The sequence below is a fragment of the Rattus norvegicus genome, chromosome X, assembly GCF_036323735.1.
Source record: "Rattus norvegicus strain BN/NHsdMcwi chromosome X, GRCr8, whole genome shotgun sequence".
In the NCBI taxonomy this organism is placed as follows: Eukaryota; Metazoa; Chordata; class Mammalia; order Rodentia; family Muridae; genus Rattus; species Rattus norvegicus.
Genome location: NC_086039.1, coordinates 54,092,356 through 54,236,534, shown reverse-complemented (window position 1 = coordinate 54,236,534; position 144,179 = coordinate 54,092,356). Strand labels below are relative to the sequence as shown.

The 144,179-nt window shown below is 39.4% G+C and overlaps 1 protein-coding gene, 1 long non-coding RNA gene and 1 pseudogene across 11 annotated transcripts; 2 read left to right on the top strand and 1 right to left on the bottom strand.

Moving 5' to 3' along the window:
* The first annotated feature begins 8,326 nt into the window (after positions 1-8,326).
* On the top strand, positions 8,327-10,613 carry LOC134484150 (uncharacterized). The gene is made up of 2 exons (XR_010061554.1): positions 8,327-8,423; positions 10,470-10,613. It is a non-coding gene; the product is annotated as an uncharacterized LOC134484150 (long non-coding RNA).
* A 6,466-nt stretch (positions 10,614-17,079) lies between these two features.
* On the bottom strand, positions 17,080-18,231 carry LOC108349125 (replication protein A 14 kDa subunit pseudogene; annotated as a pseudogene).
* Positions 18,232-46,594: 28,363 nt separating this feature from the next.
* On the top strand, positions 46,595-129,827 carry Gk (glycerol kinase). 10 transcript variants are annotated; one of them, XM_008773274.4, is made up of 22 exons: positions 46,726-46,977; positions 66,744-66,817; positions 67,547-67,653; positions 74,832-74,909; positions 79,420-79,503; positions 82,721-82,797; positions 84,432-84,569; positions 87,197-87,306; positions 88,180-88,246; positions 89,303-89,320; positions 91,172-91,207; positions 91,608-91,675; positions 97,907-97,949; positions 98,524-98,604; positions 109,288-109,366; positions 110,567-110,663; positions 111,651-111,735; positions 112,317-112,437; positions 112,551-112,694; positions 114,992-115,072; positions 118,871-118,957; positions 120,778-123,231. In XM_008773274.4, exons 1-22 carry the CDS (start codon positions 46,900-46,902, stop codon positions 120,786-120,788), a joined length of 1,764 nt encoding a protein of 587 aa, XP_008771496.1. In that variant the 5' UTR covers positions 46,726-46,899; the 3' UTR covers positions 120,789-123,231. The 10 variants fall into 10 exon arrangements, with proteins under 10 accessions (XP_006257049.1, XP_008771496.1, XP_008771498.1 ...); XM_006256987.5 differs by lacking the exon at positions 79,420-79,503 and having other exon boundaries at positions 46,595-46,977; XM_008773276.4 differs by lacking the exons at positions 118,871-118,957; positions 120,778-123,231 and adding an exon at positions 123,292-129,827.
* The last annotated feature ends 14,352 nt before the right edge of the window (positions 129,828-144,179 follow it).

Sequence of the window (144,179 nt, the reverse complement as noted above, 5' to 3'; positions counted from 1 at the left end):
AAGGAAACAGACAGGATAAAGAGTTCTCTGCACCCAAATCCCGTGGGAGGGAGAGCTAAACCTTCAGAGAGGCAGACACGCCTAGGAAACCAGAAGAGACTGCACTCTGCACACACATCTCGGATGCCAGAGGAAAACACCAAACATCATCTGGAACCCTAGTGCATGGAGGCTCCAGGAAAGGGCAGCCCATATCTTCCTGGTTGCTGCCGCCGCAGAGAGCACATGGGCAGCACCCCGCGAGCAAACCTGAGCCTCGGGACCACAGGTTAGACCAACTTTTCTGCTGCAAGTGACCTGCCTGGTGAACTCAAGACACAGGCCCACAGGAACAGCTGAAGACCTGTAGAGAGGAAAAACTACACGCCCGAAAGCAGAACACTCTGTCCCCATAACTGGCTGAAAGAAAACAGGAAAACAGGTCTACAGCACTCCTGGCACACAGGCTTATAGGACAGTCTAGCCACTGTCAGAAATAGCAGAACAAAGTAACACTAGAGATAATCTGATGGCGAGAGGCAAGCGCAGGAACCCAAGCAACAGAAACCAAGACTACATGGCATCATCGGAGCCCAATTCTCCCACCAAAATAAACACGGAATATCCAAACACACCAGAAAAGCAAGATCTAGTTTCAAAATCATATTTGATCATGATGCTGGAGGACTTCAAGAAAGACGTGAAGAAATCCCTTAGAGAACAAGTAGAAGCCTACAGAGAGGAATCGCAAAAATGCCTGAAAGAATTCCAGGAAAACATAAATAAACAAGTAGAAACCCATAGAGAGGAGACACAAAAATCCCTGAAAGAATTCCAGGAAAACACAATCAAACAGTTGAAGGAATTAAAAATGGAAATAGAAGCAATCAAGAAAGAACACATGGAAACAACCCTGGATATAGAAAATCAAAAGAAGAGACAAGGAGCTGTAGATATGAGCTTCACCAACAGAATACAAGAGATGGAAGAGAGAATCTCGGGAGCAGAAGATTCCATAGAAATCATTGACTCAACTGTCAAAGATAATGTAAAGCAGAAAAAGCTACTGGTCCAAAACATACAGGAAATCCAGGACTCAATGATAAGATCAAACCTAAGGATAATAGGTATAGAAGAGAGTGAAGACTCCCAGCTCAAAGGACCAGTAAATATCTTCAACAAAATCATAGAAGAAAACTTCCCTAACCTAAAAAAAGAGATACCCATAGGCATACAAGAAGCCTACAGAACTCCAAATAGATTGGACCAGAAAAGAAACACCTCCCGTCACATAATAGTCAAAACACCAAACGCACAAAATAAAGAAAGAATATTAAAAGCAGTAAGGGAAAAAGGTCAAGTAACATATAAAGGCAGACCTGTCAGAATCACACCAGACTTTTCGCCAGAAACTATGAAGGCCAGAAGATCCTGGACAGATGTCATACAGACCCTAAGAGAACACAAATGCCAGCCCAGGTTACTGTATCCTGCAAAACTCTCAATTAACATAGACGGAGAAACCAAGATATTCCATGACAAAACCAAATTTACACAATATCTTTCTACAAATCCAGCACTACAAAGGATAATAAAGGGTAAAGCCCAACATAAGGAGGCAAGCTATACCCCAGAAGAAGCAAGAAACTAATCATCTTGGCAACAAAACAAAGAGAAGAAAAGCACACAAACATAACCTCACATCCAAATATGAATATAACAGGAAGCAATAATCACTATTCCTTAATATCTCTCAACATCAATGGCCTCAACTCCCCAATAAAAAGACATAGATTAACAAACTGCATACGCAACGAGGACCCTGCATTCTGCTGCTTACAGGAAACACACCTCAGAGACAAAGACAGACACTACCTCAGAGTGAAAGGCTGGAAAACAACTTTCCAAGCAAATGGTCAGAAGAAGCAAGCTGGAGTAGCCATTCTAATATCAAATAAAATCAATTTTCAATTAAAAGTCATCAAAAAAGATAAGGAAGGACACTTCATATTCATCAAAGGAAAAATCCACCAAGATGAACTCTCAATCCTAAATATCTATGCCCCAAATACAAGGGCACCTACATACGTAAAAGAAACCTTACTAAAGCTCAAAACACACATTGCACCTCACACAATAATAGTGGGAGATTTCAACACCCCACTCTCATCAATGGACAGATCATGGAAACAGAAATTAAACAGAGACGTAGACAGACTAAGAGAAGTCATGAGCCAAATGGACTGAACGGATATTTATAGAACATTCTATCCTAAAGCAAAAGGATATACCTTCTTCTCAGCTCCTCATGGTACTTTCTCCAAAATTGACCATATAGTTGGTCAAAAAACGGGCCTCAACAGGTACAGAAAGATAGAAATAATCCCATGCATGCTATCAGACCACCACGGCCTAAAACTGATCTTCAATAACAATAAGGGAAGAATGCCCAAATATACGTGGAAATTGAACAATGCTCTACTCAATGATAACCTAGTCAAGGAAGAAATAAAGAAAGAAATTAAAAAGTTTCTAGAATTTAATGAAAATGAAGGTACAACATACCCAAACTTATGGGACACAATGAAAGCTGTGCTAACAGGAAAACTCATAGCGCTGTGTGCCTGCAGAAAGAAACAGGAAAGAGCATATGTCAGCAGCTTGACAGCATACCTAAAAGCTCTAGAGCAAAAAGAAGCAAATACACCCAGGAGGAATAGAAGGCAGGAAATAATCAAACTCAGAGCTGAAATCAACCAAGTAGAAACAAAAAGGATGATAGAAAGAATCAACACAACCAAAAGTTGGTTCTTTGAGAAAATCAACAAGATAGATAAACCCTTAGCCAGACTAACGAGAGGACCCAGAGAGTGTGTCCAAATTAACAAAATCAGAAATGAAAAGGGAGACATAACTACAGATTCAGAGGAAATTCAAAAAATCATCAGATCTTACTATAAAAGCCTATATTCAACAAAACTTGAAAATCTACAGGAAATGGACAGTTTCCTAGACAAATACCAGGTACCGAAGTTAAATCAGGCACAGATAAACCAGGTAAACAACCCCATAACTCCTAAGGAAATAGAAGCAGTCATTAAAGGTCTCCCAACCAAAAAGAGCCCAGGTCCAGACGGGTTTAGTGCAGAATTCTATCAAACCTTCATAGAAGACCTCATACCAATATTATCCAAACTATTCCACAAAATTGAAACAGATGGATCACTCCCGAATTCCTTCTATGAAGCCACAATTACTCTTATACATAAACCACACAAAGACCCAACAAAGAAAGAGAACTTCAGACCAATTTCCCTTATGAATATCGACGCAAAAATACTCAATAAAATTCTGGCAAACCGAATCCAAGAGCACATCAAAACAATCATCCACCATGATCCAGGCATGCAGGGATGGTTTAATATACGGAAAACAATCAACATGATCCATTATATAAACAAACTGAAAGAACAAAACCACATGATCATTTCATTAGATGCTGAGAAAGCATTTGACAAAATTCAACACCCCTTCATGAAAAAAGTCCTGGAAAGAATAGGAATTCAAGGCCCATACCTAAACATAGTAAAAGCCATATACAGCAAACCAGTTGCTAACATTAAACTAAATGGAGAGAAACTTGAAGCAATCCCACTAAAATCAGGGACTAGACAAGGCTGCCCACTCTCTCCCTACTTATTCAATATAGTTCTTGAAGTTCTAGACAGAGCAATCAGACAAAAAAGGAGGTCAAGGGGATACAGATCGGAAAAGAAGAGGTCAAAATATCACTATTTGCAGATGATATGATAGTATATTTAAGTGATCCCAAAAGTTCCACCAGAGAACTACTAAGGCTGATAAACAACTTCAGCAAAGTGGCTGGGTATAAAATTAACTCAAATAAACCAGTAGCCTTCCTCTACACAAAAGAGAAACAAGCCGAGAAAGAAATTAGGGAAACGACACCCTTCATAATAGACCCAAATAATATAAAGTACCTCGGTGTGACTTTAACCAAGCAAGTAAAAGATCTGTACAATAAGAACTTCAAGACACTGAAGAAAGAAATTGAAGAAGACCTCAGAAGTTGGAAAGATCTCCCATGCTCATGGATTGGCAGGATTAATATAGTAAAAATGGCCATTTTACCAAAAGCGATCTACAGATTCAATGCAATCCCCATCAAAATACCAATCCAATTCTTCAAAGAGTTAGACAGAACAATTTGCAAATTCATCTGGAATAACAAAAAACCCAGGATAGCTAAAACTATCCTCAACAATAAAAGGACTTCAGCGGGTATCACTATCCCTGAACTCAGGCAGTATTACAGAGCAATAGTGAGAAAAACTGCATGGTATTGGTACAGAGACAGACAGATAGACCAATGGAATAGAATTGAAGACCCAGAAATGAACCCACACACCTATGGGCACCTGATTTTTGACAAAGGTGCCGAAACCATTCAATGGAAAAAAGATAGCATTTTCAGCAAATGGTGCTGGTTCAACTGGAGGTCAACATGTAGAAGAATGCAGATTGATCCATGCTTATCACCCTGTACAAAGCTTAAGTCCAAGTGGATCAAGGACCTCCACATTAAACCTGATACACTCAAACTAATAGAAGAAAAACTAGGGAAGCATCTGGAACACATGGGCACTGGAAAAAATTTCCTGAACAAAACACTAATGGCTTATGCTCTAAAATCAAGAATCGACAAATGGGATCTCATAAAACTGCAAACCTTCTGTAAGGCAAAGGACACTGTGGTTAGGACAAAACGGCAACCAACAGATTGGGAAAAGATCTTTACCAATCCTACAACAGATAGAGGCCTTATATCCAAAATATACAAAGAACTCAAGAAGTTAGACTGCAGGGAGACAAATAACCCTATTAAAAATGGGGTTCAGAGCTAAACAAAGAATTCACAGCTGAGGAATGCTGAATAGCTGAGAAACACCTAAAGAAATGTTCAACATCTTTAGTCATAAGGGAAATGCAAATCAAAACAACCCTGAGATTTCACCTCACACCAGTGAGAATGGCTAAGATCAAAAACTCAGGTGACAGCAGATGCTGGCAAGGATGTGGAGAAAGAGGAACACTCCTCCATTGTTGGTGGGGTTGCAGACTGGTACAACCATTCTGGAAATCAGTCTGGAGGTTCCTCAGAAAATTGGACATTGAACTGCCTGAGGATCCAGCTATACCACTCTTGGGCATATACCCAAAAGATGCCCCAACATATAAAAAAGACACGTGCTCCACTATGTTCATCGCAGCCTTATTTATAATAGACAGAAGCTGGAAAGAACCCAGATGCCCTTCAACAGAGGAATGGATACAGAAAATGTGGTACATCTACACAATGGAATATTACTCAGCTATCAAAAACAACGACTTTATGAAATTCGTAGGCAAATGGTTGGAACTGGAAAATATCATCCTGAGTGAGCTAACCCAATCACAGAAAGACATACATGGTATGCACTCACTGATAAGTGGCTATTAGCCCAAATGCTTGAATTACCCTAGATCCCTAGAACAAATGAAACTCAAGACGGATGATCAAAATGTGAATGCTTCACTCCTTCTTTAAATGAGGAAAAAGAATACCCTTGGCAGGGAAGGGAGAGGCAAAGATTAAAACAGAGACTGAAGGAACACCCATTCAGAGCCTGCCCCACATGTGGCCCATACATATACAGCCACCCAATTAGACAAGATGGATGAAGCAAAGAAGTGCAGACCGACAGGAGCCGGATGTAGATCGCTCCTGAGAGACACAGCCAGAATACAGCAAATACAGAGGCGAATGCCAGCAGCAAACCACTGAACTGAGAATAGGTCCCCCGTTGAAGGAATCAGAGAAAGAACTGGAAAAGCTTGAAGGGGCTCGAGACCCCATATGTACAGCAATGCCAAGCAACCAGAGCTTCCAGGGACTAAGCCACTACCTAAAGACTATACATGGACTGACCCTGGACTCTGACCCCATAGGTAGCAATGAATATCCTAGTAAGAGCACCAGTGGAAGGGGAAGCCCTGGGTCCTGCTAAGACTGAACCCCCAGTGAACTAGACTGTTGGGGGGAGGGCGGCAATGGGGGGAGGGTTGGGAGGGGAACACCCATAAGGAAGGGGAGGGGGGAGGGGGATGTTTGCCCGGAAACCAAAGAATTATTATTAAGTATTAAATAAATTTTAAAAAAGAAATAAAAAGAAAGAAAAAACAAGAAATACTGATAAAAGAACAAGGGCCTTTGAGCAAAGGCCAGAGACCAGTGGAACCAGGTGTATTTAAGAAACCACCAGTCTGTAGTAATTTTTTGTTTTGTTTGATGCTGGGGATTGAATTTGGGGGCTCACATATGCAAGGCAAGCACTCTATAGCCATAAGAGGCCTAAAACCTCAGTCTACAGTTCCCTGTCCCTCCATTTCCTCTTTCCCCATTCACTGCTTCTCTTCTTTACTTCTGGATTTATTTTTGCTTTTGTTTTTGTTTTATTAAGACAGGGTCTTATTGTAGCCTACACTGGCCTCAAATTTAATACATAGTTTAGGATCTCCTAGAAGTCCAAATACTCCTCTATCTGTCCTTCAAGTGTTGTGCTAATAGGAACACACTACCAAGCCCAATTTTTAATTTCCTTTTTGAGATCAGGTCCTTCTCCCTATGGACTCTGGGATGGCTTTGAACTCAACGTGATCCTTCTTGCTCAGCCTCCAAATTTCAGGGAGTACATGAGCTACTATACTTAGCTACCTTCAGCTTTCTATGATATTATATGATATATCCTTGGAGATATAATATCTAAGCTCATAGAATTGTGATTCCAAAGCCATGGAAACACTGGTTTAAGCAGTTAATCCAGAATCAGATGTGATTGGCTATAATCCCAGAACTCCTGGTACTGAGGGCAGGGGGATTTCTATGATTTTGAGGCCAGCCTGGAGTACAGAGGGAAATCCTATTTCAAAACATCAAAAATAAATATATAGTTATAAAATAACTGGGCTAAGGGTGTAGATTAAATGCTAAAATGCTTACTTAGTACACAAGAGGCTCTCACCTCCACTTCTTACATGCTGGGATTACAGTTTTATGCAATGCTGTTGAAAATACAGAGGGCATTGTAGGTAGAGAAAAATCACTCCACCAACTGAGCATATTTAGGCTTATTTTCTAAGGTTTTTATTTTTGGTTTCTTGTAGTTTTATGTAGTTCAGACTGGTCTCAATCTTGCTATGCACTCAAGGCCAACATTAAACTCCTAATTGTCCAGACTTTACCTCTCAAGTATGCTATTACAGGCATGCACCACCACATCAGGCTCTGTCTTCCTTTTTCTAAACATAATTATAACAGAAATAGCAAGAGAATATAAAAAATGAAAAAAATTCCTAAATATAATCCATATCATATATTTTCTTTATTAACGAAATTTTTATTTTTGGGTACATGTATGCACATATGCATATGTATGTGGATGGATGTGTAAGACGGTATCAGATCCCCTGGAGCTGGAATTCCAGGAAGTTGTGAGCCACACAATGTGAGTACTGGAAAACAAACTCCTCTCCTGTGAAAGAGCAGCCAGTGCTCTTGACATCTGAGCCATCTCTTCAGCCTAATAGATTTTATACTTTTGTTTTCTTGTGTTGTACATTGTAACCCTGGCTGGTCTGGAATTCATAATGTATAATGAACTAAGTTCAAACCCATTGCAATCTTCCTGCATCAGCATCCTACATGGTAGAATTACAGGTGGGAACCACCATGACTATCTTCCAAATTTTATTGTATTTGATAGAAGAAAAGACTCACACACAATAAGCATCACTACAGAAGGAAAAACTATTCTTCATAGAATGATTCAGCAAGGTATGAAACAAAAGGCACCAACACCTTTTTGAGATGGGCTTGTATATTTATTACCATACAGCTGGGAATCTCAAGTTCAGATATAGTAAGACATGTGGGTCTAAGTATCGATTTTTCAGTGTGAGATTGATAGAATGGAGACTTCCAGGGATTTCAGAAATATGTCCTCTGTACCCAACTGAATATGCAGACTGTAGTAAGATGGGAAGTGTCTACCCCATGGACACTATCAAAGCAAGTCTTCATGGGAAGTTGCCACATTACCCCTTCCAGAAGAAAAGGAGTCAGGAGATGAGACATAAACTTAAGACTTTCTCCATTGTACACATGCCTGTTTACAGATGGAAGTTATTTCCCCTTTAACCAGGTTCCTCTTAGGATGTTGCTTAACTTCAAACCAATGATTGTGACATCACCTTCATTTCCCAGCAGCCAGACACAAACGGAATATGACAAAAATTTCCATTCGTGGCTTGTAGTGTCATTAATCAGCAATTAGGGGAAAGGCCATGAAGGGCAGAGAAAAACTAAGTACATTTAAACTGAAAAGGTACTTGAATTTGTCCTGACTAGCATGGATTGGGGGGGGGGTTATGATAGTCATTTGTTATATATGTATGTGTATACATGTGAGGGAGTGATGTTGTATATGCTGTGGTGTGTCTGCAGAGGTCAGAGGGCAACCTTCAGCAGTTGGCTCTCTTTTAGCTTTGTGAATTCCAGGGACTAAACTCAAATCAACAGGCTTGGTGGTAAGCACCTTTATCAATTGAGCCATTTCTCTGGCCCTATTTCTTTAGAAATAGGTTCTTCTTTAACTCAGGGTAGTCTTGACCTCTCTATAGAGTGATAATCTAGAACTTTTGATCCTACTTCCTTAACCAACAAAGAGCTGATATAATACAGGTGCTGTACTATACTTGTTTGACATGGCTCTGGGCATACCAAGCAATCACTCTACCAACTGAACTAGATCCCCGACCCAGGGATTAATTCTGGAGTTTCTCTTTAAAAAGGGAAAAAATCTGTTCTGCATAAACTAGTAAGTTTGTTTTGTGCTTATAACTTATAAAATACTTGAAATTGCCTCAGCCTTTAAAATGTTAAATTAATAAGCATACTTAAAGACAATCTTAAAGACAACTTAAAGACAATGGAATAAATAACTTGTAAGGAGCAGTTAGATAAAGGAGAATCAGACATCTAATTCCATAAAAACCATACTGCAGTTTAAAAATATGCCTTATTATATGGACATTATATGGAGCCTTTTAGGGTTCACCATCAAATTGAAAAGCACTAGTAATACACACACACACACACACACACACACACACACACACACACTTTCCTCCAATGTTGTAATATACATGCTTTCTCCACTGCCAGCATTCCTACTTCACAGTAATGATTACAACTGGTAAACCTACACTGCTACATCATCATTCAAAGTCAATAGTTGCATTAGGGTCACTCTGTGTTTTAGTTAGGTTTCTTTATTTGAGACAGAGTTTCATGTAGCAAAATTATGTGATTATAGTTCAGGATGACCTTGAACTTATGACCTTTCTAACTTTACCTTTCAATTGGTAGGATTACAGGTATGTACCACTATGCCAGGTCCATTATGATCATTCTTGGTATTGTACATTCTATGGCTTTGGAGAAATAAACAGTGAACTGTAGTCACCATTAATTGTCCGTACTGAGTAGTTTCAACACCCTAAATATCTCATATGTTTCATACTCCTTTCCTTGAAACCCTGGCCACAACAAATACTTTAGAATTACAAAAAATTGGAAATTTCATACCTGATTTCTCGTTCTATTCCCTCCAGACATATATCCTTCTTTTCCTTCCCACATTCATATCTTTAAACACCGCTCACCCCACTCACCCCTCACACATACATACACTCCAATTAGAGCTGATTCCATGTACAGGGGTGTGAGGCTATTTAACATAGGTAACCTATGAGTATTCACACCTCTGACAGAAACAATGATTTCCTTTCCCACAGCAGCTATTAATTGCCAATAGATCCTGGGCTAAGAATAGAGTTTCTTGAGTCCCTGCCCAAGCCAGCTCAGTCAGCCAAACAGTGTCTCAATGGAGGGAGTGAGGACTGAAAAGAAAAAGACAATTAGACAACATTATAATGGGATTCCAGCCAGTGCTGAGGCTGAAGCAAGTTTATTTTTCTCCAACCTACATTTATACCATTCTAAGTATATGCAAAGAATAAGATCAGTTCTAGGTCAAGGAACAAACAAAGCAATAAACAAAAATAGTCAAGGAGCAAACAAGACAATAAACAAAGTCCTGTGTTATTCAAGGATTTATCAAGATAATCAAGATCTTGAGCGTACTTCCTTTTCCTAACCCAATGTCAAATTCCTGCCTGAGCCTACTTCCATGTCCTGGCCCAACGACAAATTCTTGCCAAATTACTAGAAGTGGCACCAAGAGTTCTCCACATCTTCCCCTTTTTATTTCATAAACAAGACTGTGTCTCTCTTAGGTGGTTCTGAAAAGAATGGCTTCCTTTCCTGTTGTGGAATATGCATTGTCAAAAGTAATGCATTTCTGTTTCAGGTTGGTAAGGCTCTGTGAAGAATCTTACCTGTCATTGACTGCCAGCCTGCTAAATTAATGACTCTGACTGGGGATCCGTTTTTAGTTTCAAGCCATGCATTTTGGATGCCACCATGTTCATGTCATTAAAGGCAAGTTTTATCACAATGAGAAGGAATAAAAGTATTCCCAGGACAAGAAAGGCTAACATGATCAAGCTATATAAGCCATTCTTGACCAGAATGAAAATACTGACCTTAAATTATGAATAATGTTATCAGCAGTATCTGCAGCATTAAAACTCAGTGGAATATATATATATATATATATATATATATATATATTCCACCTTTCCCTTCCACTGCCATAGGCTTTTTAAATTCATAATCTCATCATGCAAAGTTAAAACATCTAAAGAGGTGTTAGAATTATGCCAAATACCCTGCAAGTGTATTTGAATTTTCTCTCAATTATAGTGACTATCTGTAAATTTTAGAAGTGACACCAATCCATTAGTATTTAGCATGACACTCAAGATGGCTTCTTACTCTTAAACTCTGAACCTCCCTTCTGATAATTTGAATAGTATCATAAATTCGTTGTTCCAAACACTTATCTAAATCCTCTTGAATACTCAGAGCATTAGTAACATTATTTGCTAAATTAACAAAAGTAGCTGTCTTAACTTCTTGTGTCAAAGCAATTACAGAAGCATTGGTGCTAGCTATTAATATAATCAAAGCTGCTATACCAGCAATAATCAATCCCACTACCCTCTTGTTCTGCTTAAAGCCATACTCACTTCTTCCAGCATTTGCAAGCTTTTTTTCTGAATACCAAGGTCCTGTAATACTCATACGCAATAAAACAAAAGTTGATTGATAGACTACCATAACAGAAATACCAGATTTCAATACATTAACACAATTAGAAATTATACAATCAACACAACTTACATTAAATACTGTAGAATAAATAATTTTAGCATGACTAATTAATAAAAGATCAGGAACCTTAACACATGCAGTAACACTTGCTGAAATCCAGATCCTATCATTGTTCTAAGTCCGGATCCTATCCCAATTTTATCCACTGCAAATGTAACTTCATACAAGGCGGTTGTCTATTTATGTCTCTGAAAACGTCCAGAACCAGCCCTCCAACTGATGATTGTCATTTCTTTTTTCCCAAATATTTGAATGGTTTCCAGTACAGCCCATGATTGAGTCAGAATAACATCACAATAAACGAAAGAGAAGGGTCAGTAGAACTTCTCCATTTGATTAATTTTTCTAAGGCGGTTTCCACAGTCTCCAAGTTCTCTGTCCCATAAGGTCTAAAAGCTTGAGGCAAGGCAGCTTGTCCAATCTGGGATATAGATCAATACAGCTTCTCTGTCACCACCATCAGGACACTAAGCAAGCTCACAGTCAGCATCATTGCTTGTCCCAGCATCAGCATGTATCACCAATCACTCCGGAAGTCACCATGCTCCTTCAGCATCCTGTGGGAAAAAAAAACAAAAACATGCCTTCTTCCCCATACTAATATCCAATTAAATCCATGCCATATGCCAGTAAGTGGATTGGATCCTTCCATTTCACCTAGGCATAAGTATGCCTAATTGTAGGGTGCTACAGACACTCAGCAAAGAGTTCCTTGGCATCTAGATTTAAAATTTTTAAGATAAAAAGATAATGATTTAAATAATTTTGTGGTGTATGGGGGATATAATTTCCTGTTTTTTTATTTATAAAGATATATATTTTTTTAAAGTTCCATGTACTAATTCCACAATACTGTGTACTTGAGGATTATAATGAATCCTAGTAATCTGATTTGGAACACCCAACACAGAGAAACAATATAGGCAATGAGTAATTACATTTTTAGTTCCTTCTCCTGTTAAAGCAGTTGCAGCAAGAAAGCCTGAGAAGGTGTCAATAGTCACATGAACATATTTTAATTTTCCAAAATCAGAAATATGAGTAATATTCATCTGCCACAATTGATTAGGTAAAGGCCTCAAGAATTAACACCATTACGTGGTACAGGTAGAAACTGAAGACATTGAGGACAAGTCTTTAAAATTTGACATGCACATTCTCTAGAAGTACGAAATTGTTGTCTCAAGCAATTACTATTTTGATGATGTAACAAATGAGATTGTTTGGCTAATTGTTCCTATACAAGGCCTATAGTCTGCCTGGTATACAAATCCACTGTGGCACTGCCCTAACTAGGGGTCTAGGCAATCCAGTATGAGCTCTTAAATGTCCTATATGGAAAGGAACAGTGCAATCTCTTAAATTGAGCTGTATTTGCAATAAATAATTGCAAAATTTTAGAATTAGCAGTATCTAAAAAAAGAACAGTTTCAAGCAATTGTGAACCATGAGCTATATATTGGATACCAGTACACAAATTAAAAGTTGATTTTTCAACATTTCAAAAACAATGGCTATAGCATGTAATTCAATCATTTGTACTAAAGCAGGGTGGGGGAACTCAAGAGAATGAACATGTGATTCAATTATCTATGCTGCCTTCCCATTAGATAAGCCATCTGTAAATTCAGTAAGTGCATTTTCTATGGGCTGCATGCATAAATTTACAAGAAATACAAAAGCTATGCATAGAGGCAAATCATAACAACTTGTCTTTTGGAAAATGGTTATCAATTTTGCCTGAAAAGTTTGCACATGCAATAGGCCAAATATCAGTATTATGCAATAAACAATTTAATTGCTGTTTGGAATAAGGAATAAATATTTCATCAGGTTCTTTCCCAAAATACATTTGTGATTCTACCCTACAACTCTGTATTTACACAGAAAGAACTTCATAATAGGGTGTGAAGTCTTTACTTAGAGATGAAGAAAGATGAATCCACATTAATGGTTCCCTCTGCCAAAGAACTGATGTGGGTGCATAAGAAGTAGCAAGAACACAAACAGTCAACAATTGATCATAGTCTATGTAATGTATCTGTGGTTGGCTAATAGCTTCCTCTACTTTCTGCAAAGCTATTTATCCCTCATCTAATTGTTGAGGGGAATTAGGATTTGCAATCCCCTTGAGAATATCAAACAGAGGTTTAAGTTTTCCTGTGGTGAGCTTAAGGTGAGGTCTTAGTCAATTAACATCTCCTAGCTGCTTTTGAAAATCATTTAAAATAAGTAAATTATCTTTTCTTATTTGAATTTTCTGTGCTACAATTTAAGATATAATGGATGTTCCAAATATTAAAAAGATTATTGCCTTTGAAACTTTTCTGGAGCAACAAGTAATCCCCAAGATTTTAAAGTTGTTGTATAAGAGCAAAGGCTTATAATAAAACTCTTTTAGAGGGATCACCTAATAAAATATCACCAGTACAATGAGTAATATACACTGAAGGATTCAAAGTCCTAATTTCTTATATTGGAGCAGCAACAATTTTTGACATAATATTAGCCATTCTCTGTGGCAAAATTTTCCAATGATATCATTCATGGGTTCTTTAAATTTACAAGCAGGCACACTCAATGCAAACGTTTTATAAACATCAAGATGCAAAAGAATAGTACAAAAACAATCTTTTAAATCTATAATAATTTTAGATGTATTTTTTGGAATGGCAGCTTGAGTAGGTAAGCCAGGTTGTAATGCTCCCATAAGTTCCATAGTTTCATTAAACTTTTATAAATCTTGCAGTAATTTCCATGTGCCTGATTTTTCTTAATCACAAATATGGGTGAGTTCCAAGGGGAATTAAAATCTTGTTACTGAAACTGCCAATGTTACATTATGTATATATATATATATATATATATATATATATATATTTAACTATAATTTTTAAAAGTTTCTTTTGCAATATCAGAGCATAACTATAATTTTGAAAAGCAAAACCAAATTTTAACCATGTAAACAATCCATTTTCTCTAAAATCAATACCAAGTACATAATTTTCACGTTAAAGTTTGGCTTTTAGTTCTTATACATGAATGCATGATATGATGGTGCAGTTTTTAACATCTTATTAAAGAAAGATTGTTTTAAATCCTATCTCTTAAGTCTGGTTTCTAGGACAAGAATTACATAAAATATTATCCCAATTTAGAGGTATCTTTAGCGACCTGTTTCCCTGGGTTGGCTCATACCTTGTGTTGTTGACCTAGAATGACCCTAACCCTGAGTTGCCTATTTTAAGGCAACGTTTTGTTACCAATGTTACAAATTTTTAGCCATATCCATTAACTTATAAGCCAATAATCTATAACTAAGATATGAAGAACATATTTATATATTTACAATAAGTCAGAAACAAACATGAAGTAGCCACACACACCTTATATATTTAGAATAAGCAGACAAAATTATCTTACATTTTCTAGCTATAATATCAAGGGAGGAGCATTTTGTCACTTGCAGAACTCAATAATCACAGCCACAGAAATTTTTCTAGGAGAAACAATCATCAGATCCCTTACCATAGGAGCCAAGAAGCTGCTGGCCCCTTTAAGCGTGGCTTATACAGACAATCACATCGTGGTAGGTTTTCTCCAGCTATGCTAGACACCTAGCTACAGGTATAGATCTCCAAAGGCAGTTTATCAGCTTTTCTTTTGTCAATTCAGACTTTTTTGAAATTTTTTTACTAGATATATTTCTTTACTTACATTTCAAAGGTTATTCCTCCTTCCCGGTTTCCTGTCCATAAGCCCCCATTCCTTCCCCTCCCCCTCCCCTATACCGGTATTCTCCCTATACATCCCCATTATTGTCCCCCATATTCCCCTGCACTGGGGGAGTCCAACTTTGGCAGGACCAAGGGCTTCCCCTTCCCTTGGTGCCCCAACAAGGCTATCTCTGCTACATATGCAGTTGGAGCCCTGGGTCAGTCCATGTATAGTCTTTCAGTAGTGATTTAGGCCCTGAAGGCTCTGGTTGGTCAGCATTGTTGTTTTTATGGGGTTGCAAGCTTCTTTAACATTATCAATACTTCCTCTAATTCCCCCCCAAGGGAGTCCTATTCTCAGTTCGGTGGTTTGCTGTTAGCATTGACCTCTGTATTGGACATGCTCTGGATGTGTCTCTCAGGAGAGATCTATATCTGGTCCCTTTCAGCATGCATTTTCTAGCTTCATCAATCTTATCTAGTTTTGTGCCACGTATGGGTCAGGCTCTGAATGACCATTCCTTGAGTTGCTGCTCTAAACTTTGCTTCCATATCCCCTCCAATGGATATTTTCCCCCTTTTAAAAGGAGTGGGAGCATACACATTTTGGTCATCCTTCTTCTTGAGTTTCCTGTGGTCTATGGATTGCATCTTGGGTAATTCGAGGATTTTGGCTAATATCCACGTATCAATGAGTGCATACCAAGTGTGTTTTTCTGTGACTGAGTAACCTCACTCAGGATGATATTTTCTAGTTCATTCCATTTGCCTATGAATGTCATGAAGTCACTGTTTTTGATAGCTGAGTAGTATTCCATTGTGTAGATGTACCACATTTTTTTAATCCATTCCTCTGTTGAAGGGCATCTGGGTTCTTTCCACCTTCTGGATATTATAAATAAGGCTGCTATGAACATAGTGGAGCATGTGTCTTTGTTGCGTGTTAGAGGATCTTTTGGGTATATGCCCAAGAGAGGTATAGCTGGGTCCTCAGGCAGTTCAATGTCTAATTTTCTGAGGAACTTCCAGACTGATTTCCACAGTGGTAGTATCAGTTTGCAATCCCACCAACAATGGAGGAGTGTTCCTCTTTCTCCACATCCTCGCCAGCATCTGCTCTCACCTCAGTTTTTGATCTTAGCCATTCTGACTTGTGTGAGGTGATATCTCAGGGTTGTTTTGATTTGCATTTATTTCCCTGATGACTAAGGATGTTGACCATTTCTTTAGGTGCTTTTGGCCATTTGACAATCCTCAGTTGAGAATGTTTGTTTAGCTCTGTACCCCATTTTTAATAGGGTTATTTGGCTCTCTGGAGTCTAACTTCTTGAGTTCTTTGTATATTTTGGATATTAGCCCTCTATCAGATGTAGGATTGGTAAAAGTCAATCTGTTAGTTGCTGTTTTGCCCTAATGACAGTGTCTTTTGCTTTACAAAAGCTTTGCAGTTTTATGAGGTCCCATTTGTCAATTCTTGATCTTAGAGCATAAGCCATTGGTGTTTTTCTCAGGACATTTTCCTCAGTGTCCATGTCTTGAGACTCTTCCCCACATTTTCTTCTATTATTTTGAGTGTATCTGGTTTGGTGTGGAGGTCCTTGATCCACTTGGACTTAAGCTTTGTACACAGTGATGAAAATGGATCAATTTGCATTCTTCTACATGTTGACCTCCAGGTGAACCAGCATCATTTGCTGAAAATGCTGTCTTTCTTCCATTGGATGTTTTAGCTCCTTTGTCCAAGATCAAGTGACTATAGGTGTGTGGGTTAATTTCTGGGTCTTCAATTCTGTTCCACTGAACTATCTGCCTTTCTCTGTACCAATACCATACAGTTTTTATGACTATTGCTCTGTCAATTCAGACTTTTTTAAAAAATGATTTAAAACTAAATCAAGGAGTGAATGACTAGCAGATAAAGTTTTAACCATTTTTTTTTTCTTTTGAGTACAAAATACAGAGAAAGAAACAATTATACAATGAAACAAAAACACAGTCATAAATTGACAGACATGGACAGATTGGCACATCAAGGTAGACAATAAATTGACAGAGAGAGAGAAGAAAACTAGATTTCCCAAAGGAACCCAGATATTTTACCTAAGAAACCCAGAACCAGAACAAAACATTCCTCCAGTAGGACCCAGAGAGGAAGCACGACATCTCCTGACCTCTGCCTGTCCCTAGGAGAGCTCTACAATAGCTCATGTTCATTTTCCTTCGCTTTCACCAAAGCATCCCTGGCACAGAAGAGGACTGCTTCTCTGAAACCCATTCTCCCACTCATTTCTAGTGTTTAAATTATCTCTAATCAGAGTCTAAAGACTAAAAGTATCTATGAGAATTATCTTCACTCCTCTAGATTTTAACATAACTCTAAACACATATAAAAAACTTTCTACCATTACCTTGTTCCTTTTTTGATAGTCTGACTTTTATTATTCAGACCATATATAAATAGACAGAGAGGCAATCAATTTAAAAAATATGAGAAGACTATTTGTAAACTGTCATACCAGATATATAAGAAAATATATTTAAAAAGAGAAAATTAAATATTGGAAATTATAGGAGTCTCTTCCTTAAACTGAAGGTGTCTCCTTTAATAGTCATCAATGTAGCTCACTGGCAATCTTAGGAAATTCAAGAAGCTCATTCATGTTCTATAAGCCCTAAAGGAAAAAACTGAGGAAACTCATTGATAATTTACACAGCTTCATTTTAAAGTTCAAGATCAAAGTGATTACAATCTTCCTTAAACAGGATATAAGGTGCACATAGTGTGGTTGCCTTGGGTGTGGTTTTTCCCACTACTTCTATGATTCTAGAGATTTCTTGTCTAGTGGCTCTATCAATTGAATGGTTCCATGTTGTCCTTGTCCATTTGAAAGAATAAACATTTTTCTAGTGGGATGAATCTTTTACAACTTCCCCACAAAGTTCACAGTTCAGTCAATATACTGTGTTAACATGCTGGTGATGATACGCCTTTGGGGAATTCCATTATGTTCACCATGTTTCTGCCATCAACACTCACAATCCCAAAGAAAGCAGAATATTACCTTTTCCCTTTCTGCAGGGTTTATTCCTCACTGATCCATCCTTTCCTGTGTTGTCCATCACTGTACTGCTCGAACTTGAGCTCCAAAGGTAAACCAAGCCATCTCATTCACCCAAAGAGTGTCTAAGGGAGGGAACGAGGACTAAAAAGAAAAAGACAATTAGACATTATAATGTGACTCCAGCCAGTGCTGAGGCTGAAGCAAGTTTATTTTTCTCTAGTCTGATTTTTATAACATTCTAAGTACATGCAAATGATAAGGTCAGTTCTAGGTCAAGGAACAAACAAAGCAATAAACAAAACTAGTCAAGAAACAAACAAGGCAATAAACAAAGTACTGTATTATTCAGGGACTTATATCCCCCACTGCCCCCAGAAGCATGAATAGCACTTCAGACATAGAAAACCTGGTCGATGGGGAAGAACGTTCAATCATAATGTGTTGTGTCTTCAGCAATAAAGTTTGACTATGTAGCTATGGTAAAAAATTAAATTCTTCCTTAACTCATTTTTTTGGTATTTTTTATTTACATATGAAATGTTATTCCCTTTCCTTGTTTCCTGTTCATAAGCCCCCTATCCCATAAACTTCCCCTTCTTCTATAAGGGTGTTCCCCTCCCCATCCACCCCGTCCCCTCCCACCACCCCCTCCCGACATTCCCTTACACTGGGGGTCCAACCTTGGCAGGACCAAGGACTTCTCCTTCCTTGGTGCCCAACAAGGCCATCCTCTGCTACATGTGCAGCTTGAGCCATGGGTCTGTCCATGTATAGTCTCTGCTAGTGGTTTAGTCCCTGAGAGCTCTGGTTGGTTGGTATTGTTGTTCTTATGAAGGTGGCAAGCCCCTTCACCTCTTTCAATCCTTTCTCTAATTCCTACAACGGGGGTCCCCATTCTCAGTTCAATGGTTTGCTGCTAGCATTTGCCTCTGTATTTGACATGTCTGGCTGTGTCTCTCAGGAGACATCTATATCTGGTTCCTGTCAGCCTGCACTTCTTAGCTTCATCAATCTTATCTAGTTTAGGTGACTGTATATATATGGGCCACATATGGGGCAGACTCTGAATGGGCGTTCCTTCAGCTTCTGTTTTAAACTTTGCCTTTATATCCCCTCCTATGAATATTTTTGTTCCCCCTTTTAAGAAGGAGTGAAGCATCTGTACCGTGGTCATCCTTTTTCCTGAGTTCCATGTGCTCTGTGGATTGTATCTTGGGTAATTCGAGCTTTTGGGCTAATATCCACTTATCAGTGAGTGCATACCAAGTGTGTTTCTCTGTGATTGGGTTGCCTCACTCAGGATGATATTTTGAGTTCCATCCATTTGCCTATGAATTTTAGGAAGTCATTGTTTTTGATAGCTCAATAGTACTCCATTGTGTAGATGTACCACATTCTCTGTATCCATTCCTCTGTTGAAGGGCATCTGGGTTCTTTCTAGCTTCTGGATATTACAAATAAGGGTGCTATGAAGATAGTCGAGCATGTGTCCATGTTATATGTTGGAGCACCTTTTGGGTATATGCCCAGGAGTGGTATAGCTGTGTCCTCAGGTAGTGCAATATCTAATTTTCTGAGGCACCTGCAGACTGATTTCCAGAGTGGTTTTACCAGTTTGCAATTCCACCAACAGTGGAGGAGTGTTCCTCTTTCTCTATATCCCTGACAGCATCTGTTTTCACCCAAGTTTTTGATCTTAGTCATTCTGACTAGTATGAGGTAGAATCTCAGGGTTGTTTTGATTTGCATTTCCCTGATGACTAAGGATGTTGAGCATTTCTTTAGGTACTTCTCAGCCATTCATTTCTTTCTCAGCCTGTTTATCCTTTGAGTAGAGGAAGGATACTTTATTGATTTGTTTGAGTTAATTTTATACCCAGCCACTTTGCTGAAGTTGTTTATCAGGCTTAGTAGTTCTCTGATGAAACTTTTGGGGTCACTTAAGTATACTATCATATCATCTGCAAATAGTAATATTTTGACTTCTTCCTTTCCAATTTGTATCCCTTTGACCACCTATTGTTTTCTGATTGCTCTGGCTAGGATTTTGAGTACTATATTGAATAAGTAGGGAGAGAGTGGACAGCTTTGTCTAGTCCCTGATTTTAGTGGGATTGCTTCAAGTTTCTCTTCATTATTTTGAAGTTGGTTACTGGTTTGCTGCATATTGCTTTTACTATATTTAGGGATGGGGAATGAATTCCTGATCTTTCCAAGACTTTTAACATGAAGGGATGTTGAATTTTGCCAAATGCTTTCTCAGCATCTAATGAAATGATCATTTTTTCCTTTGAGTTTGTTTATATAGCGAATTAGGTTGATGGATTTCTGTATATTGAACTATTCCTGTATCCCTGGGATGAAGCCTACTTGATCGTTTGATGGATGATTGTTTTGATGTGTTCTTGGATTTGGTTTTCAAGTATTTTATTAACTCTTTTGTGAACACTGTTTTACATGACCCTTGAAGTGATTTGAATGAGACAACCCCATAGTCTTCATCATTTAAATACTTGGCCCTCAGTTTGTCGCAATATTTGTGGAAGCTTCAGGGGTTTGGCCTTGTTGGAGAAGATATATCACAGGTGGCAGGCTTTGAGAATTTAAAGATCTCACCTTTCTGGAGTAGCCTCTTTCTGTTTCATGCTTTCATTTCATCATGTAAGCTGTAGCATGAAATATAAAAAAGGCACCAGGCCATGCTACCATTGGCAGGGCACTGGCAGACAGAATGGCCTTTTCTCATCCCAATAGACTCTCTCACCAAGAGCACTGAAATCTCTCCACCTGGCTTGCTAAGTTCCCATGGCAGGTCACTGCCACAACAGCCCTAGGCTTCCAAATACCCATGGCTAGCTGGAGTGCACTTCTCAGACACACTTTGCAGCTGTACCTTTCTCTCTGGTACTCAGTTGAGTCACTGTGTGAAGGAAAATACCACACAAACTTAGTTTAGAGGAAACACAATTGCTGGGCGCATCAACTAGCATTCTAATTTGTAAGCTATTCTAAGATACAATTTATAAGCTATTCTCCAGGCTGGATAGATGGCTCTGTGGTTAAGAGCACTGACTACTCTTCCAGAGGCCTTGAGTTCAATTTCCAGCACCCACATGGTGGCTTGCAACCATCTGTAAAGTGATTTGAAGTCCTCTTCTGGAAAGTCTAAAGACAGTGATAGTGTACTCACATACATAAAATAAATAAATCTTTAAAAAACAACCAATATAGGGCACAGGTCTTCCTGGTTGCTGCCGCTGCAGAGAGCCCGTGGGCAGCACCCCACGAGCGAACTTGAGCCTCGGGACCACAGGTAAGACCAACTTTTCTGCTGCAAGAAAGCTGCCTGGTGAGCTTGGAACACACGGAAGCAGAATTCCTCTAGGACCGGGCACGTTCTGTGTTTACCGGAAGTCCCACACCCGCGGATCCCGGCCCTCAGCAGCTCTCTGCTCTCAGACCCCGTGAGAGAGAGACCCAACCGCCTGGTCAGGTGGGCACTCCTGAGGCTGCAGAGCGGAAGAGACCACCAACACTGCTCATCCCTGCCCACATCCCTGGCCCAAGAGGAAACTGTATAAGGCCTCTGGGCTCCCGTGGGGGAGGGCCCAGGAGCAGCAGGACCCCTGCCTGAGACACTGCAGGAACCTGAAGGAAACAGACCGGATAAACAGTTCTCTGCACCCAAATCCCGTGGGAGGGAGAGCTAAACCTTCAGAGAGGCAGACAAGCCTGGGAAACCAGAAGAGACTGCTCTCTGCACACACATCTCGGACGCCAGAGGAAAAAGCTAAAGACCATCTGGAACCCTGGTGCACTGAAGCTCCCGGAAGGGGCAGCACAGGTCTTCCTGGTTGCTGCCGCTGCAGAGAGCCCGTGGGCAGCACCCGACGAGCGAACTTGAGCCTCGGGACCACAGGTAAGACCAATTTTCTGCTGCAAGAAAGCTGCCTGGTGAACTCAAGACACAGGCCCACAGGAACAGCTGAAGACCTGTAGAGAGGAAAAACTACACGCCCGAAAGCAGAACACTCTGTCCCCATAACTGACTGAAAGAGAGGAAAACAGGTCTACAGCACTCCTGACACACAGGCTTATAGGACAGTCTAGCCACTGTCAGAAATAGCAGAACAAAGTAACACTAGAGATAATCTGATGGCGAGAGGCAAGCACAGGAACCCAAGCAACAGAAACCAAGACTACATGGCACCATCGGAGCCCAATTCTCCCATCAAAACAAACATGGAATATCCAAACACACCAGAAAAGCAAGATCTAGATTCAAAATCATTTTTGATCATGATGCTGGAGGACTTCAAGAAAGACGTGAAGAACTCCCTTAGAGAACAAGTAGAAGCCTACAGAGAGGAATCGCAAAAATGCCTGAAAGAATTCCAGGAAAACATAAATAAACAAGTAGAAGCCCATAGAGAGGAGACACAAAAATCCCTGAAAGAATTCCAGGAAAACATAAATAAACAAGTAGAAGCCCATAGAGAGGAGACACAAAAATCCCTGAAAGAATTCCAGGAAAACACAATCAAACAGTTGAAGGACTAAAAATGGAAATAGAAGCAATCAAGAAAGAACACATGGAAACAACCCTGGATATAGAAAACCAAAAGAAGAGACAAGGACCTGTAGATACAAGCTTCACCAACAGAATACAAGAGATGGAAGAGAGAATCTCAGGAGCAGAAGATTCCATAGAAATCATTGACTCAACTGTCAAAGATAATGTAAAGCAGAAAAAGCTACTCGTCCAAAACATACAGGAAATCCAGGACTCAATGAGAAGATCAAACCTAAGGATAATAGGTATAGAAGAGAGTGAAGACTCCCAGCTCAAAGGACCAGTAAATATCTTCAACAAAATCATAGAAGAAAACTTCCCTAACCTAAAAAAAGAGATACCCATAGGCATACAAGAAGCCTACAGAACTCCAAATAGATTGGACCAGAAAAGAAACACCTCCCGTCACATAATTGTCAAAACACCAAACGCACAAAATAAAGAAAGAATATTAAAAGCAGTAAGGGAAAAAGGTCAAGTAACATATAAAGGGAGACCTATCAGAATCACACCAGACTTCTCGCCAGAAACTATGAAGGCCAGAAGATCCTGGACTGATGTCATACAGACCCTAAGAGAACACAAATGCCAGCCCAGGTTACTGTATCCAGCAAAACTCTCAATTAACATTGACGGAGAAACCAAGATATTCCATGACAAAACCAAATTTACACAATATCTTTCTACAAATCCAGCACTACAAAGGATAATAAATGGTAAAGCCCAACATAAGGAGGCAAGCTATACCCTAGAAGAAGCAAGAAACTAATCGTCTTGGCAACAAAACAAAGAGAATGAAAGCACACAAACATAACCTCACATCCAAATATGAATATAACGGGAAGCAATAATCACTATTCCTTAATATCTCTCAATATCAATGGCCTCAACTCCCCAATAAAAAGACATAGATTAACAAACTGGATACACAACGAGGACCCTGCATTCTGCTGCCTACAGGAAACACACCTCAGAGACAAAGACAGACACTACCTCAGAGTGAAAGGCTGGAAAACAACTTTCCAAGCAAATGGTCAGAAGAAGCAAGCTGGAGTAGCCATTCTAATATCAAATAAGATCAATTTCCAACTAAAAGTCATCAAAAAAGATAAGGAAGGACACTTCATATTCATCAAAGGAAAAATCCACCAAGATGAACTCTCAATCCTAAATATCTACGCCCCAAATACAAGGGCACCTACATACTTAAAAGAAACCTTACTAAAGCTCAAAACACACATTGCACCTCACACAATAATAGTGGGAGATTTCAACACCCCACTCTCATCAATGGACAGATCATGGAAACAGAAATTAAACAGTGATGTAGACAGACTAAGAGAAGTCATGAGCCAAATGTACTTAACGGATATTTATAGAACATTCTATCCTAAAGCAAAAGGATATACCTTCTTCTCAGCTCCTCATGGTACTTTCTCCAAAATTGACCATATAATTGGTCAAAAAATGGGCCTCAACAGGTACAGAAAGATAGAAATAATCCCATGCGTGCTATCGGACCACCACGGCCTAAAACTGGTCTTCAATAACAATAAGGGAAGAATGCCCACATATACGTGGAAATTGAACAATGCTCTACTCAATGATAACCTGGTCAAGGAAGAAATAAAGAAAGAAATTAAAAACTTTTTAGAATTTAATGAAAATGAAGGTACAACATACCCAAACTTATGGGACACAATGAAAGCTGTGCTAAGAGGAAAACTCATAGCGCTGAGTGCCTGCAGAAAGAAACAGGAAAGAGCATATGTCAGCAGCTTGACAGCACACCTAAAAGCTCTAGAACAAAAAGAAGCAAATACACCCAGGAGGAGTAGAAGGCAGGAAATAATCAAACTCAGAGCTGAAATCAACCAAGTAGAAACAAAAAGGACCATAGAAAGAATCAACAGAACCAAAAGTTGGTTCTTTGAGAAAATCAACAAGATAGATAAACCCTTAGCCAGACTAACAAGAGGACACAGAGAGTGCATCCAATTTAACAAAATCAGAAATGAATAGGGAGACATAACTACAGATTCAGAGGAAATTCAAAAAATCATCAGATCTTACTATAAAAACCTATATTCAACTAAACTTGAAAATCTTCAGGAAATGGACAATTTCCTAGACAGATACTAGGTATCGAAGTTAAATCAGGAACAGATAAACCAGTTAATCAACCCCATAACTCCTAAGGAAATAGAAGCAGTCATTAAAGGTCTCCCAACCAAAAAGAGCCCAGGTCCAGACGGGTTTAGTGCAGAATTCTATCAAACCTTCAGAGAAGACCTCATACCAATATTATCCAAACTATTCCACAAAATTGAAACAGATGGAGCCCTACCGAATTCCTTCTTCGAAGCCACAATTACTCTTATACCTAAACCACACAAAGTCACAACAAAGAAAGAGAACTTCAGACCAATTTCCCTTATGAATATCGATGCAAAAATACTCAATAAAATTCTGGCAAACCGAATTCAAGAGCACATCAAAACAATCATCCACCAGGATCAAGTAGGCATCATCCCAGGCATGCAGGGATGGTTTAATATACGGAAAACCATCAACGTGATCCATTATATAAACAAACTGAAAGAACAGAACCACATGATCATTTCATTAGATGCTGAGAAAGCATTTGACAAAATTCAACACCCCTTCATGATAAAAGTCCTGGAAAGAATAGGAATTCAAGGCCCATACCTAAACATAGTAAAAGCCATATACAGCAAACCAGTTGCTAACATTAAACTAAATGGAGAGAAACTTGAAGCAATCCCACTAAAATCAGGGACTAGACAAGGCTGCCCACTCTCTCCCTACTTATTCAATATAGTTCTTGAAGTTCTAGCCAGAGCAATCAGACAACAAAAGGAGATCAAGGGGATACAGATCGGAAAAGAAGAGGTCAAAATATCACTATTTGCAGATGACGTGATAGTATATTTAAGTGATCCAAAATGTTCCACCAGAGAACTACTAAAGCTGATAAACAACTTCAGGAAAGTGGCTGGGTATAAAATTAACTCAAATAAATCAGTTGCATTCCTCTATACAAAAGAGAAACAAGCCGAGAAAGAAATTAGGGAAAGGACACCCTTCATAATAGACCCAAATAATATAAAGTACCTCGGTGTGACTTTAACCAAGCAAGTAAAAGATCTGTACAATAAGAACTTCAAGACACTGAGGAAAGAAATTGAAGAAGACCTCAGAAGATGGAAAGATATCCCATACTCATGGATTGGCAGGATTAATATAGTAAAAATGGCCATTTTACCAAAAGCAATCTACAGATTCAATGCAATCCCCATCAAAATACCAATCCAATTCTTCAAAGAGTTAGACAGAACAATTTGCAAATTCATCTGGAATAACAAAAAACCCAGGATAGCTAAAGCTATCCTCAACAATAAAAGGACTTCAGGAGGAATCACTATCCCTGAACTCAAGCAGTATTACAGAGCAATAGTGATAAAAACTGCATGGTATTGGTACAGAGACAGACAGATAGACCAATGGAATAGAATTGAAGACCCAGAAATGAACCCACACACCTATGGTCACTTGATTTTTGACAAAGGAGCCAAAACCATCCAATGGAAAAAAGATAGCATTTTCAGCAAATGGTGCTGGTTCAACTGGAGGGCAACATGTAGAAGAATGCAGATCGATCCATCCTTATCACCCTGTACATAGCTTAAGTCCAAGTGGATCAAAGACCTCCACATCAAACCAGACACACTCAAACTAATAGAAGAAAAACTAGGGAAGCATCTGGAACACATTGGCACTGGAAAATATTTCCTGAACAAAACACCAATGGCTTATGCTCTAAGATCAAGAATCGACAAATGGGATCTCATAAAACTGCAAAGCTTCTGTAAGGCAAAGGACACTGTGGTTAGGACAAAACGGCAACCAACAGACTGGGAAAAGATCTTTACCAATCCTACAACAGATAGAGGCCTTATATCCAAAATATACAAAGAACTCAAGAAGTTAGACCGCAGGGAAACAAATAACCCTATTAAAAAATGGGGTTCAGAGCTAAACAAAGAATTCACAGCTGAGGAATGCCGAATGGCTGAGAAACACCTAAAGAAATGTTCAACATCTTTAGTCATAAGGGAAATGCAAATCAAAACAACCCTGAGATTTCACCTCACACCAGTGAGAATGGCTAAGATCAAAAACTCAGGTGACAGCAGATGCTGGAGAGGATGTGGGAAAGAGGAACACTCCTCCATTGTTGGTGGGGTTGCAGACTGGTACAACCATTCTGGAAATCAGTCTGGAGGTTCCTCAGAAAATTGGACATTGAACTGCCTGAGGATCCAGCTATACCACTCTTGGGCATATACCCAAAAGATGCCCCAACATAGAAAAAAGACACGTGCTCCACTATGTTCATCGCAGCCTTATTTATAATAGCCAGAAACTGGAAAGAACCCAGATGCCCTTCAACAGAGGAATGGATACAGAAAATGTGGTACATCTACACAATGGAATATTACTCAGCTATCAAAAACAACGAGTTTATGAAATTCGTAGGCAAATGGTTGGAACTGGAAAATATCATCCTGAGTGAGCTAACCCAATCACAGAAAAACATACATGGTATGCACTCATTGATAAGTGGCTATTAGCCCAAATGCTTGAATTACCCTAGATGCCTAGAACAAACGAAACTCAAGACGGATGATCAAAATGTGAATGCTTCACTCCTTCTTTAAATGAGGAAAAAGAATACCATTGGCAGGGAAGGGAGAGGCAAAGATTAAAACAGAGACTGAAGGAACACCCATTCAGAGCCTGCCCCACATGTGGCCCATACATATACAGCCACCCAATTAGACAAGATGGATGAAGCAAAGAAGTGCAGACTGACAGGAGCCGGATGTAGATCGCTCCTGAGAGACACAGCCAGAATACAGCAAATACAGAGCCAAATGCCAGCAGCAAACCACTGAACTGAGAATAGGTCCCCCGTTGAAGGAATCAGAGAAAGAACTGGAAGAGCTTGAAGGGGCTCGAGACCCCAAAAGTACAACAATGTCAAGCAACCAGAGCTTCCAGGGACTAAGCCACTACCTAAAGACTATACATGGACTGACCCTGGACTCTGACCCCATAGGTAGCAATGAATATCCTAGTAAGAGCACCAGTGGAAGGGGAAGCCCTGGGTCCTGCTAAGAATGAACCCCCAGTGAACTAGAGTAGGGTTGGGAGGGGAACACCCATAAGGAAGTGGAGGGGGGAGGGGGATGTTTGCCCGGAAACCGGGAAAGGGAATAACACTTGAAATGTATATAAGAAATACTCAAGTTAATAAAAATAAAAAATAAAAAAAACCAATATAGTAATTTTTAAAAAAAGAAACAAATCCTTTGATTGTGGATCCTGTCAGATCCAATGCCTGAACCGGGGGTCTCCACTACCTATATTTTTCCTCCATCATCTTTCCCATCCAAACAACCTATCTTTTCTCCTGTTTCCCCTCTTCCCCTCTCTGGACCTGGAAATCATGACTACTCATCCAGTGACTGGATGCTTGAAATCTTTATTCATTAGGGGAAGGTTCTGCCACAATAAGCGGTCAGTATCTCTCAGGATCTGTAAGCCCAAAAAAAAACCTTGTCTTGCTGTAGGTATGGTGTTGTATCAAGCAATTGAAAAGCAACTGATAGAGCCTGTGAATTGGAAATCATATAGAATACATTGAATCCTCATCACCCATTCCTACAGTAGTGACCTGTCCATCCTCTTTTGTCTTTGAGTCTCTGATATCCATGGAGAGACTTCTACTATTGATGACCAAGTCCCCCTAATAGCTTGTTTAAGCTAGTCTATCAGGAACTGATTTTTATTTTATTGTCCCAGATTATGCCTTTGTTTCAAGGAAAGATGGGCAGTGCATGGTTTCTCTGTTTCTAAAGCACTCAATTTGAACTTATTGTTCCCATATCTCATAGTCTCACAAGCCAGGAAAAGAGAGGCTTCATCAATTGTTTAAAACTTTTCCTTAAATCCAGGAATGTCACTAATGAATAGTCTCTGAATCTCAAAGCCTCTCACACAGACCATTGTTAAATCATTATTGGTAAACCTTCTGGCCTCCACCTGCACTCCTGGGTTAAGCTTGTGGGACAGCTCTCTGGATCCAAATCCTGCTGGTAGAGAGCTTGTTTCCCAGGAGTACTGACACACCTAAGATCACAGGCTCACATGATCATAGAAGGGATAGTTTCCAGTCAGAGACAATAAAAGCAACTAACACCAGAGATAACCAAACGTCAAGAGACAAGCATAGTAATCTAAACAACAGAAACCAAGACTATTTGGCATCATCAGAACCCAGTTCTACCACCAAATCAAATACTGGATATCCAAACACACCGCAAAAGCAAGATTTGGATTTAAAATCACATTTTATGATGATCATGGAGGACTTTAAGAAAGACGTAAATAACTCCCTTAAAGAAATACAGGACAACACATGTAAACAAGTAGAAGCCCTTAAAGAGGAAACACAAAAGTCTCTTAAAGAATTACAGGAAAACACAACCAAACAGGTAACAGAATTGAAGGAAACCATCCAGGATCTAAAAATGGAAACAGAAACAATAAATAGCTCACATTATACTTGTATGTAAATATTATTTGGTGGTTATTATTGTGGTATATGATATCAACTTGTCCAGCCTCTACTTTAGAGATTGCTGATATTAATATTTACCACAAACAGGGGTGTTAACATTTATGTCTATTAAAGTTGATTTAATCCTTGAAAAAAAAAAAGAAATCACAAAGGGAGGCAACCCTGGAGATAGAAAGCCTAGGAAAGAGATCAGGAGTCATAGACAAAAACATCACCAACAGAATACAAGAGATAGAAGAGAGAATCTCAGTGGCAGAACATACCATAGAAAACATTGACACAACCATGAAAGATAATGGAAAATGGAAAAAGCTCTTAAGCCAAAACATCCAGAAAATTCACGCCACAATGAGAAGATCAAACCTAGGGATAATAAGTATAGAAGACAGTGAAGATTCCCAACTTAAAGGGCCAGAAAATATCTTCAGCAAAATTATAGAAGAAAACTTCCCTAACCTAAAGAAAGAGATGGTCATAAACATACAAGAACCCTACAGAATTGAAAATAGATTAGACCAGAAAAGAAATTCCTCCTGTCACACACATAACAGTCAATACACCAAATGTACAAAACAAAGAAAGAATATTAAAAGCAGTAAGGGAAAAAGGTCAAGTAACATATAAAGGTAGACCTATCAGAATTACACCAACTCGAAATGTATATAAGAAATACTCAAGTTAATAAAAAAAAAATAAAATGTAAAAAAAAAAAAAGAATTACACTAGACTTCTCACTAGAGACTATGAAAGCCAGAAGATCCTGGGCAAATGTCATATAGACTTGAGGAGAACACAAATGCTAGTCCAGGCTACTATATTCAACAAAACTCTCAATTCACAGAGATGAAACCAAGATAGTCCATGACAAAACCAAATTTATACAATACCTTTCCACAAATTCAGCCCTACAAAGGATAATGGATGGAAAACTCCAATACAAGGAAGGAAACTACACCCAAAAAAGCAAGAAAGTAATCTCCCTGCAACGAAACCAAACAGAGGCACAAACATAATTCCACCTCTAACAACAACAACAACAACAACAACAACAACAACAACAAAAGCAAAAACAAAAACAGGAAACAACAATCACTATTCCTTCATTTCTCTTAACATCAATGGACTCAATTCCCCAATAAAAAGATATAGACTAACAGACTGGATACATAAAGAGGACCCAGCACTTTGCTGCATACGGGAAACATACCTCAGTGACAAAGACAGATACTATGTTGGATACAATGTCAGAATAAAAGGCTGGAAAACAATTTTCCAAGCAAATGGTCCCAAGAAAGAAGCTGGAGTAGTCATTTTAGTATTGATAAAATCACTTTCAACCAAAAGTTATAAAAAAAAAAGACACTTCATATTCATCAAAGGACAATTCCACCAAGATGAACTCTCAATCTTGAATATGTATGCTACAAAATGCAAGGGTACCTACATACATAAAGGAAACCTTACTAAATCTCAAAGCATACATTGCACCTCACACAATAATCATGTGTCCACTCTCATCACTGGACAGATTGTGGAAACAGAAACAAAACAGAGACACAGTGAAGTTATGAACCAAATGGATTTAACAAATATTTATAAAACATTTCATCATAAAACAAAAGAATATACCTTCTTTTCAGCATACCATTGTACCTTCTCAAAAATTGACCATATACTCAGTCACAAGACAGGCCTGATATAATACAGTGCATCCTAAAAGACCACCATGGACTAAGGCTGGTCTTCAATAACAACAAGAATGACAGAAAGCCCACATATACATGGAAGTTGAACAAAACTCTACTCAATGATAGCTTGGTCAAGGAAGAAAGAAATTAAAGGTATTTTTTAGAATTTAATGAAAATGAAGGCACAAGATACCTTAACTTATGGGACACAATGAAAGCAGTTCTAAGAGGAAAACTCATAGTTCTGAGTGCCTCCAAAAAGAAACTGGAGAGAGCATACATTAGCCCCTTGACAGGACACCTAAAAGCTCTAGGGCAAAAAGAAGCAAATACACCCAAGAGGAGTAGAAGGCAGGAAATAATCAAACTCATGGCTGAAATCAACCAAGTAGAAATAAAATGAGGTATAGAAAGAATCAACAAAACCAGGAACATCAACAAGATAGATACACCCTTAGCCAAACTAACCAGAGGTCACAGAGAAAGTATCCAAATTAACAAATCAGAAAGGAAAAGGAAGACATAACAATGGAATCTGAGAAAATTCAAAAGAATCATCAGATCCTACCACAAAAGCCTATATCCAACAAAAGTCAAAAATCTGGAAGAAATGGACATTTTCTAGACAGGTACCAGGTACTAAAGTTAAATCAGGATCAGATAAACCATCTAAACAGTCTCATAACTTCTAAAGAAATAGAAGCAGATTTAAAAGTCTCCCAACCACAAAAAGCCCAGGACCAGATTGCTTTAGTGCTGAATTCTATCAGACCTTCATAGAAGACCTCATACCAATACTGTTCAAACTATTCCACAAAATAGAAACTGAAGAAGCACGACCCAATTGCTTCTATGAAGCTACAATCACACTTATACCTAAACCACACAAATACCCAACAAAGAAAGACAACTTCTGACCAATTTCCCTTATGAATATCAACCCCAAAATACTCAATAAAATTCTCACAAACCAAATCCAAGAACACATCAAAACAATCATCCATCATGATCAAGTAGGCTTCATCCCAGGGATACAGGAAGGTTTCAATATACTGAAATCCAACAATGTAATCTATTATGTAAACAAACTCAAAGAAAAAAACACATGATCATCTCATTAGACGCTGAGAAAGCATTTGGCAAAATTCAACATTCCTTCTTGTTAAAAGTCTTGGAAAGATCAGGAATTCATGCCCATCCCTAAATATAGTAAAAGCAATATACAGCAAACTAGTAACCAACTTCAAAATAATGAAGAGAAACCTGAAGCAATCCCACTAAAATCAGGGACTAGACAAAGCTGTCCACTCTCTCCCTACTTATTCAATATAGTACTCGAAATCCTAGCCCGAGCAATCAGAAAACAATAGGAGGTCAAAGGGATACAAATTGGAAAGGAAGAAGTCAAAATATTACTATTTGCAGATGATATGATAGTATACTTAAGTGACCCCAAAAGTTTCACCAGAGAACTACTAAGCCTGATAAACAACTCCGGCAAAGTGGCTGGGTATAAAATTAACTCAAACAAATCAGTAGCCTTCCTCTACACAAAGAGAAACAAGCTGAGAAAGAAATTAGGGAAATGACACCCTTCACAATTGTCACAAATAACAGAAAATACCTTGGTGTGACTCTATCCAAGCAAGTGAAAGTTCTATATGACAAGAACTTCAAGTCTCTAAAGAAAGAAATTGAAGAAGTTCTGAGAAGATGCAAAGATCTCCCATGTTCATGAATGGGCAGGATTAATAGAGTAAAAATGAACTTCTTGCTGAAAGCAATCTACAGATTCAATGAAATCCGCATCAAAATTCCAACTCAATTCTTCCTAGAATTACAAAGAGCAATTTGCAAACAAACAGCAATTTGCAAATACATTTGGAACAACAAAAAACTCCAAAATAGCAAAAACTATATATATATATATATATCAAAAACTATATATATATATCAAAAACTATATATATATATATATATATATATTCTCAACAATAAAAGAACTTCTTGGGGAATCAATATCCCTGACTTTAAGGTGCACTACAGAGCAATCATGATAAAAAAAAAAAACCTGCATGGTATTGGTACAGAGACAGGCAGGAACATCAATTGAATAGAATTGAAGACCCAGAAATGAACCCACACACATTTGGTCACTTGATCTTTGACAAAGGAGCTAAATGGAAAAAAAGAAAGCCTTTTCAACAAATGGCGCTGGTTCAACTGGAGGTCAGCCTGTAGAATAATGCAAATTGACCCATTCTTATTACTCTGTACTAAGCTTAAGTTCAAGTGGATCAAGGACCTCCACAAAAAAACAGATACACTTGAACTAATAGAAGAAAAAGTGGGGAAGAGCCTCAAACAAATGGGCACTTGGAAAATTTTCCTAACCAGAACAACAATGGCTTATGCTCTAAGATCAAGAATAGAAAAATGGTACATCATAAAATTGCAGCTTCTGTAAGACAAAATACAATATCAATAGGACAAAATGGCAACCAACAGATTGGGAAAAGATCTTTACCAACTTTTCATCACACAGAGGGCTAGTATCCAATATATACAAAGAACTCAAGAAGGTACCCTCCAGAGAACCAAATACCCCTATTAAAAAATGGAGTCCAGAGCTAAACAAAGAATTCTCAACTGAGGAATACCAAATGGCCAAGAAGCACCTAAAGAAATGTTCACCATCATTAGTCATCTGGGAACTGTAAGTCAAAACCACCCTGAGATTTCACCTCATACCAGTCAGAATGGCTAAGATCAAAAACTCAGACGATAGTAGATGCTGGTGAGGATGTGGAAAAAGAGGAACACTCCTCCATTGTTGGTGGGATTGCAAGCTGGTACCACCACTCTGGAAAGCAGTATGGCGGTTCCTCAGAAAATTGGATGTAGTACTACGGGAGGACCCAGCTCTCTCTCCTTGGTATACACCCAAATGATGCTCCAACATGTAATATGTAAGAACACATGTTCCACTATGTTCACAGAAGCCTTATTTATATATTAGTTATATATAATAGCCAGAAGCTGGAATGAACCCAGATGTCCTTCAACAGAGGAATGAATACAGAAAATATGGTACATCTACACAATGGAGTACTACTCAGCTATCAAAAACATTGACCTCATGAAATTCTTAGGCAAATAGATGGAACTAGAAAATATCATCTTGATTGAGGTAAGCCAGTCACAAAAGAACCCACACGTGCTATGCATTCACTTATAAGTGGATATTAGCCCCAAAGCTCAGATTGCCCAAGAAACAATTCACAGATGATATGAAGCTCAAGAGGAAAGAAGACCAAAGTGCAGGTGCTTCAGTCCTTCTTAGAAGTGGGAACAAAATACTCAAGAGAGGAATTATGGGGCAGAGACTGAAGGAAAGGCCATCCAGAGTCTACCCGACCTGGGGATCCATCCCATTTACATATGCCAAATCCAGACACTATTGCAAATGCCAGTAAGTGCTTACTGACAGGAGCCTGTTATAGCTATCTCCTGAGAGGCTCTGCCAGAGTCTGACTAATACAGTCAACCATTGAACTGAGAATGGGGTCCTCAGTGGAGGAATTAGAGAAAGGACTGAAGGAGCTGAAGGGGGTTGCCACCCCATAGTAATAATAACAATACTAATCAACCAGACTCCAGCACCCCCCATAGATCTCCCAGGGACTAAACCACTAACCAAAGAGTACACATGGAGGGACCCATGGCTCCAGCTTCATATGTAGTAGAGGATGTCCTTGTGGGACATCAATGGTAGGAGAAGCCGTTGGTCTTGGGAAGTCTCAATGTTGCAGTGTAGAGAAATGCCAGGGCAGGGAGGCGGGAGTTGATGGGTTGGTGGGGGAGCATCCTCATAGAAGCATGGGGACAGAGGATGGGATAGGGGGTTCTCGAAGGGGAAACCAGGAAAGGACATGACATTTATAATGTAAATAAGATACATAATAAAAATATCTCTGTTGGCATGCTGGATTATGAACTATTATTTTCTCTGTATCAAAGACCTGAGTGCTGTCTTGTGTTACTTCTACTTTGCTCTCTTCCATTTTTCCTCCTAAAGGCCTTCCCTGGGTTGCAGTCTTTGGAGGCCCCAGAAAGGTTCTTTACCATCGATCAGACTGGTGATCCTGCTACCTTTCCAGCCATGAGAGATAGCAACCCAATACCTCCAAGTCCATATGTCCTTTGTACAATTCACCTACTATGATGGAAGTCAAACATAAAATGCCAGATGAATGACTTTCTTACTGCCTTTCCTCCCTTTCATCCACAGGCTACTTCTGAGCAACCTTCTCTGCCTTGGAAATAGTTTTACCTATAGTATGGCCAGCCAACTTCTGCAGCCTCTTATCGATACTCTTGTTCCTGGAGTGCTACTTTCAAAGACTGTAATAGCTGCTGAAAACATTGAATGATTCTCAAATAATTTTCAGATATACATGGCATACTCTACCTATTAAACAAGTATGCTACTCCATACCTCTTAGAAGAAGCTATCACCCTGAGATTGCTACCATAGATACTCCATCTTCAGGTGGCCCTGCCTTAGTTATGTATGTCACTGTTCTTTAGACTGACCACGCCATTGTTGCTACCCACAAAAAAGCGAACCATTACATGCCATATGAGGGATGGTCATCCATGTCAAATTTTCCCCTGGGTATGCTTCACCTTTAGTTGCAACTGTCTGTCTCATTATCCATAACAGAAGCAATGTCATTGTTCTTGAAAACTCAGATCTCTGGTTTTGTCATACCCAGCAGACTATGCCAAGTGCTTTGAGAATTTTTTCTCCATGGAGACTTAACTGGCTCCTGTGGTGCTTTGATAGGACTAGCTCCCGTAAACTATTCCGTTTTTGAATGCTTGGGCATAGGAAGTAGTACTATTGGGAAGTGCGGCCTTGTGAGAGGAGGTATATATCTGTCAGAGGAAGTGTGTCACTGTGCAAGTCGGCTATGATGTCATATGTGCTCAAGCTACTCTCAGTGTGAAAAACAGTCTTATTCTGATGTCTTCAGATCTAGATCTAGAACTCTCAGCCCCATCTCTAGCACCACGTTGGCCTATATGCTGCCATGCTTTTTGCCATGATGATAATGGACTGATAACTCTAAGCCAGCATCATTCAAATGGTTTCCTTTGTAAGAACTGTCATGGTCATGGTGTCTCTTCCCAGAAATGAAAACCCTAAGACAGCTATCAAAGTATTATTCTACAAAGTTCACTCACTTTCACCACTGAGTTATTAGCCCTACTTCCAGAGTATGGGTGAGGAGTTATAGGCAGGAACTTAAGTGAACCTAAAGTAGCTCAGTGGAAGGTCAGCACTCAGCATGAACAATGGTTTTCCTGTGGTTAGACCTTCCCCAGCCAATATACTCTAGTACTTCCCCTAGACCCTGAGGCCATGTGCAACTATGACAAAATTGCATCCAAAAGGGAGAAGTAGCAGGAATATCAAATGAAGTTCCAGTGATCCACCACCATCCCCTCCTTCTATAGGAGAATATCAACATTTTGCAGGCCTGCTCCCGATAGACTCTTGCAAACATGTACAAATGAAATGAAGATGGTGGCTGTTTTGGCCAGGATAGTCCTGGACAATAATAATAGGTTTTACCATGACATTTTCATATATGAACAAAATTTATTTTGTTGATATTTAACTCCTACTACCCTTTCTTGTCCCCTTTTCATTACTATTGACCCCTTCCTTTTCCCAATTACGTACTTCACACACACACACACACACACACACACACACACACACACACACACTTCCATGTATTTGTGTGTGTGTGTGTGTGTGTGTGTGTGTGTCCCAATGAACTTCATTAGGGTTGTTTACAGGAGCATAGGGAGGAGTTTAGTGGAGCATATGTTTCTTACTAGTGAGTAAACCACTGAAGATAATGTCTTTTCATCCCTCATCAACCACATGAATCCCTCCTGTCAAAACAAGTTTCCAAACTAAAAATACCTCAATAAGTACCAGTTACTAATATTTCAAACATGTTTGGAAGATGAGAAATATTCTCTTTCTCTCTCCTCTCCTCCTCTCTCTCTCTCTCTCTCTGTCTCTCTCTCTCTCTCTCTCTGTCTCTCTGTCTCTGTCTCTCTTTCTCTCTCTTTCTCTCTCTCTCTCTCTAACAGGGCCTCATTATATTGTATTGGCAGGCCTGGGCCTCACTATACAGACTAATCTAGCTTGTCTAGAACTCACAGGGATACAATTCCTTTTCAGTGCTAGGATTAAGCTGTGTGACACTATGCCAGACTAGAAAAGGGGAAAATTTTGTATGCTCACATTAGTACTTTTTTAGATGATCTCTGACTTAGTTATAAAATATTAAGTATGAAATTGCATAGAGATGACTCTAAAATATACTTTATGGGCTATTTATTGCATAAAAGTGACTCTAAAACTACATGGAGTGTATTGCTTAAATAGCTCAGCATTTCAGACCAATTAATGCACTGTCATGAGGACTGGATTTAGATCCCAGCACCCACATAATCTAAACATTGTGATTGGTAACTTGGGCTGCCTTGGGTCTCTCATTTGATGGCAGCATAGATTATCTTTCTCACAATATAGTACATGAGTTCCTACAGAGAAGGGCTGACTTCTACAGAAGAGCTTTTCTGCATGTATTGTTTGCTGATATTCCATCACTTGTATAAGTCATATTGTCCAAGTACAAGTTCAATATGGGAGGATCAGCATAGTACATGATTGCTAGTACACATGAGTCATTAGAAGCCACCTATCTAGTAGCCTACTCTGAGTGTGTGTGTGTGTGTGTGTGTGTGTGAGTGTGTGTGTGTGTCTGTGTGTGTGTGTGTACCAGAGAAAGACTACATCCATTCATTCATCAGTGATAGAAGCTTCAGGCCAAGGTATATAATATATTGTTTAGGGCAAAATCCCTGGTACCAAGTGTGTCACTGTGGGGTTGGGTTTTAAGGTTTCAAAAGCCCATGCTAGGCTCAGTCTCTCTCTCTCTCTCTCTCTCTCTCTCTCTCTCTCTCTCTCTCTCTCTCTCTCTCTCTCTCTCTCTGTGTGTGTGTGTGTGTGTGTGTGTGTGTTTCTTTCAGTCTATGGATCAGGTTATAAAGTTCTCAGCTACTTCCCAGCATGACCATGTCTTTCTGCCTGCCATGATATTTCTCACTATGATGATAATGGACTAAGCCTCTAAAAGTATAGGCAAGCCCCCATTTAAATTCTTTCTTTGATAAGAGTTGCCTTTGTTATAGTGTCTCTTCACAGGAGTAGAACACTGATTAAGGTAGAAGTTGGTACTGGGAGTTGGACATTGCTGTGGCATGCCTGACCATGCTGATTTGGGGTAGCATATGGGAGACTTTGGACTAGAAAAGGGTTTTATGCTTTAAGTGGGAGGTTACTGGGCCACCCTAGCAAGAACATGCAAGAGAGTGGTGAGGGTGATTTGAACTGTGTGTTTGTGTGTGTGTGTGTGTGTGTGTGTGTGTGTGTGTGTGTGTGTGTGTAGGGACAGCTCAAGAAATTTCAGAAGGAAAGAATAGTATTAGAAAGTGGCTTGGGCACTACCCAAAGACTATACATGGACTGACCCTGGGCTCGAACTGCATAGGTAGCAATGAATAGCCTAGTAAGAGCACCAGTGGAAGGGGAAGCCCTTGGTCCTGCCAAGACTGAACCCCCAGTGAACTAGACTGTTGGGGGGAGGGCAGTAATGGGGGGAGGATGGGGAGGGGAACACACACACACACACACACACACAAAGAAAGTGGCTTGTGGACTAGACTGTTCTTGTGTTATTTTGGCACTAAAAACTTGCCAAAGGGTTTTGGCAGAGAAGATTTGAAAACAACCTAGTATTGACTGTGTCCATAGTTAGAGTAACTCTTATGAAAATCTACAGTGAAAAGGAGTACATGGGGCACAGAGAAACACAAATGGACAGTTGGAGAAGAAAAGGAGCACGAAGAAATGTAATGGAACCAAGGCCAGTTGTCAAATAGATAAAAAGTTTCAAAAAAAAGCCTGATGCTAAAAAGAATGAAGGGATTGGGGACTTTAGGGTAACACTCTACCCAGCTAAGCTTCTAACTTATGAAAAAGAATTAAAGGAAAGCTTTAACGTTGAAGAAAACCATCAACAACAGGTGGCTGATGTAAATGTATTTGAATGAGGGGGCCAAATTCCAGCCCCAGAAAGCAGAATGTGGTGGCTTCAACCACATGATTCTGGCTTTAGAGTCAATAATACAAGAAAGATGTTGTGGAGTCTCCCTCCACAGCTAAGGAAAGCTATTGAGGTCAGGCATATGTCAGAGGTGTTCTTGCATGGAGGCCCAGAGAAACCATTATGGGAAGTTGTGAAGGCGAAACCTGGATTGGGTTGGAGATGGTAAGATGTTGGAGACGCCAGGGATATGTGATACCTGCCAAGTACAGTTGAAGACTGGGTGTGGATTTAGCTCAAGAGAGAGATATGCTCTAGTCAACAAGGCTTAAAGGAGTTGGAGATCTGAGGGGTGACTTGACATAAGACATGGATATACAGAATTTGGAGTTTGTGCAGCTGGCTTTTATGCTTGCCAAATTTAGTGCAGTATTTCTCCACTATGCTCCATTTCCTCTCTTTTGGAATGGCAATGCATAATTTGTGTCATTGTATGTTGCAAATATGTGATCTGCTTTTTTATTTTTTATTTTACAGGAGTCTACAGTCAAGAGACAGCCATGAGTCTCGAAGAGATTTTGACCTTTGGATTTTACACAACATTTAGACTGTGATAGTCTATAGGGACTTCCGAAGTTAAACTGAGAAGCTGGTAATGGAACCCTGAATTTTAAGTATGCTAAGGAAGAGCTTAGCACCATTGAAACACATTCCCAGTTAAAGCAACCTGATTTTTTTTGAGACAGGGTTTCTCTGTGTAGCCTTGCTGATCTGGAACTCTTTCTGTAAACCAGACTGACCTTGAACTCTACCTGGCCTTGAGATCTGTCTGTCTCTGCCAGCTGAGAATTTAAAGGCATGTGCCACCACTGCTTGGCAGCCATCTGAATTTATAATAAATCCTCTAGGCTGTTCTGTTATAAGTTTGACAATCACTGCTTATCTTAGTTTGGGTCAGGATAAACTTGAAGCAATAAAACTGATGCTATACAGGATTTACTAAGAAACTTGCTTAGGAAATGTTAAGTTACACAAAGTAGAATTTAGATAAAGGAGAGCTGACCCCAATATGACTGGGAGAGGTAGTATACTAACCAGGACTGTTCGAAATTGTAGGAAAGACAATTTTGTACCAAAATTGATGTTTAAGGTTGCTGAGAAAGTGTGTAGACTCTTCACAAAGATTAACCTCTGATTAGGTTCTGTTCCCACAGCAAGTGGAGACAAGTCTGATTCACAAATTCATGGTTCTGATTTGGGGTTGCCAGCTGTGGTTCCACATCCTCTGCTTCCTCCCTCTCAAGGTGTCCAGAAGCTGCTGCACACTGAGCTGCAAGGATGATGCAGAGTTCAGAACAGGTGAGGTAATCACAGGATTCTGCTTTGGCTGAGAGTCCGTGCTGGGGTTGAGAGGGTAGGGGGAAAGGTTTTCTCTTAGGTTCTTAGTGTTACAGCTTTTTTAGGGAAAGGCTCTTTAATGAAACAACTCTCTGAGACAATGTGAGCTTGCGCATATACCTTTATTGGGGTGGGCTAGTATGCATACACTCTATTCCAGGGTGAAAGGAGAGCAAGTATGGACTTTGGAAAGTGGGAAGGAGTTCTCAGAGTAAATGAAGATCAATGGCTAGAGTTTAAAGTCCTATGAATGCTTCCTTTGCACGGAGAGGCATCCCAAGTACCTGATAGGCAGGTTCTTATGGGAGGGAGGGGAAAAGAGGAAGTTGAACATTTGGTTTGCCAAGGACTACTCAACCTTCCTCAGGTAGTGAGCAGAGGGGTTCAGGCTCCCCAGACAAGGTCAGAAAGGGGGAAATCCTGCTGTTAAAGGGAGTCCCCATTTTGCCGTGAATTCAGAGAGCCATCCGGACAATGGGAGACTGTGACCTTATTTAGCAGGGTCCAATACAAATTGGCCATTAGGCCCACTCTCATATCAAAGACCATGCCTCTAAGGGGCAGTTCAAGTATTCGAAAAGAACTAGTGCACTTAAAAATAATTGACGCAATATTTGTGCTGTGTAATTCTCCCATCTACACAAGTGGTCAGACTTGTGGTCTCCTATTTTTGTATAATTTGTTCAAAATGTAACAACCTGGGCTTAGAACCTGAAGATTTTGGGATGACAGCATATGTGGAATGTATTAGCTTAAGGTTCATATGAGCTGGTAAAATTTTGTTTGGGGCTCAGTCCCTTTTGTACATTAGCCAAAACTAGTTACACACTACTATTAACAAGCCTTTTCCTTTATTAATCTCAATGTGCAGGAATTATTAATTCTATCACAAGTTAGACTTTCTGTTGTAGTGATTAAACACCATGATCCAAAAGCAACTTGTGGGAAGAAAGGGTGTACATGACTTACACTTCCATATCACATTCTATCATCAAAGGGAGTCAGTGCTGAAACCTGGAGGCAGAAGCTTATGTAGAGGCCATGGACTAGTGTTACTAACTGACTTAGTCTTTACGGCTTGTTCAGTATACTTTCTTATAGCATGAGGAACATCAGCCCAGGAACACGGTAAATTGAACCCTTCCACATTAAGAAAATGCCCCTCAGACCAATCTCATGGAGACATTCTCTTAAATACAATTCCCTCTTCCCAGATATGCTGAGGTGTGTGTCAAGTTCACAAGAATGCTACTAGGGCACTGTTATAGTCTCACTATGTTATGATTACAACACTGTAAAGTAATGCACAATTAGTAGTCAGGTTCTTTTGTACTGGATACTAAACCAACTTTCCCCACCTCACATGGTAGGGAAGTGCTTTACTACTGAGTTAGATTCCTGTAAAAGTAACTGTTTTTCACCTGATATAATTATCATCTAGGAGGTTTATTGCTCCTATCTGCTAACCTAGGCCAAGTTCTGGATGCTTCTAGCTTCCATACAATCTAATCTAGACCTAGAATGTTTTCTGTCTCTGAGATCTGTTGCTGTCTAAGCTTATCCCTTCCTTGTTCTGAGCTCTGGTTGGCTGGTTCACCTCAGCTCTTTGGTTTAAACTCCTCTCCAAGCTGATTCAAACTGGCTTCTCTCAGCCTCTCCTGAATTGCTCCACTTGGCCCCCAACTAACTCTAGCAACCTGTTCTGATCCTTTGACTCTTTCTCATTTTCTGGCTTGGTCTGTCTTCACCTGTGTCTAGTTTGTTCTCTCTCTGCAGTCTGCCTCTCTATAACTCTCCCAGTTCAAACTGCCTCCTACCTCTCTGGGATACTCTACTCTCTATCTCAACTCTACTGTACTCCATGAACTCTGCAGTATTCCTCCTGTACTGCACTCTCTTCCTGTACTCTGTCTCTCCCTTAAGTAGCTTCCCTTTACTCTCTCTTCTCTTGAGAGTGGGGTATATCCTGTTCTGTCAAACCTTTCTCTAATTTGTCACTTTTTCTGCCACTCAAGTAGACATCACTTTCAAGCTTAGGTGCTTCCTTATACAAACTAACTACTAACCTTACGGTCATTGTTTGGGATTAAAGGTGAATACTAAGGATGTGTCTGTAGTCTAGCCAGAGGGATTAAAGGTATGTTCTAAGGCCACACCTTAATTAGAAACAGATTCAAATATCCTGTAACATATTCCCACCACTCTTTTTTACATTTTATTTTGAAACAAGGTTTCATTGAACTGCTCAGGCTGCCCTTGAACTCACTCTTTAGCCTAGACAGGTATTAATCTTATGACTGTTCTTCCTTTAGTCTTCCAAATAGTTGGAATGATAAGACTACAACATATGGCTAAACTCACATTTAGATTACTAACATGCATAAGAATAGACTCTCTAAATTGTAAAGAGGCTACAAATTGAATATGTTTAAATTCCTTATCTGTTTCTCCATCTGGTGGCACTTTACACAAACCCTTGACTGATCTGCTCAATTCACCCAAAGTCCATAAAGTGACATTTGCCTGTGCTTTTTGAAAATAAAAATTTCTAATACTGACTTTCCATCTTATGTTTTTATTATTCATATCAACCTATATACATTAGTAAAACACAGGAGGCATTAAGAAAACGTTAGCTTTCCAAATATACTGAAAATCAAGGACAGCATTTTTAAAAGGACAGGATCTCCTGCTGTAGCCAGGCTGACCTCAAACTCTTGGCAATCTTCCTGTCTCAGTCTCCTTGTAGCTGGGCTTATAAGTGTAAGCCACTACACCCAACTAAAACTTAATTATTAGTAGACAAACATAAGGAGATCAAGGAGTGTTACTAGAATATTCTGTAGGGAAAAATGTGTTTTCTGTTTATGCAAAGTCTGTATAAATAAATTAACGGCAGGAATAAAACAGAGAAGAAATAACTGAACCAACTGAAGATTCTCTAGCAGGGGTTAACACTGGCTTCCTGCTATACCAGTCAGAAAACATGACAGAAAGGGCTGGAGGTGGTGGCATACACCTGAAACCCCAACACTAGGATGTGGAGGTAGAAGATCTACTTATATCCTTTTGGCAAAATAGAGATGGAGGGGCTGGGGTGGGTTACCTCAGACCAGGTGAAAGAAAAAGTGAAGGGGGAGAGGGAGGAAGGGAAGGAAAATAATGCCAGTGTAAGTATCCTTCAGATGACTCAGACTCCTTAAACTATTTGCATGAAGCGCTTCCCTCCTAGCCTTCACACCTGGATTTCCTTGGTATAAGATGACTCGACAATGAAAGGGCATGGATTTTGCCTTTCCTGCCTAGCTGTACTGCTCAAACCGTGCTTCCAGAGACATTACATCAGTTAAGTCCCGGTAACTCATTCACGTCATGATAAGTGACATTTTCCCTATTTTGCAAGTGAGCAAAGGGAAGCCATGGGTTACTTGAGGTCATGAAGATTAAGTGTTGGATGACAGAGCCAAGACACTAGGATTTCTTCTGCTGCTTTGCCTTTACATATATATTAGTGGTCGGGGATTATCAAGGATGATACTAGCAGCTTTTCCTTTTACCTCATTTTTCTTATCCATTTCTCTTTCTAATTCCCTTCAGCTTCCATTCTTTTAGGCTGTTATGAAGGACACTAGATTTCATGTCAGAATGAAATTCTAGTCTTGGAGGTGACACTGGAGGCTGGGCTGGTCTCAAATGTATAGAACTCAGCTGTCCTAGTGTTACTTTCAACATTTTAACACTGTCTCATTTGACAATATCAAAACAGTCACAGTACCCAGAATTCAGCTTTACATTTATACAGAATTTTTGGACCCAAGCTGTGGCTTGAAGGGATGAGAAAGGGGGAAGAAAAGCAGAATAATCCATTTTTTTGCCTTCCTTTTAAGACAAGGTCTTATGTAGCCCATTCTGGTATCATTTCCCTATAGAGCTGAGGATTACCTTGAATTCCTGATCATTCTGTCTCTACTTACCCATGTGCTGGGATCTCAGGCATATCTGTCTGACCAGATGAAAGGGAGACAAATCTGTGAAAGTTTAGAGTAAATATTTAGGGTATGGAATTAAGATAGGGTGAGCTAGACTTTTCCATTTAGGAAACGTTTGTTGTTTTTTTGTTTTGTTTTTTAAGAGGACATTTGAGTGGTTTGGGAACATTAAAATAGTATTGTGACTTTTCACATTTGTTTTGGTGACAGCAGTAAAGTTGTGAGATATACACTATTCTAAGAACCACCTAAATTAAGGTTCTTTCGTGTGGTTGTACTTTCATTTCATCTGAAGTGACTGAATTCTGATCCCTACTGTGCTGCTAAACAAATAATTTGCTGTCCTGTTGGAATCTGAGCCACAACTATGCTAAAGTTCAGATGTGGTCAGGATTTTTTTTTAATGGTTCAACATAGTAAGGTTTTGTTCTTACTGACTTCTAGAACTAAGAGAATCCTTACCCATATAATGTATTCAATTAATGCCTATCAAAAATTTGATGGAGAAGTTAGCCTAGTGTCTTAATATTTGTCTATTCTGCCTGTCTGCTTCTTATTTTATTCCAGGAAATCAAAAAGTACTGACTTATCTGAAAGCTATCAGTTCTCAGCAAGTGTAGCATCTCTATAAGCAGTCCCCATCTGGAACACCAGGACAGGAAATTGTGCTTTAAGAGAAAGTGAGGCAAAACTATATAAACATATAAACAAATATGCATGAATGAGGTGGTATAGAGTAAACTAATAAAAATTGTAAGGTGCTCAAAATAGTGTGAGGTTTGGGAAATGGATGGAGAGACATTGGGAATAGTATCAAGTCTGAAGATGACAGGCAGCATGGTAGCTTACAAAATCAATATTTGCTTGTTTCCTTCCTTCCCTCCTCACCTCCCCTTTTTTTGGTTGTAAGGTAGCCAAGGATGGCCTTGAACATCTTTCTGATCCTCTTCCATAGTGGGTTATAGACTTGCACTAAATCACCTAGCTCAATTTAGTGATTTTTTTCCAATCAAGATATTAAAAACTGATATGCCATACAACGAAATACATAGAACGCATAGCATAGATAAAAGTGCTTTCAGAAAATATTTTAAAATATACACGAGTATACAGTATATAATTATACACAAAAAGTGCAAGTGCAACGAGCAGCCCACAAACTCCAGCTCCACGTTGTTTTGCAAACTATTTCTCACTCCAGGTCCAGTCCAAAGTTTGAAAGCCTTTAGAACACATGCCTCCAAAGGATCTAGGTAAGGTAAATTCAAGGTCAAGTGAGATTCCCAATTTGCTCCCAACCTAGTTCACAGTGCTTAAGAGAGCGGAAATGGTGCATAGGGGAGGGTATACTCAGTGAAGCCAAGCAAAAAAGGCCAGAGCACTTCAGGACTGGGAGGTGCTGAGTGTTTCCTTCATGGTTGGTCAAACTTGAGATACTGGAGATAATGGTTTGATACGTTTTTCTTAGGTTATAAGCCCAAATAACTTCCGCATTCCTTTTCCCAGGTCTACAAAAGTGAGGGGTTCGCTTGGCTCCTGCAGCTGGTCGCGCCCTGATATGATGCCGGTAAAAGAGCTTATTGTTACTAGCAGGGGCTCAGCACGGGGGGACGTGGGAAGCGCGGGGACGAAAGAACCGTGTCGTCCAATGGCGACTCAGGTCGCGCTCTGTACAGCCTACCAGAGAGGGAAGAGGCCGCTCGGCACTCCAGGTTGCTCCTGCGGGCTTAAGTCTCAGGGTTCTGTTCAAGCCTCAGGGCCGGGTGCGGGGAGTGTTCTGTGTGGCCCCGCCCTCCGTTAAGCCTTAGCTTGGCTAAAGGCAGATGCTCCTCCCGTCGCCAACCACGTGACCCACCGCGCGGACCACCGTCCCCGCCCGGCGCTGACCCCGCCCCCGTGACGTCTCACAACCCTCAGATTGGCCTGCTGCTGGGCCTCTTTCTGTAGTCGCTCATTGGCCGGCCCGGAAGACAGCGCCCCCCCCTTTGCCACGCCTCCCGAGGCCTCCGGGAATGTAGGGAGGGGCGGGGCCTGAGTCGGAGGGGCGGGGCGACGCGGCCCGGCGCGAGTAAAGGGGCTGCCTAGGAGCCCAGTGAGCCTTCAGCAGAAGCGCGCTGCTTGCCCTCCGCTCTCCCTGCTCCGCCCTCCGCAGCCCTCCACAGTCACCCCGGAGACCAGCCCTGTTAAGCTCTCGGCTCTGAAGCTGACTGATTTCCATGGCAGCCGCGAAGAAAGCAGTTCTGGGGCCATTGGTGGGAGCAGTGGACCAGGGTACCAGCTCGACACGTTTTTTGGTGAGTCCGGGGTGACATCTTCTCAGCCCCTGAACTGGGACACTAACTGGAGGACGGAAAGGCGGGGTGTTGCGTCCTCAGTCCGCGCCTCTTGTTCTCCTGGGCCCTAGCTGCTGGGGCAAGTAAGGGAGGCCAAAGAGGGGACCTACCATTCTGGGATTGCTCTGTCCTGGCCTGGGAAGATCTTAGCCTCCTAGGACCCCCACACCCCCGCAGTAGAGTTGAGCAGTCTCAGCCTTGGTGGTGGAGCCAGGTCATATATCAATAGGGAGATTCTTTACTCTTGGAGCATCCACACAGGGCAACCCCGGTGCAGTAGGGGACAGGTGGTCACATTGACACCGCTGTGGTCCTCCCTAGGAGCGTTTGGCCTGCTAGGCACAGGACGTCCTTGGATGGAGGGAAAGCTGTGTCACGGCTGTGGTAACCCAACATAGTGTCCTTTCAAGCGGTAGAACGAATAAAGTATTAGCATGCTGATGCATTGTCATCCTCTACCACAGAAATTGCAGAGGATAGGCTACTGAGGGGGTGGAGGAACATATTGGGAAACAGACACATTACAATGTTCTGTTATCTTTATTTCATTTCAAGAGCTTAATAATTTCAATTCTGATACTTTGACCATTCTCATCAGATATTGTCCACTCTGCTCAACTGTTTAATGTGACAGGGCCATTCTACTTAGTATGCATGACGAGAATTACCATAAAGAGGTGCTGTTTAAATATCTCTTTGCTGGTTCGTTTTGCAGTGAAGAAGTTTAGCACTTCTTTTCTTTTCCTTTTTTGTTTTGCTTTTGAGATGGGGGGGTCTGCCTGTTCACACCAGAGAAGCCTGGAACTCGTGATCCTCCTGCCTCAGCCAGGCAAATGCTGGAATAACAGGCATGAGCCACTGCTTGCTCACAGCTAGGAAACTTGCTCTTGAAGTGATCTAGCATTCAGTTCAGTGAGATAATTTCAAAGTAATTTATGTGAATAGAGAGCTGCTAAAAGCCCATGCTTCAGTGGACATTTGACTAACCTGGAGTTGATGTAAATATTTAGTGATTAATTACCCCCCTCTTTTATTTCTTTATCAAACACAACTTTTATTCAATTACTTATTTACTTTGTACCCTTAGGGGTTGATGCCCTTGCCTATAGCATGGTAGGCAGGCAGGCAGTCTGTCACTAAGCTACATCCCCAACTCTTCTGTATTATATGGTGAGTGTGAGCCCATATACCTGTGTGTATGAGCAGCACCTGTGTGTGTTTTCTTCCACTCGCACTTGGCTAAAAACTGCATGATACTGTGATCATGAGAAGTCATTTTTTTTTGTAATTGAGAAACTTTCAGTCCACTTTCAATTTAAATATGCCTTAAGGACAACCCTGGTTTGAGTTTCCTAATCATTGTTTCACATCTGCATTTTAAACTTTTTTGATAGCAAAAGGTAGGGTTCACTTTGTCTTACCTTCATATAAATGTTTATAAAGTAATCCTGAATCCTAAATAAGTCTGCTTGGCTGGATTTGATTAATATAAGCTGCAACAATAATATAGCTACAAAGTCATTATCTTTTTCTGAGCTTATTTAAACGTGGACTGTATAACTGGGGTTATTTTAATGTATTTATTTTATATGAGCGGCTATTTTGTCTACATGTTTATTTGTAAGTCATGTGTGCCTACTGCCTGAGGAGGCCAGAAGAGGGTGTCAGATCTCCTGGAATTTGAATTATAGACAATTGTGAACTACCCTGCGAATACTGGCAATCATATGAAGGTCTTTTGGAAGAGTACCCAGTGCTTTCAGCTGCTAAGCCATCTCTCCATGAGCTGATTATTTAAGATAGGATGTTGCTATATAGCTCAGGTTGTTAGTGACTCACTCTTAGCAGAGAGCGGTCTGAAACTTGTAGTAATTTTGTCTCAGTCCCGTAAGTACTACAATTATGAACATAAGCACAATCAGCCATATTTTGAATGTTGAAGCCATATTTGAGAATTTTCACACTAAGGGTGGGAGAGATGACTCAGTGGATGGATAAAGGTGCTTGCTGCCAATCTTAATGATCTGATCTTCGTCCTGGGGACCTACATGGTGGAATGAGAGAGACAACTCTCACAAACTTTCCTCTAACCTTCACATGTGTGCTATGGTATGCACACACACACCTCAAAAAGAAATAAATTTAATGCAAATAATTATAAAAATTCTCATGCTAATGGCTGTAGGGGCCAGACAGGTTGAAGGGGACAAGCACATTGGCATTAGTGTATCAGGCCAGATCTTCCATTTACTCCAATAAAAGATGGTGCTTTAGAGTCCCTGGCAAAACTTCCCTGCTCTTTTTGTCTCTTTCCAATTCATATGTGTTTAACAACTATTAACTCAAAGCATTGTGGAAAGCCAAGTAAAGTTTGACAGTAGTTTCCAAGTATGTATAGCCTTGCTCTATATGAACGTGAGTAAAATAGTTTATAACTTTAAATGTTTCCTTCTTAGCCAGGTTTATGAGCTTGCCTTCATTTGGGTTTTTCAGAGTGCTACCTTTGTAGTCCAAGCAGTCTTTTTTACCTACTCAGGTTTCTGGTCCTTCATATTTTGTTACCTAAAGGCATGTTTTTTATATTGATAGGGAAAACAATTTATCAAGTTCATAATGCTATATGGGGTTTTTAGTTTGTAACCTGAACAATATTAAGTTTCAAAAGCTGGGTATGGATGGTGGTATATATGTCTGGAATCCCCATACATGGTAGATAGGCAGAAGGATGAGAAGTTGATATCCACTAGGTCAGCCTGGGCTATGTGAAACTGATGTAAAACAACACTGCCTGGCAGTGGTGTCACATACTTTTAATCCCTGAAGCAGAAGCAGGCAGATCTCTGAGTCAAAGGCCAGCCTGGTCTATGGAGTGATTTCAGGACAGCCAGAGCTACAAAGAGAAAAACCCAAACAAACAAAAATTATGTTTCAAACTGGGAATGTTTGGTCACTTGTAGAGCACTACCTAAGATATGTAAGGCCCTAGGTAGATACTTCATACTAAAAACATATGTTCAATTTCAGAAGATTCCTCTCTGCTTGGAAAAAGATGTATAAAAATTAGAAGTCTGATGTGGTGGCTTATCCTCTTTATTTTGTTTTGCTTTAGATGTGTGTGTGTGTGTGTGTGTGTGTGTGTGTGTGTGTGTGCATTTCACATGTATGTGGGTCCCTTTGGGGGACAAGGAATCACTGTAGCTGCATGATGCAGGAGGGCAGAACTGAAGTTGGGTCTTCTGGAAGAACCCCTAAACTATCTCTCCAGTCTTGGTGGTACACATTTGTAATCTCAGTGCTTAGAAACCTAAGGTAGGAAGATTGCTGAGGGTTCCCTGGGCTATTCAGTTGTAAGCTTACTTGAGCTACACAATGGGACCATGTCTTAGAAAAGAAAACTAAATGCCAAATAATTGAAAATAAATGTTGACGGATTACATTGTGCATTCCTTAAGAAACAACTAAGAACTCCTAATTCAAAGGCCAAGTGGGTAAGTGGGAAAACTTGGGAATGGTTTAGCAAGGTAGCGTTTCCTTTGGTTGTAAGGCACTCCCTGGGGAGTAGAGATGGTGGATTTGCTGAGTCAGTGTTTCGATCACAAGGTGATTCCCAGGAGTTGTTCCTGTGTTACTGCTCCACGTTGTAATGATGACTCAAAGTTCATTGCTTACCTTCTCAGGAAAGGGTGCAGTGTGTAGGAAGTGTTATAGGAAGGAAGCTCCCAAAGGGAAAGATATTTACACAATCTAATTGGTCTTCCTTTAATTTTCGTATTTGAATTATTGGAGGCCAATAACCTCATTAAGCTTTCTTCTCTTTTCTATTAGTAAAAAATTTATTAGTAGTACAAAATATTTCTGTTCTTTCATCTAAGGTGACTGCTTTCTCTTACTCTATGTTGCCTATCTGTTTTTTATGATTTTATTCTACCTATAAATAATAGTTTAACTGCTCTTCTTAGTTTTCCCTTTACTCAGAGCTTTTCCCTCTTCCTGTAGAACTTTATTTTTATTTTTGTGGTGCTGAAGATCAAATGTGAGCTTCACACATACTTAAGTAAGTGCTCTTTGATTTTAGTAGTAGACCCTCTAATTTATTCCCTGTTTTCATTATATGTATGGGCATTTTGCTTGCATTCTTATATGTGTACCACATGTGTGCAATGCCCAAGGAAGCCAGAAGGGTCTGTCTGATCTCCGGAAACCTGAGTTACAGATGGTTGTAACCCACCATATGGGTACCAGGACTTGAACATGGGTCCCCCTAGAAGAACAAGTGTTCCGAACCACTGAAACACCTCCCTAGTCCTTTCCTTTTGATCACGTTTCTTTCTTTCAAATTTATTTCTTACATTTTATCTAGTTATTTACTGTATGTTAATATGTGTGCATGCACACACACACTCATTATGGCACTTGTGTGGAAGTCAGAGGACAACTTGTGAGAGCCACTTTTGTCATTTTAGTTAATTTTTTTTTTCCGAGACAAAGTTATAGCCCTGACCCGGAACTCTCTGTCTAAACCACACCACCTTCTCTGCCTCCTAATGCTGGGACTGAAGGTGTGAACCACCACCACCTGGCTTGAGAGTTGCTTCTTTCTTTCCACCTGGTAGGTCTGGTTGATTGAACTCAGATCATCCGGTTTGGTGGAACACACATTTCCCCACTGAGCCATTTCCTCCACCCCCATGTTTATTTCTCAACTTGTCTCAGAACTAAGTTTTGGGATCCGGTGCAACTGTTTTGTACTAGAGGAAAATCCCCAACTTGTCTGATAGGAAAGCGGACCTGTGTTGGCACATGGCTACACAGGTTGCAGAGTAGGGACTTCTTGGAAAGAGAATTAGTGTAACAGGTTTTAAGGAGAGGCAATTCCTGTACGAGAAAGAAGTTTCAGCTAAAGCAACTTCCTTCTTTACTTCGGTAACTTAATTTTTTCCCATTAAGTCAAATGTTTACAAAAAGTTTTGGAGAATGTTGTGACTTGCAATATGTCAAGGATATTCTCTACTGTCATTTGATGAGGTGTAGTGTTCAGGGACATGCCTTTACCTGGGTGATGAGATTGTGACTGAGGATTTGAGCATTGGGCCCAAGGTCACATGCCACCTAATAACTGGTGGAACAAGAATTCAAGTCCAAGTCTTTTATACTCTGAGGCAGATTATACTACTGCTTGGAGAATGATGAAGACAGGAGAAATTGAGGGAGGACCCAACAAGTCACGTGTCACCTTTGATTATAGGATTAGAGCCATACATGAATGACTGTCCACCAAGAAAAATATTCTTACTAATTGGTTTCACAAGATATGAATAAATACTGCTTTGAGTAAGTCCTACAGGTTATGATCATTTTGTGACTCAGGTTCAGTGGGTCCTGGGTAGGGCTCAGGTGTGTCATCGTGGATAATGGTTGTGTAATCGGTTTGTTCCAACTACCAGTGTTTATGAAGAATGACAAGAATTGTAGTCCCATGCTTACTTTGGCAAGAAACAGTGCCTTGGCCCCAGTTGTCTCATTATACTTAGAGATCTCAAAAGGCTTATAGGCAGGTTTCCCTCTTTCTTTCTTTCTTTCTTTCTTTCTTTCTTTCTTTCTTTCTTTCTTTCTTCCTTCCTTCCTTCCTTCCTTCCTTCCTTCCTTCCTTCCTTCCTTTTTTCTTTCTCCTTTCTTATTCAACACATATGGGTTGGGTTTTTTGGGGGGGGGTTGTTTGTTTTGAGACAGTCTTACCATTGGAACCCAGGCTTGCCTGGAACTCACAATGTAATCTAGGCTAGCCTCAAGCACGTGACTATCTTCCTGCCTCACCTTTTTAAGTGCTGAGGTTACAGGAATGAACCACCATGCCCAGCTTTTAGGAGCTTTCAATTTTGATCTTCCCTAAAGGCATGCAATAGTTACTTACTATATATGAGCAAGTTCATGAGTCAACATGAACATTGTGGGGCTGAGATATGTCGACTGAATGAAAAACTTGGGAAATGTAAAATTTGGCCAGTAGCTAGTAGATGTTAGCATGTCTTGAAATAAAATATTTTGTGGTACTAGGGACTAAGCACAGGCCTTGTAATGCAAGATAGGAGCTATATAACTACATGTCTTCCTTTACGAACTTGTTTCATATGAACTTATGCAAGGCTAGTCTTAAACTCAGTAAATTCAGTATATAGCCATGGATAACTCCTGATCCACCTGTCTCCACGTCCAACATGCTGGGCTTGCAGATGTGTACCACCACACCTAGCCTACAATTTCATTAAAATTTTTCTTAAATATAGTGTGTGTGTGTCTCTATGTGTGTACTTGAAAAAAACCTGTACTTCTTGGAGCTCATTCTGTCATTTAACCATGTAGGTCTTGAAAATTGAACTCAGGTTGTCAGGCTTGGCAGCAAGCACCTTTGCCCTTGAACCATCATACCAGAAAACTTTTGCCTTTAAAAATATTATTTTATTTTACATGTATGGATGTTTTGCCTGCATTGTGTTTGTGTGCTACATGGATACCTGATGAAGTCAGAGGCCAGAAGAGGGCATCAGATCTCCTGGAACTGGAGTTAGAGATAGTTGTTGCCATGTGGTTACTGGGACTTGAATCTGGTTCCTCTAGAAGAACAAGTGGGGCCATTTATCCAGTCCCTGTTTTTTTTTTTAATTTTTAAGATTTTTATTTACTTTTGTATGTTTGTATCTGTATATATGTGTCTGTGTGAGTCCTATAGAGGCCAGAAGAGGGTGTCAGATCACTTGGAACTGAAGTTATCCCATGTGAATACTAGGATTCCAACTCTGGTTCTCATGATTTGTCACCAAGTGCTCTTAGCTATTGAGGCATTTCTCTAGGCCCTGATTTCATTCAAAAATTCAAAATGTTTTAAAATTACATTTTATTTGGTAAAGCTGTATCTCTGTGTATGCATATGTGTGTTGTGTGAAGGTCAGAGGACAATTTGCCAGAGTTGACTCTTCAATCATGTTCATATCAGAAATTGAACTCAGATCCTCTGGCTTGGTAGCAAATGCCTCTACCTAATGACACTTCTCACTGGTCCCTGTAATTTCATTGTTAGGAAATGTTGTGATAATGCGTGTCTGTAATCTTATGATACCAAGGTATATATTAAGTCAGGGTTCTCTAGAGTCACAGAACTTATGGGTAGTCTCTATATAGTAAGGGAATTTGCTGATGACTTACAGTCTGTAGTCCAACTCCCCAACAATAGTCACAAGCATCTGTTAATGGAAGTCTAAGGATCTAGCAGTGGCTCAGTTCTGGAACCAAAACTTCTAGGCCAGCAGTACTTAGAGTTGTGGGGACAGGAAGCAGAAATTTTCCTAGAAGGTCACTAGGAGTGATAGTGAGTGGAACTATTCTCTTTTCCACCCCTTGATTCCTGGGTCCATGGATCCTGGCTATGGGGGAAACTCTACCATATATCAGATGCTGATTCAAAGCATATACTGCCTTCTGAAGAACTTTGCCCCAGCCCTCCATGCTGATACCACCTAATTGGCACTGTAACTGCATCTTCAAAAGGCTATTCCAACTTTCTATCAGACCAGATGCTTCAGAATGATGGGGAACATGGTAAGACCAGTGGATTCCATAATCATGGGCCCACATCTCACTTCTCTGGCTATGAGATAAGTTCTTTGGTCAGAAATGATGCTATGTGGAATACCATGATGATGTTGGCATTCTGTAAGTTCACGGATGGTGGTTTTGGCAGAAGCATTACGTGCAGGAAAGGCAGATCCATAACCAGAATAAGGATCTACTCCAGTAAGAACAAAACATTGTCCTTTCCACAGAGGAAGTGGTAAATGTAGTCAACCTGCCACTAGGTTGCTGACTGGTCACCCAAAGAAATGGTGCCATATCTGGGGGCTCTGCTGTTGGCAGATCTGGCATTCAGCAGCAGCTGTAGCCAGGTCAGCCTTGGTGAGTGGAAGTTCATGATGTTGAACCCAAGCATAACCTCCATCTTGGCCACCATGGCTACTTGTTCATGTGCCCATTGAGCAATGACAGGGATGGCTGGGGAAAGAGGATGACTGTCTATAGAACGGGTCATCATATCCACTTGATTATTGAACTCCTCCTCAGCTAAAGTCACTTTTTGGTAAGCATTTACATGGGTCACAAGTATTTTTACATCCTTTGCCCATTTAGAGAGATCTGTCCACGTACTTCTTACCCAGATGTCTTTCTCACCAGTTTTCCAATCATGATCTTTCCAAGTCCCTGACCATCCAGCCAATCCATTGGCTACAGCCCATGAGTCAGTGAATAATCGTACTTTTGGCTATTTCTTCTTCCAAACAAACTGTAGAACCATGTGTACTGCCTGATGTTCTGACCAGTGTGAAAAGTTTCCTCCACCTGTATCTTTCAGGGTTGTCCCAGAAAGAGGTTGTAATCTGCAGCTGTCCACTCCTGGGTAGTGCCTGCATAATGTGCAGAGTCGTCAGTAAACCAGGTCCTAGCCTTCTCTTCTTTAGTCAGCCAATCTTAGGGTACACCCTATGAGACTATAGGTACATGCTTGCAGCAAATGGCATTGTAACAGGAGCAGAAACCATAGGCATTTGAGCAACTTCTTCATGTAACTTGCTTGTGCCCTCAGGACCTGCCCGGGCCCAATCATATATACCACTTCCATTTGATAATAGACTGTTCCTGTGCACATCCTACTTTATGACTTGGAGGGTCTGATAACACCCAGCTCATGATGGGCAGTTCAGGTTGCATGGCAACCTGGTGTCCTATTGTCAAACATTCAATTTTCACTAAGACTCAATAGCAGGCCAAGAGCTGTTTTTCAAAGGGAGAATAGTTGTCTGCAGATGATGGTAGAGCTTTGCCCCCAAATCTCAAAGGTCTCTTCTGTGATTCACCTACAGGGGTCTGCCAGAGGCTCCAAATAGCATCTCTATCTGCCACCAACACCTCAAGTACCATTGGGTCAGCTGGATCACATGGTCCAAGTGGTAGAGCAGCCTGCACAGCTGCCTGGACCTGTTGTAGGGCCTTCTGTTCCAGACCCCACACAAAGCTAGCAGCTTTCCAAGTCATTTGGTAAATGGGCCTGAGTAACACACTCAGGTGAGGAATGCGCTGTCTTCAGAATCCAAATAGACCCACTAAAGGTTGTGCTTCTTTCTTGGTTGTGGGAGGGGCCAGGTACAATAACATATTTTCACCTTAGAAGGAGTGTCTCTGCATGCCCCACACCACTGGACTACTAAGAATTTGGATTTGTTTCCCCATCCTCTGATACACATATGTGTTACCAATGAGTCTGAAGTAGTTGCTACTTCCTGCTCAGTTGGTCCAATCAGCACAATGTCATCAATATTGTGCACCAATGTAATATTTTGTGGAAGAGACAGATGATCAAGATCCCTTTTACTAAGTTATGACACAGGGCAGGAGAGTTAATATATCCTTGAGGCCAAACTATAAAGTATACTGCTGGCCTTGCCAACTGAAAGCAAATTGCTTCTGGTGGTCCTTATGGACAGGTACCAAGAAGAAGGCAATAGCTGCCTACCAGGTACCCGGAGGTGTGTTAATTTGCTCAAGTAATGAAACTACATCTGGTACAGCAGCTGCAATTGGAGTTACTACCTGATTTAGTTTTCGATATTCAACTGTCATTCTCCATGATCCATCTGTTTTCTGCACTGGCCCAATAGGAGAGTTAAAGGGAGATGTGGTGGGAACCACCACCCCTGCATCCTTTAAGTCCTTGATGGTGGCAGTAGTTTCTGCAATTCCTTCAGGAATACAATACTGTTTTTGATTCACTATTTTCTTTGGCAGAGGCAATTCTAAAGGCTTCCATTTAGCCTTTCCAACCATAATAGTAGCCTTTACTCTACAGGTCAGGGAACCAATGTGAGAGAATTCTGTCAATTTCTAAGTATATCTATCCCAATTTTACATTCTGCAACTGGGAAAATGATCACAGGATGTGTTCAGGAACCTACTGTGTGAGTCAGACACCAGTTAAAGCTCCATTAATCACCTGTCCTTCATAAGCCCCTACTTTAACAGGAGGGCCACAATGTTTCTTGGGATCTCCTGGGATCAGTGTCATTCAGAACCAGTATCCAAACCCCAGAAAGTCTGATTATTTTCTTTCCCCCAGTATACAGTTACGGCTATAGGGCCCTCTAGGGAAGAACTGGAGAAAGGCTAACAGCAAAACTTTTAGGTGTCTTATCAAGATCCTTCCTCAGGGAAACCTGGCCATCCCTTCATTCAAGGGGTTTGGGTCTGCAAACTGGCTCAAGTCTGGAAACTGATTCACTGACCGAGATTGTCTTTTGCCATCATCCAATGTAGCCTTTCTTTCATTTGTTTGAGAATTTTTGCTTATAGAGATCAAACAGATATGCAGTAGACTTCCTATCTATTTCATGCCTGGAAGCACCATGACTGATTAGCCAGTTCCAAAGGTCTGAACTAGTCATACCATCATAAATTTCACCTCTCCTGTGCTGGCTATTTGGGCTGTGTCATTATAAGCATTTTGTCTACGCTGCTCATTATAATAACTACGGTCACTTTGTCTCTGGCTATTCAATGCTGCCACTTGGCCCTTGTTACCTTGGGGCCCAATTAAACCCATTGCATCTAATTCATCTAATTGAGAACAACAGCATCTCTAACCCTAAGGTCTAGTACAAGTAAAAGGGCAAGAACAAAACTCTTCAAATGTACTGCTGCCCATCTTACCAGTTTATATCTTACAGGATCTGTGAAGGGCATATCTTCTGGGCCTTCCCATTGTGGAGGAGTAGGTTTTACACAATAGGTTATCCACACAATAGTAGGTTATCCACTCTAGTACTGCAATTTCCCTGAGCCTTAAAATCCCTTCGTTAACACTAAGCCAAGGGATATCAGGCATCTCCGACTCCCTCACAGTAGGCCATCATTTGATAAATGGTTCCGTCAACCATGCAAACAAACCTCTGACACCTTTTTTATTTTAACTGTGCGAGCTTCCATATTGAACCTAGACTCTCCACCTAGAGTGCCCATGTCAACAAACTCAGCCTGATCTAGTTTCATGTTCCTTCCCCCATTATCCCACATCCTTAAAATCCATTCCCATACACATTCCCCAGACTTCTGCTTGAATGAGCAAACTCATTAAGCTCCTTAGTGTAGCACATTTCCTCATGGACTACACTTTCTACGTCCACTCTAGGGGCCTGCTTTGCCTTGAGTCTAGTTATAGGTCTAGAAGAAACTATTGGTGGGCCTTGAGGAACATTAGTATTGTCCAGCATTTTCTTCAGGGAAAGTCACTGCTGGTTCATCAGACTCTGAGGGATTAATTTCCTCATGTGAAAAAGGCATTATTTGAAGGGGTGGGACTGAGGGTACAACTTCCTCAAGTGGGGTAAATAAACCCTTGAGAATCTGAACATTCAAAATTCTCAGCTTCAACAGGGTCCTCCTATATATACATTCCCATCCCAAGTTATAGGATCCCATTCTTTGTCAATTAATGCCCTTTAACAGTGACACTCTCTGAGGCTGAGACTTGAATTTTCACTGTAACTCAGCCAACCTTATAATGAGGGCTTCAGTTTGATTTTTCTGCAACTCAAGCTCTGGCTGCTGGAGAGAAGATTTTCTTTAAGGGCACATTTAGAAATCTTTAGATTGATTATTTTCATCTGGAGCTGTTCAATTTTATCATATAGCTCATTCTTTTACCTTATCCATTTTTCCAGAGATATTAAGAACAACAAGCCAGCAAAGTCATTTTCCAAATTTTCTCCCAACTTATAGAAAGTATTGTACACTGGGTCACCTGATTCTTCGTCAGTTACAATTGATGGATTGAGATAATCCAAGGCATTAGCTTCTTTAAGTTTGAAATATAGTTTCCACCAATGGCCTTCAATATTCTCCAAATTCCCAGGAGAGAGAGTATCTGGAGAGGTTTCAGTAGTTAAAGGTGTTGATGAATTATTAAACCAATTCCAGATTCTTAAAAGATTCATCCTTATACTTCTGCTCCTCTAGAACCACTCCTGGTGCCAACTTGTGTATTAGTCAGGGTTCTCTAGAGTCAAAGAACTTATGGGTAGTCTCTATATATAGTAAGGGAATTTGTTGATGACTTAGTCTGTAATCCAACTCTCCAACAATGGTCAGAAGCAGCTGTGAATAGAAGTCCAAGGATGTAGCAGTTGCTCAATCCCACAAGGTAAGCAGGCAAAGAAGAGAATTTCTTTCTTCCAATGTCCATATGCAGGTCTCCAGCAGAAGGTGTGGCCCAGATTAACATGTAAACAAACATGCCTGGATCTGGGACTTGCTTTGTCCCAGATGACCTTGAACTCCGAGATCACCTTGCCTTAGTCTCTGGTGGTTCATAACCACTGTGCCTCAAGATCCAGATCACAGGTGAACCTTCCAATTCTGGATTGTAATTCATTCCAGATATAGTTAACTTGACAACCAGGAATAGCCATTACACAAGGCAAAAGGATTGCAAATTGGAGCCGAGCTTGGGCTATGCAGCAAGATCTTGTTTAAGTAAAAAAAAGGGGGGGGGGGGGACTGGAGAGATATCTCAGCGGTTAAGAGCATTAACTGTTCTTACAGACTTCCTGAGTTCATTTCCCAGCAACCACATGGTGGCTCACAACCATCTGTAATAGGATCTGATGCCCTCTTCTGCTGTGTCTGAAGGCAGTGACAGTACTCATGTACATAAAATAAATAGATCATTTTTAAAAATGATGCACTGAGAGATGGCTCAGCTGTTAAGAGCACTGACTGCTCTTCCAGAGTTCCAGAGTTCAATTCCCAGCAACTACGTGGTGGCTCACAACCATCTGTGATGATTGTAATGTAATGTAAATCTCTTCTGGGGTGTCTGAAGACAGCTAGCCACAGTGTACTTAAAATGTACTTAAAACTTAAGTACATAAAATGAATAAATAAATCTTTTAAAAAAGAAACAATATAATTTCCATGCTATCTTCTGTAGCATTAGACCATTAACCCTTTTCAGGTCAGTTTTGCAATGTAACGCATTTGTGGCTAGTGTTTTTATTTTTGGACATCCAAGTTTGTGTAAAATGGTTTTCTTTCTCCAATTTTGTTTTTGGTCTTTGACATAGGATCTAATGTGGTACAGGCTGGCCTCAAACTGGCCATGTAGCTGAGGATGACCTTGAGCTGCTAATGTTCCTGCCTCTAAACCCAAATAGTGGGATTATAGTCATGTGCCACCATACCCAGCCTACGTTCCTGAATAATGTCTTATCACATAGTAAATTTTAGTGTACCATAAAAGAGTAGGCTGTTGGAAGGTTTGTGTGGGTAGGAAAAGGAATATGCATGTTTATGGTGTGACTAAATTTGTAACAGGATGACAGAGGCAAACCCTACAGGATACTCAGGAAAGTGAGCATGTCCTCTTTCTATGACACTTTCACAAGTTAGGGAATGTATACATCATAATGTTTCAGCATATTATTGTAAAACTTTTAAAGTGACATTTTTAAAATATGTAAATTTAAAATTTAAATAACTGATTCTGCAGTCCATACTATCTCTGAAATTGAATAGTAATTTAGTTGTAGAGGTGAAATAGAGATCTGGTGACATGTTAACTTTTTTCTTTTTGATTTATGTGTTTGTCTGTTTTGAGGCAGAATTTCACTTAGCCCAAACCTTTGAATTTGCTATGTAACCAAGGCTGGCTTTGAACTCCAGATCTTCCTGCCTCTTACCTCCTAAGTGTTAGGATTCCACATTGCCCCGCTCAGATCTTGTGACATCTAATTCTGCTCCTATCCTTTCTGGGTAATGCAGTAATCAGAGTAAAAAGGTAGAATGAGGAGAGAGGAATAATTCTAGTACTGAAAACAGCAACTGGATATATACTATATCTACACCGTGCCAAAGTCCCTCCTCCTTTAATTTTTATTTTTATGTACATGAGAACTCATAGTTCAGGCTAACCATGAGTTGATGATAACCTCAAGTTCTGATTCTCCTGACTTTATTGCCTGCACGCAGAGTTTATAGGTATGTACTGCCTTTCCTGGTTTATTGTGTGGAGCACCTATCTCAGGGCTTTGTGCATTCTTAGCAAACATTCTATCACCAATACTGTATCTCCAGCCCATATATTAACCTGTATATTAACCTTTTTCTTGCTCTCTTTTACTTTAATTTTTTTGTATGGGTATATGGCCTGTATGTATGTGGTGTCCAAGGGGACTGGAAGAGCACATCAGATCTTCTAGAACTGGAGTTAGGCTTGTGAGCTACCATATGAGTGTTGGACACAAAACTTGGGTCCTCTGGAAGAGCAGCAGTGTTCTTAACCATTGAGCCATCTCTCTAGCCTCATCCATTATTATTTTGATACTGAGAATCTAAATCTGGACCCAAGCAAATGTTTTACTATTATGTTATAACCTCCCCAAGTGTTGTGTGCCTCCAGGCCCTGTGTTTTTATTGTTTGTTTGTTTTTGTGTGTGTGTGTGTGGGGGGGGTTGCCTCTGAATTATGCCCAACATGAAGCTTTTGTCCGTTTCTCTGGCCCGTGTGAAATTCTGAGAATAGATATTCCTTTAGATGGCCGGAAATAGAAATAACTGACTGCTGAGCATCTTTACTCTGAGCCAGAGCAGCACCTCAAAGGGACGTTGTCTACACTGAAACTTGCAATTTATTCATTTATTGAGACAGAGACTTGTGGTTTCAGGCCATCTGGAACTCAGTATGTGACTCAGGCTGGACTCAAATTTGCAAGAATTGTGCTCTAGGCTCCCAAGTGCTAGGATTACAGATATGGTCCTCCACATCTGCATTTTTTCCTGTGCTCTACCTGCTGTCTTCTTTGTCTTGTAACACTGTCTCCACATGCTAACCTGCCACATGTCATGTGCTCGCTGAATGCTTCCTCTTTCCTTGTTACTAGGCTCAGTCTCAACTATTGCTGCTCTCTCGATGGAACTCTCCATGTGTCATACTTATTAAGATAGGTACAATACTGTGGCTTTCCTGGGCCCAGCCTTGTCACGTTCTTCAGCCATCATAGCAGTAGAGGTCATTGTGTACTCTCGCCCACCTATACACCCTGCACACATGTACTTCCTGCTTTCACATAATCCATTTCTGTTCAACCAGTTTAGAACTTACCTCTTCTGGGAGCCCTTATCTGACTCCCACATGTCTGCATACAATGTGTCTTTTGTTCTTCCTATCCCTAGCAGTTATATTGTGGAAAGATTTCTCTGCATCATTACTCTGGAATAGGTAATTAAAGTAATAGTTTTGGTAGTATGATGTCAAAGTAGGAAAGCACTGTGTTTGCTGTGATTAAACAACTGACCAAAGTAACTTGGGGAGGGAAGATTTTGTTCAGCTTACACTTCCATATTGCTGTTGGACGAAGTCAGAACAGGAACTCAAGCAGGGCAGGAAGCTGGAGGCAGGGACTGATACATAGGCCATGGAGTGATACTGCTTACTGTCTTGCTCATCTTGGCTTGCTTAGCCTACTTTCTTATGGAACCTGGGACCACCAGCACAGGGAATGCCCTCCCTATAGTGGACTGGGACTTCTCTAATAAGAACATACCCTATAGGCTTACCTACAGCCTGATCTTATGGAGGCATTTTCTCAACTGAGGCTCCCTCCTCCCTGATGACTCTAGCTTGTGTCATGTTGACAGAAAACTAACCAGCACACACTGAATTGGTATTGTACCATTTGTCAGTACTGTCTAATCTCCTGGCTCTCACCTGGTAAATATCAGTATACTATATTAGAGCCATGGGTTCTAGTTCTTAAAACTTTATTGTTAACCTTATTTTTAAAAGAACTTGAAGCTTGAAGCTGAAGTCAGAATGTAAACTTAGTCCACAGGACCATCTGGAGGTTTTTGTCTCTCCTTCCCAGCTCCTGAAAAGTCCTAGAGAAGCAATAAGCACTGTTTGAAAATGCTGGGCCATGGGTTCTCTAGCATGTCTTCTTATTCCTGCAACCTTGTTGTGCTTTGGTTTTGGTTGTTCTTCTGAGACAGGGTCTCCTGGAGCCTAGGTTGACCTCAAACTCACAATCTTGCTCATCCTTTCAACTGATGGTATTACTGGAGGCAGACTTGGTAAAGGCTTCTGAAGTCAACTTGGAAAAAATTAACCATAACAACCAATATAACCATGCTGGGCTTTGAAAGGGGGTATCTTCATTTCTTTTTGCATGTGTATGGTGGCTACATTGGACACATGTGAGTGTATGGGTGTATGTATCCATGTATGCACATGTACATAAAATATGTATTTTGCCGTGTTGATTTCTAGCTTATTCCTTTAAGACAAAGTCCCTGATAGCTTGCCATTTGGTCTTGGCTGGCTGTCAAGTGAGCTTCAAGGGGACAGCCTTGTCTTCATTACCCAATGCTGGGGTTACAGGCACATAAACTCAAGCTTCGTTTTGAATGTGAGTGCTGGTGAGTCTAACTGAGGTTCTCATATTTGCACATCAAACACACACCTTCTCATCTCTCCAGCCATTCTCCCTACTATTTTTTTTTTAGAAAGATGCTCTTATTGAGCTATCATTTCAGTTTCCTCCAATCTCTAGAAAGATTCCCACACTGTAGCCTAGACTGGCTTGGAACCTAACATACAACTGAGGCTAGCTTCAATTTCGGGAGGAGTCCTGTATATACCTCCCCAGTTCTGGGATTACACGTATGAGTCCCCATAACTAGCCTCTGCAATTTCTGTTTGTTTGTTTGTTTGTTTGTTTGTTATTTACTTTGAAACAACATCTCACTAGCTATTCCTTGCTATGTTTGGTACTTGCTATGGTAGACCAGGTTGATTCCAAAAGAGGTTTGCCTGCTTCTGCCTGCTCCCAAGTGCTAGAATGAGAGGAATGTGTCATTATGCTTGACTATTTATTCAGACAGGGTCTCAAGTAGCCCAGCTTAGCCTTAAAATCTTGATCTTCTTGCCAATAACTCCTAAGTGCTAGAATTGTAGCTTTATAGGTATATATCCCTACACTTAATTTTATGCAGTTCTGGGTTTTAAACCCAAGGCTTGTAGCATATGCTTGGTAAGTATTCTTCCCCTAGAACTATACCTCGCTAGCACTCTACCATCTCATGCTATCCATCTCTTCCTTCTTTTTGTCTGTTTGGCATGTTTGTTTATTTACCATGTTCTCCTGGCTGACTGTAACTCAATATGTAGATAGCTAAAATCAAGCAAGTCTCCTGCGTCTGCCTCCCAGTTTATTAGATTACATGTGCAAGCCAATCATACCTACTTGGCTATTTTTTCTTATCTGATAATTTGTCTTCAAGTAAGTACTTATAATAGAACATATTATTTTTCAGATCTTCAACAAAGGTGCAAAGTTGCATTCTGTGTCCTGGGGATGTGTCAATAAATTGCTGCTATCTGAGCCTACATTGTAGGCACATATCTTTAGTACTGAGTTGTAAATCATACGATATGACATGGAGTTCTGTCAGGGTTTTTTTATGGTGTTGAGTTAACCTTTGATTTATAAGATATTTTATCTCCTCAAAGAACTTTAGAATTTGCCTTCTTGCTTTATGTTTATCACTTCTCCAGAAAAATGGGTGACGTTATGACAGCGGGTCAGAGAGTGTTCTCATTTTACTGTTGCTTTTTTCAGTCTGCACTGAGCAGGTTTGTTTTCTCCTACAGGAATCTGAGGCATGGCACTACTCTAGGAACTGATTAGAAATGACTTCTATGCTGTAATCACAGTGATTTGGAGAGTAAAATTTAGTTAAGTTATGCATTCTTCTGAGACCATAAAAAATTGATACTCAAGTACCAGAGTATTAACTGATAAAAACGAGGTCTAACAAAGAGTGTTGCTAAATTTTTAAAAATGCGTTGCTTTATTTCATTGAAATTGTGTGGATTATGTATATAACTTTGTTTTTTTTAATCAAGGGTCTGCAGTTTATGATGCAGACACCTGAGAGAGTGTCTAGGTGTGGGGCTTCCAGTTGGCTATTTCTCTCCCTGCTGATAGGGCTCTATTTTCCTTGTCTAAGAGCTCAATAAAGGTGCCATTGCATCTCCTGCAAAGCATCTTGTATGAGCACCTTCCTTTCTTCTCATCCAAGATGAATGAAGATATATCAATTTTCTTATTATTGGTTTTCTATTCTCAAGGAAGTCCATGCTATTGTTTGTATTACTTTCCATTTTGTAGTGAACAGTTTTGGTTTCTTTAGAGGTAAAGAGCTGGTGTTTTTTATACTTAGCCTTGCTATGTAGCTCAGGCTGGCTTCAGGTCATCTTCAGTCTCCAGAATGGTGCTTCACTCTCCAGAATGCTGAAGTTACAAGTGTATACCACCACTCCTGGCAGGAATCTCCTCGTTTTAAACAATGGTTTCTTAAATCTCTTTTTCTCAGGAGAAATTCTCTTAAATATGCTTTCTCATTTAATCTTTAACACAGTCAATCATCAGGACAGTGTATTTAGTTGTCTTTACCCCATTGCCTTCTCTCTTCTGCCCAAGAAGACCTCCTTGTACTTTGCCTTTTATTGTGTCTGTAACCTACTGACTTTAATTAGAGTGGCACTGCCCAAAGTGAGTCAGGGAGGGTGATGCCCCATGAACCTCTCTATCTATGATGAAATGCTGACAGACCGAATCTTGTGTAGGTTCTATACAGGGAAGCACAGCTGCAGTGAGTTTATGAGGACAACCATGTCATGTCTAGAAGACATTTTGTGCCATAGATAATCATCCTCCAGCCCTTGCATCATCTTCATCCTCTCTTCTTTGATGTTCCCTGAGTCTTGGAAGGATATTTAGAAGGCAGTTTAATAACATGTCCATTTAGCAAAACAGTAGTAGTTGGTTGCCTTCTGAGACTATACGTTTCCAGCCATAGGTCCCTGACCAGGTTTCCATATATGAGAAATCCTTTCATTTCTATGGTTTAAAAAAGATCTATTTTTATTTTATGTGTGTGGATGTTTTGCCCATATGTATATCTGTGCAGCACATGCATGCCATCCATGGAGGCTAGAAGTGTCCAATCTGGAACTGGAATAACACAGGGTTGTAGTTGCGCAAATGGAACCCAGGATCCTCTGGAAGAACAGCCAGTGCTCTAATCAGCGGAGCCATCTCCCATTTTTCTTTCTTTTGTTGAGAAATTGTCTACAAGTTTTATAGACAGGATGTCACTCAGGTTAGCCTCAAAGTCTGGATTCTTCTGCCCAAGGTTCCTGAGCACTACAATCTCAGATGTGAGTCACCATCAATCCGGGTTATGAGGAGTTATTTCTGGTGTAATATTGCAATTTTTAGATACATTTTTGTATGTATGTATGCCCTCTCTCGCTCCCTCCTTCCCTCCCATCCCCTCTGTGTGTCTGCATATGTTCGGAGGTTGTAAGCCAACTGAAGTGGCTGCTGGTGGCTGCTGGGAAATAAACTTCGGTCCTTTGGGAGAATAGCAAGTGCTCTTAACCACTGAATCATCTCTACAGCCACCCACATTGTAATGTTTTGTGATTCTGTCTGAAGAATAAGCCAAACACCATTGGTCATCATTCCATCTGGTTCAATCTTTTCTATATATTAATAAGAATCTCATTTACTCAGGAACTTCAAACAGATTTGATATCAACTTGCAATTTTATACTGATGTGTTTTTCAGGTTTTCAATTCAAAAACAGCTGAACTTCTTAGTCATCATCAAGTAGAAATAAAACAGGAATTCCCAAGAGAAGGGTATGTTTCTTAATTTAATATGTAAATATATATCACATTTATTGGTTATTTCATGCCATGTATGATGTGGATTGGTATAGTAAACTTAATCAGTCACCTTCTAGAGAAAACCTGAGAGAATGTGATTGGTCAAGAAATGAAGTTGTCATGTAGTAATTCAGCAAACATAGCTGAACGATGGGTAGCTTAGGGATTCATTGACAGAAAGCAAAGTATAAGTAATGTAACACACACACACACAAACACACACATATACACACACATATAACTAATACAACAAAGGAATATTAACTATCAAAAACTCTGCATTAAGTCTGAAGTGATTTCTTTCTGTGTCCTTGTTACTAGCAGTGCTAAAATGATTACTTTTTAGGAGTTTGTTCTGTTTTACTCTTTGGCATTCAGAACCAAGATAGTGTCAATCTACAGAGCAGCCTAAGGCAGTCATCCTGCCTTAACCTCTCAAGTGCAGGGATTTGTAGTGTGAGCCACCATACCTGGTTAATGACCATCCTTAGAAGAATGGATTATTGTAATTGAAGAATAAGAAAAATGTATGGGAAATCGATTTTTTCATTCCTATAGAATGTAGAATACAGATATGCTTTGATTGTCCTAATTTTTTTACTTATGTTGTAGGCACACCTAGTAAGTTAATGTATGTGTGGAAACATGTTAGGTTTGTATTTAATTCTTGGAAACTAACACATTTATCCTTTTGTTTCAAAGATGGGTAGAACAAGATCCGAAGGAAATCCTGCAGTCTGTTTATGAATGTATAGAGAAAACATGTGAGAAACTTGGACAGCTCAATATTGATATTTCCAACATCAAAGGTATTTTCATCGAGTATTTTCTTGATATAGACCAGCTCTACCAATCCCATTCATAAATTTATTCTTTCAGCTTATAATTTAGTCCTTTTACGCCGCAAGCTTTTTTTTTTTTTTATGAGACTATTTGGGCAAAACAATAAACAAGATTCAGTCCCTGTTCACTCCAACACTTTTATTCTGATAAATATGGGGAACAATAAAAGAAGACTATACATACTTACATACTAACAAATGCCATATCGGAAATAAAAAAATGAGGGACATGATGGGGTGTGCCTACATGGCTTAGACACAGTAGGTGGCCATAAGAGGGTTCTCTTCTCTGAGGAGGTGATTTTTTTTTCTGAGACTTCAAGGGACTTGCGGGGTCAGTCATGTGACTGTTCGGAGAAAAATATTTGAAGAACAAATAAACAGCCATGCGCATTGCCATGTTTGGTTGATATCCCTGGGAGTCCTGCCCTTTCTGAAGGGAAAGGAGGAAGAGTGGATCCAGGGGGAAAATGTGGGGGAGAGACTGGAAGGAGAGTAGAGTGGGGAAACTGCACTCATATATGAGAGAAAAATCAATTTAAGAAAGTAGTAAGATAAAAATGTAAATTTTAAAATATTAAAAAATAAAACTTAGTCAATGGATCTTCTTTTTATATATTAGAAATTTAAATTGGGTTTTAGCCACTCTTTGTTTAAGTTTCCCTTGAATTTCTTTATAGTAATGCCATAGAACGTTCCAGTTCAGTAGAATAGATAATGCATTCAAATGTGTTGCCTGATAAGGAGATACTGGAGCTCAGATGGCATTTGAGCGACATTGAAACATCACAATTGAAGAGATTTTTTTGGTTCTCCTTTTTATGCTTACAATTTCTGATGGAATTTCACTTCACTGCAGTCTTAACTTACCTTGTTTTTTTTTTATGTTCTTTCTTACATTTCTCTAATTTTGCATATGTCTTTTGACATTGTTGGATAATTGTTTCCGTTCCTATTTTATTTTACTTTTCTTTATTTGGCTTCATGTACTCTTTCCCTATTTATTTTTATAATATTTAGTGTCATTTGACTTTGTCTTTTTAATTATTGAATTTCAATCTTATAGCTAATTAAATTTATTCTCTGACAACATAAAGTAAACATCCCATGCAAAGATCCCAAGGTGGGAATGTAAACTGACACAGTCTAGGGTCACGAAGAAGACCACAATGTTTTATGAACAGTAAAAAAAGTTGAGTGGACAGAGTGGATAGGTTAGGAGTTTCATAGAACTGAGATTGGAGAAATCAGGGGAGACTCATCAGCCATATTTAGGAGTTTGAGTGTTAGTTTTAGTATCAGAAGGGACAATATAACTCACAGTTTAGAGACAGCTCCGTACCTAGTGTGTAGAAAGCAGATTCTGCTGGCCTAACATTAGACACAGGGAGACCAGTGTGAAGTCTTCGGTCACACTGTTGAGAGGGTATGGTGTCTTGACTGACAAGTGGTGACATGGAAGCAAGGAGAACAGACAAATACTTGTTGATTGGTTGGCTATAGGGACAGAGAAAGTAGTGAGTAGTGAGGAGGACAAGTCGAAGAACTGGGTTAAAGGTGATGCTTCAGCTTATTGTAGTTTCTGTTTTCTTTTGTTGTGTCTGGATGTGTGTTGCTACTGAGCAGACAGAATGGGCAGACAGCTTTTATTTAAAGGAGAAACACTAGAGAAAGGAATAGTTTGGAGGAGTAGTATATGAATTCCAAATACTTTACATATAGAATTTCTATGAAGTCATTTCCTGAAAGTATGAGTTTGTTGTAAATCTCCCTATGAATTACGAGTTCTTGGCAGAATATCTCTGCCTGGTTTTTTATTACTTATATAGGGAGACAAAGTTACTTAGCTATCCAAGGCTGCTAGAACATTGTGTAGTGTGCAAACTCCGTGTGATCATTGCTGTCCCTGTCTCTTATAGCTTGTATTATGTTGTTGTGTTTTGTGTGTTTGAGATTTCTTTTTAAACAAGGAGTCACTAAATAGATCTTTCTGGCTTGAAATTTGCTGTGATTCTCCTGGCCCTGTTTCCTAAGAACTGGGATTACAGGCATGTACCACTTTTCCCACTTTTTAAAAAAGATTTAAATTATTTATTTACTTATATGCTTAAGTAATTTAACTATCCATAGCAGGAACCACCATCCATGTGTCTGTGTGTGTGTCTGTGTGTGTGTCTGTGTGTGTGTGTCTGTGTTTGTGTGAGTGTGTGTGTGTGTGTGTGTGTGTGTGTGTGTGTGTGTGTGTGTGCGCTCGTGCACACACACACATTTTGATTATTTTGATTGATATCATGTTGGGTCTAAGACTTACCATACTCCGAAGACTTTTTCCTAATTGACTTTTTTATTTGATTGCTTTGTTGTTACTATTGATTTTTATGTTAGTTTTAGTTTTTAGACAAGGTCTGGTTTAGATAGGGTTTCTATTGCTGTGAAGAGACACCATGACCACAGCAACTCCTATAAGGAAAACATTTAATTTGGGCTGGCTTTATAGGTTCAGAGTTTTAGTCCATTATCATCATAACAGGAAGCATGGCACACAGAGACAGACATGGTGCTTGAGCATAGTTCTGTTTCTGCCTGTCTCTGCTGGGATTAAAGGTATGCACCACAACACCTGGCTATTCTTACATCTAATTAGAAGTGCAATCACAAAATTTATGTGAGCTGTACATCAAAATGGTTGCACTCCTTTCTTGGGGATATTCTGGAAGTCTAAACAATTATAAACAGTATAAACAATTAACACATACTCAGTAGTGCTCGGTTGTCAAGAGTCATTGCCTCAGATGCATAAAACCAGCAGCTCAGATGTTTAATGTAGAGTCCAGAGTAACTGGTCTTGGCATTGACATTGTTCTACCATCCTGACAGATAAGTTAAGGACACAATATGATGGCCCTTTGAACCTTTGGTATGCCAGTCTTTCTGGGTTGTGTGTTGTGTGTGAAGATGATACAGTTTTTCACCAAGGGATTTGTCTTGCTTTCCAGTAATTGACCTGTAAGACTTAAACATGTATCTCTCTTTTTCTTCTCCTCTTCCTCCTTACCCACATGCCGTCTTGGATCTCTCTGTGTAGACCAGACTAGCCTTGGGCACAAAGAGACTCACCTTCCTCTTCCTCCCAAGGGCTGAGATTCTATCAACTATCTTTTTTGATACACCCATTTGTCCAATATAAAAAGTCATTCCAACCCAAATGATTCCTTCTGCAAGCAACAGCCTATAGCCAAGGATGAAAACATTTCATAATATCTGCCATACCAGGCCAGTCATACTATTGCTTTCCCCTGATAATTTACTGAATTGGCATCAGAATGGGACAGACTTTTGCTTTCCTACATAGAATTCTAGGTAACAAAACTATAAAGCTGTAAAGGATCAATAGTCACCTACACCAACTTCCTTTAGCTGGTAAAGGACTTTGGATATGTGGCTGTTGATTAGTGGAGGGCATTAAGTACCACTCATAACTCTTGAACCGTTTTTCCCTAGGCCACACTGATAATAATCTCACAAAACATGGACTTTCTAGTTCCTATGCAACAGGCAAATCAACACTGTCAGCCGAGAGTAAGACCATGTTGTTGTTCACTTGGTGATCATTAAGCATTCGTCATATCTGGTTATACCTTTCACAAATTACTGATTCCTTCTAGTTGTCTTCATCTGTCAAAAAGTATTCACTTCAAAGTTGGGTGTGGGCATGTATGTTTATGTTCTCAGCACTTGGGAGACTTAGGCAAGAGGATTGCTGCTAAGTTCAAGTTCAGAGTAGTCTACTGAATCGAGACCCTTATTCAGAAACCTCACCATAAAAAACTAAAGGCTGAAAATTGTTTTCTGCTTTTTTTTTTTGACAATGACCAGCTGTCTTTGAACTTACAAACTCCATTCTTCTGCCTCAGCTTCTTTTTCTAATAATTATTTATTCACTTTACATTCCAATCACAGCCCCCTCCCTCCTCTCCTCCCAGTCTGCCCCCACCATTAACCTTTTCCCTTTTTCTCAGAGAAGGCCACCCCTCCAATTGTTGGGGAACCCACATGAAGACAAAGTTACACCTCTGTTTCACATGTGTAGGGGCCTAGGGTCAAGTTCCTACATGCTCTGTGGTTGGTGGGTCAGTCTCTATGAGTCCCCCTGCCTCAGTAAGTGCTGACATTATAGGGATATCACCAGGTTCAGTGTGAAAGGGCTTAATACATCTTCCCATAGTGCTTCTAGTAGCACGAAGGCTTTCTTTGTAAAGGCTATCTTTATTATTTTTCTCTGTGTATTTAAAGTTTTTATTCCAAAATGTGTTGTGATGATAAAAAGAGAGCATTATTTACTTACTTCAGTGCTGGGGATTCTAAACAGGCCCACACATAAGCACTGAGCCATATTCTCAGCCATTTATTTAGAAAGGATTCACATCATCCACAATATGACCTAGTAAGCATTCCTGAGACTTTAAATACTTGCAAAATCTTTTTCTAAGTATATTTTCTTAATTGCTATGGATTTTTGTTCACTTATGAATATGAATTTCTTGGTGTGTTTGTTTGTCTTTGAGATAGGAGGTAAGATCTGGCTGTATAGTCCAGACCGCTCTGGAACTTTCTATGTACTGAGATTAACCTCAAACCCATGACCAACCTCCTATCTAGCCTCCAAAATATGCTGGGACTATACTCATGACCCACCATGCTAGGCTTTGGTTATTAGATTTTAAATAGTTTAATTTTGTTAATGAATAGTCAGTGAAGAAAAAAGAGTCCCTAAAAATATTAGGTAAAATCTGAACCCAATCAATATAAGACCAACACATTGGGTTTTATTTATAGGAATGATTATATCCCTAAATATATTCCCGTGAGGGCAAGAAATTTGTGTCTCATGCATGTGACATTCATATGCATCTGAATGGTGCAAGTGAACTATGGCGGAGAATTATAAACCTGAATGTGGGTTTCTGTAAAAGAAAGAATAAAAAGCAGTAGCAATTAATGATTTGGGCAGGTAAGATGGCTCAGTGGGTAAAGGTGCCTGCTGTTTACTCTTACAACCTGAGTTCAACCCCCAGGCCCTACATGGTAGGAGGTGAGACCTGATTTCTGCAAGTTGTTCTTTAACTTTCACATACAAGCATCCCCCCCAAATGTATGTAAATAAATGTAATAAAAAATAGGACTTTAGGGCAAAACAAGATGTCGGAACACTGTGAAATCTCAGTGGCATTGTATGAGTCCTGTGTGCAGTAATAAAAATTTCTGTGGCTAAAAAAGAATTCTGAAAAGCAATTTTCTGGACTTTGATTGTCTGCAAGGAAGGCAGTTTAGTTTCACTTGGCATGAAGAAATAGATTAAGATAACAGGAGAAAGAGGGAGTGGTCAGGGAGGAATCCTAGATCAAGAATCAGATGGAAATCAGTCTAGATTAGATTCTCAATGAGTCAGAGGGGCCAATAAAAACAGCAGGATGACAGAAATGTGACTTGGATTGTGACTAAAAAGAGCAGCCAGCTGATTTACAGGGAAATTAACAGGAAGGAAATGGACATTTAGCTGTGAATTCACTGTGGTTCCACATTGTGACGTTTCCATTTTGAGACAAGAATCACTTTCATAATATTCCACTGTTGACACCCTTGCTAGGTTCCTGCTGTTGTACCCTCTGAGATTCCAGGGAATTCCCTTATCCTGCTCAGTTCAGCCTCATTGTCTGCAACTGTCACTCTGTTCAGAACTCAATGGTGACGGTGAGAACAGCCTGAGTGATGTTTACCCCATACTTATTTCTCCCACAAATCTGCTTTAATGTATAGTGACTTATTGTTAGATGGGGACCTTAGTCTCCTCACTTTAGACAAAATAAAATTCTAAGAAGACAAAACAAGGGCTCTCAAGATTGGATTTAAACGTCAGCTATTTGGCTTTGGTGAGCCTAAGTGCTTCTGAATATCTCCTTAAGATTTCTTTCTTTCTTTCTTTCTTTCTTTCTTTCTTTCTTTCTTTCTTTCTTTCTTTCTTTCTTTCTTCCTTCCTTCCTTCCTTCCTTTCTTTCTCTCTCTCTCTCTCTCTCTCTCTCTCTCTCTCTCTCCCTCTGTCTCTCTCTCCCTCCCTCCCTCCTCCCTCCTTCCCTCCCTCCCTCCCTTCCTTCCTTCCTTCTTTCCTTTCTTTCTTTCTTTCTTTCTTTCTTTCTTTCTTTCTTTCTTTCTTTCTTTCTTAAGACATGCTCTGACTATATGTTGTGTGTCTTGGGGGTGGTATTTTGTATATGTCATGGCATCTGTGTGCAGGTCAGAGGACAGCTTTGTGGAGTCTTTGTAGTTCTCTTTTCATCTGAGTGGATTCCAAGGATCAAACTCACGTCATCAGCCTTATGTGGCAAGCACCTTTACCTGCTGAGTCATAATCTTACTAGCCTCTTCTTTTTGTTTTGTTTTTAGAGAAACTGCTTGAACTCTCTCTGAGGCCCCAACCCACCTTGACTCCTGGTTTCCTTTCTCACTCAGCTCCCAAATATTGTAATTACAGGCATGCATTCTTACTATCATGACTGGCTATGGTTATTTTCTAAAAATGCAGATATGCACACACACACACACACACACACACACACACACACACACGAAGGGAAATTTCACATAATAAGAATTAAATTAATGAGTTTATTGCTGTTCAGCACAGAGTAAACAAATGCTCATTGTAAGCTTGTAAAGTTCTTAGTTCTTGCATCCCTTGAGACAATTGGGTGGGCCTTTCCTCAATGATGTGGATCGTCATTGTGTGCTTGTAGTGACGTAGAAAGATTATGTATAATTAAAAACTTTACATTGCATGTTAACTTTGTCCAGGGGCGATTGAGGAAAATAAACCAGATACCACCAAAAATATTCCAAATGGAAGGCTGGGTGTGGTAGCATATGCCTTTTACTCATAGCATGCTGGAGGCAGAGGTGGTGGGGTGGTGGGGGTCTCGGTTAATTTAAGGCCAGTCTGTACCTCATAGGGAATTCTAGGCTACATATAGTGAGGGCCTATCTCAGAAAACTGCAAGTTTAAAAAAATTGTTTACATGTTCTTTTTATTCTGGAGTAATAGTCTACATGTTTAACTTTTTCCTTCTTTCTGTTTTGCTTTCTTGTTAAAGCTATTGGTGTCAGCAACCAGAGGGAAACCACAGTAGTCTGGGACAAGCTAACTGGAGAGCCGCTCTACAATGCTGTGGGTAAGTCATTCATGCAGAGAGGTCCAGCCCATGGCCTTGTTTCATCTGCAAAGGTAGTAGCACTAAGATAATCTAACTGAAAAGCCATATGTTCATGTTTCCCAGAAATCCGATGAGATGGCCAGTAGACTTGTCATATTTATTCATATATTGAATTTCCTCTCATTCTTGCTTGCTCTTTCTGCTGATTCTTCATATTAATATAAATAGGTGGATATTGTCCGGATGATTTTGTTGATCCTCCCTCCACTGTACTTTTGACATCGAAAAGAGATCTTTCTCCCTCCTACCATGCGAAATAAAAATTGCAAGTGCACAAAATTATCTGTAAACTATTTGTATATCTACCTTTTATCTAAAACATTTGAACTTCTTAAAGATAAATTATCAAGAGTTTTTAGCAGCTTCTTTTTTTTTTTTCCCGGAGCTGGGGACTGAACCCAGGGCCTTGCACTTGCTAGGCAAGCGCTCTACCACTGAGCTAAATCCCCAACCCGCTTTTAGCAGCTTCTATTACAGATTTAACTGTTCCATCAGGCACATAAACCGTGAAAAATCTCACGTCTTACCTTTAGGTATCAGGTCTTAGGTGTGAATGTCCCTGGGTACATACTAGCATCATCCTTAGTGCATGGCAGTTGCAGAGTACTACATGATAATGCTGCTTCCTAAAAGGAAAACTGTGTTCTACATCCATAATCCGTAAAAGATGTCTGTAACAAATGGCTAATCCTGCTGGCTATGATAGCACGGACCTGTAGTTCCAGTGCCGAGGCAGGAAGATTGCATCAAGTTAGGAGGCAACCTGACTTCCACTGCATGTTCTAGATCACCTAAGGCTGTAAAGCAAAACTCTGTTTCCAAAAGAAAAAAAGAAAAAAAAGATAATATATGATTATCATAATCATAACAAGTTACAATGAATTTCACAAGGAAGGAAAGGAATATGAAACAGGAAGAGGAAGCAAATAAAAAGCTTGTAAATCTAATAGGTATATGTATACAGGACAGGATGTTACTGGACAGTGAAGCTTTGAATTGAAACTGCTAGTGACTTAGTGAGAGAGTTGCCCAGACATGTCAGAGGACAGCACCAACTCTGTGTTCGTATACTGAGGGACTCATGGGCAGGAAGGTGATCATTCCTTGAGAAGCCCACACCCATGCTTGAGGTTGTGTGATTTGTTCTGAGTGCCTCTTTTCCTCTTAGCACTGTGCTTCAGGTCTATATCACACCATCTTTAAGCAAACACCATCGTTGTTTCATAAAAAGATGGAGGAAAAATTAAGCAAGTTTGTAAGAATTAAAGTAATATTAAGGGAGGAAAGTAACCTTTTGCTTTATATGAAATATAAAACTTTTGATTGAAACTATTTTCTAGGCAATTAGAAATTGGATTTTTTTTGGAGGCTTTTTATTAGTTAATTTCAGGAGAAAGTAAGGATGCATTTTATGGCATGCATGTACAAGAAAGAAGCTAATCAAGTAGAGTCAGATTTCTGCTTTTACCTTGGAGATCTCAAGGGTCAGAGACAAGTTGTCAGGCCTGGCACCAAGCATCTTCATCCGCTGAACTGTCTTATTGTGTGTTTGATTTTGAGCCAGTGTTTTACGTGCACCAAGCCAGCCTTGAACCCACTGTGTAGCAAAGGATAACTTTGAACTCCTGCTCTACCTCCCTGTGGCCCAAGGGCCTGGATTACTGCTATACACCACCACACTTACCTTTAGACTGCTTTACATGCAGATTTGAAAGTTTCTAACACAGATGTGATCATCTCATATTACTGTAGATGATCTCACTATAGAAATGAGTGTACAATTAAATCTAAAACCTTGGGTAGATGCCTTTGTGTGTTTCATGTTCCCTGGGAACCTAGATACAAACCAAGGAGACCCATCACTTGCCATTCTGTTCTAGAAGTTAAAAGTAGGATGTTGGGAGCTAGAAGAAGAAATGGGAAGAGAACTAGGGGAAGACAATTGGACAAAGAACCTGCTTAACCATTTGCAAGGATAGACTCTTCTAACTTCATTTCATCTAGAAAAACATGGAACTATCATCCATACTTGTGCGTTTCATCATGGTATTAAATATTTGGCAGCTTTATTCAAAAGGAAGATCAGACAGAATTAGTGGAAACAGAATTAGATTGCCCCATGGATTTGTGGTCAGGTTTCTGTGGCTTATTTGTATCATAACGTGATGTTTGACATTTTTGCTTTCTCTATCTTAGTTCAGACGGCTAGAGCCAGAGCACCACAGAGTTGGTAGCATATTCAGCCAATATGTGCTTATTATAGTTGTAGAGGCTAAAAGTTTAAGACTGAAATCAAGGTGCCAGTTGATTTGGTCTGGTGAGGGGCCACTGCTGGTCTTGTGTTTCCATATGGCAGAGAATACATTGTGAGGAAGCAAAGGCTTTCCAGGATTTTTATAAGTGTATGGATCCCATTTTGAAGACTCGTGGTGTTGAGAGAATCATTTCCCAAAGGTTTCTCATCCTGATTCTTTCAAATTTGAGGTTAGGAATTCACCATGAATTTTTTCTATGACATATTCAATCTAAACAGTCATGATGTGTCTGTTTGATCCAAGCACAAGGAAGATCAGGACAGTCATGATGGGTTTGTTTGATCCAAGCACAAGGAAGATCAGGAGTTCAAGTTCACCCTCAACTACAGTGACTCTAAGAGTAACCGGGGATTCAGGAGATAAAGCAAAGGAATCAGTTCAGAGTACTCCTTCCTTTTCCTCTTCCCCTTGTAAAGCTCTGTCCTTCTAGCCTAGTCTTGTCTTTTTCCTATTTTTACTTAACTGAATTATATAACAAGTGATGGGCAATATTTATTGTGAACAGGAAAATGAGAACTATTTGTATTTGTCTGCTTTAAAATTCCCTGAGATGGCTCCCCGATCACCTAAGATACAAGGGCTTAGGATTCAATGGTGGCCGTGGCATAGGTTAATTGAACAAATTGAATACCGACAAAGGCTATGCTTACTTGCAATAAGGCTGTGTGCTTACTGGTATCTTTTCTTTTCCACTTGTAAACAGATGTGAAAACTCAGTGGGTCCCATAGCTACATATGGCCCACTTGTAGATGTAACATTGAGTATATGTTAATTCTGAGATTAATATAAAATCTAATGTAATATCTAATATCTAAGGAGATGCCTCAATTTGCTTTACTGCTTCCTAAACACTTAAGTCTGTCACTGGCATTGTGGCTTTTATGTACTAACAGCTAAAGTTGCTTTCAGATCCTACATATATATGCACTTGTACACACACACACACACACACACAGCTCAGGAGAGATAGGTTTTAATTTTCCTGCCTTTCTTCTCATTAAGAGCCTAACTATTGATAGCATTTACAATTCTTATTGAAGGGAAAGAAGTCAGCATTTTGTAAGACTCTGGTCTTTGTTTATGGCGTTGGAGAACATGGAACATTCTCTTCATCTTACTACATTATAAAGTGCTCAGGACAAATTGTCTCTGAGGAGATTGACTATATACTTTGTGCTTAGCCAACCAGATGTAGATGGTCCCTAGGGATTTTTTTCCATTTGTTTCTTATATGTGTTTGCTTCCTGTTGTGATGATTAGACACAATTGTATGGACTTGTGTAATTTATTACTCAATAATCCTCTAAAGATGATGATTTCTTCTGCACTGTGTCTATCACTTAACTTTATGATCGACCAAGATTGAGGTAACTAAATTTCTCTTCATTTGTAAAACTTTTATCTGGACAAACTAAATGTACTGCACATACATTAGATGTGGATTCATACCATCCAAGTTATTTTCATAAACTATTCATTGGATCATCTGGACCATTGAAATTCCAATGTTCTTAGTCTAAAGAAATGTCATTAATCCTTCTAGAAGGGGTGTATATAGTATTTTGCATCCCCTAGAATTTATTTCCCTGCTATGTATTTACTTTATAACCTTGGAGGCTAGCAGTTAGCTATGTCCTTAGACAATGCTGTTCCTGTCTGTGGAAATGATTCTACTTCTAGCTACCCAATGAGGAAAGTACTTTCCTGGGATTGTGATTTCCCAAAATAACTCTTTCATATCCTGTGGCATATGACCATGGCAGGAACTTCTATGGCATGTTCTTTGGTAGCATTCCTCTTTAAAATTCCCTGAAGATGTGCTCGTGTAATATATAATGCATGATTTCAGTTCAGTGGTTTCTTGAGTTATGATGCATACATGTTGCCAAGTAGGGAAGAACCTTTCTGAACGAGAAACACATACTTACATGGTACTACCAAGCGGAAGTACTAGTGAACGAGACACTCGGACTGGACTTTCTTTGTTCCCCTTCTACTCTGTCTCTTCCATTTCTTTTTCTACATTCGTGTGTAGAAAACCATTCATTCTAATGAACTTGCCCAAGTATCTGCCACCTCAAAACCAGCGTCCATCGACCTTGAACCTGGCTATCTCTAGCATGAATTGCCATTATTTCTCCTAATGCTCCAGCTGCTCCAGTTTCTCCTGGCTCTTCAGTTCCAGTTGCCGTTGTCCCCTCTGGCTCTCCAGTTCCAGCTGCTGGTGCTTCGTCAGGTATTGGTGCTCTGGCTACTGCTCCCTCTCCGGCCTTCCAGCTCAGACATGTTGGGGAAATTGACTGCTGCCGACAGATCTGGATCTTTCACTTCTTTCCATCTCAGAAATTTACCTACACGAGGGGCTCAGTCCTCCAGCTTGGGGATCTTCTCTTTGGCTTTCGGTCTCTTATTCTGCAAAGCTAATTCTGCCATCTTAGCTCCTGCAATGAGTTTGCTAATTGTTTTCTTCTTAATTGAATTAATTTTGAACATTTGCGAATTGTTTTGGTAGTGTATCAACTTGACACTGACATCTCTTCCTTTGCAATTTGTACTAATTCATCCTGTGTGCTCTAATTACCACGAACTCATTGACAGCACAAAGCAAACATGGCAGCCTCCTCAAGTCCTGGAACCGGTGAAGGAAAGGACTTTACATGCCATCCACTATAGCACCCTTATTTTATATTTAGGGAATCCAGGTCAAAACGGATTAAACAATGCCTAAATCACCAAGCTTGATTGTAGCAAAGCCAAACTTAGAACTTTGGGTTCATGATTTTACATTCGTTGTTTTGATTCTTTGGGGAGAGGATGTGATTTAGTTCTGTGGATGGATACCATCATAGTCCTGTATAACTACAAGTCTAGTTAACTTGTCTTTGTTGAAGGGCAATGAAGTCATAGGACCACTGAGACTCCTAGTGCTACCCTTCTGACAGTATTTGGTTTGGTTTTGAATTAAGTAATTGGAGCATGTTACTGCTCAAAATAACATGCACTGTAAAAGATGTACTCACATATTAGTATTGTGCTGGATAACTTGGAATACTCACAGGAAAGTGCATAGGCTCAACCCTGGCCTAGACTTGAACCTGAATCCTGCAAGGTAGGTTATGGTTAGAAAAATTCAAAGTTTTCTAAGTGGTTTCTTTATGCTTCCTAAGAACGAACCACTGCTGTGGAATTCTAGTAGTGGTTTCTGGAAAGGAAGACAAGTTTGTGTGTCCTATTCATGGATCTCCTGTCCAGAATTGTGGAGTATAGTGCCCAGCTTTCAGCTCTGTGATAAGTGTTGCATCGCACTGGAGGAAGGAAGGGGGAAGAGAGAAAGAAGGAGAACTCTAGGTGTAGGAGGCTTACATGATCAAAAAAAGAGGCTAGAGAGCCAAGTCAATGTATCTCCAATCGATTTGTTTTGACCTCTTTTTACAAAATGTATTTTATTTGATAATTCAACAAACCCATATAACTAAAACAAATGTTTCCCAAATCTACCTTTATCCTACCAAGTACTATGAACTCCTAGTCTATCCTGTTTGATTTTTTGAAGTTGTAATCAAAACTCACTACATTAAGACTTAAACTCATAGCTCATTTTAGTTCAAAGCACTGAAAATTAAGATGTGCTCATTCATCATATCCCAGATTTAAAGCCTCTCTTTGAATCCTTCCATTTTCCCCAATTATTCCTGTTAATCCAATAACATCTGCTAAGGTTGCTTGTCTGGGAGGAAAGTCTATTTTTGCCACCACCACATAATGCTGTTCCTTGTAAAAAGTAGCTGACTCTTGTTCCTTTGCTGTGGGAGATGTTGCCACCTCTGATTTTGCTAATGCTTTATGTCCTGACATTGTGATAGAAAACGCCAACTAAGTCAAATGGGGGAAAAAGCAATTTATTTTACTAATGGATCTAGCCACCCACTGGTAGCTCAGTTTAGGTTTTGATTCATTCTGAATACAGATGAGATGGCTCCTGACATGACAGACTGACAGACCTTCCCTCATGAGAACAGCAAGCTCAAATGACACAGTGCCAAATGCAGTTGAGAGAAATGGCAATTGCATACTGAACATAGATCTCAGTTGTGTGATTTAGCCAAGGATCCCTTGTGGAAAAATTTAGGGTTCGTACCCAACCCTAGAACGTAGAGTAGGGTAAATTCTCAGATAAACCACATGGCTGAGGATTATGGAAATCTAAATCTCCAAAGAGAATTTGAGATGATGCTTCTTGTGTAAAGAGGAGTAGGATCTTACCAATAGGCCAATCTGTTTTTGTGGGGTTTACTACCCTATTTCCTTGGTTGTCATGTGGGTCATTTGCTTGCCAGTTTTTCTGTTGTATGTGAAAGTCAGTATTGTATCTGGAAGTCTCCAGTTAAAATCTCATGGGAATTAGTCCTATCAAAATAAAGCACGCAGCTGTTTAAATAATTAGAAAGAATTTGTTGAAATTTACTACAGGAAAGAACTGATTTTAAACATAGAGAACATGATAGCACAGTTAAATGAGTCAAACTAGGTATCTGTCAGCATTTAAAAAATGTAGTGTGCGAGCTTGCATTACTTCCCCCAGAATCCTTTAAATAGACTATGGACCTTGATTTTCTCAGGAGGCATCTGAGCAGAGTTAGTATTTAAAAATACTAGATCACCACTACAAGATTAAAAGCTGTAAAAAAATAGATCCTATCTTTAAAAAAAAATAGCAAATCTGGTTCTGGTTTTTACTTATGTAATCTATCATATAGTTTTTAGTGCTTTCTATTTCCCAAGCTTCTGCTACGAATAAAAGTGAGATATTTTCTCCTTGGGGATCAGAAAGCAGGTAAGAGAAATTTAGTAAAAAAAAAAAATGACTCCTAAGAGTTTCCCGCATATAATCCAACAAAGAAATTGATTGTTATTAAAGAAAATCTATTAATGATTTCATATCTTACATCCTTTGAAAGATTTTAATATAAATAAGCATCCAATATGTGAGACTGAATTCTTCAGTAATAGGGTCAGGTTCTCTCCTTAGTTTTTGTCACAGTCTTCTCCCAAGGTTTCTAAGATATACGTTTTATCCTGAGCTGAGTATCTTGCACTGCCAACTAGCCTGCCCGGGTTTCAAGTCTTATGCCCATTCATGTGTGTTTAGAAAATCCCTACTCCAAATACTCATTCATAAGTTAATTTTTCCTATCAAAATAAAAGCCCTAAGGTTTGTATTGTTCTTATACTTTCGATCTGTAATTTTGCATAAAAGCTTTCAATTATCCTTTGTAAATATATTTTCTTCTAACATTATGTCCATTCATTTCTAATCTTCTAATTTCTGTCCTTAAAATTTTAATTGCTTATGGAAACTAATCAGTCTCCTATCTGTGACAGTGATTTCACAGATTCATAGGTTCTTATTTTTATGAAGCTCTTCATTTATATTACTCTGTTTTGATCTATAGTGTGGCTTGACCTAAGAACCCAATCTACTGTTGAGAAACTTAGTAAAAGAATTCCGGGAAATAATAATTTTGTCAAGGTAAGAAATCTTTTCAGAAGTACACTGTAAGAATGTTTCTTTAAAAAAAAAGTCACAGATTTCATGAGACAGACTAGCTTGGTCTATGGCAATGTCATTATTTTATACAACTTATACAATATTTCCTTCAGATATCTGGGGACAATTTGGTTCTTAACCTTTCTGTCTTGTTCTGTGAGATAACTGGAATAATAATACCCCAAGAGGACAGAATGGTAGAGATTGTATTTATCTCAGTAGCTTAAATCATATTCCCCAAGGGTCTTTCTTTAATTTTCTCATAGGTTAAGGATCCATCAGCATAGCTTCTTATTGAAAGTTCTGGGTGATTTTAGGTTTTTAGGAATTCAGGGAAAATTAGGCAGTCTTCTAGACCTTCACTAAAGACCTTGAAAAAAATGATTTTCTTCATGCAAAGAAGAACAATAAAATATGTCTAAGTTTAGATCCTCATGTAGATTCTTTTTCTTTAGGTAAATTAAATTAATTTCTTAGCAAGTACAAGTTATTCTAGAACTCAAAGAAGTTGATTTTTGTTTTGGGTGCTTTGTGTTTATTTCTGGTGAGGTGTGTCCCCTTTTTATTTGCCAATGGGACACACATTGGTTCTTAGATCTGAAAATAATGTTCAAACACCATTAATTATTGCAGGCTAGCAAACAGTCCCATATCTGCACCCTTCCCTGCCTAAGTAGTCTCTGTCTTGTCCCACCCATTTAACACCTATTCTTGACTGTTTGTCACCCTGCAAACCCCTCTAGTCCTCCATCTGTACTCTGCTTCAAGGGTTGCATAGTTTTCTCTGCATCACCACTATAGGCAACTATTACATTTCCTACCTGCATTTTAACACTCGATGTCTGTTAGCTTTGCAAGATCTTCTTGATGAGATCCTTCAGCATGTCCCTTTATGCCAAGTCTAAGAGTATGTCCATATGTTAACATAATTGTGATATGTTCTTTTCTTCCATTATTTCTGAGCATTGGCCCCAAATGCAAATTCTCAGGAAAGATCAATAAGCATACATGAGTTTCATCTTTACCCATTCATTGTATTTGCTGACTTTCGCCAGCTGCTTTCTAATGTATGGAGATTCCATATTGCTTTGATCGGGCATGTCATTGAGCTCTGGCATATTTACTTTCCATTAAGTTTGTATTACTCTGTTATTTGAGTATGTATGTATATACACAGAATATAGTATGTTATTAAACTGTGTATGAGAATAATTTCTGTTATTGATTTATGGCTATTAAATATCACAATCTACTAAAAAAAGAAAACTAGAGTGCAGAATTTTGGTTTAGGATCTACAGATGAGCAATATATTGTAGAATAGCATTATATTGTCACTCTCTAGTTAGAAGGTGGTGGGTGTATTGTTTAGTTTTCTCTTTATCTTGCCTACGTGGCTGCTCTTTGAACTGGCAACATAATCACTCTGATCTTTGTCCGTGAACATGCTTTCATGGACCGTGGGCTAGAAAAAGTACTTTCATTTCAAAGTCCTTCAAAAAGGGTTCTATTTAAAACTCCTAACCACTTTATGTTTTTGTTGAGTTCTTTTGTTTAGAAGTCTTGTTTTCAACAGTGCTAAGTATAATTTACTGACTGAACTTCCTAACTGTTTTAGTCCAAGACAGGCCTTCCACTTAGCACTTACTTCAGTGCAGTGAAACTTCGTTGGCTCCTCGACAATGTGAAAAAGGTCCAAGAGGCTGTCGAAGAAAATAGAGCTCTTTTTGGGACCATTGATTCATGGCTTATTTGGGTATGTTTAAATGTGACGTATGAATAGAAAATATTTGGGGGGATTTTTTTAACTGTCCTTTTTTCTACCAACATTTTGGACTTTTTATGTAGAAGAGGGCCTCAGATCCCATTACAGAAGGTTGTGAGCCAACATATGGTTTCTAGGATTTGAACTCAGGGTCTCTGGAAGATCGGTCAGTACTCTTAACCACTGAGACATCCCTCAGCCCCATTTTGGACTTTTATTCAGCATCATTATTGGGAAAAACTACGCAAATGACAGCAGAATAGCCCAGCCTCTATTTGAGACATATTTTTATCTATTTCTCTTTTTATTTTTCTTGTTTGATTTGAGTGACAGTGGAAGATAACTACCAAAGCCATATTTGATAACTCTTATCCTTTAGGCAAGTAATCTAGTCGCTTTTCTCTCATGCCTATTGTTTTCTTCTAGCCCACTAGCCATTTCTAAGAAGAAATAACTATTTTACACAGTAAAAAACCAACATTCCTTTTCTCCTTCACTGTCAGCAGTTGAGAACTTTCTCTTGTGAAATCCTGCCAGGGTACAAAACTAAACCATAGAAGAAGTTTATATTAAAATATTTTGTCTCGATCTGAACACAGGTTAGAAATAGTTAACATTTTAGATCTTTTTATGACCCATCGTTTTTCTGGTTTTGGCTTTTTGAGATACAGTGTCAGTATATAGACCAAACTGATCTGCACTTCACTTCGTAGACCCTGTGGGACTTAAACTTCTGCCAATTCTCCGGCTTCTGTCTCCTGAGTCTTGAGATGCACAAAAGGGTCACAGCATCTAGCCATTTCCAATCTGTGTCTGTGCCCCCCACCCCACTTCTCTGACAGGATTTCACTATGTAGCCCTGGGTGACCTGGAACTTGCTATGAAGACCGTAGCTATCCACCTACCTCTACTTCCCAAATTCTGGGATTATATAAGTATGCCACCACACCTGACTTGCAATGGAGATTTTTGAAATTTTTTCAAATTATTTTATTATTTGTGTGAATGGGTATTTCGCCTGCATGTATGTGTACCATGTGCATGCAGTGTCCTCTGAGTTCAGAAGAGAGAGTCATATTCCTTGGGACTAGACGTGATATAGCTGTGAGCTGATGTGGGTACTGGTGATTTAACCTGGATTAATGGCCTTAATTGCCGAGCTATTGCTCCAGCTCCACAATATGCATCTTTATAGTGTATGTCCTCTTGTGGTTCGTGGTCTCTTTCCCTTTTGATCCCTTATTACCTTTATTATGGGAATTTTTTGTTAATGTGCCCTAAATAGGCAATACTGTAGGCAACATAGGCAATACGGTAAGGCTACAGTAAGATCGTAAACCTTTGTGCCAAGCTTGCTTCAACTATACTCCTGTAATTCCATTTGTGAATACTTCAGTAACTATGAGAGGAACTGTTTCAACCTCTGCGGGAACTTCAAACTAGTCTTGTCCTTATTCTCACTATGGGATCCATACAGCAGGTCTTTAGAACATGTCCTAGAAGAGTTAGTTACCTATTGCACTCTTCTGGAGTTGGCCAGGGAAAATATGCTTCATGCTTTGTAGAAGCCGACTGTTTCCTCATATGTCACTCACCGTTGAATGACTCACAGCTCTAGCAATGGCCTTGAAGCGGACTGATATAGGAAATGGGAAGCATGAGCTGCAGCAGACAGGAGGGAAGATTTGGGGGCTCAACCCATGAAATGCTATTTCTCTCTTTTGTTTTTTTCTTGCCTCCCTCTTCTTACACTCGAAGGAAGGCACTATTGCTTTCCACGGGGTTATAGAGAGCTTAAAATTCTGCTGTCAAGATATATGCAAAAAGAGGGGTTATTACAAAAGAAAACATGAATAGACAGGTTGTCTATAAACTTTTTGAAGAGGTAAATTCCACCTAATCAAATTTTGTAAAGCTCTGTATTTCCCAAAGATAGAAGATTACACAAGAAAACTGACTTTTGCTTAACCAGGAATTCACTAGAATTGCATGACTACAATAGCCACGTGGGTGAGGCTGGGAATATTTGAGGGCCGTCAATCTGAACTGTGATATATTACAAATATAAAAGGCATACTAGATTTCAGATTTGAGACTCAAGAAAGTAAAGTGTGGTAATAATATTTTTATTGATTATATGTTCATATGTTATTTTAGATATGATATAGTAGCTAAATAAAATAAGATGAACTATAGGAAATGCAGTTATATTTTATAGTTCCACTTCTTTATTTTTAACATAGCTACATTTTTATTACATTTGTGGTGTGTGAGGGTGAATGGCTTTCATAACACTTGTGTGGAAGTCAGAGGGACAGCTTGTGGGAGCCAACTTGCTTTTTCTACTATGTAGGTTCCAGGAATTAACTCAGGTCCATCAAGCTTAGCAGCAAGTGCCTTTCTTTACTTGAGCCATCTTGCAGGCACAGCTACTGGACACTTTAAAATTACATATGTAGGTCACATTATGTTTTTGAGTACTGCTGAGACTTCAATTATGGGAATGTTTGGTTCTTCTGCTTGTCGTATGTACCCTGCTGCTGACAATTGCTTTTGACAACATATAAATAAAACTGCAGATTAGTTCAGACTTAATCTGTTCCTTTCCCTCCATCTAGAGTTTGACAGGGGGAATCAATGGCGGTGTTCACTGTACAGATGTAACAAATGCAAGCAGGACGATGCTTTTTAACATTCATTCTTTGGAATGGGATAAAGAGCTCTGCGAGTGAGTTATACGTCTTCCCTATATATTCGAATGCGCATTTAGAACCTGAATTGTACTGTTTGCAAATGGTCATTGTATACTAACATTTATTGTTGATATTGCAGCAAGTCTTTATTTGTATGAAGGCTTTTGTTTTGTTTGGGGGGCATTGTTGCGGTGTGGCAGAATATCTCACTGTAGTCCAGGCTAATCTTTACAGATGGTTGTGAGCCACCATGTGGTTGGTGGGATTTGAACTCACGACCTCAGGAAGAGTAGTCGGTGCTCTTAACCACTGAGCCATCTCTCCAGCCCCCCAGGCTACTCTTGAATTTATGGTGATTCCCCTGGCTCAGCTTCCTGAGGTTTGGGATGATAGGCATGAACTACCACACCCAGATTTTATTGTACATGTGTGTTTTAACATTATATATTATGTGTGGGAGCACACACTCACATTCCAGGGCACAAGGGCTAAGGTTTGTGTATGTATGCCAAACGGCACCTGTACAAGTCAGTTTCTTTCTGCCCTTTGGCTTCCATGTATCAAACCCTAGGCAGTTCCATGGTAAGTTAACCATACCTGTTGAGCCATCTCAGCAACCATGAATACTACACATAGAATAAATAGGTCATATTAATTATTCTTTATAGGTCAGCCTCTTTTAGAACAGTTCTTTGCTTCCTGGGTGTGCTTTAAAATTTAAACTGATAATCTACTGTAAGCTTGGACTGTTAAATACCCAAGCACACAGCTATGTTCTCTAGACTCATGTGTGTGTCACTATTGAATTCTGTGATCAGATGCACCTAGTTTATAATTAACGTATATTTAAACTGTTTCTACATGTTTATTCAAAACAGTGTTTTATACCCCAAGCTATTCTTTTTCAGATTTTTTGGAATTCCAATGGAAATTCTTCCCAATGTTCGGAGTTCTTCTGAGATCTATGGCCTAATGGTAAAGTAAATAGTAGGAGGAAGGGATTGCATTAAAAAAAGAAAGACCTTTGACATTTAGAATTCAGCAATTAACTTTATTATGTTTTATGGCTCGGGATTTGGGACTTTGTCTCTGAATGTTGGTAGTATATAAAATAAGAATTTAATGTTTTTAAATGGCTTTATAACCAAAAAAACTTTAGAGTCCTTACTACCAATGGATGTTTTATTTATAAACTTTAATTGGCTTTCCTTTTAATAATGGTGTTTTTGTCATTTGAATATTAATATTTTAAGATACTATAGATAACCTAACAACAGTACTATAGGAATGTTTGGGATAGTTTATCCTTCCATATCACTGTAATAGCTGTGATGTCTGCTTTTAATTTAAAGGAGGTACTAGTCCCATCTTAATAGTGTTCTTTTTCCTAGTTAATCCCTTTTAATGGCTAAACCATTGTTATATGTTTCCCTCTTTGTCAGTTTGGAACAATTTAACAAAGGAACGGAAAGCAAAGAATCCGTTTCTAAATTAAGTTGCTAATTAAGGCGATTTCCTTAATGGGCATTTTACTTAAACCCAGAGGGAGAAAAGTAAGTGTGCTTACCATCTTTGAAACTGTGTAGTCAGAAGTAGAAACCTTTAGGAGGGTATGAACTAGTATTTGAACACACAAATTTGAAATGCATGATGAAACTTAAAAATAAGTTTAAGGAAACCTCAAAATAGCCATTTCATGACAAATATTAGGAGCTCCATTCGTAGAGTTAATAAAAATGAAATGAGTGGCAAATGTTTGAGTTAATGGCTGAGCAGGACTTTTTAGGTGCTCCATGTGGAATAAGCCTTTTTCAGGCAATGCACAATTGCTTAGGGCAGGCGTAGTCGCTGCTTATCTACAATGCTTTCATAAGTTCCGAGTGATCACAAACTCACTTGGGTCAGAACAAAAGCAGCTATTTTTGAAATCGCTTCAGAGAACGATGAAAAAAAAACATTAAATTGGCCTACTTTTCTCTTGCATTTAAATATTATGCTTGTGTCCCCCTCTCTCCCCCTTGCTGACTATAGAAAATCTCTCATAGCCTGGTGAGTAGGCTACCCACTGATTATGCTACTCATTCATTTCGAAAAGATACAGTGCATTTCCATTTCTTTTCAGACAAGCCTCAGTCCATTCACTAAACAAATGAATTTAGAAATTCCATGACCTTCTAAAATATTATAAGCTGTAGTCATATTTTAGATTTTTTTTACAGGAAGTAGAATCTTGTTTGTTCATTTATATTTTCCATAAGATTAAAATCAATGTTTCTAAAATTCTGGGGGATCCAGAGATTTGCATGCTATCCTTTGCGAAGTACAGTTCTGATGTACTTTGGCCTTTAACAAAGAAGGGACATTAGAAATTTTTTTAACTATTCTGTGTATCTGTCTTATATAATATCTTACCCGGTATTTCAGACCAGTTAGTTGGAAATGCACTGTCACTTTTTCTGCATGCTTCCTCAGAGGACCCTCCTGGAATCCTCCAGAAGCCTGTCCCAGTAAAGAAAACAGAGCGCTTTATATGCCTGAACATTTCCTTAGATTGTGTTAAAAGTTTGATAATTTTGGAAGTATAAGCAGACTTTTTATAATAAATATATCAAAATAGGAGGCCTCTGGGCTTCATAATGATTCAGAGTTAAGCTTTTTATCTAGTCTAGCTTTTATTAGTATCCAGGCTCAATTACAAAGAATATATACAATAAATAAAAATTTCAGGTCTTAGGCAGGGAGGTGTAGCTCAGCAGTAAACGACTTCCTTACTTTTTTGTAGGCTCCAGATTTGATCTCTAGCACTAAAATCCAGCCTTGAAAAATCGCCGATCTTTAACCACAAAGCATGAAAGAAAACAAGTAATAGTTAGAATATACAGGGCGTTTTCTACTTTGCTATTGGCTTTCATATATATGGTGTTTCATACTATCAAAAATTCATGAGGAGGATAAGATGTTACTGTCTTCATGTTAATGGCTAGGGCACTAGAGGTCCCAGGGCCATTTGCTAATAAATGGTAGGCAAAGGAGTCAATGTGAAGTTTTTCACTTAGGGTTCTTTCTGATACATCATCCTTACTTTAGGGATCACATTCCTTAATGCCTCTAATCCCTTAATGTCAGCACAAGTTGTGCTGTGGTAATGTTTTCCCTACCATGGCCTCTGGGAACTAGACCCAGGGACCAATAGGCAATAGCTGTAGCACTGAGATAGATCCTCAGCCTTGTAATATGTTTTTTTTTCAAAAACTGTTTTATAAACTTTTGGCAACCAACAACTTAAGTTTGCTTCTTGTTGGCCATACCGGTTGAAATTAAAATAAAGAACTAATATTCATAAATTAATTGCTATTTGTCTAAATTTAACTTTCTTTGGGCAAACATCTAAAATCCAAGCACTCTTGTTTCTTAAAAGCAGTTTGAGTAGAAAGAAGAGTTAGTCGATAAAATACAGCCTTCCGGAAACTATATTCCACACCAGTTTGATAGTTATTTAAAAATATGTTGGCTGTTCCATAATACCAGCAACTACATCAAAGCACTAATTTTGATCTGTGATCATGTAGCCCACTTGTCATTTTGTAAATAAATAAATTGTGGAGCATGTTTCAGCAGCCTGCTTATGGCCTAACACTGACTAACCAGGAGAAGAGCCTGTGTCTCCTGACTGACTGCCAGTCTAGTGTTTTATGTTCCTTTTCCAATGCCCTATCTCTTCTTGTTGCTCTGAATACTTCTACTCTCCGTCTCTGTCCTGCTTATGTAGCTGAAACACTAGCTTTGTCTTGTCTGCTCACTTCCTTTGGCATGTTGCTCTTGCTCATTACGATTGCAGTTACATTACTAGAGCCAAGTTCTTGTGACTATTCCTAATTCCTTTTTAAAACATTTTATCAGAAAGCTGGGGCCTTGGAAGGTGTGCCAATATCTGGGGTAAGTATCAGCACTAAATATCTTCCTGTCACCACCCACCCTCCCACCCCTGTCCTAAATGGTTGTGGCTTAACCTCCTCCATTTTAATCCTTCTGCCTTTTCGGAAGGGGGTGGGGGATGGAGACGAATACTGGCCACTTCTTGTTTTTCTGTGGCATAGAATGGGTCAGTGAAAACATTTTGAGGAAATTCTAGGCCTGGCATGGTGTTGCAGTACAAGCCCAACACTGGGTATCTTGATAAATAAATGGGTGAAATCCTAATGGGGGGAAATATAAGGCATAGATAGTTCACTCCTTGATAAATTAAAAGACACAAAAATAAACCTATGGCTCTTCAGAAAAGGAAATTAGTCATGTCTAAGTATTTTTTGTTTTTTATTGTCATTTATAATTTTAGTGTTTGGGGGACCAGTCTGCTGCTTTGGTGGGACAAATGTGCTTCCAGGATGGACAGGCCAAAAACACGTGAGTTTAAGAGACCTGACCTAAGAAACAGGGTTGTTTTGTTTACTTTTCTCCTTGGAGCTTTAAAACCTCAGCCAAAAGGCAACACTAGTCACTTCAGGATGGAGATATACATTGTGTTTATAATTTGTTTCCACCTTTCTTCCCCTTTCACCCATTTTCTCTCTGCCTTCCATCTTATATAGCCCAGGCTAGCCTGAAATTCTTGATCTTCCTGACACAAATGCCAGACTTACAGTCATATGCCAGGATACCGGACACCTGGTTTTATGCCACACTGGGGATTGCACCCAGGACCTCATGCACGTTTACCTAGCATTCTGTCAAATCAAGCACATGCCTGTGACTGATTTTTGTCTTTTATTTTTAATTTGGTTTTGGTGTTTTTGAGATAGGGCCTGACTATAAACTACAGAAATTCAAACTAGGTAGCTAAAGACTGGCCACAAATTTCCTGAGAAATTCTCCTGTCTCAGCATCCCAAGTTTCAGGAGTTTGTTTTGTTGTTTATCCCAGAGCCATATTCTTTTTATTTTTTTTATAAAAAGTATATTGATGGGATTGATGGGTGGAGGTTGTGAAGAAATGAGAAACTGTCATAATAAAAAGTAATTTTCAGGGGTTGGGGATTTAGCTCAGTGGTAGAGCGCTTGCCTAGCAAGCGCAAGGCCCTGGGTTTGGTCCCCAGCTCCAAAAAGAAAAGAACAAAAAAAAAAGTAATTTTCAGTGTATTATCCTGCTAAGGTTCTCAAAAGTCTATTTTTGTAGGATATTTAATGCCATTCACTGATTAGGAGCAGCAAGAATGAAAGAAAAGAAAACTTGATAATGTTTTTCTCCTATTCTTTTCTCTTAATTAGTTTTTATTAAAAAAGGGCCATATGTTGAGTGACAAACAATATATTCCAAGAGCTGAAATGCAGTGACAATTAAAATACATGCTCAGAAACTGGCTATTGTATATATGTAATGGTCCACATACTTGAGATATCACTCAGTCCACATTAATCCTAGTATTTGTGAATCCTATTATTCCTATAAATCAGGTAGCTAGGATTTAGAGAGAATAATTAATTCATATAATGCCATGAAGCTAGTAAGCCAGAAACATAATATTTGTCCATTAATTCATTGTGTTCCTTACTTGTGGCTTACTGTCTGCCATAAACATAAAATATTTCCATAAACTTAGAATAAGACTATAACTTCCCCTACCCTTGTTTTATATTTTTTAAATATTTGTTTGCTTTTTAAAACTTTTTAATATATTTATGGCTTTTTAAAAAGATTTATTTCTTTTATGTATGTGAGTACACTGTAGCTGTCTTCAGACACACCAGAAGAGGGCATCAGGTCCTATTACAGATGGTTGCGAGCCACCATCATGTGGTTGCTGGGAATTAACCTCTAGAAGAGCAGTCAGAACTCTTAACCACTGGGCCATCTCTCTAGCCCAGCTTTTTTGTTTTATTCTTCTCTTATATTTTGCTTATGGTTTCCCCTTCTCCAGTCTCTTCTCTTCCACCTTTCCTCTCTCCTAGATCTTCCGCTACCACCACCCCCTCCCACACACCCTCATCCTGCTCCACCTCCCCTCAGAAAAGAGCATACCTCCCAGGGACATCAACCAAACATGGCACAACAAGCTACAATAAGACCAGACACATGCCATCATATCGAGGCGGAACAAGGCACCTCAGTAGGAGGAAATGGATCCCACAAGTTGGTAAAAGAATCAGGGACAGTGTCTCTGTCTCTCCCCACACCACCCCCATGTTAGTATTCCCACAAGAACACCAAGCTACACAGCCATAACATGTATGAAAGGGACCTAGGTCAGATCCCTACAAGCTTCCTGATCTCTGTGAGCCCCCATGAGCTCTGGTCAGCTGATTCTGTGGGCCAAAAGATTATAACCTTAATGATTTTTTTTATGAGGATTTCCTAATTCTGTCATCAAGGATTTTTGTTAGTTGGTTTAGATTTGTTGTTTTGTTTTTGAAAGTTTGTTGTTTTTGTTGTTTTATTGTTGTTGTTTAGAGATGGTGTCTTGCTGTGTAGACCCTTTGCCTGGAGCTTGCTGTACATCTCAGCCTGCTGTGAGACTCAGCACCCTTCTGCCTCAGTGCTAAGATTATAGGCATGTATCAGCACACCCTTTCAGGCACGGTCTCATGTAGCTCAGTCTGTCCTTAGATTTGCCATGGTGCTCCTGCCCTCATCTCCCTAGTTCTGGAAAAACAATGATAGGGTTGCAGGCACATACTACTACGATGACTTTATTATTTTTACTTAGATGATTAAGTTCTTTTTCTACAAATAATGAAAGATCTAGCAGCCCTAAAATAAATGCTATTGTAATTCAACAGAACCAACCATCCTCCTGTGAAAGGGTGACCTTATTCAAATGAAAGTTTGGAAGAGAATATATGAGAATTCTTTGTAGGCTATGCTGACCTCAGGTTATGAAGGAGCACTTGAGTCAACCTAAGTGTGGAAACACTTTCTTTGAATCAGGGTTCCAGCAACCGAATCAGGAATCACAGAAAAGCAGTCTGGTTTTTTCCCTTTCCTCCTCTGCCAGGAACACTAATGCTAGTAAATTAGATGTTATCTCTATTACCAAGCACAGTATACAGTATATAATAGGAACCCAGTAAAATAGCTTTCATGTCCCTCTCTTCTATTCCTTTCTCGCTTTACCATTGTCTACCAAGTGCATAAGTTATTAATTGAAGTTAGGTAATAATTATTTGAGTACCTGTGACATAAGAAACATTGCATTAATGTCTTGGGCTTTCAAACTGAGGCCAGAAAAATCAGAGGTGATCACCCTGGACTTGATTCCAGCAGTACAAAAACCATGATGCTAGTAGTGAGATGTTTTCAAGAATGAGCAGTGCTGGAGCGTGCAGCAGACACTTAACAAGGATACAAATAGGAAGATTTAGTATAGAGAATGAAGTGAACATTAGGGTAGGAAAATGGTCCAAAATAAGACATGATCTCACAGGCTCTGGCTTGCATTCCAGGCACTTAGGAGATAGTCTGTGCTAAGTGGTGACTTCCACATCAGCCTGAGATACGCAGCATTAAAATACATCTGAGCTGTGGGAGTAGGTGGTACTTAGAAGAACAATGTAGGGGCAGGAACATGCCTTGAAGAAATTCCCATCCTGGCAGACAGGAGGAAGAAACAGGACAGTAAATTGAGAACTTAGTATAACCCTCAAAGGCATATATCCAGTGACATATGTCCTCCAGGTAGGCTCATCTCCCAAAGCAGCTACAACCTCCCAACATAGCCTCAATAGCTGGGGACCAAATGTTTGGATCATGAGTCAATAAGGGATATTTTATTCACACCATATAAAACGTTCTGTAAAGCTGTAAACTGCAGGCCAAGATTTTTGTTTGTTTTGTTTCGTTTGCTTTTTTTCTACTTGATAGGTAATGGATAACTTCTGGACATTTATGAGCCTTGTGCTTAGGTGTTACTGGAGTTGTCAGTTAATATGATGACAGTCTTGGGTCAATGCAAGGAAAAGCTAGAGGGCAGGAACCCGTCATATAAGCCATTGTACTATACTACACACTCAGAGGATGGAGAGAGAAAGGGAGACTACAAGGATACATAGGTTACTGCAGAGAGCCAAGGGAGAAGAATTAGCTGTGAGGTCTAGACCTCACAGCAGAGAGAGGGTTAGGATTACTCAGTGTAAGGGAAAGGTCCAGTAAAGCAATCTGTGTTTGGACCATGTTTGTGGTGCTGCTAAGTCATGTATTATACACACAAGGAAATGCGATGTGAGTTAAGTATCAGTGGTTTTATGTGTTTTGCCCACGTGTATGTTTGTGCAACGTGTGCTTAGAACATATGGAAGTCAGAGGAGAACATCCAATAAGCTGGAACTGGAGTTGTAGATGGTATATGTGCTGGAAATAGAAACCCAATCCTCCAAGAAAGAGCAACAAGCACTCTTAACTGCTGGGCCACTTCTCCAGCCCCTGTTGTCAGGTGTGTTGTCACACCCCTTTAGTCCTAGCATTTTAGAGGCAGAGGCAGGAAGATCTATGAGAGGAGCAAGACTTGTCGGGTAGGAAATCCAAGCTTAGGCAATGTCTTAGGTTTTTGTTGCTGTGAAGAGAGACACTGTGACCAGGACAAATCTTATGAAAAGATAACATTTTATTGGGGCAGGTTTACAGTTTCAGAGTTCCGAGGTCAGCCTTGTCAACATAACAAGTCCCAGGTCAGCCAAGCCAATACAATCTAATTTTAAAAAGCATGAAATCTGCATTTAAAATGTATTTCAATAAACTGCAACTCTTCTTTGAAAAGCCCATATTCTTGCATGTGGTTTTATTTTTTTTTTCCTCGAGTGCTTTTCTTAGTACTTTTAATAAAGTCCCAACTCAGCTTCACAAAAAAGCTTGGAGAGATAATAAGCTTCCATTTTAATGATGGGGCAGTAAAAAGGGTACTGTAACTCATGTGCTTCAATTTGTAAATGCATTGCCTATGCCTAGTGATTTGACAAGTGTTTTTATAAACTGAAGTATTCAGTAGTCCCATACCTCTTGGGTGTGTCACTTGTTCATTTAGCAAGCCAAAAACCCACTTAGAAAGAAATGGACTATTTTAAGATAAGCCCTACTCATAACAGTGTTGCATGAAGGAAATATTTATCAGGAAAAATACATTATGTTTGTTGCCCAAGAACAATGAAACCAGCAGGATAATAGCAATAGTTTTTCCACCATCTTTCTGCCAGCATGGAGATTAGACACAATTAAAACCTACAGAGTTTCAAACCATGGTTGCACATAGCATAGGAACAAGACTTGTGGGGCAGGAATTCCAAGCGCAGGCAGTGTCTTAATTAGCATTTTTATTGCTGTGGAGAGACACCAAGACCGTAGCAACTCTTGGTAAGAAAAACATTTAATTGAGGCTGGTTTATGGTTTCAGAGGTTTAGACCGTTATTGTCATGGTGGGAAGCTGGTGGCACACAGGTAGAAATGGTGCTGGAGAAAAGCTGAGAATTCTATATCTGGTTCTATAGGCAACAGGAAGAGAGAATGAGCCTCTGGGTCTGGTTTGAGCTTCTGAAACCAATGCCCACCCCCAGTGATACATTTCCTTTAATAAAGCCACACCCAATAGTGCCACTCCCTATGACCATGACCAAACATTCAAACATCTGGGGGAGGGAGGCAATCCTATTTAAACTACCACAGGCAGCGTCAACTATGGCTGTAGCAGCCTTGTTTATCTCGCTCACTTTATTTATTTATTTTTTAAGGACAACATTTATTTATTTTATTAATTTATTTATTTCACCTTTATTAACTTGAGTATTTCTTATTTACATTTCGATTGTTATTCCCTTTCCCGGTTTCTGGGCCAACATCCCACTAACCCCTCCCCCTCCCCTTCTCTATGGGTGTTCCCCTTCCCATCCTCCCCCCATTACCGCCCTCCCCCCAACTTTAAAACTGTTTCTGTGACCCTTTCTAGTATCAGTTGGGTTTATTAACTGATCTAGCATACACAAGTCAAAACTATCCATTATGTTTAAGTGCTAAGCTTGTGGCTGAGTCCAAAGCTTATACTGATAAGATCGCCATGAAGTTCAGTTCTTTCATATCACCATGCTGAGTTATGATTTTGATTTTCCTGCCACTGGGGGAATACATGACCCTGCAGAGAGAATGAGATCAATAGGCCTTAAATAGCTTGCTCTTGTATGTCACTTTTTTCCTAGCGTTTGAGCTACACTTTGTGCTATTCCAGGCTCCTCCTTTCACCCTGCCAGAGCCTAGTGGTGTTTCTCAGTCTATAGCGATTAATAGGGATAGAGCTAAGCTGGTCAACGCTGTTGGTGAACGGCTATTAGTCATGATGCGTCACCCTGTGCACACTGGTAGTAACTTAACTGCAACTGGATGTATAATTTGTTGTTATCCAGTCAAATTTTACAAACACAACCCTTGGCAAATGACTAAGTGCTAAATTCTATACCTGCATTGTCCCCATTAATTGTTCTCAATGTTTCCCTCTACACTTACATTTTAAATAAGGATTTAGTGTGTAATGTTTGTTAGCTTTCTGTAAATTTTGTATAAGGACTTTAGTTGTACTAAGTAAAAATATCAGTTTTAATCATTTGTAGTACTATTTGCTTTTGATAAAATTGTCAAGATGTTCATTCTGCATCCACCTATAGGTATGGAACAGGGTGCTTCTTACTGTGTAACACGGGCCATAAGGTTGGTTTTCTTTTTAATTCAGATTAATGAAATTTCTTTATCTTCTTATATATAATGCTTAACTATAATTAGTTATGTGCTTTTGGGCTTTCATCTTTTACTTAATCTTTCTCTTGGTTTAACTTATTCAATAGACATTATGGAAATCAGAAGAGGTCTTGTATGCGTATTAAATTTCATATGTGTTCTTTTGACTGTGTTAATGGGAACTATTGACATAGTACCATGTCAGATTCTTAGTGAAAGATCCAGTTCAAAACAATGAAGGATGTTTTTGCAGTCTGAGTGTATTCTTATTACCAATGACTTACTTTTAATCATTACTGTTTTATTGATAGAATTATTATGAATAAACAATCAATTTTAACTGGACGTGGTGGTGGCACACATCTTTAATTCCAGCATTTGGAAGGCAGAGATGGGCAGATCTCTGTGAGTTCAAGGCCAGCCCAGTCTAGTGAGTTCTAGGCTAACCAGTTTAACACAGTAAAACTTTGTGTCAAAACCAAAATGTCTTTATACTATCCTTTCAATTTTTTTCCTACACTAAAATCTTTGTTTTTCTCTCCTACAGTGTGTATTTTCTGAACATGGCCTTTTGACAACTGTGGCTTATAAACTTGGCAGAGACAAACCTGTGTATTATGCATTAGAAGTAAGTTCTTTTCTGTCTAGATGGTATAACATACATCCAAAGTTCATGAAAATGACCATGCATCCTAGAGGGAGAGTTACTATTTGAGACAGGATCTTGTCATGCATCCCTGGTAAGTCAAAACCTCTGTATTGTCTTTCAAATTGCCCTTCAACTTATGACAATTCTTCTCCCTCTACAATTACATGAACAAGCACACCTGGAAAAATTGTGTTTTCTCACACAATTTAATATATAGGTAGAGTCAAAAAATTCCAGATTTTTGGGCTTTGATTGGGTACAAAGAACCTTGGATTAAACTGGGGATCCTGGCTCCTATGAGACAAGATGGTAATTTCCTCCATTGTTGGTACTAATTGATGTCGTCACCTTGGGAATATTATTTACCTGCTGTACAACCTAAATTTTTCTATCCTTAATGTTTAATGATGAGACTGGCAGACTCTAGCTCTTCTTTTAACTTTAAATTTCCTGTTAGTGACTAAAATGCCCTACTGTTTGATAGTGGATCCCTCGGCACAGAAAGGCAGAGCAACTCTCTGCACTTGTGTCTCATCTGTTTCAGATACATTTACAAATTGTAATAGGACCTTATCAGCCCAAAGCTGTAGGACATGATAGGTTTGTACAGAGCCATTGACGGAGTTGGTATAGAGCTCAGTCATGAGTACTTTGTGGAACATCCTCAAGGCTCTAGCATCACAAAAAGAAGCAGATCAAAACTGGTTAAGAGTCACAAAAGCAATATTTCTTGTGAAAACAGACACATGTCTTGGAATCATGTCTGTACAGTCAATTCTGGATCTTTTAAAATAGACTGAGATTGGATCCATGGCCTCTGGGAGGTGTCCATCACTGAGCTACGTCCCTAACCCTGTGTACCTAATATTGGATGGACTACCTTATTGGGACTCATTTCTTAGAATGCCTGATAATAATTCAGTCAAGGACTTTGACTGCTAGTCATAATTAAAACATTTCCCCCGCTGTTAGGTTACAGCATGATGAACATTAGTCCAGTTTTTCTACCCCTTCCCATAAACACTGCAATCTCTCTTCCCAAACTGTGCCCCTGCCCCCTTCTTCATAACTCTGATGGTTGAGCCCAGGGTCTTGAACCTGCTAGGCAAGTGTCCTATGACTAAACTACATCCACAACAATCTCAAGCCCTTTTCTTTACACAAAGGCCTCTGTATACTAAAGTTATCAACGCTTCTCAGAATTTGAAATCCTGTGAACTACTTTTCTCCTTTAGTCCCCAATTTGGAGACCACTCAGGACAGCATTGCTTATATGAAAAAATTGGAAGGTTCTTTTTAGGGAGGGGGTGCCAGTAATTGTAGCAGCATCCGTAGTACTATTCATATGCTTTGTTTGACCTTGCATGAGAAACAGAATTTTAGGTATTTTAGATCTGGGGAAAAAGGCCTCTAAGGCACAGGTAACACAACCTTATTTTCATTGTCACACAGTATGAAGTCTTTCTCTTGTGTCCTTTTCAATAATAGCTTCCCTCCAAACTTCTGTTTCAAGATAGAAATTCTGAGCATTTTTTAAAAACTGAGACAGGGTCTTGTGTATCTCGCTCAGGCCTAAAATTTGCTATATAGCTGAGGATGAATACCTTCTCTTCCTTCTGACTCTCCCTTTTGAATGGTGAGATTCATTAGAGGCATCACCGCCACACTTGGTTATAAACTGTTTCTTGTTCCATCCCCGGAAATGGTCCTAGGTCATCTGTCATATCTCCAAAGGATAAGAGGCAGCTTTCAGTTTGTCCGAGTCTTCCTCATCTGGTTTAAACTGCCTAGATGACCTGGTATCTTCCATTCCAAATCACCCATCTTTCTAGAGAGATAAAGGATATTCTCTATATACTTAACAGTGTGATTTGGGCTTCCCTTACCATAAACATTCTTCTGCTATTCTGGCCTGAAAATGTATTTAATTTAGTTTAATAACTTCTTTATGTTGTTGGTCCTTAGAGCATATGCTAAAATATTCTTTCTCAGTAGTGTACTTGTACAAAACTATTCAGTTCATCGAATCTAGGGGTTCGTTCTCTCTCTCTCTCTCTCTCTCTCTCTCTCTCTCTCTCTCTCTCTCTCTCTCTCATCCAAAGTACTTTCATTTGCCATAATATGCATATACAAGTACTAGGTTTCCCTCTTTCTATTTTTACTGGACTTTTTTTGACAGTTAACAAACATTTTAGGAAATCAAAACAAACTTAAAAAAAGAATGATGGAATGATGCTAGATTGATAAAACTTGGTAAATTAGTACTAATTCTTTTTGTCAGTTTCCAACCCATACAGTCTTAATGCTTTTAAGTTGATAAATTGTTGGTGGGCTTAGGAATCCAAACTATTACAGCTTTACTTTCTGCCTTCAAGTACCCCGCTCCCTTTGTTTTTGATTCTTGAGCTAGGATGCTCTCATATAGCCTAGAGAGGCCCCCTGTCTCTGCCTGCCTGAAGGGCTTGTAGATGAGAACCTCCATAGTGTGTGAGTTTCTTCATTCTCCTGCTGAGTTTAGAGTAGTATGGATTAGATAATTTCCAGCTTATTGATTTTTTTCTTTTACACTTTAAAAAGATCATTCAACTAAATAGTTTTCTAAAAGTGTATATGAATCTTTCATAGTTTTAATCTCCCAACCATGATGAGGACCTCAAATACTTTATTCCTAAAAAGTCTGCCAGCAGTGTTGAAGTCTATTGTTGAGAGGTTTTATTTCCTCTTTTTCCTTCAGTGTGTAATGATTGGTAGTCTTCTTTGCACTAATATCGATTGACTCATTATAGACATGCTGGTATCTGGTGTCATTGTTTGGAGGCTTATTCTTGCTGTGTATCACAAGCTGGCCTCTAGTGTACTTGTCCCAGCCTGCCAAATGCTGGCATGAGGCACACCCCATTCCAGGAGCGTTTTTTTGCTCACATACCTTTATGTCCCCATATGTATGTGTGTGTGTGTCTGTGTGTGTGTGTGTGTGTGTGTGTCTGTGTGTCTCTCTGTGTGTGTGTGTCTGTGTGTCTGTGTGTCTGTGTGTGTTGTTCTTGCTAAGGGTCATCCTTTTGTAATCCTTTTGTAAGAATGTAGGCTAGTAAGCCCATTTGCTTTGAGGCTTTTACTTATTTTTTCCTCATTTGGGTAAAGTATACATTTCTAGATTAGCAATTATTTTTCCCATACCCCTTAGGGTGCATTTACTTGTTTGAGACATAGTCTTGCTGTGTAACCCCGAGTGGCCACAGAAATCTCTTTCCTGCTGTCTCCTGAGCATGGGAACTAGCACAGCCGGCCTTTGGTACTAATGAGACCCCTGCTGTCATTTTTAAATGTAGTTCCTTTCCGTTGCAGATTGTTTCTCTCTTTGCCTGAGAGCTTTTAACATTGTCTCTTTATCATTGCTGCTCTAGAGTTTCGCTGTGATGTACCCGGGTTTGGATTTATTTTTATTTGTCCTGTCAGGTACTTGGATCCCAGGCTTTCATCAGATCTGGAAAGTTCTCAGCATTTATCTCTTCAAATATCAGTCTTCCTCTACCATTACTTCCATCTTCTGGACTTGCTATTGGATGACTATTGGAGCCATAGCTCCATGTCTCTTGAATATATATTTTATATTATATAATATATAATCTCTTTGTTTCTCTGTGCTGCATCCCTGGTGAGTTACTCAGTATCTACCTTCCTTTTCCAAATTATTTCTTGAAAAGAAACCCAAATGCATAAGATCCATTTGTTTTGCATTGTAAAATGTTAAGACACCTGAAGAAATATGAATTATGGCTGGAGAGATGGATTAGCAGTTTAGATGACCCACTTTCTATTCCTAGCACCCACATAGTGGCTCACACCTTCTACAGCTCCAGACCCATGGAATCTGATGCCCTCTTGTGGCCTCCATGGGTACTGCATGCAGGCCAAATATACACATAAAATAAAAATAGGTCTCAAAAAGAATATGGATACGGAGTGTCGGAGAATATAATAAAATATATTTAACTTTAAAATTTGCTTTGAATAATAAAGTACATAACAAAAATATAAATTAAACTACTGTACACCTTATCAAATAATTACATAAAGGATATGATATAATCTCGGCTCAGGTCAGGTTGCAGAACACCACCAACTTTCAGGCACCCCTTTATGCCACCCATAGTCACAGTGGCCTCTGTGTACCCCAAGAGAAAGTGTCCTAGCTTTTAGCATAATCATTTCCTATGTTTATTTATAGTTCTAAGGCTCAAATCTGTAACCTTAAACATTGTACATGATGGTGATAGGTGGGGAGAGATACAACAGCATGACCGTGTGCTTGTGAGTCTCAGTCCTGCATCCTTCGGTCTGGCTTCTTTCTCTCAGCATTATCCTTGTGACATTTACTTTTATCTTTAGAGACAGCTGATTCTTTACTTCTCATTGCTGCAGTTTAGAATGTAAGTTTTGGTTGTATATAAATTGGCTTTGGTGTCTGCCTATTATAAAAAGTGAAGTAGTAACATGTTTATATATGTCTTCTGATATACACACACCACACACACACACACATGCACAGATGCACATTCATAATCCTACATATATGCTCACACTTTTTATAAAAGTAGATTCTTTAGGTCGCAGATTGTGTGTATTGTCTCTTTGAGTGCATCTTGCCACCACTTTGTCACAGTAGCTTAGGGAGCTGTACCCCACACCAACGTAGAGGATCACTAATGTCCTCATGTATGTGTGCCTTAGAGCTGCCCCCTTTCCTTTCATTTAATATTTGCAGCTATAGGATTTTTGTTTGTTTTTCACATCTAGATGATTTTGCTTCCTTTTTTCCCTTGAGACACAATTTCCTGTTTGTTTTGAGAGAGGGCCTCACATTGTAGTTCCAGCAGGACTCAAAACTTGCCAGCTTCCTACTTAAGCCTCCCTAATCCTTGGATTAGAAGTCTGTGCCCCATGTCTGCATTTGTTGCGTTTGTTGTTTCTCATGGAAGCCATGTTCCAATTTATCTCTTCAGCTATTCTTGGCACTTATTTTAAGGTCTTTGTCAGTCTGAAATTAATTCTATTGCAGACAGTAAATATGGTGGCTGAAGTTTTATTATGGACTTCTTCATGAATTTAGGAATTTTTGACTACCAGTTTCCCCTTCTATTGTGTATTGACAAGTGTTTATTTTTCCATACCCCTACCCAAACAGAGCTCTTCTTAAGCCTCTGGCTTCAAGCATTGTGGCTGACTGTACTCCCTGTGTTGCACAAAGCGTTGTGGACTGGTTTCCTCTTGAGGAAGCGCTTTCCGGCTAGCACTCCTACTTCTTGTCCCACACAGAGAAATAAATTAGAAGCTAGTGTTCTTGCAGCTGCATTCTTACTATCCTGCCCACTTCCAGGCTTGTCCACATGAATGGAGTCAGTGTTGCTACTTTACATTTCCTCCTTCTTTTCGCCTGTGTTTAAAACAAAACGGCGTTTTAAAAGGACAGACTGGCTGTGTTTGGGTTAGCATCTTCATCTTCAGGGCCAGGAGGATTTTTCTTCTTTTTCTCTCAGGTGACTCTAGGCCTAACCTGTTTAAATCTCCCTGAGTTCTCACATGATCTTTATTCTGAAACTGTAACCTCACGTCAAGCTGGATTGCTGTGTTCTGCCATTTCTGGCTGGAAAGCGTTTCTTCGTGGTGGAAGAAAATAGAACAAAGGAAGACAGTTATCAGATCTGTCTTCCCTCTGTCGTCTGTCCATAGGACACTGTCGTCCTGAAGCCATGCTTTCCTTTTCCTTGTTCCGCTTCTTTTTTCTAAGTATTGTTTCATAAAACCAACCTCCGTTTGGGGGCACACACACACACATGGCTGCTGTCAGAGGACAGCTTGTAGGAATACTTGCTGACGCCAGTCATGGACTTTCAGAGGCCAGACTACCTGTCCATTTTGTCTATCCCTTTATCCTAACAGCCCATCGAAGTGTATAGGCAATACTAAATCTGATATTAAACTGCATTTTTCTCCTTTTTAATATAAGCATTAGAGGATTCTATATTCTTCCACTAGCATCTTTACCTGTCTTTTTGTCCACCTAGTCTGTACTGGTCTGGTTAAGGCTTGCCATTGGTCTGATTAAGGATTACCATGTTATTAATATTTCTAGAGGTTTTCATTCTTGTGCAAGATTGTGCATCTCAGGTGGAAGCCTCTGTAGTTGCCGGTGACTTGATATTTAGCAATATTAGTACAAGGTTGAATGATTTCAAATAATACTCATTCATTGCCTCTTAGTGCTGGGTATTAGTACCTCAAAGGCTCTAAGTTAGGTGTGGGCTGAAGCTCTGGGCTTATCTGGCACTCCATCTGCTTTTGGCAAAATTCAGTTCCTTCTCACAGGAAGGGATTCTGTTTCTCTGTAGCTGTCAGCTAGAGACCACTCTCAGGTTCTAGAGGCCATGTGTAGTTCTTTTCCCTGTGGGGCTTCTCCAGCTTCCTCAAATGATAAAGAGGAGGGGGAGTGCCCAGCATTCTTTATAGGCACAAGGACCTGAGTTTGATCCTCAGAACCCACGTGAAAAACAATTGAGCATTGTGATTTGTACTTGGCACACATAAGTGCATTTGTGGGGCTCCCTGGCCAGCAAATCCTGTTTAATGTAACTGGGGAGCCTCAGACCCCTTTGACAGATTCTTTCTACAAGAAACGACTGAGGGAAAGGTTTGCCTCTGTGTGTGTGTGTGTGTGTGTGTGTGTGTGTGTGTGTGTGTGTGTGTGTGTGTGTATGTGTGTGTACACAGAGGGGGTACATGTTTAGTTTTCAAATAATACATTCATCTTGTCTTGTTATCATTTGAATTTTTTAAATATCCTTTTATTTCCTATTGGTGTGCAACTGTTGACGCGTATATGCTTATATCCACCATTACCAATGTCTTAAGTTTACCAAAGTCTTAAAATTAAGACTTCAAACTAGGGCCGATTCTTATTTGTAGATGATACACTGAAAAATTGAAGCTTGACGAGTAGACGAATAGTTCCTTCTATATTCTTTTCCTGTCCACCCTCAAAACATTATATTATATTTTGTTTTCCGACTCTGAATTCAGGGCACTACATGTCTTTTTAACTATTCATTCACTGTATTTATTTATTTTTATTTATGTCCATGTATGTTTGTCTCTGGGGGTGTTTGCAGATGCCCACACAGACCAAAACAGGGCTCTGTCAGATCACTTGGAGCTGGAGTTGAAAGTGGTTGTGAGCCACCTGATGTGGGTGCAGGAAGCCGAACACGGGTCCTGCAAGAGCAGCAAGTGCTCTTAACTACCACCATCTCTCCAACCCACACATGACTTTTTCTATTAAGATGTTTATCTCTTCTTTCTTAAATTCTTTAAAGTCTAAAGCACACTGTGTATTACATTCAAATACCAAATCTGTCTGTATATTCTTGTTTCAGATACATATTTTAGCTACTGTTTATTGTTGTTTATTCACTTCCTTCAGTTGGAATAAAACATTCCTTGTCACCTGAAACCCAAGTCTTTATTTGCCGGATGGCTTTGCGCTCACATGCCACAGTACAGGTGTGGAAGTCAGAGGACAGCTCTGAGAGCCAGGTCTCTCCTTTGTGGGTTTCTGTGGGTTGATACAGGCTTGGTAGCCAGTGCCTTTACCTACTGATCTGTGTGCTAGCCTTGTGGCTTTGTAGTTTTTAAAGCATTTGTTTTCATTGAAATAATTCTCTATAGTTGTCACCTTGTAATCAGGTAAAACCTTGGTTTTACCTTCTGTTGGAACTATTTTCCTCTTTAGTTGCTTTTGCTGTTTGTTACTGTCTTTGTTTGCTTTTCAACAAGATCTCATGTACCCCAAGTTAATTTCAGACTTACTGTGAAGCTGAGAGAGGAGTTTTAAATCTATTTGACTTTTTGAGACATAGTCTCATTATGTAGCTCTGTCTGTCCTGAAACTCACTCTGTAGACCAGGCTGGCCTGTAACTCAGAAATCTGCTTGCCTCTGTCTCCTGAGTGCTGGGATTAAAGGTGTTCACTACCACCTCCTGGCAAGAGGACAACTTTTTTTAAGAGTCAATTCTCTCCTCCTGCCAGGTGAGTAACACAAATAGAGCTCTGGTTAACAGGCTTGGTGGCAAGCGCCTTACCATGTATGCTGTCCCATGACTCCAGAAAGTGGTTCTCTGACCTCCACACCCACACTGTAGCAGAGGTGTATGAACACATATACATCAAAATAATAATGATGATGATGATGATGATAAATAATGTATATTATTTTTTAAACTCAGTACAAAAAACTCAGTGACAATATTGATTACATATTTAAAATTTGATTGATGTATTGTTAGTATTGTTAAGTGCTTTAATTTTACCTGTTTAACTTTACTTTTATTTATTGTACCATTTACTAAGTCTATCATTTAATGATTAATAGATCTATCATTAATAAAACATAAAGCTACAGTAAAAGGAAAAGCTGTGTTATTCTTTGTGGGGATGTACAGTGATCTTTCATAGAAACTGTTGGAGTATATCAGTATATTGTGATTCACTTGCATTTTGGCAGCTGACCTCAAGAAGGGAAAATTTGGCTAGTTGATTTGTTTTGTTTTACTTTTTTAACCTTTATTTTTATTTAATAGCTATGGGTATTTTGCCTGCCCATATGTCCGCAGTGCCTAGGGGACCCAGAAGAGGACATTGAGTCACCTGGGAGTGGTATTCCAATGGTTGTGAGCGGCCATGTGAATGCTGGGAACTGAACCTGGCTTCTCTGGCACAGCAGCTAGTGCCCCACCTGTGAGCTCTCTCTCCAGCCTTTGTTTTTTCTTTCCTTTTTTTTTTAATTTAAGGAAAGATCTCATACAGCTCAAGCTCTAACTCACTAAGTGGCCCAGAACGGCCTTGAACTCCAGATTCTTCTCTCCCCATCTCCTATCTAGAATCATAGATGTGCAATACAATTACCAGTAAGACAAATTGAAACTCATATAATTAACCTGGAGACATGTTTCTGTACTTAATAAAATCCGATATTTGGTGTAGAATGACTAAATAGAAGTAATTTTGTGAATGAAACTTCAGCATAATAAATTAGAATCCTTAATTATTGGTTTTTGATATGTGTGTGTCTTTAGGATCTGTTTGTTTGTCTATGTTTTTGTAGGACTTAAACATGCCAGACAAGTTCTCTGACACAGCTCAACCCCTGGTCTAGTATATTTTTATAACTGCTTTATTGAGCTATAGTCTATATACCAAAACATCTTTTTAATTTTTTCCTTTTTGAGATGCTGGGAATGGAAACTCGGGCCTAGAGTACACTAGGTAAATGCTCTATCATCAAGCTACAACTCTAGCCCCAAATTTGTCTTTGTCATGTGTACAAGTCTGTGGTTTCTAGTGTAGTCAAGAGATTTCTTTTTTGCAAATAACAACGTAACAACTGCAGAATGTTTCATAACCTCAAAGCAAAACCCCATTCTATATCTCTACCTCACACTATCCTACTGTGACCCATTCAGACCTGAGCAGCCATCAGTCTACTTCCTTTTCCTATGGATTTACTGATCACCGACATTCTATATACATGTAATCATAGTATATGATACTGACGATTAAAGATCAGTGAAGCTAGTGTTTTAGTTTAGTAAGAACGTTGACTTGTATTCTTAATAGTAAGAGTCATGATAGTTTGTTTAAATAAGTATTGTAATAGTAACTGACACTCTGTAGGTTAAAAATGGAACTATATACAAAAAGCCTATATAATTTATCTGAGATCAGATAGCAATTAAGTAATGAAACTCAGATGCAAATATGACTACATTTATATATTTTCACTCTTATTTCTCCCTCCCAGTCCCTTGGACGTTGGCTAAGTGTGGAAGGGATACTAGGGATCTAACCCCGTGCCTTATTCCTATAACATATGAATAATCACTTGTGTCTTTGCTGGTTTTTTGTTTTATATTTTTTCTGTGCTACTAGAGATATAAAACATACTTAAATTTTTAGTATGACTCATTGGAGTAGCTTTGTGGATGGTGTAAGATTTTTTAATAGGTGACACTATGCCTAAGTAGCTTACCAAATTGTACAAAGATCAATCTGCTTAAAAGATGGGTGGCCACCTATTGGGATATTTTCAAGAGTATGCTGCAGTGTTCACTTCTTTTCCCTATTCATAACATGGTCTAGGAAAAATTGTTCGTATTAGAAGTCATAGTTTTTATGTTTGTATGGATCCCCAAATTGAGTTGCTTGAATGTTCTCCACTTAGAAGTAGCATACACCAGGGACTAAGCCACCATCCAAAGACTACACAGGACAGACCCATGGCTCCAGATGCATATGTAGCAGAGGATGGCCTTGTTGGGCACCAATGGGAGGAAAAGCCCTTGGTCCTGCCAAGGATATGAAGGCTTGATTCCCCAGTGTAGGGGAATGTCAGGGCAGGGAGGCGGGAGTGGGGTTGTGGGGGAGCATCATCATAGAAGAAGGGGTAGGGGGGATGGGATAGGAGTTTTATGGATAGGAAACAAGGAAAGGGAATAACATTTGAAATGTAAGTAAAAAAAAATATCCAATTAAAAAAACAGTAGCGTACATAGAGAATACCCTTTCTAGTGGTGACACACATTTTATCTTTGATGCCTTTTTCCCTGCAGGGTTCTGTAGCTATAGCTGGTGCTGTAATCCGCTGGTTAAGAGACAACCTTGGAATTATTAAGTCCTCTGAAGAAATTGGTGAGTGTATTTTAGTAAAGAGTTAAACTGTCTAAAGAAAGCCCTTAATCAGAAGGCAGAAGTAGGAAAGTAGGATCTATGTAAATTCCAAGCCAGCCTAGTCTACATAGCAAGTTCCAGGCTAACAACAGCTACATAGAGAGATTCAGTTTCAAAAAAGAAAAAAAACCACTATAGAAGAATGAAAAAATGTGAATATTTTACCCCGACAATGTGTCAATATTAACTTGATCTATGAATTATGTGGCTGTGTCTTATAAATTTGATTTGTTCAGAAAAGCCTGTTTTATGAAGATTTATTACACAATCAATGAACATAATTTGTGGTAGTTATTAATAAACTGGTAAGATCAGGCATAAAATTACTGACGCGTAAAATTGAATAGCAGAGAGTGCCCAAATCTGTAAAGCAGTGTAGTTACGTGTTATCAGGTGAGAAAGAACATTAGAACTCTGGTACTTATGAATTAAATGTTAATATGGCTGCATTCAGCCTATGGGTAATTAGCTTGACCTCAGCTATTCACACTTTCATCTACTTGTTTAACTTTGCCTGAAGATTAGACCATCAGAAATAAATTTCTGGTTAGGCACAGAGGAGAGGTCACCTCATCTCCTAGTCAAGAAACTTAAAAATCACAGAAATAGAGCTGGGGAGATAGTTTAATAGTAAAATGTTTAAAATGCAAGCACAAGGATCTGAGTTGGGTCCTCAGAACCTACATTAAAATACAAAACAAAACAAACAAAAAACAAGCTTGGTGGTTTCCACTTCTAATCCCAAGGTTGGAAAGTTGTAGCGCATTAGTCTTGCCTTTGTGTCATATTCTAGGCCAGTGAGAGACATTGTCTTAATGAATAAGATGGACATCTTCTGAGGAACAACCCCCAAGGTTAACTTCTGCCCTTAAATGTATGCACACCCTCACCATGTACACAAAACACACACGTACACATGGAAATGACCTAAACTGGCTAAAGGTAAATGAATCCAGGTCCTTGGTTTCTTGAGCTCAGTTCAGTTTGTGGGAGGCATTCAGTGTAGGGAAAATGTTCTTAGCATTCTACTGTAATTAGTAACACTTTGATATTAATGAACTATAAATCAAAAGTTCTGATCGAAATTTTAAAGTATGTATGTTTATTTAACAAAGTAAGATATTGCTTTGATATTGTTTTTTTCTTTCTCCATAATACTAGAAAAACTTGCTAAAGAAGTAGGTACTTCTTATGGCTGCTACTTTGTTCCAGCATTTTCAGGGTTATATGCACCTTATTGGGAGCCTAGTGCAAGAGGGTAAGTATGTCTATTGGTACAAGTAAATTACTATCTATTTTAAAACAGCCAGAAAAAGAGGACATTGAATGTTCCTTTTACAAAGATAAGATAAATGCATGGGGTGGCAGATATCACACTATATACATCTCTCCAAACATCACACACCACGACAGTAATACATATGACTACTATTTATTAATTGAAAAGTAAATGATGATAAAAGACATGAAACTAGAAGGGGAGAGAAAAAGGATTATTAGGAGTGAGACAGTAATGAGTTGAATATGTTTGAAAGCATTACGTAAATATATAAAATGTTATAATGAATCTCATTAAGTTTAACTAATAATTGCTAATAGAAATTAAGAGCAATAATGAAAGGAATAGTATTGACAGTATGTATATGTTGGTAGGGTCTTGATTATTTACTAAATTAGTTAATAACTGAGTAATCATTTTCTATTTTTACCTGTACATTGTAGATCAAATCACTAACATGTAAATGAATGTGATTTGATTTTTGTGTTAATATCATGTATCCTCTTAGATCTCAGATATTTCCACCATTCTACTGTAATTAGTAACACTATACAGACATTCTGAACTACTCAATGAATATATCCAATCTTCTTTCCTGCCTCCATTTCTCTCTATTGAATTCACTTTTTACGTATTTGGGACATACTTTCAATGGCTTAACCTCAGGGCTGGGATGCAGCAGAGTGGTAGGCGTCTCTATACCCATAGATGGGTTTAGCTCTCAGTCTTCATCGGAAAAGGGGTAGTTAGTACAGAGACTCACAAATTGGCCAGAGTGCAGAAAATAAATGTCAGTAAAGTGCTCTGCTGTAAATGGGGTAGCTACACCCCCCCTATCTCAAAGGGTGAGGGACCATCACAAGAGAGAGGACAAAAACACTGTAGGAGCCAAAAGTTGGGGAAGAAAAAGAAAACCATGGCCTATTTATACTATTCTAGTCTGAAAATTTTTGTGTGTCTTTTTAGGATCATCTGTGGACTCACTCAGTTCACCAATAAATGTCATATCGCTTTTGCTGCATTAGAAGCTGTTTGTTTTCAAACCCGAGAGGTAATGAACATATACCTAGTGTGTGTGTGTGTGTGTGTGTGTGTGTGTGTGTGCCTGATCCTGTCTTACCACTCTTGAATTAAATATTTATTATTATTATTATTTATTATTACGCCTGAAATTTATCAAGTACCTAAAATGTTTACAATTGAAAAAATGTAGTCTGCAAAAACACTACTCTAAATACAAGTGTGCCCTCTCTCCCCTGCCAACTATCATTATCGTTTAAGTACATTTATCACCAACCACTGGGCATTCTATGTAAGAGAGAAGACTGGGTAGTAGTATGTATTAGGCAAAGGAAAGAACACAAACATAGACATCAAGGCAGGAAATGAAGATGTGAGATAGAATTGCTTAGCTCGCTGGATAGTAGGATGAATACAGAAGTATGAGTCCAGAAAAGGTTGACCTTTTCTGATCAAGGAGGGCTTGGAAGAACAGAATTAAGATGTCTCAATGTCAGTCACTCTTTGGGCTTTGAGAAATACTTCCAGGTTTGTGTATGAAGGGATGTGTCATTTTTAGACATGATACTGTGAAGTAGTTTCATGATGCTAATTATATTTGCTTTATTTAAGATTTTGGATGCCATGAACCGTGACTGTGGAATCCCACTCAGCCATTTGCAGGTAGATGGAGGAATGACCAGCAATAAAATTCTTATGCAGCTACAAGCAGACATTCTGTATATTCCAGTAGGTTAGTAACCCTTCACTCCTTTAAACCCTAGACGTAATAATGTTGGTTTGGGAAGAACTGATCCTTCAGGCGTATATAACTACACAATTGTTGACATAGCTCTCTCCTCTCAGTGAAGCCCTCCATGCCCGAGACAACTGCTCTAGGAGCTGCCATGGCAGCTGGGGCTGCAGAGGGGGTTGGTGTCTGGAGTCTTGAACCTGAGGATTTGTCAGCTGTCACAATGGAGCGGTTCGAACCTCAGATCAATGCTGAAGGTATAATTAAAGAACAAAACTTTCAATGAAATACAATGAAAATGGCCCTCAGGTCGGGGAGGGGGGCAGATTTCTACCCGTAGATTCATTTAAAAGTTATAGAGCAAAATCAAAATTTGGCTGCTAAACACACTGGGTTTTGCTGAGCAAGCATGAATGAATGAAATGGGTCCCATCTGCACTATTCAGGAGAATGAAGCCCCGCCTTGTCAATCAGCTTGTCAGCCTAGGGTTTTGTTGTTGTTTGTGTTAAGTGAGAATGGAAAGCCAGGTGTGGTGGCACTCAGCTTTAACCCCAGCACTTGGGAGGCAGAGACAGGCAAATCTCTGTGAGTTCAGGCCAGCCTTGTCTATATACCAAGGTCTAGACCAGCCAGGGCTACACAGTAAAACATTGTCTCAGAAGGAGAAAAACTCTAAAAAATATAAAGTGATAAGGAAGATATGCTTGTTTAAGTAGTCCTGTGCAGGATTCTGCATCTATAATGGGGCAGCATCATTGTTCACTGTTGTGTACATTTAATATTATAGATTTTCACCTTAAAAAATCCCATTTACACAATGGAATACTACTCAGCTATCAAAAACAATGACTTCATGAAATCTATAGACAAAGGGAATGAATTAGAGAAAGTGAGGTAACCCAATCACAAAAGAACACACATGGTATGCACTCACTGATAAGTGGATATTAGCCCAAATGCTCGAATTACCCAAGATGCAATCCACAGACCACAGGAAGCTCAAGAAGAAGGATGACCAAAAGCGGATGTTCCCACTCCTTAAAAGGGGGAAAATCCATAGGAGGGGATATGGAAACAAAGTTTAGAGCAGTGAGCCTGCCCCACATGTGACCCATATATATACAGCCACCAAACTAGATAAGATTGATGAAGCTAAAAAATGCATGCTGAAAGAGACTGGATATAGATCTCTCCTGAGAGAGATCCAGAGCATGTCCAATACAGAGGTCAATGCTAGCAGCAAACCACCGAACTGAGAACAGGACCCCCTTGGGGGGAATTAGAGGAAGGATTGAAAGAATTGAAGGAGCTTGCAACCCCATAAGAACAACAGTGCCAACCAACCAGACCTTCCAGGGACTAAACTACTACCCAAAGACTATACATGGACTGACCCAGGGCTCCAACTGCATATGTAGCAGAGAATAGCCTTGTTGGGGCACCAGTGGAAGGGAAAGCCCTTGGTCCTGCCAAGGTTGGACCCCCAGTATAGGGGAATGAAGGGGGGAGGGTAGTAAGGGGGGTGGATGGGGGGAACACCCGTATGGGGGAGGGGGAGGAGATTGGGGGCTTATGGACAGGAAACTGGGAAAGGGAATAACATTTGAAATGTAAGTAAAGAGCTTAAGGGGTTTGCAACTCCATAGGAAGAACAACAATATCAACTAACCAGACCTCCCCTCAGAGCTCTCAGGGACTAAACCATCAACCAAAGAGTACACATGGAGGGACTCATGGCTCCACCTGGATATGTAGCAGAGAATGGCATTGTCTGACATCAATGGGAGGAGAGGCCCTTGGTCCTGTGGAGGCTTGATGCCCTGGTGTAGGGGAATGCCAGAGCAGGGAGATGGGAGGGAGTAGGGGGGAGGGAGTTGGTGGGTGGGTGGGGGAGTACCCTCATAGAAGCAGGAGTGGGGAATGGGATAGGGGTTTCCAGAGGGAAAACTGGGAAAGGGGAGATAACATTTGAAATGTAAATGAGAAAATACCCAATAAAAGAAAAGAAAAAAAAAGAACTATATCTAATAAAAAAAAACTTTAAAAAATCCCATTTAAGATGTTGGTGATGGGGCAGTTATGATTTGAACCTTACAAACAACCTATAATTGCTAACTCCTTCTATTCTGATTTTTCCACATTATAATTCATCTCTTTGCCTATGTCAGCCCTGCTCCCATCCCCCACAAGAAAAGAAGAGAAAACAAATCAAACAGGATTTTCACTTTGGAATCACCACCACTTTCTTATGAATAGTTCATTTTTTCATAGCAGGCAGCCTGTCTCCCAATCTCCCCTAGCCTCACACTGAATTATAAATCATTCCTCCAGCTTCACAGTACCACCCCCCTCCACACACACACACACACTCTCACTCACTGCCAGTCACCACCAGGTGCATATTCTCAAGTCTATGTTCCAGTACAGCCTCGCTTTGGTTTAATGCGTGCAAGCGTTGGTTAGGAGCGCTGAGTAACTGATCGTAAGTATTGTGCTTGGAGCACCTTGATTATCTGCATCTCATACGTGTGTCTCTCCTAATTCTGATTTCAGAAAGTGAAATCCGTTACTCCACCTGGAAGAAAGCTGTGATGAAGTCCATTGGTTGGGTTACAACTCAATCTCCTGAAAGTGGTAAATTGTTCTTCATTGGCTATTACTGACAAGATTTATTTATTAGGGGCCTTTTTCTTACTGTGTTAGTTTATTCAAGTGTATGGCTGTTTATACGAAGCCAGGCTGCTCTGAAGAAAAGCATTATGCTATGTGTAAAGTTTCTTACATTTTGGAAACACTTCAGAGTTCTAATATGAAGTGGAATTTACAGGTTCCTAAGTAAGTGTACTTCCACACCAGCCTGCCATATCACTCCTTGTTGATTTATTCCTGGCATGTCAATGAGTACCTGAATTTTCCAAAAGTAAAATTATTATTTCTGGTTCCTTTGTTAATGAAAAAAATCAACTAGGCTCTTTTATTTTCCCTCTCCTTGATCATGTCTACCTTTCTGGGAGGCTGTTTTCACCACTAAAAGCAATCGAGAGGTATTTTAACTTCCAGGTCTGAGTCCAGACTCTTACACAAAGTACTCAGGCTGAGTAAACCATGATGCAATATGAATTCCTATGAAACCAGACAGGAGGAAGTAAACTAAATATAGTAAGTTGGAAGCTTTATAATTGAGAAATGCCATGAGCAGGAAATAAAGAACTATCTTAGCTTCCCCATCACTCAGGCAGGAAAGTATTCAGGTTTAGTAAACTGTTCAGATTTAAATAGCTGTAGGCTGAATTTGATGACACGGTATTATATATAGTCCTTATCAAAATTCAAGATATGGAGCAGAATGAATAGCACTTTATTGAGGAAGAGTTTAGAAGTGAAGTATTACCCAGCTTCCAAGTCTATACCGTTAATACATGGGGCTTCTACTTCACTGTGAGCTGGAGTTTTAGCCCTGGGTGTTTCCAATTGGGCTTTTATACTCCCAAATAAATGTAATATGCTTTTGGTTTGAGACTGAGCTTCTTGTTTCTCCTTTCTTTCCTTTCTGAATATCTGTTTGCTAAGTCTCATGCACACTCCAGGCTCGGCATCTTTTTCTAAGATGGTAGGTTAGCTTATTTTTGCTATGACTGCAGTTATGCTTGACAATTACTTTTATAGGTCATAAGTGCTACTTTCCTACCGCACTCCTGGTTTTTGTGTGAGCTACAACACATGTGGACTCTGATTTCTTTGCTTCTTCCCCTAAATCGATGCAATGTGAAGTCGGGTCTCTGATTTCTTGGACTAGCTGACTTTTTGTTAATGAAACAACCAGCCTGGCTTCTTCCCTCCTCCCCCACACTTAACATACACATTTTCTCTTCACCAGCTCTTAAAGATAGAATGTTAACTGTACCGCTTCATTCAACTGCTCAGGATGCCCTTAAATTCAGTCTGTAGTCCAGCCAGCCCTTGAACTTCCTAATTGTCCTGATCCAGACAACTAAGAAGCCAGTATTAAGGTCTGCACTGCCAGATCCAGGTCTTAAGTTTATTCTTGTTGAACTTATACCGATTATTAAACATTTAATAGTAATATGAAATCATTGAAATGCTTTGTGTCTAGTGGGATTAAAATTGTGTCTAGTGGCTGTAAAATTAACTCAGAATAGTAATTAAGGTTTTGCTAGCTCTATTACTTTAAATAATATAAACTATATGATAGCAGTTTACATTCTGTGTAAGCTCTATGATAATAACAATACAGATAGAGCCCTAACCTAAGAAAAGCAAAAAGGTACTAGAATTGTTGCCTTGAAACTCACTCTGTTTAATCTCACTTATGGAAAAAATATTGTATCACTTAATTTCCAAAGGAGTTTGTTAGTATTGAAGCAAATGTATTATTTGGTTTATATTTGTATTTGAGTGCATTGTAAACAAATTTAAAATATATTAAATATGATTAATTATATAACTAATAATATGAATTATAGGTAATATTATAGATGACATTATTGGATAATGCTTTTATTTTACATTTATACCCTGTCCAGTGGAGGAGTTTGATTGTTTTTTAGAGCAAGCCTATTGTAATGACTTGGCTTTGGATTTGCAACATACCAAATACTTTGTAGTAGTTCAAATTGGTTTGAATAAATTGCACAACTATATAATAAGTGTGCATAAAATATAAATTCATTACAGATGAATATATGAGTACCTATGTACCATAAACATGTGACTAGAAAAGATAGAGCTTCATTATATGGCTACCACCTAAATTGATAGGAGCTCCACAAATCTCCCTTTTTGTTGTTCTCTTTTTCTTTTCTTCCTTTTGAAACTCAGTCTCATATAGTTTCGGATCGCTCCAGTTCACTATGTAGTACAGGATTACCATGAACTTCGCAATTCTGCCTCCATCGCCACCACCTAGTTTTTGTGCTATTGAGGAACTGAACTTTGGAGCTTTGTGCATGCTAGGCAAGCATCCTACGTCCCTAGCCACAATCGCACCAGAACTCACTGTAAGGGCATCAGAAAAATCAGCTATTGTAAGTTATAACTAATAGCTTCCTTTAAGAGAACTACACATTTTAATTCTAAAAATCTAGGAAAAGTTGATCTCTACAAATATGGATATAAAAATGTTTGCCTTTCACTTAAAAAAAAAGTAACAGTAACAGAATAGGGAAAACGGTTTCTTGAACTCTTTCTTGAAAATCCAGTTTCGAAGGGGGGAAGAAATACCTGGTGAGAGATAAAAAGTCCTTTTATAAAATAGAAACAACTATCTTCAGACCACATAGCATAAAATACACCAGGAGAATCCTTATGTGGCATATTTGAATGATACCCTGTAAAGTGGTTGTATTTTTGTAACACTTGGGCATTACCTTATATTCTAGGGTATGGAAGAATAGCTAGAAAGCCCTAGGCTCAATCTTTAACAGCCTAAACATGCAAAATAGTTTAGATATACCATGTATAGAGGAGTGTGTCCCTGCATGCACATGTATGTGTATAGGTCAGAGGACAACTTTGCAGTTGATTTTTCTCCTTCCAGTTTCACATGGGTTCTAGGAATCCAACTCTGGTTGCCAGGTTTGCACAGGAAGTACTTCTACCCGCTGAGCCATTTTGCCAGCCCATGGGTACATAATCTTTAAATTTAAGGGAAGGATAGGTGCAATGCATATACTTAGTCACAGGTACAATCATGTTCTCCAGTAATCAATAAAGTTTAGTTTTATTATACCATTTCCTTTCGGCAGTACTTCCATATTTATTTCATTTTACACCAGTCTGTTTTGCACACAAGACCAAATCAGTGTTTAAAATAAAAAAGACATGAGTGTTTGAAAGAGACGTATATGGAGAAGGAAGTGCTTCTAGGCCTTAGAGAGGCTATGGTGATTATTTAGATTATTAAAGGTTAAGAGTGCTGAAAATGTATTTCATATATATATACATATATATATACATGTATATATGGATTTATCAAAGAACACATTTAGTAAAAATTATATGTACACAGAGTTTTAAACTCATCTAAAGTAGATTAATAAAACCTTTCTTGGGTGAGTTACATTACTCATTTACTATTACTGGGAGAAGAATCTAGAAAGCCCAAACCAATAGCCTCCCAAAAAGCTCTTCATAGACTCTCTTTGGCTTTGCCCGTAGAAAACTGATGCCGGGCTCTGTGTTTTATGTTCTTGGCTACTTCTGGCATGCTATCTGTATTGTATATTAACTTTCATAAGCCTTGATATTGATTATAATTTTGATTTGAAGTAATAACTCTTTGCCAGCTTTGATGAATATGCTATTTTTATAACTTGTTTTGCTATCATGTGATTCTTAACATAAATATTTGTAATTATGTGTCTCTCTTTTGGTTTGCTTGACTGGAATTCCCTTCTACTTGGATGACCACAGGTGACCCTAGTATCTTCTGTAGTCTGCCTTTGGGCTTTTTTATAGTGAGTAGCATGGTAATGTTAATCGGAGCAAGGTACATCTCAGGTTAGTTACTCTTTAAATAGACAACTTGATTAGTTAGCTTTAATGTGTTTGTGACTCTGCAGAAAGCTTACAGTGTTATTGATTCTTCCTATGTTTGACAACCCAGAAAATCAGTTAAAGGCTCAATTAATTATATGGGTTCATCTTTGGGGACAGTTAGAATTAAGGGCTATGACTTTGCTTAAGTATTTTCAAAAGTTTTAGGCGATGATTTCTTTGAAGGTCTTCATGCTGCTATCAGCTGCGGCAATAACCAAAACCAAAAAGGACCAATGCTAATTTTTAACTGAAAGGAATTTCAGAATGACTGATGAGCATTAAATTGTAATTATGACATTAACCATTTTGGTTTTAAATGTGTATATATTTTTTGAGACTTCTAAATATTTGCTCAGTATGCCCTCCTAGATCCATTCTTAAAAGAGTTTCTGTAAAACTCGAAAACTCAGTCACTTTTCTTTTAGTGAAAAGAATATATTTGTGAAGTCTATTAAATTATTAATTAAATAAATTCAGGTTAAAATAAAATGGAAATATTCTTTGCTTTAGCTTCTATTAAATGTATATATGAAAATAAAGGCTTACCATGTTCTGAAATGCATAGTACCACTAGTACTAATTTAAACATAATTGTCATTTCAGAAGCTACTTCTGATGATTCTTCAGTTTTTCTTCTGATTCTTACCTTAAGTGGAAAGCATTGGTTTCTTGTTGCATAGTTTCCATGAAAGTGAAACATGTTTTTATTTTTCAAGCTTTATATTTAGAGAAAGAATGATGTTATTCTTGTATCTTATATGATGATGTCTGACCTTGGTTTAAAATATAAAATATAAACTTCAATCATGTAAAGGAATATCTGCTTATGGAAAGATGACAAGCATTTCTTTACATTGGCATCATCGGTTTAATATCATGTAAATATGAAACAAATTTTTTATCATCACAATATGAGATTATATTTTAAGTAATACAACTGAATTATTTGCATGAGAATTTAAAGTTTGATTATATTACCTTTTCCTGTATTCTTCATATTCAATTATACTCAGGATAAAACTTTTAACCACTTAAGTTAGACTATCCTACCTTTTCCTGTATTCTTAAGCATACTCAGAATAAAATTTTTAATCACCTACTTCTGTACTAACAACAGCTTATTTTGGTATTGATGCTAATATGCTAAAGCCATGTCTACAAAACCATAACAGAATTATTAGACTTTTGTTCTCTTTCTCTTTCTGAGAAATGTTTAACCGGAAACTCAACTTGCCATGAGAACTTTAACTTTACACCAATAATTACTGTTTTAGAAAATGTTCTATTACTTTATTATCCTGAGTATTTTTGCTATATGACGACCTAGAAAAGATAAGGGGAAAATAGCTGAAAAGCTTCATTGATTTTGTTTTATGTTTCTCCTTTGATACTATGATAGCATGAAAAGTTCCCAACTCTAAAGAAATTGAGACATCTAGTGTGTCTCTAAGTTAAATGATATATTAAACAGCAAAACAAATAGATTTCCTTTCCGGTCACCATCTTTAGGCTTTCTTTTTGGTGACATTGGCTGAGATTCAATAGTAGTAGCCACTTTGCCTTAGCAAAGAGTTAGCAAGAGTGGTAATATTTGCTAATTTTGAAGTTGGCCCAGTTACATTTGTTGCTTCTTAACTATGAAGCATTATATGTAAATAACGGAATTTGTTGCATAGAAAGTATAGAATTTGTAGCTTAAAATAATTGAATAGTCTTTATTGTTTTAACTCCTGAAATGCATATATGCCTTATTGACTGTTATGGTTTTTGTCCCCTTTTAGGTATCCCATAAATAATACCACCTCATAGAATCCCAAGATGCAAGCCCTTTAACGTGATATGAAAATCTGACTATTCTGTCTCATAATCTAATGATACTATTCATAGACTCTGATTTTTGCCCATAAAGCACTCGCTGCATGATCCTCCAAGCAGACCTATGCCTTGAAACAAAGAAAATGCAGCAGAAAGAATCCTCCAGAAACATTTAATATTTTTTTTTGATATTGACAGTTAAGATTGGGTCAGTGACCTTTGGGACTGACCCCTGCCTCCACTCTCATGATGCCCTATACTATTCCCCTTAAGGTCTAGGATGAATTTGTATCCTGTCCATTGAAATGTGTCATCCAGTATATTCCAGATGCTGCTGGCCTAAACTTGTCTGAGGAAGGGGTTGTTACTCACCTCTTCAAAATGAGTGGATTCCTGCTTGTTTGCTTTTAACAGCTCAGATGTCTTTTCTACATATTAGAAGACCACAACACCACTGGATATTTCAATGGAAACGTCTAAAGCATTATTGGATAATAACTTGCTATTCTTGTTGCTTAGACATTTTCTGTACAGTGTTTGCCAAAATTGAAATTTTTCAGGTGTTTTACACTGTCTCACTAATTGTCATGGCTTCATGGCTTTCTGTCTGGATCTTACAGGGATAGATAGAATACTTTCTTTTTCTGCTTTTTTTTTCATTCCTCCTTTTTATATTTTTACTCTGTATGTATAACATACATACCTATATATTTTATATGCTGAGGGTAGCCCATTTTTAAATTAAGAGCACATTATATTCAGTAAGTTATAAGAGGGCTGGTCTTAAGTGGACTACTATGTATATAAATTTGAGGGGGGCAAGCTGTACACATTTTTGGGCAACGGTTATGCATATTATTTACCAGAAGAAAAATTTTCTTATCATGAATTTGAAATTTAAGTATGTATTCAGTATCAATAAAATAAAATGTACTGTATTGTAATTTCAACTATATTTCTTATATTCTACCATTTAATTATCTCAGCTGGAAGAAAAGTAACTGTGGAATGTAACAGTAAATATTCTTCTCAAAACATGATTCTAATCCAAATAAAATTTTTTCTTTGAATTTATGTTTTCCATATTTGAGCTCCTATTGAGGAATTAATCAAATTCAAAAGCTAAGTAGAAAAATATGTGTGAATAAAGCCAATAATATCTCCCAAATGTTATTACCAATTAATAAGATGTTCTTATTTTCTGGTATGATATAAAATTATCTCTACTTAATGTCATAACTGGCAAAAAAAAAACTATCATTGCAAATGCCTCCCAGTGAAACCAATAACTTCTCAAATATTTAGAATTATTGGTTATAACTCACTAACCTAGTTTCCTAACATCAATTTAAAATTTGATTTATAGTAAAGAAATAAGAAAATGATGCTTCTAATTATTTTGTTTTGTCCTTTTGGAATGGAAAATATTGATATATTAATAGAAAAAGTTTTATTTGGAATTAATGGTAGATTATATTTCTTATTCTGATTGTGCTGCTCCTAATGATTGAATTTGCTGGATTTTTACTGATACAGCTGCCACTTAAGTGACATAAATATAGAAAGGTACTGTGAAATTATTATGGCAGTGACACTTTTAAGCTTAACTATATTTCTACAAAGGCAGATTGAGTTCATTGTAAATAATTGTGTGAATCACTGTTCCAGTAATTTTAAAATAACATTAACTTTTCTACAAAATGGAAGATTTATAAATGTTGGAAATTGTACCCATTGACAATTAATGGTAAATTTACTTAAAATAAATTTACCTCTTATTTCTTATTCGCATTTCTCATTTCCAGATGAAAGTTCAGTAAACAGAGATGTTTCAGCAGACACAAGTCACCTTTTAACACTTGTTCACATGCACCGAGGAGATAATTAGCAGCAGAAGTGGTTTCTGGAATGATAAACACCTTTAACCATTCAGATAGAACAGACTAAACAGTTTCTACCTCAGCATTTTCAGAAAATCCATTGTCGAGGCCCAAGGCCATTATCAGTAGAGTCTCTCTAGCTGAGACCAACATATCTGTAGGCTTCATCTTTCGCCTCACCTCTGTCTACCTGAGTTAGTCAAGGAGGTCTGAACACGACTGCTAACACTATTGCTCTTTCATGGTGATGCCAACATCTCCACATTTTGTTCTCCAATTGATCCATAAAACAAATAGTGCATTAATGCTTCTTCACTGGTATTCTTGTTTTTTTGAAGCAGGGTCTTGCTATGTAGTCCTGCCTGTCCTGCAACTCACTATGTATACCAAGCTGGCCTTGAATTCATAGAGTTCTGCCTGCCTCTGTTTCTTCCAACTGCTGGAATTAAAGACATATGCCACCATGCCCAACGTCAAGAGCGTCAAGTCTTTTTAAAATTTTCTTGTGGAGTATTAAAATTAAGTAGCTTTTACATTTTCTTTCTGTCTTTTTGTCTTTCTGTTTCTACCCCTCACCCCACCCCCTGTGTTCCTCGTTAGGGTTTCATTGCTATGAAGAGACACCTTAACCAACTCAACTCTTATAAAGGACAACATTTAATTACATTGGAACTGGCTTAAAGTTTCAGAGGTCCAGTCCATTATCATCGTGTTGGGAAGCATGGCAACATCCAGGTAGACATGGTGCTGGAAAAGGAGCTGAGAGTTCTACATTTTGATCTGACTGCTGCCTGGAGAGGCTGTTTCACAAGCAGCTAGGAGGAGGGTCTCTTCTATACTGGGGGAAACCTGACCTAGGACATCAAGGATTGCCTACACACTGACACACTTCCTCCAACAAATCCACATTTACTCCAACAAGGCCACACCTCCTAATAGGGCCACTCCTTCAACCAAGTATGTTCAAACCATCACAGTGTGTCTGAGTGTGTGTGTGTGTGTGTGTGTGTGTGTGTGTGTGTGTGTGTGTGTGTTGTCTTCTAATGTAGACCATACTCAGGTGAACACAGAGTGATCCTCCTGCTTCAGCCTCCTAAGTGCACCACTGTATCAATCTTTATTCTCCATTATTAGATATGATAAATCTTATTAGTTTTTAACTGTTACATAATTCATTCACAAGTGAATTTTGTTATTGTAAAAAATTTAAATCACCAAAAGACACATGAAAAAGCAATTAGATGAATAAACTATAATACAATCACAAGAAAATGTGTAGCTTTGCAAGAAAATGAGGACACTGTCTAGAAACAAATGGAAGCATTTAGAATGTGTGGAAAAGCAAGTTGCAGATTCCTGGATAAGTGTGCCACATTTTAACATGAAACATGTAACTTATGAACAAGTAAGGGTTTAATTGAAAGGACTATTTTAATATCCATTGTGTTACTTACACTTGCAAACACTTTATATATTAGTCTAGATAGGTTGCTTATGTTTATTTTTAAACTGGGCCTCTAATTTTAGGTTTATTTTAGTAAATACAAAACTAAATTTTTGGTTATTTTCTTATAGTCTTAGAAAATTATGCTTGACTGGGAGCTGCGGAGATGGCGTGGTGGTTAAGAGCATGAACTGTTTGACCGAGGGCCCAAGTTCACTTTCCCAACAGCCACATTGAGCCACCCACAGGAGCCTGTAACTCTAGCTCCAGAACATGTATGCAATCCTATTGCCTCCACAGGCATTTGCACACACACACACACACACACACACACACACACACACACACACACACGTACCATCCACACAAACACAAAATCAAAACTAAAAGCATAGACACAGACACAAAAATCACTAAAGCACATCAAATCCTGAACATATCAATTACTGCAAACTCATATTGTGTAAAATGGTGCAAAACCCACACATTAAGTATACCAAGCCAGTTTGAAAATGCTATTCATTGAGGCACTAAGCCATTACCCCATTTTTCTTTTTTGCTTGTCTGGGTTAACATATAAAGAACAGGGTTTAATTGTCACACTTGTCATCTACTTTGTCACTTCTGCCAAATACGAGCCCCCTTGTGCTTTTGTGTTGAATGTAGTTTGTCTCCCTCTCCTAGTTACAAGTTCCACCTTTTTAAAGTCTTCTCTCTGTCACCCCCCCCAAGTAAATAAGTAAATCACAATGTGTTTAAAAATTGTATTTTCTCTTAGTTAAATAATGTCATTCTCATTTGGCAAAAAAGTGACTTTGACAGCATTATCTTTTGTATATTCGTAAATGTTCTCTTAATAGTCTAAAGAGCTACAAATAATACCTGAAAACAACAGTTTAATGTCTGTTTTAGGAGAAAAGCATTAAAGTCCTCCAGCACTGTAAGTCTAGTTTTCTGGTATAAGTAAGAAAAGTCACTACAAAAAGCCTTTTGTAGAACAATGTGAATACCAATGAATGCATGTCTTACATTTGATAGGACATAAAAGAATGCAATCATCAATTCAAATGTAACAAAAACAAAAACTATTTTAGCCCATTCATTTGGTAGTGAGAAATCAAATGTTGTCAAGTGCGTAAATCAAGGTGAGCACAGTCTGGAGTTTAAGAAAAGGACATGTCATCGTATTTGAACGAAAGATCTTGAAAAGACTGTTTCCTTCATGATTAAAGAAGTGCGATACGATCACCATCAATCTGCTACTGTAACTCATTTTAAGCTGGTGTACCATGACTATCTTAGTTTATTGGGATTTAAAATTAATTTTAGAGGTTGAGTTCATGGCCATCGTTGCAGGTAGCAGGCGAGCATGGCATTGGAACAGTAGCTGCGAGCTTGCATCCTTATTTTGTAAAAGAAGGCAGAAAGAGATGTTGAAAGGGAACATTTTGAAACCCCCAAAATCTGCCCCAAGTGACACATCTTTAATAAAGCTATACCCCATAATTCTTCCCAGTTTCATCCACTGGAGACCAAGAATTCAAACATAACCTACTGGACCATTTTCATTTTAACCACCACATTCCACTTCTTGGCTTCTATAAACTTATAGCCATATAATGTATAATACAGTTACTTTATCTTCAAAAGTCCCCATAGTTTATGTCAATCTCAATATAATTTCAAAGTCTCTTCTAAACACAATCTCTTAATTATAACCCTTGTAAATTAAAAAAGCAAGTTACACACTTCCAACATATAATGGCACAGGATATGCATTACTATTCCAAAAAGACTGAACTAAAGCGAGACTGAAACCCAGAAGACTAAACTCCAAATCTTGTAGCTCCATGTCTGATATCAAAGAGCTTAGCCCTACTCTTCCAGCTTTGCTGACTGCAGCCCACCTTCCTTTGGCTGGTTCTACTCTCTATGGAGTAGATAAACCAAAGAGCAGACATCTTCAACATATTAGAGTCTCCAAAACAATCCAGGCTTGACTTTCACAGCTTCATACAATGGTACTCTTGGACCTCAATTCAGGGATTCCCCTGACTCACAAGTTCACTTTCTTGCTTGACCTGGAACCTGTCCCTCTCCTGGGATTACATTTACACAAGCTTTGATTGGTTGATGCTTTTTTAGGACCAGAAAATCCCTCAGGCAAGAGGCATAGAGAAAACTAACTAGGAACAAGGGCTTTTGAAACCTCAAAGTCTACCTCTAGTCACATAGAGGTAGAAATCCCTCATCCTTCCCAAACAGTTCCACTGAGTGGGATACAAGCATTCAAATATATGAGCCTATGGGTGATTCTCATCCAAATAATCACATGACCTTATGGTACATGTGTGTCCTATCTATTAAAACCAGACAAGGATAAAGATGTAGCTCAGTGACAGGATACTTGGCTAGAATACATGAAGCCCTGTGTTCACCAAGCAACACAAAAATATACAAATAAACTGAAACTGCTGAAAAAAAAACAAATTCCCCATTCCTTTTTTAAAGGAGGAAAGGTTTTGTTTGGGGTTTTGGTTTGTAATTACAAATTACATCGTTTTGGGGAAGTCAAGGCAGGAACTAAAGCAGTTAACCACAGCACATCCACTGTCAAGAGCAAAAAGAGAATAAAAGGCATTCTCGCTTGCTTAACGCTCCAGCTCGTTTTCTCTACTCTTATACAGTGCAGCCTAAGAAATGGCCACTGTAATCTGGGTCTTCCTACATGAATTAACAAGACAAACCTTCATAGGTTAATTTAGTCTAGAGAATTTCTAGATTGAAACTCCCTTCGAAGGTCAAAACACAAGTACTTATTTGTACTGACCTTTTGGATACAGGATAAAATGATTCTATGGCACCAAAAAAACAAGTTGAAAATCATGAGCACCCACACATGCACACACACACACACACACACACACACACACACACAACACACACACACACACACACACACACGAGCCACTTTAAAACTTAGTGTGCATACTGTCAATACTTGCTAATATACTAATTACAAAAATTAAAAAATTTGACACTTCAAGGCTTAACCTGAATTTTTAGAGAAACATTAATCATAATATCTAGAAAGGAAACAGCAGAAATGATCTAATCATTGATGAGACAATAAGCAAAAGTTGTATGTATGAACAAAGGAATATTCATCAAAAATGTTTAAAACATCTTGAGTCTTAAAATACTGTGCAAAGTGAAAGCAGACAGACAAAACTCCATGTGTTGTATGACTGTTCATAAGGATCCAGAATGGGCAAATGTGTAGAGACAGAATATAGTTTTTATTTAAAATTTTTTAGATAAAAGGAATTATGTTTATTAATTATTTTTTTCTTTTTTCTTTTTTTAATTTATTTAATACTTAATAATAATTCTTTGGTTTCCAGGCAAACATCCCCCTCCCCCTCCCCTTCCTTATGGGTGTTCCCCTCCCAACCCTCCCCCCATTGCCGCCCTCCCCCCAACAGTCTAGTTCACTGGGGGTTCAGTCTTAGCAGGACCCAGGGCTTCCCCTTCCACTGGTGCTCTTACTAGGATATTCATTGCTATCTATGAGGTCAGAGTCCAGGGTCAGTCCATGTATAGTCTTTAGGTAGTGGCTTAGTCCCTGGAAGCTCTGGTTGGTTGGCATTGTTGTACATATGGGGTCTCGAGCCCCTTCAAGCTCTTCCAGTTCTTTCTCTGATTCCTTCAACGGGGGTCCTATTCTCAGTTCAGTGGTTTGTTGCTGGCATTCGCCTCTGTATTTGCTGTATTCTGGCTGTGTCTCTCAGGAGAGATCTACATCCGGCTCCTGACGGTCTGCACTTCTTTGCTTCATCCATCTTGTCTAATAGTTTTATTTAAATTTTTAAGTACTATATTTATATCATTCCTATCTCTCCCTCTCCAGCTCCCCCATATGTCGCAACTTCACTCTTCCTCAAATTAATGACTTACTAAAGCCGTTTAGTGTTGATTACATGTGTGTATGTTTTTAGGGATGATAGCTTGGGATTGGACCACTTACCAACATGGATTCTCGTCTTAGCTGGCATTGCTTTCCTATAGTTCTTTACCTACAGGTAGGGCCGTGTGAGATTTTAGCCATCCACATGGCCATGTTGATTGGTGCTGTCTTTATGCAGATGCCATTTAGGCAACCATGTTGTTGAGATCGCATGGCTGTAGCTTCCCTGTCACAAATAAAAGACCATCCAGCAGCAGGCTTCCGGGTCTTCTGTCTCATAGATTTTCTGCCTCCTGAGATGTCCCCTGAGCTGTTGGTTGCAGTGTAGATGTGACAACTGGGGCTGGCCACCGCGGAGACTCTTATTCTGCTTTAACAGTTGCAGGGGCCTGTGATAGTCACTATCAGCTGTTAAATCGAGTTCCTTTGATGAGGGCTACATTTATTTGTGGGTAAAAAAGTATGTATTTAGAATGCAGTTAGAAATTAAATTGCTTTAGGAAAATGGTGGTAGTAGTTTTCCTCTAAGGTATGTGCCCTTTCCAACTGTGGGCAACTGCCTACCTTTATGGAACCAGGCATGGATTCCTCCCTATTGATCAGGCTTTAATTCCTTTTTCCTAATTTTTCTATTTTTTTATTTTTCTCCCATATATTCCATTCTGATTGCTGTCCACCCCTCCTTCCCCACAGTCTCTCCCTGCCACCTCCCTCTCTCCTTGAGTCACACCATTCCACCTCCCTTCAGAAAGGAGCAGGCTGGCCTTCCAAAGCAGGACTTAATTTCAATTAGAAAGATATTGGTTACCTCCAAAACAATAATGCCACTATTATACCATTGGCCACATCTTGTCAGGGTAATCCCTGTTATGGTTCACAGACTTTACAGCTGGTGCTTGCATAGTACCTCCTTGGTACCATGGGAACTAATCCCCAGGAAGAAAGTTTTCAGGTCAGTGGCAACTCGAGTCTCCCAGTCCTGGGCCCAGCTTGTGTTTACTCTTCAGCAAATGGATCTTACTTTCAAATAAGGCAATGGGAGGCCATCAAAGGCGATGACAATAGCTCATATTACTTTGGGAGTCTCTTGGAAACTGCTGACCAACAGTTTGAAGAGAAGTTTCCCATGACTGGCACTGAGGGTGTTGTTGGATATTCTGTGACTCTTGGGGATACCATTTGTCACCCTGGGTGGCATAATTCCGTTTAAAACACACATACACATGTGTGTGCATATATTATATGTATTTTAAGTAAACTTATAAATAATGTATTTTCCTGTACCTTTCTCAAACATTGTTAGTGTGTTTTATGTCTCTTTTCTCTTTCTCTCTCTGCATTACACTTCCTTAGTCTGTAAAGTTCATCCCACCATTTCCCCTTCTCCCACTTCACAGCACAACTCTCTTACTGTCCCCTTCTCTAGGTAGAGCTTGTCCCTCCCTTACCTTCCCCCCCCCACAATAGTCCTTATCTACTTTCCGGGCTTCTTCAGTGACTAAGGGTTCTTTACTCAAATAAAAAGGTTTAGAGTGAAGGTCCACAGTAAGAGAGGACCTGCAATGTTTGTCTTTCTGGGACTCGTTTCGTTTCCTCATTATGTATAATATTTATGCCAGTTAGAATGTGTAAGATCAAAAAATAATTGACAACAAATGGGGTAGGGAGAGGGATTACTCCCCCATTACTGTTGATGGAATTAAACTGGTGCAGCCACTCTGGAAATCAGTGTGTCGGTGTGGAACATTCTCAAAAAAATATAATAAAATAAAACTTGTCATATGACCCAACTATAAGACTTCTTGACACATGACCAAACGACTTGACATCCTGCAGCACTGATACCTGGGTGGCCATGTTCAGCACTCTGGTTACAATAGCTAGGGAACAGAAGCAAGCTCAGTGTCCTTCAGTTGATGAATAATGGAAGTGCGACATGTGTACATAATGGCCTACTACTCGGCAGTAAAGAAAGAATGAAATCTGTACGTTAATCTGTAGAAAGTGGGTTTACTGATGGCCAGAAGTGGAGGAGGGGAGACAGGAAGTGAGGCTTAAGGGGTACAGGGTTTTATTCTGAGAAGATGAAAGCATCCTGAAAATAGATGTAATGGTTTCGCTGCTTTAGGAGGAGACCGAAATCCAGTGACATACTTAAAGTATGCATTTCACAGCTTGTGAATTAAATTAATTAAATGTAATTTACATCTTCGGAGGTCATGAATTAGTGATCCAGATTCACCTCTGGGATTGTTTAAAACAGAAGGATTTTAAATATGCATGTATCTAAAAGAAACATAAACGCCTGGTCTCTAAGGGGGTTTTGAGTTCGGGATCCCAGAAATAAAATGTATTACTCCTTGAAAAATGAATGTTAATAAAAGTTAGATTTTTTTTGCTGTATTGAAGAACTTTTTGCAGGGGTAGGAGAGGTGTTTGACTTGCATACCCTAATCACAGTCCATGACTGAAGGAAGACAAGGCAGGAATTCCATCTGGAGCTGAGGAAAGAACCCTGAAGGAACAGGCTTGCTTCCTATGGCTTGCTTAACTTGCTCTCTGTCTTTGTCTCTGTCTCTGTCTCTGTCTGTGTGTGTGTGTGTCTGTCTGTCTGACTAACTGACTTTCTACAAATAATTTGAATTAAAATATACTTTTCCTTTCTCTGTTCAAGCTCCCCCCATGTTCCCCTCATTCCTTCACCCCTTCTCAAATTCACAGCCTCGTTTCTTCAATTATTGTTGTAATACCCAGATGTGTGTGTGTATGTGTGTGTGCATAAATATATAAATACAACTTTCTGGGTCCATTTAATATTGCTTGTATGCATGTGATTTGAGGGCTGAGCAATTAAGGGGCTCATCCCTGGGCAACACTAATTCCCCCTCTCTGAACATTTATCAGTTGCCTAGAGTTCTTTGTCTCGGAGTGGGACCCATGAGATTTCCCCTTTTCATGATAACATGTCTATCGGTGTTGTCGTTATTTGTGTTTGTGGAATGACCAGCCTTAGTGGTCGTTCTACAACATCTACCTCACAACCCCTAAATCTGAAGGCTCGGGGGACATCTAGGAAGAGGGGACAGAAAGATTGTGAGAGATGGAGGACTTGGAAATCTGTTGTGAAATTGTGTCTCCTAGACATGAAAGGGATGCTATGCCCATGCTACCTCAAGAATATGGCCGCCTAAACAAGATCTTAATGATGTGGGAATGCCTAGTCGACTTTCCCTAACGTCTTTCAAGAGATTGACATTGAAAATAAAAATGTTTTTGCTAGGCCTCTTAGCATATGCCCATTATCCCAAATATTTAGGAGGCTGTCACAGGAAGATCTTATATTTAAGATCTGACTGGGCTATAGAGGAAAAAAATAATTCAGTTGCTAATATTAGTGCACAAAATATTATGAAACGAACTCTGCCTTCCCATTCACATTCTCAGGCTCTGCTCACTGAGTATACTGACATGAGAGTGCGCAGCCAACCCACGCCCCCTCCCCTATCACACTCAAATATTACAGGGCAGATGAGAGCGACCTGGTAAATGAGAGCAGGTTTATAAACATAATTAATGACTCACTCTTCCCCAGGTGGAAAGTTTTTAACTGTTTCTTAATTTTCCTAAAGAATTTCATCTCTTCATTATCTTTCCCAATTTCAATAGAAACTTTCAGCATTTCATTTTCCACAAATCACCCCGTGCACATTTTCCAGGATAAAGTAGTGTCTGTTTGTAAGCTACTGCTTTGATTAATTATCAACAAATAGCAAGTGAATCTAATAGAAATGGTGGTGACTATTTGCCAATTCACATGATATATCTGGTTTCTCACCTGACCAGAGGAGTTCCTTGTAAAATGAATATTTCTGTGTAGTTTTTATTTAGTATAAATCTACTTGCTTGAGAGTAAAAGTAATTCTTAGAAAATCTGGACAATCACAGAGGTTAGAAAGCGAGGATGCGGAGAAAGAGGAACACTCCTCCATTGTTGGTGGGATTGCAGACTGGTACAACCATTCTGGAAATCAATCTGGAGGTTCCTCAGAAAATTGAACATTGAACTACCTGAGGATCCAGCTATACCGCTCTTGGGCATATACCCAAAAGACGGCCCAACATACAACAAAGACACGTGCTCCACTATGTTCATTGCAGCCTTATTTATAATAGCCAGAAGCTGGAAAGAACCCAGATGCCCTTCAACAGAAGAATGGATACAGAAAATGTGGTACATCTACACAATGGAATATTACTCAGCTATCAAAAACAATGACCTTATGAAATTCATAGGCAAATGGATGGAACTGGAAAATATCATCCTGAGTGAGGTAACCCAATCACAGAAAAACACACATGGTATGCACTCATTGATAAGTGGCTATTAGCCCAAATGCTCGAATTACCCTAGATGCACAGAACACATGAAACTCAAGAAGGATGACCAAAATGAGAATGCTTCACCCCTTCTTTATAAGAGGAACAAGAATACCCTTGGCAGGGAATAGGGAGGCAAAGTTTAAAACAGAGGCCGAAGGAACACCCTTTTCAGAGCCTGCCCCACATGTGGCCCATACATACACAGCCACCCAATTAGACAACATGGATGAAGCAAAGAAGTGCAGGCCTACAGGAGCCGGATGTAGATCACTCCTGAGAGACACAGCCAGAATACAGCAAATACAGAGGCGAATGCCAGCAGCAAACCACTGAACTGAGAATGGGACCCCCATTGAAGGAATCAGTGAAAGGACTGAAAGGGCTTGAAGGGGCTTGAGACCCCATATGTACAACAATGCCAAGCAACCAGAGCTTCCAGGGACTAAGCCACTACCCAAAGACTGACCCTGGGCTCCAACCTCATAGGTAACAATGAATATCCTAGTAAGAGCACCAGTGGAAGGGGAAGCCCTTGGTCCTGCCAAGACTGAACCCCCAGTGAATGTGATTGTGGGGGGAGGGTGGTAATGAGGGGAGGATGGGGAGGGGGAACACCCCTATAGAAGGAGAGGGGGAGGGGCTAGGGGGATGTTGGCCCGGAAACCGGGAAAGGGAATAACAATTGAAATGTAAATAAGAAATACCCAATTTAAAAAAGATGGACAAAAAAAAATCCAGATAGTCCTTCAAACATTTGGCCAGAATGTGGGCCATGTGCTGGGTATGATTTACTGTATTTATCACGTGTGTTTATTACTGTATTTATTACCATGGTAGTAGATCCTTAAAAAAAAAGGGTTGAAAATAATCACAGTGGCTATAATTCTGATTCCCCCTGAAACCCAAACTGCAAATCCTTCTGCCCTCAGCTCACAACTGCTGGGATTACACATATGTGCCACCAAGTTTGACTAATAGCGACTTTCATGCTAGACGTTAAATACAAGACTTTATGTCCAGCTGGTAAGGACACTCTCCCCCAACACGGAGTGTGTATTTTTATTGAGCATGCTTGTGTAACTATAAGGGAGATTCTTAAAGTTTTCTATGAAGCCTGCACAATGAGAAGCACACCCTGAGCTATTTTGCTTCAGAACAAAACAGTAACAGTAGGAGTGAGTTTCTGACAGATACCCAATTTCCCCATACTGGGTTCTCTACAGTGGACACGGAAGCTTCCTTCCTTCCTTCTCAGAGGCTCATACCTGTTTCAGCTTTGCATGAACGAGAGCCTGCTGATTCCAGCGTCTGTTTCCGAACTAACATCAGTGACAATATTTGGCTAATTGAAGTGCACCCAATCCTTGCTAGGTGGACCTGACTGCCAAAACTGATTGCCTTCAAAATTAAGGGAAACTGAGGCCTCCATACCAGCTCCAGCGTCTAGGATTGAGCTGAGGAACTTGAGTAGATTAAGTGAAGAATTTATGACCTTCACTCAAAGAACTAGCGAAGCCAAAGTGTGAAACTGGTTTTTCTTTTACTAGATCATTAGTAGACAGATCTTTGAAATCAATGGATTTTTTTTTATTCTTTTGATTTGGCTTTTTTCTTTCTTTTTCTTTTTCTTTTTCTCTTTCTTTTTCTCTTGAGAAAGGTTCTTACTCCACAGTCCAAAGTGGCCTTCAACTCATAGCAATCTCCCTTCCCCACCCTCTTAAATGCTGGGGTTACAGCACATCCAGTGAGGATTTTTTTAGTTGTTTAATTAGCCCAGGCTGACTATGAATTCCCTGTGTAACCAAGGGTGATCTTCATTTTCTAACTCTTATGCTTCTGCCTTCCAGTCCCAGGCCTGCCATATGCAATGCTGAGGCTCGAGTCCATAGCTGCATTGACCCTAGGCAAGCACGCTACAAAAGGAGCTACATGCCCAGCGCACACTGAGCTTTAATTTAGATGTTATAAAGTCAAATTATCACAAAATGTACAGATGGTGAACCATTTCCTTCTATGTATATAAAACATACTATTGCAATGAATTGAACGATGCATCAATCAAATTCTGCGCTCCTTTGCAATTGCCTCACCTATCAGCCAAACTATTTTATCAGTTGGCTAATGGGCATTTCATATAGAATCTTAATGGCTTTGGTTACTTTTAGGAAAAACCAGCTTCTTGCGAGGAACTAATTTAGCCACTAGGTGGCACTGCTACCCAAGGTCAGGTTTCTTTGTAGACTGCCAGCGGTTTGTGTGGCAAAAAGTTGTCTTTAGTAATCACAGTTAAACAAAAGCCAGAAAGTGTCCCTGGGATACAGAAAGACTGCTACGGTGCTAGGGTCTACCATGCTAGGGTCATAAAAAATAACGGCTTAACTGATAGTTTATGCATACTGACACTTTGATGAGTCGTTAATTTTCCTTGGGCTTTTCAACCCATTATAAAAATCTAATTTATCTATCCTTTTGTGTTATTGCTGCTGTTAATCATCTGTTTGTTTGAGACAGAGTCTTGCTGTGTAGGACTGAGCTGGAACACAATACTTAGCGCAGGCCAGCCTTGAACTTGTGACCTTACTGCCTCAGACTTCCAAGTGCTGAGATTACAAGTGGCATGTAACACCACTTCCAGCTCAATATTTCTTTTCATGCCTTATAATTTAACACAGGATAGTTGAAATATCTCTTATAATTATACAATATATACTTCCCTAAATTCATGCAACTATAAATACACTCTTTTTTTAAATAAATACATTCTTAGTAGGTTCACTCAGGATAATACAAGATAATATAAGACAAATTAATTTCAAGGCCAATATTGGAGCCTCAATACATAATAATACATTTTCATTCTTCATTATTTTGTTTGTAACTTTCATTTATTTGTACAAAATTATAAGGCAAAACAATATATTTTCTCACAAGCCATGAGCATTTTTATTCTGTCTTTTGAGCCCAAGCAGTGTAGTACCAATTATTAAAATCAAATGATTTTGGAAAGCAGTAAATAATCTAATTTATAACTATTATGCATGGAAAAATACATGCAGTTATATGGGGAAAAGGTATGCCTGTTTTAAAACTCACAATAGATCTAACCCTAGGTCAGTAAGCTGCAATTAAATTCCTTCAATCATAAGGGAGTCATAGAAACAATAATTTTACTTCCTAATTCCTTAGCTTTGGGGGAGCATAAACTATTTTAAATTGAATTCTTTGTACTTGGAATAAGAAACCAGCTCCGTGATGGAAGACTTGCATCTCCTTTGTGCAGCTCTGGGTTCCGTCCCCAGCATCTGAAAGGAAAAACAATAAAATGAAGTGGTAATATTTTTTTGCTTTTAGGATATTATTCTTAACACAATAAGCTATTTTGTAATTGAGGAATAATCTGAATTCACTAGTGCTTAAGAGAAGGATCCATTTCTGCGCATTGTACAGTCAGTGAGAATGCTGTTGTATATAGAGATGCTAAAAATACTCAACTATGACCGTGTTGTCAAAGACACTGTTTTTATGCCAATCTGTTTGGGGAACTCTCTTATAGAAAGTCATCAAAAAGATTTTTATCTAAACCATATTAATAAAGATATTAGCTTGCAATAAAGTGAATGGCCTTAGGACTATACTACTTCATTTTCTGCTTTCCGGTTTCTAGGTTAAGGAATAATGAGCCTTATTTCTAAATATTGCTTTAGCAGAGATAATTTTAGTGCCCCTAAGGGTAAGGGTTGGACAGTAGAAGATGCAGTTTTTTCTTACCAAGCTGTTGTAATCAGCTGACTGTGGCGTATTCAAATGAACTTGACCATTTTAACTATATTAGCTCAAACATTTTCCTGAAATCAAACGGGAAAAAAAATCAATTCTGTCAAAGAAGAACTTGTTACTATAGTAAACTATTCTTAGAGCATTATCATATTTCAGATAAATATATTTTCAGAATAGTGAAGAAAAGAAAATAAGGTAGTGATGCTTTGGTAGTAAATTTTCAACTAAGAACCAGGCATGATGATTCATGATTGTAAGCTCAGCAGGCACATGGAAGGCTGAAGGCACTTACACTACCACAGCACTGAATTCCAGGCCAGGTCAGGTTATGGAGTAATACTCTGTCTCAAAATATATATATCGATAATTCAATTTCAGTTGAGGATTATTTTCTGAGGCAGGGTCTCAATACCAAAGCCAAGGCTGGTTTCCAATGCATGATCCTCCTGCTCCTTCAGCTTCTTGAATGCAATGATGACAGGTGTACAGCAAATGCTATGCCCGCCTTAGTGGAAGAGTTGATAATGAATTTCATGCATCAGTTGTCTATTATCTTGACCTAGAAGATGCTGTACAGCGGATGAATGAGCGGGAGTAGGGAGGAATGAATGAATAGAAGCATGATGTGCCTGTTGAACTCACATCAGCTCTGATTTCCTGTACAGGATTAGCACAACATCGGGCCCGCTAATATCTTGTCATGGAGTGGAAAGTGGGGGAGGGCTCATGAGGTTCCACTGTTCCTTGATGATTTAGGCACAGATAAATGGTTGGTAGTGGAAGGAGAGAGATTTTCTTCAGTGGTGCAGCCCACCCATGTTGGTACAAAGAACTTTAAAGCAACTCACTTGTCTCTCTCACACACACATACACACACAATGCTGAGGTAGAAAGGGGTATATGGAAAAAGGAAGAGGATTTACGAGTGTTGCAAAGACTAATGGGATGACTATTATTTGATTATGGACATTTATGGAAATGTCATAATCAAATAATTAATATAATTAATATATACTTATATATTAATTAATATAATAATAATAATATATGCTAACCAAATCCTCAAAAGAACTTAGTGTCTTGAGACAGCAGCCATTTTATTGATCACAGATTTGTACATCATCGGTCTAGTCTGGTTGCAACAGAAACATTTCCGGTGGACACGTTTGAATCACTCCTGCACCTGTAGTCAGATGGCCAGCAGGCTAGAGGCTAATTGACCCCAGTGGCCCACATACATTTAGCAGGAAACGACCTGTGAGCCAGAGTAACCCTGATTGTTTCCCTATCACCTGTCCAGTGCGATAGGTCAGATATCTCATGGTAGGCTAGGTTTCAAGGGAAGAAGGTAGACACTGTAAGACCTCTTGAAGTCTCAGAATGGTACATCCCATACCAAGATGTCTACGACTTTGTGTAGTCAAAGCAGATAGGACAAATTTTAATATACACAGCCCAGTAGTTGGTAAGCATGCTAATCTTCTACACTAGGTAGATTATTCAGTCAAACTTCTCAGTAAAAAAATTTTTTTAAAAAAATTCTGAAGTGTCCTAAGGGTGTACCTCATTGTTAGAGCACTTCATAACACAAGTGAAGCCCTGCCTTCAATCTCTAGGACAATATATGCAGATCAGTGCGAGCCATGTGCTCTGGCTGTTTCTCAGCCACTTTCACATACTGTCCGCTTGCTGGGTTGTTACCTCGCCTGACACACACATCGCGTTCTGCGGGCCGTTCCATCATGGCACCAAGTCACGCTAGCTCCAGCTGTTCCATAGCCTAGCACGGCTTCCAGAACCAAGACAGGTTGTTTCTCTGCCCGCTAAGAACTTTGCTCACATCCCCTGTAGCCCAGTAAAATTAAAGCTCTAGAAACTTGTAGCTTAACAATTAGATTTATATGTTAAATTCTTAATCTACAGTACAGCCACAGAATAAATTCACTACCAATTAATAAAGATAGAAACCGCCCACCTAGACAAGATAAAATTGACCTAGTCCACTTGGATCTGGATCATCCTGTTCCGGCATCTCCATCTTGATTTCTCCCACTTCTCCTCCTCTCTGCTTCCTAGACTTTTTCCCCACCTACCCTTCCTTCTCATCCAATGTTAGGTTTCACCTTATCCTGGACCCGCCTTGCTACGTAATGACATCATCCTACAGACAATTTTTAATTTCAGTTGGTAGTCTGTAATAAGATTTTTTAGAGGCCTTTGAAATGAGTAGGCCTTAACATACACTTAGAAATTAGACGCAGAAACACACACACACACACACACACACACACACACACACACACACACACACACACACATTTTAGATTAGCAGAAGGAACTAAGAAGACTTCAGTATATAGCAACACTTTACTCCTGATCTCAGTAAACTGCAGAGTATGCTGGTTGCCTCTGATAAAGGCTATAGGAGAAATGAAAGCAAATGAATCTCTGAGAAGTTGCTGCCACACACCTGATTGTGTCACAGAGACTCAGCCTCAGTGTTCAAGGCCCAGCAAGACCTGAACTTGGTTGATGCCATATGCAATGAAAGTGCTTCCAGATGGCTGACTGAATCAAGTCACGGTGATATTCTTCATCTTAGGCCTTTGGTGGCTAACATAAAAGTCAATGGTAATAGTAGTTGACAAGGTTGGTATCATGATAAAGAACCTTAAGAAATACCAGCAGGAGGACTGTTCCTCCTTCTCCACACCCTCACCAGCATGTGGTGTCACTTGAGTTTTTGGGAGTTTTTGGTCTTAGTCATTCTGATGGGTGAAAGATGGGAATCTCAGAATCATTTTAATTTGCATTTCCCCAATGACTAAGGATGTCAAACATTTCTTTAAGTGTGTCTCACCCATTAGAGATTCCTCTTGGACAACAACATGTCGCAGTAAATATTATTTAGGAGTTTCTACCCTGCCTTTGATCATTTAGCTCCCAAATAAAAGACAGAAAATGTTTATATTTATAATAAGTCATAAAGCATTAGAGCTGGGTTAATATCTATTCTCTATGCTACTTTATCTACTTCCCTGTCAATAACACCAAGATACCACTTCCAATGTTGTACCTAGGCTACTCCTACTCCAACAGGCTGGCCCTCATGGCCATTCGTTCATAATGCACCTACCTCATGGTGACTTCTTTCTTCTTTCTCCTCTCTCCCCTTGGTCTCTGGCTCAGACTCCAAGCCTGGGAACTGAAGCCCCGCCTACCTCTCTTCTGCATAGCAATAGGCTGTAGGCATCTTTATTCAACCAATAGTATTAAATTAAGGTGCACGTTTTTCATAACAAAAGCTAGTATACAGGTGAATTTACTTGAGGTCTAGTTTGGAGGCAACTAGACCTTGAGATACAGCATGTAACACTCCAATACATAGCAATGCACCAAACCTAAACAATTATCCTTTTTGTTGTCTAAATAGAAAGGCTCTTTCTCTCATAATATTAAACAACATTCAATAGGAACAGAAATGAAACACTTATGAAAATTATTAGGTAGGAGTTACATTCATAATGTCTATTTATATTTAGCAACTTAAAGTATTCTATCATCTACCCTATCTTGGTAAGTTCAGAGTTCTGTATCTAAACCATTATCTATCCTAGCATAACTATCCCCAGAGATGCTTCAGCCACCAGGGAATAGAAGCAGATGCAGAGACCCACAGCCAAACATCAGGTAGAGCTTGGAGAGTCTTATGAAAGAGTGGAGGTTAGAACTGAGGGACGGGGCGGGCAGTCAAGGACATGAGGACATGACTAGAAGATCTACAGAGTCAACTAACCTAGCCCACCAACTAGAGAGCATGCAGGGACTGGACCTAGGCCCTTTACACATTTGTAGCAAATGTGCATCTTAGTCTTCATGCCGGTCTACTAACAAGTGCATCTGGGACTGTCTCCATCTCTGTTGTCTGCCATTGGATCCCCTTCTCCCTACCTGGACTACCTCATTGGGCCTCAGTGGAAGACGATATGCCTAGTCCTGCTGGGAGTATGTGTCCCAGGGTGGGGTGGTACCCAAGTTGGCCTTCTCCTTCTCTTAGAAGAAGTAGGGGAGATGTGGGGAGGGATTTGTAAGGGTGGGATTGGGAGGAGAGGAGGGGGTGCTGTGATTGGGATGTAAAGTGAATAAGAAATAAATTATTGGAGAAAAACAACAGGAAGAAAGTTGAATAGAAGGTTCAGGGGTTAAGAGCACTGGTGGGTGCATGGATCACTTTAATGGCAAGAAGGGATGATTGTACCCACCCACATGTAGTTGTCGTCATCTGCCACTCTAGTTCCAAGGGATCCAACACCCTCTTCTGATCAGCTCAGACCCAAGACAGGTACATGGTGCACATATGCATGCAGACAATACACTCATATATGTAAAATTAAGTAAATAAGTCCAGAAAAAGAAAGTTGATGCAGAAAGATCACATCCAGGTCAGCTTGGGATTCATACTGAGAATCTGATGGAGAAGGCCTGAAATCATAAACAATCAACCCTAGACAAGCTCAGCAGGCTGTACCCATACACACATAGTAAACACACACACACACACATAATACACATACACACATAGCATACATACACACATAGTAACCAAGGGGAAAGAGGCCATGTGTGTGAGATGGGGTAAAGGGGGATATTAGGAGGAATCGGAGGGAAGAGACATGGGAGGAGTGGGTGGAAGAAATGGTAAGAAGAGAAATGATATAATTCCATTTAATTAAGGAAGCAAAAGAACAATACTTAAGTTTAAAAGATATTCAGATGACCTACCCTCACACATATTGTATCAAATGGCTAGGTAGGCGTGCCCCTGTATTCTTGTTAATTGCTGAGCTAGCAGAGCCAAGTGGATATTTGGCAGGATATTTCTATGGCCCACTACCTGCTTTCTATCTGTAAATGTTTGCCACATGTTTGAGCATCTCCAGGTTATTACCCCAATAGCTCTGCACCCCTAGGTTATAAACCATCCCCTGTATAACGACCATCAAATACAGAGGGAAATAGAAATTATGCTTATGCTATGACTCCCAGCACCAGCCAATTATGTTAAAGGCCACAGTAGCTTTCCAATTAGACACTTGCGCACTCACTGGGGTGCATGGTGGAGCCTGAGCAAGCTTGAATAAAAACGGCCCTACTGTGATTGCATCAGATAGGCTCCTGTCTGTTTTGGGGCGATCACTAAAACTCCCTGACACTACATTTTGTTGCATTGGTTAGAAAGTTCTCCATGACACACAGGACTACCAATTTGGAGGATCTTGATGCCAGTAAAACTAGTCTAGGTCCGTCTATATGTATATAGTTATATTTGTAACACTTTTTAAAACTTCCTGCTTCTTGTCAGTCTGAGTGCTGAATCTGTCTGAGTGGCAGAAGCTTGTGTGAAGGTGAATGTCTGTGCAACAGTGGTTTGTATTATCATGGTAAACCTCCCAGGTCTGCATAAACATCTGTGCAGTACTGCTGGTGTCTTGTGTGTGAGCGCCACCTTCTTGTTGGTTCTTGTTCCTGCAGGCTGCATTGTTTTCTGTTCTTGGATGTTGTTTCTGTTTATGCGTTTCTTGGTTCACAGATTTTGAGTGGTGCCGGATTTTTCTGGGAACAAGGACTTGAATTTGTACCCAAGTTAGGGACAGATGTGTCTGGGAGCTGTGGCCACAGTGGGGTCAGGAGACATCCTGAGTCTGGGGCAGGTGTGGGCTTGTGGGGAGCTAAGAGATGCACACCAATCTGGTTCTTCTCTTGTGTGTGTGTGCACCACTTTCTGGTTGTTTCTCGTTAATGCCTGATGAGAGATAAGGTTGGACTCGTGTTTTAGATATAATGGAGAGATCTTTTTATGAGTATCACTTTCTGATTGTTTCTTGTTTCTGTCCAATAGAGAGGGAAGGTTATATCTGTAAGGTTTTGTGTGTTGTATTTGTGTTTCTCTTTATGAGATGACTTTGATGAAGTAAACTTGATGAGGTGACTTTGATGAAGTGACTTTGACAGACATATTAACAGGAGACAGGCTACCTGTACCACATTCTACAGGTTCCCTTGACTACAAAAGAGACCATGAAGCTGATTCCTGGCTACACAATGGAGCCTACCAGCAACCATGCAGCTACTGGTGCTTGCTTCCCCTAACTCACCCAAATTGGGATTTTAACACCATTGAAGGTAAAAGGAGGCTCTTGATCTACCATCAGGCTCTGCTGGCAGGTCTCAAGGCGGCTACAAGATGGCCCACAAATGTGGCCATAGTGTATGACATTAGGCAGAGAGCAAATGAAAGCCTTACAGCTTTCTTAGAGAGAGTTCCATTTCCACAATACACACCCATGAACCCTGAAACACCAGAGGCAAAGGCAGCAGTCATTCTAGCTTTATTAATCAGACCTCACGAGATATTAAAGAGAAAACTCCAGAGGGTTGGGAGGTTAGGAGAAAGGAGACCGATGGACTTAGTGACAGTGGCAGAGAGAGTATTTAATGGAAGAGAAGCCTCCAGAGGAGAAGCAGACGAGAGAACAGAAGCAACAGACTGGAGACCTGGCAAAGATCCTGTTGGCACCCATGACCATACCAGAAGACCGAAGGAGATGCCTAAAACAGATCGCTTCAGAAGAAGGGAATAAGGGAAGTCCCAAGGATCAAGAATACCTCTCACTTGTAAAAGAATCAATGTGCCTATTGTAAGAAGGAGGGCCACTGGGCCAGGAAATGCCCTAAGAGGAAGAAGGCTATCCAAACCCTTCCCCTAGAAGATAAAGGTTAGGGAGAAGGAGTATGGATCCCCTCCCCAAGCCCAGGGTAACCCCAAAAGTAAAAGGGAACCTACTGACTTCCTTGTTGATAATTAATAGAGTTCAACATTCTGTCTTGTTGAAACCTGAAGATAAGACTCATTCAACAGTGTATAAATACTTCCTGGTGGCAACAGAAACAAAACAAAAATGTCTAAAAGAGACCCAGGACCTCTTGGAGGCCCTGAAGAATTTGGACTATTAAGCCTCTGTGGCAGAAGCTCCCCCTAATGAATAAAGATTTCAGGGGATCAATCACTGGGCAAAGAGTCGGTACGACTGCCAGGTAGGGGTGAGGAAGAGGGGAGGCAGGACAAAGAGACTTTTTTTTTAAAGATAGGAAAGATGATGGGGACAAAATGTAGATAGGGGAGGGCCCCAATTCAAGTGACAGCTCCATTGGGAACCACTACCAGAGGGTTTATCACTTAGAATAGCTTACAAATTAGAATGCTAGGTGCTACAACCAGTGATTATGTTACCTGTTGATTCTAAACTAAGTTGTGTGGTGTTTTCCTTCACATGACCACTCAGCTGGGTTCCAGAGAGAAAGGTATGGCAGCAAAGCCTGAGTTTTCCAGAAGTGCACCCCAGCCAGCCATGTGAATTTGGAAGCGTGGGGCTGGTGTGGGAAGCAACCCCCAACATGGGAACTTAGCGAGCCAGGTGGAGAGATTTCAGAGCACAGGGTCAAAGTCTGCTTAGCTGAGAACAGGCCAGGCTGGCCTGTCCGCTGGTGCCTTGCCGGCAACAGTAGCATGGGATTGCCGTTTTTTATATTTCATGCTACAATCCTCTGCTAAGACAGCCTTACTCTCTCAAACACAGGTGATCTCCCTAGACCTGGGGATGCATACTTATAGTCTGGGCCCTGGCATCAGAGAATGACCAATCTGTCACCAATTGCCAGAAGCTGTCCCTGGCCCCTGTTTACACATCAGTGTAGCAATGACCTTCCGGTTAAAGGTGATGCCAGACTGACTCATACCAGCCTCTCTTCTTGACTGCCCCCAGGATAATTTTTCAGCTGCCCTGCTGCCTGACCCTGACCTTCATCAATGGGCCTCTACATGACTACTTGGACATTTTGGCCTACATCCCTGGGATCAGA

Bases quoted from the DNA above. Each gene is read 5' to 3' on its own strand.
- Gk (XM_008773274.4), top strand. From the start codon at position 46,900: ATGGCAGCCGCGAAGAAAGCAGTTCTGGGGCCATTGGTGGGAGCAGTG. The intron at 79,504-82,720 runs GTATTGGTGCTC...TTTGATCTATAG, and splicing joins AGCTGCTGGTGCTTCGTCAG to TGTGGCTTGACCTAAGAACC. The intron at 109,367-110,566 runs GTGAGTGTATTT...CCATAATACTAG, and splicing joins TAAGTCCTCTGAAGAAATTG to AAAAACTTGCTAAAGAAGTA.